The 144179-nt window shown below is 41.8% G+C and overlaps 1 protein-coding gene across 5 annotated transcripts; it reads left to right on the top strand.

Annotated features, from left to right (window-relative positions):
- The first annotated feature begins 50823 nt into the window (after positions 1-50823).
- sfswap (splicing factor SWAP) lies at positions 50824-136887 on the top strand. Of its 5 annotated transcripts, none has more exons than XR_010967224.1 (19): positions 50824-51104; positions 52016-52182; positions 52652-52783; positions 54853-54935; positions 59717-59942; positions 63206-63315; positions 63653-63791; positions 78843-79077; positions 81426-81557; positions 85902-85995; positions 92620-92794; positions 93435-93647; positions 107018-107214; positions 111238-111435; positions 114676-114935; positions 117217-117348; positions 122132-122320; positions 124411-124529; positions 135527-135596. XR_010967224.1 is itself a non-coding variant. In XM_068006190.1 (19 exons), exons 1-19 carry the CDS (start codon positions 50908-50910, stop codon positions 136163-136165), a joined length of 3015 nt encoding a protein of 1004 aa, XP_067862291.1. In that variant the 5' UTR covers positions 50824-50907; the 3' UTR covers positions 136166-136887. The 5 variants fall into 5 exon arrangements, 4 of the variants coding, with proteins under 4 accessions (XP_067862291.1, XP_067862290.1, XP_067862293.1 ...); XM_068006190.1 differs by lacking the exon at positions 124411-124529 and adding an exon at positions 136100-136887 and having other exon boundaries at positions 78846-79077; positions 135527-135599; XM_068006189.1 differs by lacking the exon at positions 124411-124529 and adding an exon at positions 136100-136887 and having other exon boundaries at positions 135527-135599.
- Positions 136888-144179: the final 7292 nt, after the last annotated feature.

Genomic DNA, 144179 nt, shown 5'->3' with positions numbered 1-144179 from the left:
GCGGTGTGCCTCAGGGATCGGTGCTGAGTCCGCTGTTATTTGTTATTTATATTAATGATTTGGATGAGAATTTAGGAGGCATGGTTAGTAAGTTTGCAGATGACACCAAGATTGGTGGCATTGTGGACAGTGAAGAAGGTTATCTGGGATTGCAACGGGATCTTGATAAATTGGGCCAGTGGGCCGATGAATGGCAGATGGAGTTTAATTTAGATAAATGTGAGGTGATGCATTTTGGTAGATCGAATCGGGCCAAGACCTACTCCGTTAATGGTAGGGCATTGGGGAGAGTTATAGAACAAAGAGATCTAGGAGTACAGGTTCATAACTCCTTGAAAGTGGAGTCACAGGTGGATAGGGTGGTGAAGAAGGCATTCAGCATGCTTGGTTTCATTGTTCAGAACATTGAATACAGGAGTTGGGATGTCTTGTTGAAGTTGTACAAGACATTAGTAAGGCCACACTTGGAATACTGTGTACAGTTCTGGTCACCCTATTATAGAAAGGATATTATTAAACTAGAAAGAGTGCAGAAAAGATTTACTAGGATGCTACCGGGACTTGATGGTTTGACTTATAGAGAGAGGTTAGATAGACTGGGACTTTTTTCCCTGGAGAGTAGGAGGTTAAGGGGTGATCTTATAGAAGTCTATAAAATAATGAGGGGCATAGATAAGGTAGATAGTCAAAATCTTTTCCCAAAGGTAGGGGAGTCTATAACGAGGGGACATAGATTTAAGGTGAGAAGGGAGAGATACAAAAGGGTCCAGAGGGGCAATTTTTTCACTCAAAGGGTGGTGAGTGTCTGGAACGAGCTGCCAGAGGCAGTAGTAGAGGCGGGTACAATTTTGTCTTTTAAAAAGCATTTGGACAGTTACATGGGTAAGATGGGTATAGAGGGATATGGGCCAAGTGCAGGCAATTGGGACTAGCTTAGTGGTATAAACTGGGCGACATAGACATGTTGGGCCGAAGGGCCTGTTTCCATGTTGTAACTTCTATGATTCTGTGATTCTAAATTATAATGGGGAATCAGGAAATGGCAGAGACATTAAACAAATATTTTGTATCTGACTTCACAGTAGAAGACACAAAAAACATAGCAAAAATAGTGGGGAACCAAAGGGTAAATGAGAGTGAGGAACTTAAAACAATTAATATCACTCGAGAAAAAGTACGAGACAAACTAATGGGAATAAAGCTGACAGATACCCTGGACCTGATGGCCTAGATCCGAGGGGTCCCGTGTCCTGGACGACCACAGGTGCAGGAAGTCTCTTCAGCTGGAGGTGTTCGAGCAGTAGTTGGCATCACTGCAGTGCATCCGCGAGGCAGAGAGTTACGTGGCTAGCACGTTTCGGGAGGTGGTCACCCCATAGCTTAAGAGGGTGCAGGCTGCAAGCGACTGGGTGACCGCCAAACAGACGAGGAGGACCAGGCAGGTAGTGCCCTGAGTGCATCTCGCTCTCTAACCGGTATTTTACTGGTGAGGGCGATGGTTTCTCTGGAGAGTACAGCGCGAGCCAAGTCCGCGGCACCATGGGTGGCTCAGCTGTCCCGGGGGTGGGGGAGGGGTGGGAGCAGTGGGAGGAGGAAGGTCATGAAAGCAATAGTAATAGGGAATTCCATAGTTAGGGGAACTGACAGGCGTTTCTGCGGCCGCAGATGTGATTCCAGGATGGTATGTTGCCTCCCTGGTGCCAGGGTCAAGGATGTCACTGAGCAGCTGCAGAACATGCTGAAGGGGGAGGGTGAACAGCCAGGGGTTATGGCCCATTTCGGTTACAACAACATAGTTAGAAAGAGGGATGAAGCCCTGCAGGCAGATTTTAGGGAGCTAGGAAAGAGATTAATAAGCAGGACCTCAAAGGTAATAATCTCCGGATTATTCTGGGTGCCATGCACTAGTGAGTATAGAAATAGGAGGATAAAGCAGATGAATGCGTGGCTGGAGAGATGGTGCAGGAGGGAGGGCTTTAGATTTCCGGGGCATTGGGATCAGTTCTGGAGGAGGTGGGACCTGTACAGGCCGGACGGTTTGCACTTCAACAGAGCTGGGACCAATGTCCTCGCGGGGAGGTTCACTAATGCTGTGGGGGAGGGTTTAAACTAATTTGGCAGAGGGATGGGCACCAGGATGTAGCATTAGAAAGGAGAAACAAGGTGCACAAAGGATTGGGAGAGACAGATAGCACTGGAGTAAGAAATAGTACAGTATTAGGTGGGATCAGACTAAGAGAGAATACAAGAAGGCCTAATATAGGTTTACAGTGCATGTGTGTAAACACACAAAGCCTGGTAAACAAGGTTGGTGAGCTGCAGTCGCAAGTAGTCACATGGGAATATGATGTCGTGGCGATAATGAAGAGCTGGCTCAAAAAAGGGCCGGATTGGGTACTAAATATTCCTGGATACAAGGTATTCAGGAAAGATAGGGAAGGAAAGAAAGGAGGGGGAGAATGGCAGTATTGATTAAGGAGAATATTGCAATGCTGAAGAGAGAGGATGTCCTGGAGGGGTCAAGGACAGATTCAATTTGGTTAGAGTTAAGAAACAATAGAGGTGCCATTACACTACTGGGTATATTCTATAGGCGACCAACTAGTGGGAAGGATATCGAGGAGCAAATTTGCAGGGAAATTACAAAGAGGTGCAAGAGCTGTGGAGTAGTGATAATGGGGGACTTCAACTATCCTAATATAGACTGGGATAGTAATAGTGTAAAGGGTAAAGAGGAGGAGGAATTTCTGAAGTGTGTTCAGGAGAACTTTCTTGACCAGTACGTTTCCGGCCCGACGAGGAAGGAGGCATTGCTGGATCTGGTCCTGGGGAATGAGGTGGGTCAAATGGAGCAAGTGTCAGTGGGGGAACATTTAGGGAACAGCGATCACAGGATCATAAGGTTTAGATTAGTTATGGAAAAGGACAAGGTGCAATCTAGAGTAAAAATACTGAATTGGAGGAGGGCCAATTTCAGTGGGTTGATAACGGATCTGGCCCGGGGAAATTGGAATCAAAGATTGGCAGGTAAAACTGTAATCGAACAATGGACGGCCTTTAAACAGGAGATGGTTCGGGTACAGTCCAGGTACATTCGCATGAGGGGGAAAGGGAGGGCAACCAAAGCCAGAGCTCCCTGGATAACGAAAGAGATAGAGAGTAAGTTGAAACAGGAAAAGGGGCGTATGACAGATGTCAGGTTGATAATACAAGTGAGAACCAGGCAGAATATAGAAAGTACAGAGGGGAAGTGAAAAAGGAAATAAGAGGGGCAAAGAGAAAGTATGAGAATAGACTGGCAGCCAATAAAAGGGAGTCCAAAAGTCTTCTATAGGCATATAAATAGTAAACGGGTAGTAAGAGGAGGGGTGGAACCGATTAGGGACCCAAAAGGAGATCTACTCATGGAGGCAGAGGGCATGGCTAAGGTACTAAATGAGTACTTTGCATCTGCCTTTACCAAGGAAGAAGATGCTGCCCAAGTCACAGTAAAAGAGGAGGTGGTTGAGATACTGAATGGGTTAAAAACTGATAAAGAGGAGGTGTAGAAAGGCCGGCTGTACTTAAAGTAGATAAGCCATCCGGTCCGGATGGGATGCATCCTAAGTTGCTGAGGGAAGTAAGGGTGGAAATTGCGGAGCTACTGGCCATAATCTTCCAAACATCCGTAGATATGAAGGTGGTGCCAGAGGAATTGCAAATGTTACACCCTTGTTCAAAAAAGGGTGTAAGGATAAACCCAGCAACTACAGGCCAGTCATCTTAACCTCGGTGGTGGGGAAACATTTAGAAACGATAATCTGGGACAAAATTAACAGTCGTTTGGACAAGTGTGAATTAATTAGGGAAAGCCAGCACGGATTTGTTAAAGGCAAATCGTGTTTAACTAAATGATTGAATTTTTTGAAGAGGCAACAGAGAAGGTTGATGAGGGCAATGCAGTTGATGTGGTGTATATGGACTTCCAAAAGGCGTTTGATAAAGTGTCACATTATAGGCTGGTCAGCAAAATTGAAGCCCATGGAATAAAAGGGGGCAGTGACAGCATGGATACAAAATCAGCTAAGTGACAGGAAACGGAGAGTAGTGGTGAACGGTTCACCTGACGAAGGGGATAATCTCCGAAAGCTTGTGATTTTAAAATAAATTTGTTGGACTATAACCTGGTGTTGTAAGATTCCTTACATTTGTCCACCCCAGTCCATCACTGGCATCTCCACATCATGGTTATTTTTTGGACAGTGGTTTTTTTTTATTCGTTCATGGGATGTGGGCGTCACTGGTGAGGCCAGCATTTATTGCCTATCCCTAATTGCCCAAGTTCCGCACCCATGAGGACGGCCTCAACCGGGATCTTGGGTTCATGTCACGCTACACGTTACCCCACCAGCGAACAAAAGCTATCTGTTTTTAATATAATGGGTCATTTGCTGGCTTTCTCTGCCTTCCGGATGTTTCTGCCTCTCTCTCTCTCTCTGTTTTTTTTTCCTGTTTGTTTTTTTGTTGAATGTGTATTCGGGGGTTCTGTAGGTGACACCTCTCTGTCTGAACACGGTGATTGCCTTGGCAACGGGCAGTTGCAGGGGCAGTCTGTAAACACCATGTATTGTTCTATGATGTATAAATGCGTAGGCTTCAAGGAGCTCCTGACATTTACCTGAAGAAGGAGGAAGCCTCCGAAAGCTTGTAGATTTCAAATAAAAATCGTTGGACTATAACTTGGTGTTGTAAAATTGTTTATAATTGCCCTTGAGAAGGTGGTGGTGAGCCGCCTTCTTGAACCGCTGCAGTCCGTGTGGTGAAGGTTCTCCCACAGTACTGTTAGGAAGGGAATTCCAGGATTTTGACCCAGTGACAATGAAGGAACGGCGATATATTTCCAAGTCGGGATGGTGTGTGACTTGGAGGGGAACGTGCGTGGTGTTGTTCCCATGTACCTGCTGCTCTTGTCCTTCTAGGTGGTAGAGGTCGCGGGTTTGGGGGGTGCTGTCGAAGAAGCCTTGGCGAGTTGCTGCAGGTCATCCTGTGGACGGTACACACTGCAGCCACAGTGCGGCGGTGGTGAAGGGAGTGAATGTTTAGGGTGTTCCCCAGGGGTCGGTACTAGGACCACTGCTTTTCATGATATATATTAATGACTTGGACTTGGGTGTACAGAGCACAATTTCACAACTTGCAGATGACGCAAAACCTGGAAGTGTAGTAAACTGTGAGGAGGATAGTGATAGACTTCAAGAGGACATAGACAGGCTGGTGGCATGGGCGGACACATGGCAGATGAAATTTAACGCAGAGAAGTGTGAAGTGATACATTTTGGTTGGAAGAACGAGGAGAGGCAATATAAACTAAAGAGTATATTCTAAAGGGGGTGCAGGAACAGAGGGATCTGGGGTATATGTGCACAAATCATTGAAGGTGGCAGGGCAGGTTGAGGAAGTGTTTAAAAAAGCATATGGGATCCTGGGCTTTATAAATAGAGGCATAGAGTACAGAAGCAAGGAAGTTATGAAGTAATTTTATAAAATACTGGTTCGGCCACAACTGGAGTATTGTGTCCAATTCTGGGCACCGCACTTTAGGAAGGATGTGAAGGCCTTGGAGAGGGCGCAGAAAAGATTTACTAGAATTGTTCCAGGGATGAGGGACTTCAGTTACGTGGATAGACTGGAGAAGCTGGGGTTGTTCTCCTTAGAGCAGAGAAGGTTAAAAGGTGATTTGATAGAGGGGTCTAGACAGAGTAGATAGAGAGAAACCGTTCCCATTGGTAGAAGGGTCAAGAACCAGAGGACACAGATTTTAGGTGATTGGCAAAAGAACCAAAGGCGACATGAGGGAAAACTTTTTTACACAGCGAGTGGTTAAGATCTGAAATGCACTGCCTGATGGGGTGGTGGAGGCAGATTCAATCGTGGCTTTCAAAAGTGAATTGGATAAAATTTGCAGAGCTGCGGGGAAAGGGTGGTAGAGTGTGGGACTAGCAGGATTGCTCTAGCAGAGAGCTGGCATGGGCTCAATGGGCCGATTGGCCTCCTTCTGTGCTGTAACTGTTCTATGATTCTAAACAAAGAAACAAATGCAGATTATACAGGCCACGTCTCACTGGCTTCTAGGTTTGACCCTTGTGAAGTCATGGCAGGTTGGATTGGTGTAGATATTTCCAATCCTGACTTTTGTTGAACAACTCCTGTTATGTGCCTGCAACATTCTCAGAAACACAGCTGACTTTGAGTGATTTAGATCTGTGAAAAGTCCTTAAAGCAGGAACTTGTACTACACAGCTCAACAATGCTCTACTCTCGTACTAATCATCTATGAGTGGGTTTACAATCAGCAACTTTGGTCTGCAACTTGCTTAGTCTGGGACAGTTACCACAATCACCTAGGACTTTCCAAAGAAAAGATTGTGGGGACTATAAAAGCTGACACAAGTGAATAGCATTGTCACTTCACGGTGTATAGGAGTGAATGAGCCAAACAAATCAAATAAGGAGCGCGCAGTAGGATAAAGATCGACCAACCCATGATTGAGAACCTGCATTATTATGTCTTGAGCAGCCAGAGAGAGATACAGAGAGATTGAAAGAAAGAGTGAGAGCCCTCTGATTTTGTAATACCGATTCTGCAGCCTTTAGTTGTGATGACAGAACCTGTTTTATCTGCCTGTATTGACAAGTGAGTCACTTCCCCGATCTCCATGTCACGAGGTCCCAGTGCCTCAGTAAGGTCACCTCAGTAGTTAATGGCAGCTCCAGTATGAATTCTTACGTTCACCGGACGGGATTCATCCTCAACACTAGACAGAGAACTAGGGGGGTTCATATTGGAATTTGCAACAACCAAGGAGTTTTCCTTCAAGTAACCAATCGGTGTTTGTAAAGACAAGGAGGACAAAGACTAGACCAGGTGACCTTCTGTAGGTCTTGACATTCAATGGCATCACCATCACCGAATCCCCCACCATCAACATCCAGGGGGTCACCATTGACCAGAAATTTAACTGGACCAGCCATATAAATACTGTGGCTACAAGAGCAGGTCAGAGGCTGGGTATTCTGTGGCGAGTGACTCACCTCCTGACTCCCCAGAGCCTTTCCACCATCTACAAGGCACATGTCAGGAGTGTGATGGAATACTCTCCACTTGCCTGGATGAGTGCAGCTCCAACAATACTCAAGAAGCTCAACGCCATCCAGGACAAAGCAGCCCGCTTGATTGGCACCCCATCCACCACCCTAAACACCCACTCCCTTTACCACCGGTGCACAGTGGCTGCAGTGTGTACCATCTACAAGATACATTGCAGCAACTCACCAAGGCTTCTTCGACAGCACCTCTCAAACCCGCGACCTCTACCACCTAGAAGGACAAGTGTAGCAGGCATGTGGGACCAACACCACCTGCATGTTCCCCTCTAAGTCACACACCGTCCCGACTTGGAAATATATCGCCGTTCCTTCATCGTCGCTGGGTCAAAATCCTGGAACTCCCTTCCTAACAGCACTGTGGGAGAACCGTCACCACACGGACTGCAGCGGTTCAAGAAGGCGGCTCACCACCACCTTCTCAAGGGCAATTAGGGATGGGCAATAAATTCTGGCCTTGCCAGCGATGCCCACATCCCAGGAATGAATAAAAAAAGATTACTTCTATCCATTCCATATCATAAGTTCAACCTGTAGGGACCATTGATTAGGGAGAGAGAGAGATAAACGTACGTTACTTTGTCAACTCAAGATTAATATTATTGACAAAGCTGACACTGGTTATACAAGAAATGAATGACAGTAATAAAACCTTAACTTGGAAAGTGGCTCTCAGGAGCTCGGGTCGATCAGGTCCTCAGTCTAGGGAGTTGGGCCGAGGCATCGTCTTCCGTTCTTTCTTTACCGGTGTTTCTAGATGTCCCCCTGACGCCTTCTCTTCTTCACAATCTCCTGATTCTGGGTGCACACCTTAGTGAAGGTGCCCTGCCATGCCTAATACCTCATCTTTACTTTCACGTCTACATCAAACAAGCTCCGATTAAAAATGAGACAGAGTTCCGATACACTTGTATAGAACCTTGGTTAGTCCGCACTTGGAGTACTGTGAAGAGTTCTGGTCTCCGTATTATAAAAAAGATATAGAGGCACTGGAGAAGGTGCAAAGAAGATTTACTCGGATGATACCAGAACTGAGAGGTTATACCTATCAGGAAAGATTGAACAGGCTGGGGCTCTTTTCTCTAGAAAAGAGAAGGCTGAGAGGTGACCTGATAGAGGTCTTTAAGATTATGAAAGGGTTTAATCGGGTAGACATAGAGAAGATGTTTCCACTTGTGGGGGAGACCAGAACGAAGGGCCATAAATATAAGAGAGTCACTAATAAATCCAATAGGGAATTCAGGAGCAACTTCTTTACCCAGAGAGTGGTGAGAATGTGGAACTCGCTCCCACAAGGAGTATTTGAGGCAAACAGCATAGATACATTTAAGGGGAAGCTGGATAAACACACGAGGGAGAAAGGAATAGAAGGATATATTGATAGGGTGAGATGAAGTAGGGAGGGAGGAGGCTCGTGTGGAGCATAAACACCGACATTGACCAGTTGGGCCGAATGGCCTGTTTCTGTGCTGTACATCCTATGTTATTAAAGCCTTCTGTCATCGTTGTTTTTTGCAATTGATTCGAGTGGTGTCGATTTAAAGTCATTTCTTTACCACAGCCCCGGCTTTGTTGACTCAGACCCTGCTGATAGTCGTCTGGACTATTGTGTTGCTGGACGTGGTTTCCATGACTATTTTATTTGAAGCCTTTGCCTTTTCTCATGATCTTGTGACAAGAAGCTTCTGCACATAGCGGACAAGCCGTCCATCATGCTCTCTGATGTTACTGAAGGACCAGAATCCTGCAATTCCTTCTTGCATCTCCAACTAAACATTGATTTGCTCGAAGGACTGTAGGCTCAATCACTTTTAAAGTAGATCATTTGGACCCCTCTACCAGAACTGTGCACCTTTCGTCAGATCTAAATATCCTTCTCCTGTCATCCTGAATGTAGGCAAAGAGCTAGTTTGGTACTAAATGAAGAATCTATGTTACTTAGAGGCTGCAAATCTCTATTATTCACGAGCTCCCGAGGGAGTGCTGCACTGTCAAAGGTGCCATCTTTCGGATGAGACGTTAAACCGAGGGCCCCGTCTGCCCTTTCAGATGGATGTAAAAGATCCCATGGCACTATTTCAAAGAAGAGCAGAGGAGATCTTCCCGGTGTCCTGGGCCAATACTTATCCCCTAACCAACATCTAAAACAGATGATCTGGTCATTTATCATTTGTGGGATCTTGCTGTGCACAAATTGGCTGCTGCGTTTCCTACATTACAACAGTGGCTACACTTCAAAAAGTACTTCATTGGCTGTAAAGCGCATTGGAATGTCCTGAGGTCACGAAAGGCGCTATATAAATGCAAGTTCTTTCTTTAATTCCAGGTTTTTAATTCCATTTTTGGCCTCAATGCTTTCACTTTCTCTGGCATGACTTCACGCTATAATGAGACATTGCTCGTCGGCCTAAGAATAAGAATGAGCTGATAAATTCCATATAGGTCCAGGTGAGGTGAATGTGAAAGTATTGCAGAAACCCATTGGCTTCATTCAACCTTGTAGGGAATTTTATTGGCCGGCTTTGGAACAGAAGCAAATTCCCAAACTAATTTCCAGATAGCTAGCTTTTAAATTGTGATATTAACTCATGGAATCATAGAAATTACAGTGCAGAAGGAGGCCATCGTGCCTGTGCTGGTGCTAGCTCTTGCACTGGAACTGTGCACTCTGACTGCTTGCCCTTTCCCTTTTATATTCTTTCTAAAACACAGATCCAATTCCCCTTCAACAGTTGTTATAATCTTGGCCTCAGTAGCAAGTAGCTAATTAAGCCAAAAGTTGAAATTATAACATGCAAATAGGGTTGCTAATTCCAAAAGGGCGTGGGATTCCAGCCTGACTCCAGAGATTCACTTTGTTAATGACAAAAAGTCTTGATTACATCAAAAATTAAAACTTCACGCCTCACGACACAGGTGTAAGCAGATTAAAATTAACTCTATTTACAAGCCAGAACATGCCACATAGCTCATTCAAAAACACTGTCCAACGCCAAAAGATACAAGTCGCACCCTATAACCAGAGGTACAAAATTTTGAACGTATCTCTAGTTGTATCGACATGTTTACCGTAATTTTATACTCGCGGCATAACGACGCTAGAACTATATAAAAATATTTATCCCTCAGCCTGGTCATTATGGCATTGCTATCTGTGAGGCCTTGCTGTGTGCTAAATGGCTCTGTGTTTCCTACTTTACTTCACTTCAAAATTACTCAATTGTCTGTAAAGCGCTTTGGGACGTCCTGAGGTCATGAGGGACGCTATATAAATGCAAGTTCTTCCTTTCTTGATTCGATTTTAGTGCAACATTTTTTTCTCGCAAACTTAATGAATTGTTATATAACCCGTGGAAAAGCAGTTGGAACTACGTGCCTCTGATTTGATGGTGTGTTTCTGAGAATGCTGTGCAGTACATGATTAGTTTTAAAATGGAATCAGCGTTACCTTGCGAAATATCTTAGTGCGTAGGTTCACTAGTTTGTACTCCCAGCTCTGTAAAAGACCCATTAGCTGTCAGGTCATCACAGCTTCAAATTTGGATCGCACCGTGCTCATTTTACAGGCGTAAAACGGGCGCCCAAGTGTCCAATATGGCGGGCAGTGCGCGCACGCTCATTCCACGCAGGAAGTGCGCCACCTGCCATATTAGTAAAGGCGTCCAGGGGGCGTGCGCCTGAAACAGGCATTAGACCCTTTGCATATGCAAATAGGGGGCCTGATGGCCATTTAAGGCTGACTTTAAAAACCAGTTAGAACGAATTAAAAATTGCTTTCATTTCTTTGGGAAAGACTTTCCTTCCTGTTCCTATTGGTTTTTCGGTTAAATATTTTCTTTAATTTCATTGGCTGTGAAGTGCTTTGGGAGGTGAAAGGAACTATCTAACTGCATTAAACACAGAAAATGCTGGAAATACTCAGCAAGTCAGGCAGCATCCGTGGGGAAAGAAACAGAGTTAACGTTCCAGGTCAAAGACCCTTCGTCAGGACAGTTCTGATGAAAGGTCATCGACCTGAAACGTTAATTCTTTCTCTCTCCACAGATGCTGCCTCATTTGCTGAGTATTTCCAGCATTTTCTGTTTTTATTTCAGATTTCCAGAATCCGCAGTATTCTGCTTCCTATCTAACTGCATGTTCACTTTTTCTTTAATTACAACTGCTGATTGCATCATTTGGTCAGAGGGCTGGTTTGGAAATGTTAATGAACCCGATAAAGGCTGTATTAAAAATAACGTGCGCTGAATACATTTGCCTGAAATTCCTTTGTCCTCTCTTTTAAATAATGTGTCAACCCATTTAAAATAAACAGGTTAATGCCACTGCAAAACTAGCAGAGAGAGGGCATTCAAACGTTGACATTAAGCATTCGTAAACTAATATTCACAGTGTACTTTCAAGGACTCTGTTAAGAAGCTAAATTAATAGTGATTAATGCTTCCCTGAGTTTTGCCATTTCACTGTGTGTATGTTAACACTGTTCTTTGCACTGTTGTGCATAGTAACTCCTCGAAGCCAATTCTTTCGGTGTGCCAGTAATATATATCGAAACAAAGAGAAACAGTACACAGATGTCAAAGTACGAGTCACATTGGATTTTTATATAGAGATACTGATGGTGAGATTCCATCTCTAAGTAAGTAAGGAGCTAAGGGTTAATACTAATCTCTATCTATGTAGCTACGTGTCCACGGTCAGCTGTGGCTCAGTGGGTAGCACCCTTCCCTTTGAGTCAGAAGGTTGTGGGTTCAAGTCCCACTCCAGAGACTTGAGCACAAATCTAGGTTGAAACTTCGGTGCAGTACTGAGGGTGTGCTGCATTGTGACAGAGGTGCTGTCTTTTGAATGAGATATTAAACTGAGGCCCTGTCTGCCCTCTCAGGTAGAGGTGAAAGATCTCATGGCACTATTTGAAGAGGAGCAGGTGTGTTGTCCCTGGTGTCCTAGCAAATTTTATCTCTCAGCCAACATCACTGAACAAAAACCGATAATCTGGTTATTATCACATTGCTGTTTGTGGGACCTTGCTGTGAGCAAATTGGCTGCCGCGTTACAACAGTGACTACAATTCAAAAGTACTTCATTGATTGTCCTGAGGTCATCAAAGGTGCAAGTCTTTGTTTGTTATTTACCCGTGGTATCTGTCCATCTAAAATGCATTAAAAGTTTTGAGTATATTGAACACTTTCTCTTAGCATAAGAATTCCTGCAATTCTTTCTGTCACATTTTTCAGTCAGTCTTCTCAGTCACTCTTAATCAAAGTCATATTTATTATAATTAGTCTCAAATTTATTCTAATCCAAGCATACAATTTCATCAAATTCTTCCATAAAATTTTTTACAAAATTTTTATGTACAATTTACTTCTTCCTTTTTTTTTAACCCCAAACTTACTTTATTCCCATCACCACGAAAACTATAATCGCACAATCGTCCTTGGGTAGAATTTCCACGGGGCCTGGGGTTTCTCCTAATCTCCCGCCGTAATTCCATCGGAAGAGTGAGGATTGCCCCGGGCCCGGAACTAGCGTAAATCTGCTGGGATTTCAGCCAAACTTACAGCGGGATGTCAGGAGAGGCTCCACAGAAATACTACCGCCCGACCCTTATAAAACACCACATTCTTTAACTTCTTTGAAACGATTCCGTGGGAAATCCACTGGTAATATAACACAAACAACACATCTGGCACACATCTGTGTCTGTCACGCTTCCTATGTCACACCTTCAAATTTCTGTGTCACACTAAAGACATTTTTTAAAAACAGAGCCAATCATTTGGACTGTATAGAAAGACTCCCCGGCATTTAAAAGTAATTTATTGGCACAGGAATCAAAACCATTGACTGATCATAGAATCTTACAGCACAGAAGGAGGCCATTCAGCCCATTGTGCCTGTGCTGGCTCTTTGAGGAGCTATCCAATTAGTCCCACTCCCCTTGCTCTTTCCCCATAGCCCTGCAATATTTTCCCCTTCGTATTTATACAGTTCCTTTTTTGAAAGTCACTATTGAATCTGTTTCCACCTCCCTTTCAGGCAGATCGTAATAATTCACTGCGTAAAAAAATTCTCCTCATCTCACTTCTGGCTCTTTTGCCGATCACCTTAAATCTGTGTCCTCTGGTTGCCGACCCTTCTGCCACTGGAAACAGTTTCTCCTTATTTACTCTGTCAAAACCTTTCATAATTTTGAACACCTCTATTAAATCTCCCCTTAACCTTCTCTGTTCTAAGGAAACCAATCCCAACTTCTCCAGTCTCTCCATGTAACTGAAGTCCCTCATCCCTCGTACCATTCTAGTAAACCTCTTCTGCACCCACTCTAAGGCCTTGACATCCTTCCTAAAGCTTGGTGCCCAGAATTGGCCACAATACTCCAGCTGAGGCCTAACCAGTGATTCATAAAGATTTACCATAACTTCCCTGCTTTTGTACTCTACGCCTCTGTTTTTAAAGCCCAGGACCCCGTATGCTTTTTTAACAGCCTTATCAATAACACTTAAAACAGAAAGCCAGGCATTTCATCTGACCTGCAGCCCGAAGAACAATTAAACTCTGAGTAACCTCACCCAGGGTTTACTGAATGGCAATTAGACTTTATGGCATTCTGGGGATCTGGCTTCAACTCAGAAGCAGAGTAATACATTGTGCATTATACAGAGTAATACATTGTGTATTATACAGAGTAATACATTGTGCATCATACAGAGTAACACATTGTATTATACACAGTAACACATTGTGCATTATACAGAGTAATACATTGTGTATTATACAGAGTAATACATTGTGCATTATACAGAATAATACATTGTATTATACAGAGTAATACATTGTGCATCATACAGAGTAACACATTGTATTATACGCAGTAACACATTGTGCATTATACAGAGTAATACATTGTATATTATACAGAGTAATACATTGTGTATTATACAGAGTAATACATTGTGCATTATACAGAGTAATACATTGTGTATTATACAGAGTAATACATTGTATTATACAGAGTAATACATTGTGCATTATACAGAGTAATATGTTGTATTATACAGAGTAATACATTGTGCATTATACAGAGTAATACATTGTATTATACAGAGTAAAACATTGTGCATTATACAGAGTAATACATTGTATTATACAGAGTAAAACATTGTGCATCATACAGAGTAATACATTGTATTATACACAATAATACATTGTGCATTATACAGAGTAATACATTGTATTATACAGAGTAATACATTGTGCATTATACAGAGTAATACATTGTGCATTATACAGAGTAATGCATTGTATTATACAGAGTAATACATTGTGCATTATACAGAGTAATACATTGTGTATTATACAGAGTAATACATTGTGTATTATACAGAGTAATACATTGAATATTATACAGAGTAATACATTGTATTATACAGAGTAATACATTGTATTATACAGAGTAATACATTGTGCATCATACAGAGTAATACATTGTGCATCATACAGAGTAATACATTGTATTATACACAATAATACATTGTGCATCATACAGAGTAATACATTGTGCATCATACAGAGTAATACATTGTATTATACACAATAATACATTGTGCATTATACAGAGTAATACATTGTATTATACGCAGTAATACATTGTGCATTATACAGAGTAATACATTGTATTATACAGAGTAATACATTGTGCATTATACAGAGTAATACATTGTGCATTATACAGAGTAATACATTGTATTATACAGAGTAATACATTGTGCATTATACAGAGTAACACATTGTATTATACAGAGTAATACATTGTGCATTATACAGAGTAACACATTGTATTATACAGAGTAATACATTGTGCATTATACAGAGTAATACATTGTGCATTATACAGAGTAATATATTGTGTATTATACAGAGTAATACATTGTATTATACAGAGTAATACATTGTGCATTATACAGAGTAATACATTGTATTATACAGAGTAATACATTGTGCATTATACAGAGTAATACATTGTGCATTATACAGAGTAATACATTGTGCATTATACAGAGTAATACATTGTATTATACATGCATTACCTGCCCTTATAAAACAGTGCATCATCCAACCTATCACAAGAAATGTCACAAGAAATCAACTAATAATAGAAAAGAAATTGCTGCCTGCCTGTTTGTACTTTGAAGCTGCCGGTCACCAGTGTGAAACCCTGCAATATATTCACAAAGTGTTCTGGCTTTTGGACAACAGCTTCAGAGTTACAGGTCTTCTAATATGCTAGATAATAGGACCTGCTCTGTCATTATGTTGCTGCTATTTCCACAGAAGCCTAGAGTTTACACAGGTTTTTATCAGTCCCGACACTTAAATTAAATTCGGGAAGCTGTGGGGAAGAATGCGAGGCTGTGGAATGACTGTAAGGCATTATGCCAATTTAATGTTCAATTGCAGTGCTGATGCCTAGTCAACGAGGATTCTGTACAGCCACTCTGAGCTTTGCTTAATTTGGCTATGAGCCTGGTAAATGTTTTCAGATATTTTACCATGAAGTGTGTAAGCTCGAGTTATGAGATGCTCCACCTCCTTGGTGCAAATCAGATATAGAAAAGATGGCAAGCAACTTCTTAGCGACTGGTATCAGTACAGTAGAAAGTGATGAGAAAGTGAAAGCCATGATGTGACATTGAAATCAAGTTAAAATCTTCAGGCTAATAGCTGCGGCTCCCAGTGCTGTGTGCTTTCAGATAGTGAAATCCATTATCTGGTAACCAACACTACGGAGCAGCTGGTAGCAAACACCTTAAACATAACTATTAAATTCAGAAGCATTCGCAGTGTAACTGCTAATCTTTTGGAAGAGACGTCCTCTCAGGTGGACGTTAAAGATCCCACGGCCACAATTTTGAAAAAGAGCAGGGGAGTCCTCTCCGGTGTCCTGGGCCAATATTTATCTCTCAACCAACATCACGAGAACAGATTATCTGGTCATTATTTCATTGCTGTTTGTGGGAGCTTGCTGTGCACAAATTGGCTGCTGCATTTCCTACATTACAACAGTGACTGCACTTCAAAAGGTACTTCATTGGCTGCAAAGCGCTTTAGGACATCCTGGGGATGTGAAAGGCGCTATAGAAATGCAAGTTCTTTCTTTTATCAGGTCTCTGAAACTTAGTCCCATACTCCTACCCTTTCCCCATATTATTTTTATTTTTCCTTCTTTGAATTATTATCCACTTCCCTTTTAAAAGGGATTTTGAATTCTGCTTCCCCCATTGATTCTGGCCCTAACAACCCTCTGCTTGATACCATCACAATTGTCACATATTCACTGCTGTCACTCTGAGGGCATTTGTACAGCCACTTGTTGTCAGCTCTTGCAGGTTCCCTTTTCTTGATGCCGGACATGTCCGAGTTTTATTCACAGCTTGTAAGTACAACTGGCTGTTTTAGAGTCCACTGTGATTTTAAAACTATATATTATCTTGGAAGATATATAAAAAAGATATATAATCTTGGAAGGAGAAAAATAGTCACAAGCATGTTCTGTGATACCCTCAAATGAATAATTTTCACATGAAACCAGTCAGGGCAATAATTTGACTCAAAACCCTTCCACAACACAACAAAGAGTATGTGTGCAACAAATCATTGTTATTTTTACTATAACTTCAGCTGATCAATCGAGGAGAAATCTTGGACTTTTGAGGATGGATTTACGAGGTTGCACTGGCCCAGGAACGTGGGTTGTAAAATCAGGTGCACGGGTCAGATTCGCCGTGAATAAAAATGTTGGTTTTTTTTTAGGAACATTGGCAACAGAAGTGGTCATTCAGCCCCTCGGGCCTATTCTGCTATTCAATTAGATCATGGCTGATCTGAATCTCAACTCCATTTACCTGCCTTTGCTCCATATCTCTTGATACCCTTACCCAACAAAAATCTATCGAACTCAGTCTTGAAAGGTCCAATTGACCCCCAGTTTTATGGGGGGAGGGAGTTCCAGATTTCCACAACCCCTTTTCAGGCCGCACTGCTGCTCAACGAGAGGCTCTTTACAGGTTGAGGAAAAAACATGCAAATGGGGCCCTTGCGGGGGCGGATCGTCTCTCCGCCCTAAACAAGGCCTTTTGATAAAGAAGGGGGCAGAGCCAAGGAGCTCCCTGTGTTGGGAGTTCCCATGGTCCCAGCCCCTCCGAGGCCCGGAGGCTCATCACCAGCCGGGATGCCTGGTGAAATCAGGCCACCAACCAACCAACCTTTCTGGCTTCCCCAGCGTGACGCAGGCCCTAGATGTGTAGTTACTATTACATAAGAACTAGGAGCAGGAGTAGGCCGTACGACCCCTCGAGCCCGCTCCGCCATTCAGTCAGATCATGGCTGATCTTCTACCTCAACTCCACTTTCCCGCCCTATCCCCATATCCCTTGATTCCCCTAGAGTCCAAAAATCTATCGATCTCAGTCTTGAATACATTCAACGACTCAGCATCCACAGCCCTCTGGGGTGGAGAATTCCAAAGATTCACAACACTGTGAGTGAAGAAATTTTCCTCATCCCAGTCCTAAATGGCCGACCATTATCTTGAGCCTGTGACCCCTAGTTCTAGACTCTCCAGCCGGGGAAACAGCCTCTCAGCATCTACCCTGTAAAGCCCTCTAAGAATTTTATACGTTTCAATGAGATCACCTCTCATTCTTCTAAACTCCAGAGAATGTAGGTCCATTCTACTCAATCCCTCCTCATAGGACAACCCTCTCATCCCAGGAATCAATCTAGTGAACCTTCATTGCACCCTCTCTAAGGCAAGTATATCTTTCCTTAGGTAACGCAAAAAGTGTGGGGTGCGGTAGTGTACTAGGAGCTGGACTCATTTGGGTGTAATTCGTCTCATCCCTCCATAAGACCATAAGAGATAGGAGCAGGAGTAGGCCATTCGGCCCCTCGAGCCTGCTGCGCCATTTAATGAGATCATGGCTGATCTGATTTTTACCTCAACTCCACTTTCCCGCCCTTTCCCCATAAAACATCCCTCCATCTCTCCATCCATCCATCCCTCCCTCCATCTATCTTTATCATCTCTCTCTATCTCTCTCTCTATTTATCTCTATCTCTCTCTATTTATTTCTTTATCTCTCTATCCATCTTCCTATCTCTCTTTCTATCTATCTCTCTACCCATCTTTATCATCTATCTATTTCTCTCTCTCCATATCGCTCACTATCTCTCTCTATTTCTATCTATCTCTCTATCTTTATCATCTATCTATCTATCTCGCTCTATCGATCTACCTATCCATATATCTATCCATCTATCTCTATCTATCTATCTCTCTCTCAATCTCTAGCTATCTTTATCTTTCTCTCTCCCTCTCTACCTCTCCATCTCTATCTGGAGATTTGGAAAGAAAGAGGCCTGAGTGCTCGAACTGATCACCATCAGCTCAGACCCCAGCTGGTAGATTCCATTTTTAGAAAGATATCATCGTGACCCAAACACAGACACCAGCCACTTAACTGTCAGCACAGAGTGGGAACTTCTGTGTCTCACTAAGAGATTTCTTTTCAGTATCGAAAACTCCTCCTGCTCGGGGTAAAAGGGCTTGAGCTCAAGGTGGAGGATAAGAATCTGAGAGAGCTGCAGGTCTTCCAATCTACCACAAACTGACAGGTTTCACAGTCAACGGCTTCGGCTTTGCTCTCGCCTTTCGCTCACACTCTGCCACACATTTGCAAACAAGCACGTTTTTTAATGGAGCGACATTGATGTCTCAGTTTAGGTGGGACAGCTGGTTACTTTGAGTGCCCTTATCCCTCAGTAACTCTCCCATTGCCCTCACACCCTGCTGGTTGCTGCTTCCTCTGTCGAATGTCACTGCTCAGTTTTTTTTTTGACATTTTCCCGTAATTAGGAGCCATGTTTGGGATTCAACAATTCCTTTCTGCAGGAGATACCCGATTTTGAATTTTCTCGCACCGTGTTACCATCGCTGAACCCTTTTTTTTTTGTTACATAACAAACATTCCAACATGGAAGTGATGGCAGAAAAACAAGCCTCCCAAACCATCCTCCCATCCAGAATTACCGCTGGTTGGATTGGTTTCTTCTGACCGTTGTAACTTACGGTTTTCCCCAGGGCTGCGTGGGCTAAATTTACAACTTACCGCCCAGGTGCGTAACTGAAGCGGCAGATTTTCATTCCGTTAATTTCAACGGGAATGGAAATCGGGCGGTTTCTATAACGAGAAGCCGAACCCCATTGGCAGTTTTGTGCCTGTTGAAAGCCTCCTCCTTGACAAACTGTGGGAGACTTAATGGTGCAGAAATTGGGTCGGGTAGAGCCCATCCCTCAGGATGTCCCAAAGCACTTTACAGCCGATGAAGTACTTCTGAAATGCTGTAATGTAGGAAACACGGCAGCCAATTTGCGCACAGCAAGATCCCACAAACAGCAATGAAATAATGACCAGATTATTTGTTTTTTTAGTGATGTTGGTTGAGGGATAAATATTGACCAGTTCGTCGGGTATTGGGGAGAACTCCCCTGCTCTTCTTCGAATAGTGGCCGTGGGATCTTGTACCTCCACCTGAGAGGGCAGATGTGGGCCTCGGTTTAACGTCGCATCCAAAAAAGACGGCACCTCTGACAGCGTAGCACTCCCTCAGTACTGGCACTGGGAGCGTCAGCCTGGATTTTGTGCTCAAGTCTTAGGAGTGGGACTTGAACCACCGACCTTCTGGCTCAGAGGTGAGAGTGCTGCTCACTGAGCCATGGGCGGACACCAGGAGGCCTGAGGCCTACTTCACGCTTGATGTGTTGCAAAGAAATGTGGGTGGGTAAGTCTTTGGACATTAGAAACCTGCACACCAACTACGTGCAAGGTATGGTAAGCCACCATTTCCAAAGCAAATGAGGCCCCTTCCTCATAATGTGGCTGGAATACTTGAGAAGCACACTCGTCACTCAGCTCCCATTCCAAACGGGTTCAGCAAGGGAGGGCTACGAGGAAATCCTCCATTTATTTCCTGGGGGAACCCTGACCTTCCACCCGGGACCACTCGGCTGTCTACCTGTCTGAACTTTAGCCGCAAAAGGTGCGATGTGCTGCTACCTCCATCGTCCTCCCCTCTCCAAAATAAAAGTGCAGTCAAAATGCCGGCAGCCGTCTGCGGGCTGTTGCCGCTGGAAATCCCATCTCCCCCCTCCCCCCTCCCCCCCCCCCCATCCCCAAGTGACCTCAAATATTCAGATGAGACATAGGAACATAGGAATATAGGAACAGGAGTAGGCCATTCAGTAAAGTTTTAATTTGAACACTTGGTTTTGGTTTTTTTGGGTTTTAGTTCTTAAGCACACCCCACACCCCCACTTCTTATAAAAGGGGGGCCTAATTTGGTAAAGAAAAAAAAAAGTAAAAAACCGACTCCCCCTTGTTATTGCAGCGCTGTTAACTGGCAGTAATTGTCTGTGCCAATCAGCCTGAGGCAGAGTCCGTGGGCCACGGACTCTGACAACATCCGCACGTCTCCCACGGAGAGAGGCCTGTGAGCAGTGTGCTGGGGCCTTGCTGCATTGGTGGGCCAATTGCAGGCCAATCGAGTGTGGCCCTGCGGAAGTGCTGCAAGCAGGTGCAGAGCACGGAGAGGAGAGGAGAACGGAGAGGAGAGGTGAACAGAGAGTAGAACCATCGAGAGGGAGGGAGGGAGAAGGAGAGAAAAAAAAAGAGGAAAAAAAAGAAAGAAAAGGAAAAAAAAAAGAAAAAGAAAAAGAAAAAAAAAAAGTAGGCCATTCAGCCCCTCGTGCCTGCTCCGCCATTCGATAAGATCATGGCTGATCTGTGATCGAGCTCCATATACCTGCCTTTGGCCCATATCCCTTAATACCTTTGGTTGCCAAAAAGCTATCTATCTCAGATTTAAATTTAGCAATTGAGCTAGTATCAATTGCCGTTTGCGGAAGAGAGTTCCAAACTTCTACCACCCTTTGTGTGTAGCGACATCCTTGCATCACCCTAGGACGTGGGCTCGTTTGGGTGTCCGCAGCTCTCCTGAATTATGATGATGAGGCTCGAGGACAAATTTAGTTTGGTCTCCGGACCTCTACGTTCTCTCTGCGCTCTGCCGAAATCAGCCCTGGTTTGGGGTGTTAATGAATGTAGACTCCAGAGCATCTTCAGGTGAAGCAGGGTTCGAAGATGCAGGATAATTGGACCTCTTTTTTGAAGTTATATATTCTCTCCTTACTTTTACATTTCCATTAAATTCCGCATTTAAAATAGAGACTGCCTATGTAAACCTGTCACATTGTAATTACACCCTCCCGCCAGTGGTGGTGCTGCAGCGCCTCCACTGTTGAGACGGTGTAATTACAAGTTGACCGAGTTTACAAAAGCAGTTCCCAGAATAAATGTGGACATTGGAATTTATAATGGAAAAAGCTGACAGAAAGTGCAGGCAGTTGTAAGATTTTTAATATATTACCAGTCGATCGCCTATGATGTGGCTCAATGTATGTTAGAGAACGTGGTTTCCTTCACCTATCTCTGCCGTCTTTTTGGTTCTGCTTCTTTTTCTGTCTCTCCTCTTCTGTCTCTCTCTTTTCTTCTGTTTATCTCCCATTAAATCATCTTTTCACTTCTCTCCTTTGCTCTTTTTCTCCTTTCCTTTCAGTGGGTCGGGGGGGTGATGGGTGTCATTGTGCTGTGTGGTGGGGAAAGCAGCCACCAATGGTTACGGGGTGTATTTGGGGTCGGGGCTGCAAGGAAAACGCAGCTCTCAGCAGATTCAATAATAACTTTCAAAACGGGAATTGGATAAATACATGAAGTGGAAAAAATTGCAGGGCTCTGGGGAAAGAGCAGGGGGGGAGTGAAGACTTTTTGGATAGCTCTTTCAAAGAGCCGGCACAAGCACGATGGGCCGAATGGCCTCCTTCTGTTCTGTAAGATTCTATGATTCTATAAAATTCTCTGGTAATCTTTGATGTATTAAAAGACAATATCAAGGCTGTAAACTCAATGTTATCTGGGAAGAGAAACAACAAAACATTTCCTTCCGGCTATCTGTTACATTCTCCTGCAGTTTGAATGGTAACAGGAGGAGGCCATTCAGCCCCTCGAGCCTGTTCTGCCATTCAATTAGATCATGGCTGATCTGTATCTTAACTCCATCTGCTGCCTTGGTTCTGTAACCCCTAATACCTTTGCCCAACAAATTGAAATTTTCAATTGACCCCCAGCATCAACAGCTTTTTGGGGGAGAGAGTTCCAGATTTCCCACTCCCCTTTGTGTGAAGAAGGGCTTCCTGACATCACCCCTGAACAGCCTAGCTCTAATTTTAAGGTTATGCCCCTTTTTTCTGGACTCCTCACCAGAGGAAATCGTTTCTCTCTATCTACCCTATCTAATTATCTTAAACACCTCATTTGGATCACTCCTTAATCTTCTATACCCAATGTACAATTACTACAATTGTACTGGGCTTTGGTGAGACCTCACCTGGAGCACTGTGTTCAGTTTTAGACTCCTTATCTAAGGAAGGATATACTTGCCTTAGAAGCGGCTCAACGAAGGTTCACTAGATTAATTCCTGGAATGAGAGGGTTGTCCTGTGAGGAGAGATTGAGTAGAATGGGCCTATACTCTCTGGAGTTTAGAAGAATGAGAGGTGATCTCACTGAAACATATAAGATTCTGAGGGGGTTTGATGGGGTAGATGCTGTGAGGTTGTTTCCCCTGGCTGGAGAGTCTAGAACTAGGGGGCATAGTCGCAGGATAAGGGGTCGGCCATTTAAGACTGAGATGAGGAGGAATTTCTTCACTCAGATGGTTGTGAATCTTTGGAATTCTCTACCCCAGAGGGCTGTGGATGCTGAGTCGTTGAATATATTCAAGGCTGAGATGGACAGATTTTTGGACTCTAGCGAAATCAAGGGATATGGGGATCAGGCAGGAAAGTGAAGATGAGGTTGAAGATCAGCCATGATCTGATTGAATGGCAGAGCCGGCTCGAGGGGCCGTATGGCCTATTCCTGCTCCTATTTCTTATGTTCTTATGTTCTTAAGGGAACACAAACTTAGTCTGTGCAACCTGTCCTCATAATTTAACCCTTTTAGCCCTGGTATCATTCTGGTGAATCTGCGCTGCGCCCCCTCCAAAGCCAATATACCCTTCCTGAGATGCGGTGCCCAGGACTGAATGCAGTATCTCCAAATGGTGTCTAATCAGAATTGTAACATAACTTCCTCCCCTTTGTATACCTGCCCCCTTGAGATAAAGGCCAACATTCCTTTAGCCTTTTAATTTATTTTGTGCACTTGTCCACTGACTCCTAGTGATTTATGTATTTGTGGTATATTTATATCGAGACCTACAAGACATTCTGCTCTGCGCAAAGATTAAAAACACGATAATGACAGCTTGTACAGTGTCACTTTTGCCTGATGAAGTAAGTGGCTGGAAATTATGTACCTAAACCAATCATGTCGGCCTATAAAAGCCAACAGCTCCACTCAAGAGATTGGCTGACGATAATTCTGGAACAATCCTTTTGAGAAATGACGAGTGTCATCGTTAACACCATCACACCACTACAATCATTTACTCTGATAGAGCTTTGGCAGCTGTGGGTTTGCAGGAGGCCAACACTGTAACAAAAGTCCAGTTAATGGAGAGAAATGTGTGCCAGGAGAATGCTTCAGGCTAAAAGCCCTTCTACAGATCTTTTCTCAAAGAACCATAGAACATTGTCTGCATGCATCCAGGAAACTTATTAACTATTACTCATTGAATAAGGTACTGCTGAATGCCACTGCCTTGTTGGGTTGAGTTTACTGTGTATGACTTAAGAAGATAGATGAAAAATGCAAGTGCTTTCTTCCTGCTAATTATAAGCTTCAGAATGGATTTGTTTTACAAGACAGACTGCTGTTTCAGGCTAAAAGCCGTGCAGACATGAGGTAAGTGGAAGCCTATTTGTACATCACTCCCTGTATTCCTTGTTTTGTGCCTGATTTACGTGCGGTCTATGCACTTGTCACATAAAGACACAGCAGCGTGGCCTAAGTGCACTGATCCCGGGAGTGCTGTCGATCGAGCTCTGGCCACACCTGCTCCCCCTGACTCTGCAAAAACCAAAGATTTTCCAAAGTTTTGGGGCCTTTTTATGAGGGGGTCTCCCATCGATCCTCAAAAGGCAGAGAAGGAGGAGGAGCCTCATTTTAATATTGAAGTGAGGCAGGTCCTCATTTCAGGCAGCCGTCAGGACCTCCTAAAAATAGGCCCCGACCAATTTAGCAGTGGCCTAAAAGCCCTTAAAGCCTGCTAAATTAGTTATCGTCGCACCCATTTTACGCCTATAAAACAGGTGCAACAATGTTAAATTTAGGCCCTAGTTGGTCATAGCTAATTATATATAACTAGGCTCGCCAAACCTCCAGGATTGCGTTGGAATCTCCAAGAATTGAAGATTAATTTCCTGGACACTGCTGCGGTCAAACCCAGGGAGAAAAATCATCAGGGCATTAAAAAAATTATGAGCATTATTCTATTTCTTTAAACACTTTCATTTCTGAGTTATAGAAATATTGGAGATGAGGGAAAAGGATGTTTGACTGGGCGGGGCCAGTTGGAGACTGGAGGTCATGTGATGAAACCTCCAGGGATACGTCCAACCAGAGTTGGCAACACAAATATACAACACCACATGAGACCGACTCTGTCTTGAAGAACAATACCATTATCATCATAGTTAGTACGTGTGGTCTGCATCCAATGCTAATTTATTTATTCGTTTTTGATACTTGTGCATAAAAATAGCATTTGTACCAAAAAATTAAGAAAATTGGAATTCAGAAGGCGAACTGATCTCCCTTTGGGAAGGAGATATGGATTATTGATGGAGTGGTCTACAAACATTAAATAGATTCATTATCTAGAGTAAAATGCGTCCAAAATCCTTCATGGGAGCAATTAATTATGTTTTGATATCGATCTTAGAGTTCGCACTGTTCCAGTTCTCCTGTGGCTCTTGTTGTTTATGTTGTGATATTTGGATTCCATTCATCATAAACTGAAAGAAAGAAAGAACTTGCATTTATATAGCGCCTTTCACGACCTCAGGACATCCCAAAGCGCTTCACAGCCAACAAAGTACTTTTTGAAGTGTAGCCACTGTTGTAATGTAGGAAACGCGGCAGCCAATTTGTGCACAGCAAGATCCCACAAACAGCAATGAAATAATGACCAGATAATCTGTTTTAGTGATTTCGGTTGAGGGATAAATATTGGTCAGGACACCGGGGAGAACTCCCCTGCTCTTCTTCGAAATAGTGGCCGTGGGACCTTTTACATCCACCGGAGAGGGCAGACGGGGCCTCGGTTTAAGTGTCAGCCGTAGTTCAGTGGGTGGCCCTCTCGCGCCTGAGTCAGAAGGTCATGGGTCCAAGTCCCACTCTAGATGTTCGTATATGGAGACTTGAGCCCATAATCCAGGCTGACACTCCCAGTGCAGTACTGAGGGAGTGCCGCACTGTCGGAGGATTCAGATCATGGAATCCTCTCCTTAAAAATAAACATTCGGCACCTCACAAACGTTAAAGAGATACGTTACCATTTAAACATCACCTCAGCATTCTGCTCATTTTCCACCGATGAACACTCAATCAATTTTCTGTAACGTTGGCCTTGATCTCTCCCCACAGCCAGCTCAGGCTCTGCACAGCAACACTAACACAAACCTGCGGTGGTTCGACTGATCATTGTCTTTTTTTTAATCATTCAGTCAGTGCGTTTACCAGTGCGTTCCCAGAGTCAGGTTTGACTTTCAATCAATGGTTGCTAGGAATTAACTCCTAGTTATTTCTCCTTGTGCCCAGTTCCTGTCTCTGCAAAACTCACCAAGGACCTAAGCAGAGCAGAGACAGCTTCCACTAATCTGCGAAGCATTATTTCAGTGAGCGAGTGAGCAATCTACGAAACAGGCTCCCTCGGGAGACGGTGGAAGCAGTCGGTGTTAATTAATTCAAATGCAAATTAAATCAATTTCGTTCAGAAAATAACACTTTGGGACATTGAATATGAGGAATTTGAGACATGACTTGTGGTGAGTGTAACAGGCTCGGGAGGAAAGGGAGACTTTGGACCTATGATTCCCTTTGGGACGTCCTGAGGTTGTGAAAGGCGCTATATAAATGCAAATCTTTCTTTTTTTTAACTGACAGTGTCCAGTGTTTAGAATAATCTACCATGCAGGGTGGGTGATGGGGCAGTCGTGGTGGGAGAGTTAGGGCACTCGGTGGATGAGTGGGGTGAAATTCCTCCTCTCAATAATTTTGGTGAAAATCAGTGTGAGCACACACCAGGACTTTGGCAGAAGGAACTTCATCCCAATCACCATGGGGTAAATTTTAACCCCACGAGCAGGAGGGTTGGGGGCGGGCGGGAAGGTAAAAATTGTAGAAAAGTAAAACCCGACCCCAACTCACCTCCAAACCGCCCACTTCCGGCTTTAATAGAGGCGGGACGAGAGGCGGGTGACCAACCCGCTCCCAGGAGATGGGTCGGTCAGTGAAAGCTTTTTAAGGAGGCTGCCGGCCTCCATTTTAACAGCATTTTTATTTTTAACTCCTGGGGATTCCCGGGCCTTTTGCTTCACGCCACGTGAGAGGAGGCGAGAAGTCCCAGATCAGCAGGTAAATGCATTTATTGCACTGTTTGTGGGCCAGGAGGAGCAGGAGTGTTTCCCCCGGGACCAACAAGCCCACCTGCTGCCATCCCACACCCACGATCTCCGACCCCCCCCCCCTCACGAACTCCGAAACCCCCCACGATCTCCGACCCCCTCGATGACCGACCTCCCCCAATGACCTACCCTCCCTGTGACCGGTCCCCCGACGACCAACCACCCCCAATGACACCCAACCCCCCCAATGACCCACGACCCCAAACCCCCCCCCAATCTAAGACTTACCTGCCATCATCCACTCCCTGGCTGCTCTCCCCTCCGACTGACTGCAGCCCGTCAATCTGGCTGGATATTGGGCATGAAACCTACTGAAAAAGATTGAAAGACATCCTTACATCAAAATCGTAAGGACATCCGGAAAACCCATAATTCCGGGTTTCCTGTCCAGAACTCTACCCACCCCCCCCCCCAGCTCTCTTCCCGGCTCGACATTAAAATTTACCCCCATGAGCTGAATGCCCTTTACCCATATGAACATTTCCCTACTGTCTCCTGTAAAACACGCGTTCTGGGATGATAAGTTACAACAGCAACATGTATTTATGTAGCGCCTTTAATGTAGTAAAAATGTCCCAATGCGCTTCACAGGAGCGTAATCAGACAACGAGCCCCATCAGGAGATATTAGGACAGGTGACCAAAAGCTCGGTCAAAGAGGTAGGTTTTAAGGAGCGTCTTAAAGGAGGAGAGAGAGGCGGAGAGGTTTAGGGAGGGAATTCCAGAGCTCAGGGCCCAGACAGCTGAAGGCACGGCCGCCAATGGTGGAGCGATGAGAATCGGGGATGCGCAAGAGGCCAGAATTGGAGGAGCGCAGAGATCTCGGAGGGTTGGAGGGCTGGAGGAGGTTACAGAGATAGGGAGGGGCGAGGCCATGGAGGGGTTTAAACATGAGGATGAGAATTTTTAACTTTACCATTTGATTACGGAGAGTTTCACTTAAAACTCAAGTAACAGTATCACAGCCCTGAAGTTGAGAGTAATTTTACAATGCTTGCGAATCGTATAAAATAATGAGCCAGGCACAGAAGTATAATTACTACAATTAGCTTAGAGCCAGGCCGTGGGGCAAATGTTATTATTCTCCGCTTTCACTAACCAATACGGAGTGCGGCCAAATTTAATTCTAGTCATTAAAAAGAAAGCTAAAATGATGCGCACTTCAAATATTTGTGCAATTAAATTCATACGACTCAGGGAATAATTTACTGAGATGAAAGGACAAATCACAAACACTGGAAATCTGTCTAAATAATTGAAAGTGTTGCAACTTGTGCATGATTGTAGTGTCACACTTCAAAAGTCGCAAGGATCTGAAGGGCAATAAATCATAATTGGCTCAAATAATTCACGTGTTAAATTAGCCATTTTGTTTTACAAAGACTATGGCCCCAATATTTAAGGGGAGGCAGGAGGAGGGAGGGGTGGGGTTAGGGGGAGCCCAATAGGGGACGAAGAACCCGGCAAGGCTGGGGATGTGGAGGCCCAGCAGTTCTTAATGGTTGGACCTCATTGCTCTCCCCCACCAGGCAGCTGGCCAGATTGACCGCCTGGCCAGCGGGCAGGAGAGTAAATCAGCGATAGGAGGCCACAGCCGGAGATCCGTGGGAACGGTCCCTGGCAGCCAGTAGGTGGGGGAGGGGGTGAACCTGAAAGATCAGGGCCGCGATTGGGACTGGGGGAGGGCGATGGCTTTGTTGTGAGGCCTGTGGGGGGAACTACTCCTGCTCCTCCTGACCCATAAGGAGCTTAAAAACAGGCAAAGATACAAAGCTTGGCTAGGCCTCTTCTGGCCAGTCGTCTCCTCCTGCCAGGTTTCTGCTGCTGCTGGACAACAGTCAGCGCCGGACTCGCCCTGTGGTGAGGTTAACAATAAATCACAGCACCGATAACATCAGCGGGCCGCGACCTTCTCAACCTTGAGTATGCCCCTGCTTGCTTTTAGCGAAAGCCTCGTCCAGAGCCTGAAACGGCTGCGGGAATGGGGTCAGGTTGCTCGATCCCGATATTTAAAACCCCCCCCCATGACCCTCTCCCACCTATTCGGGGGGAGATGGGGGTTGTAATCGAGTCCTATGTTTCACTGTGTCGCCCAGGCTCCACTGCGGTGTCTGTACACATGTGCGATCCCACCACTGATGGTCACCTGATCCCTTTCTGACCCGGGCTGGTGCGCCCCTGTTTACACAGCCTGATGAACCCGGACTCCTCAGGGGACATAATTCCGATGGCCAACTTAGCAAGGGCACCTGATGGGCATTATCCGCAGGCGCTCAGAGCTCCTGGCCTCGAGCAGCCCCGATAGTCTCGGCCCCCGAGTATTACAGGCGCCCGCCACCACCGATTGCCGCAAATGTCCCAAACGGCTAATTGCAAACCAATGAAAAACTAGTTCCGTTGGCGAGACAGGTAGGAAAAGTTACGAATCAGCAACCACCACAAAATCAACCAGAAACGCTCAGTAGGTCAGGCAGCATCTGCAGAGAGAGAGACAGAGTTAATGTTTCAGGTCGATGACGTTTCATCAGAATTGGAAGATGTTAGAGATTAAACAGTTTATAAACAAAGTACAGAGCCAGGGAAAGGGGGGCAGGAAAAGAACTAAAAGGGGAGAGGTCTGTAATAGGGTGGAGGGCAGGAGTGATTCATTGACATAAGGGATGATGGTGCGAGGCAAAAAGGGGGTGATAATGGGACAAGTATAGAAACAAAAGATGGGTCCAGAGGAGGTGTAAATGGTTACAGCAGAAAAGCAGAGGGGGAGGGAAGCCTGTAACATCTGGCAAAGTGGAGCCGGCACCTGTGTCCCGGGAATGTGGCGGAGAAAGGTGGGGTAGACCCCAGGGGTACGGGCCACCCCACTTGCTGTGTCCCGATAGGGGATCCCCACCTCAAGCACCAGCCCACGTTCCCCCCCCACCTCCCCACACCTCCCCCACACACCCCACTCCCGGTGCCTCTGATGCAGCCGTCCTCCATTACCAGCTCCTGCTGTCCCAGAACGAATGGGAACAGTGGTTAAAGTCTAAAGTTGTTAAACTCGATGTTAAGTCTGACATCAAACTGCGACAGGCCACGAAACTGACCAATCGAGTTCACACAGATAATTTTTTTCAAGCCCTTTGCTTTCTCACGTACTTAATTGTGCACATCGAAAAATTAAATTGACACTAAAACAAATAAATTGAAAATTAGATTTCTGGAATAAACATTAACCTTGTCCATAAAGTTACCCCTTGTATGCTAAAAGTTTTCCCAGAGGATTCCCCCTCTATGTATAGTTACGCCTCTATCTCGGGTCCTGAGATCTTGTGATCTGATGTGTTCCCTGAGCTTTGATAAGAGGTTATCAGTCATGTTAAAAAAAAATCGGGGTGTGTGAGAGAGCTGTATCGTGGGAATTGTAGTTTCCACTCTTCCCAACAACAACAACTCCCATTTATATAAAGCCTTTAACGTAGTAAAACGTCCCAAGGTGCTTCACAGGAGTGATTATCAGTCAAAATTTGACACCGAGACACATAAGGAGATATTAGGACTGGTGACGTAGGTTTTAAGGAGCTTCTTAAAGGAGGAGAGAAATTGTAAACAATTTTACAACACCAAGTTATAGTCCAACGATTTTTATTTGAAATCTACAAGCTTTCGGAGGCTTCCTCCTTCCTCAGGTAAATGTTCAGGAGCTCCTTGAAGCCTACGCATTTATACATCACAGAACAATACATGGTGTTTACAGACTGCCCCTGCAACGTCCCGTTGCCAAGGCAATCACCATGTTCAGACAGAGAGGTGTCACCTACAGAACCCCCGAATACACATTCAACAAAAAAACAAACAGGAAAAAAAAACAGAGAGAGAGAGAGATGCAGAAACATCCGGAAGGCAGAGAAAGCCAGCAAATGACCCATTATATTAAAAACAGATAGCTTTTGTTCGCTGGTGGGGTAACGTGTAGCGTGAAATGAACCCAAGATCCCGGTTGAGGCCGTCCTCATGGGTGCGGAACTTGGCTATCAATTTCTGCTCGACGATTTTGCGTTGACGTGTGTCTCGAAGGCCGCCTTGGAGAACGCTTACCCGAAGATCGGTGGCTGAATGTCCCTGACTGCTGAAGTGTTGCCCGACTGGGAGGGAACCCTCCTGTCTGGCGATTGTTGCGCGGTGTCCGTTCATCCGTTGTCGCAGTGTCTGCATGGTCTCGCCAATGTACCATGCTCCGGGGCATCCTTTCCTGCAGTGTATGAGGTAGACAACGTTGGCCGAGTTACAGGAGTATGAACCATGCACCTGGTGGGTGGTGTCCTCTCGTGTGATGGTGGTATCCGTGTCGATGATCTGGCATGTCTTGCAGAGGTTACCGTGGCAGGGTTGTGTGGTGTCGTGGACGCTGTTCTCCTGAAAGCTGGGTAATTTGCTGCGAACGATAGTCTGTTTGAGGTTGGGTGGCTGTTTAAAGGCGAGTAGTGGAGGTGTGGGGATGGCCATAGCGAGGTGTTCGTCGTCATTGATGACATGTTGAAGGCTGCGGAGAACACGGCGTAGTTTCTCCGCTCCGGGGAAGTACTGGACGACGAAGGGTACTCTGTTGGTTGCGTCCCGTGTTAGTCTTCTGAGGAGGTCTATGCGATTTTTCGCTGTGGCCCGTCGGAACTGTCGATCGATGAGTCGAGCGTCATATCCCGTTCTTACTAGGGCATCTTTCAGAGTCTGTAGGTGTCCATCCCGTTCCTCCTCGTCTGAGCAGGGCCTGTCCATAGGGGATGGCCTCTTTGACGTGGTTAGGGTGGAAGCTGTAAAAGTGGAGCATCGTGAGGTTGTCCGTGGGCTTGCGGTAGAGTGAGGTGCTGAGGTGCCCGTCTTTGATGGAGATTCGTGTGTCCAAGAAAGAAACTGATTCTGAGGAGTAGTCCATGGTGAGCTTGATGGTGGGATGGAACTTGTTGATGTTATCGTGTAGTCTCTTTAGTGATTCTTCGCCGTGGGTCCATAGAAAGAAAATGTCGTCGATGTATCTGGTGTATAGCGTTGGTTGGAGGTCCTGTGCAGTGAAGAAGTCCTGCTCGAACTTGTGCATGAAAATGTTGGCGTATTGGGGTGCAAATTTGGTCCCCATGGCTGTTCTGTGTGTTTGGGTAAAGAACTGGTTATCGAAGGTGAAGACATTGTGATCCAGGATGAAGCGGATGAGTTGTAGGATGGCGTTTGGAGATTGGCTGTTGTTGGTGTTGAGTATTGATGCTGTCGCAGTGACGCCGTCATCGTGGGGGATACTGGTGTAGAGTGCCGAGACGTCCATCGTGGTGAGAAGTGTTCCTGGTTCAACTGGTCCGTGGGTACTGAGTTTTTGTAGGAAGTCTGTAGTGTCGCGACAGAATCTGGGGATTCCCTGTACGATGGGTTTCAGGATGCCCTCGATGTATCCAGAGAGGTTCTCACACAGGGTTCCGTTGCCTGATACGATAGGACGTCCGGGTGTGTTGGCTTTGTGTATCTTTGGGAGGCAGTAGAAGTCTCCCACGCGGGGAGTACGTGGGATGAGAGCACGTAGGATGCTTTGAAGGTCTGGATCGAAGGTCTTGATCAGTTTGTTGAGCTGGTGGGTGTGTTCTTTGGTCGGATCTGCGGGTAACCGTCTGTAGTGTTCCTGGTTGTCCAGTTGTCGGTATGCTTCTTTGCAATAGTCCGTTCTGTTCTGTATGACGATGGCTCCTCCTTTGTCCGCTGGTTTGATGACGATGTTGCGGTTGGTCTTGAGAGCGTTGATGGCGTTGCGTTGTGCTCGGGTGACATTCTGGACTGTCTTCTGAGTGCGGCTGATGAATCTGGCATTGACGCATTTCCTGACAGCTTGGGCATACATGTCAAGCTGAGGGCAGCGACCCTCCGGAGGAGTCCAGTTTGACTCTTTCCTCTTCGGTTGCTGTACCGCGGATCCCTCTGTCTGCTGTTCCGGATCATTGATTGTCTCATTGGGTTCGCTGTTGAAATCTTGGGGTTTGTGGTAGAATTCCCGGAGCCTCATTCTCCTGATGAAAGGTAGAGAGGCAGAGAGGTTTCGGGAGGGAATTCCAGAGCTTAGGGCCGAGGCAGCTGAAGGCACGGCCGCCAATGGTGGAGCGATGGGAATCGGGCTAAAATCTCCTGTGGAACCACAATCCCCCAAGTGCACCGTGACAACGCAAATCACATGACAACCAAACAGAAAAGTTACAAAGAACAACTATGGGGAGGTGTGAGCAGCAGAAAAAGATCACAAAGTGTGGCAGGAAGAGATCTTTCATCTGATGAGGGGTTGAACAGGTAGAGGTCAAGACTTCAGATTTGCAGACTACAATTGCAGAAAGGCAACTAATGGACTTAATCGGCTGCAGATAAATTTTAAAATGCTGAAAAGTAGTGGAAAGTGCTGTATAATTACAGCTTTCTGTCAATGGTAGGTGACGAGTGCTCTTTACATTCATTTTAAATTGATTGCGCTGAATCTCTCTGTTGTGCAAATGACATAGAATTTACAGCACAGAAACAGGCCATTCGGCCCAACTGGTCTATGCCGGTTTAATGATCCACACGAGCCTCCTCCCACCCTACTTCACACTAGGACGGTAGTGTAGCGGTCATGTTACTGGACTAGTAATCCAGAGAATGTGAAAATTCAAACAGAAAAATTTAACTCAGCCAGCAAATAAAAACTTTGCCACATAATATTCTTATTCTGCTGTAATTCGGGGCTCTGGAAAGTTGTCAGAGCATCTTAGGTTGCAAATATACTGTGGCTATTGGTCTAATCTGAGTCGCAGTGGGCAGACCCAAGTTATACTGGTGACTGTGCACAGTGCCGAGGGCGGTGACAAAGGAGCTTTGTGCTTGGATGCAAACGGAGGGCAGGGATTTTTGCTTCATTCCAACATGAAAAAGGTTATAAGCTTACTTTGCAGAATCGCTGCATGGTCCAATAGAGCACTGTCACGATTTTAAAGTTCACACCAGTTTGGAGTTGTGTGCAGGTCCAGGAGACCATCTCCAACAGCTTGACTTTAGGTTTACATTTGGCATTCCTGTAGTTCGGTCGGAAACTGATGTCCATGCTCTGGCTCCTCGACGCTACGTTGTCAGCCGTGGCTCAGGGGTAGCAATCTCACCTCTCTAAGTCAGAAGGTTATGGGTTCAGGTCCCACTCCAGGCTGATACTCTCGTGCAGAACTGAGGGAGTGCTGCATTGTTGGAGGTGCTGTCTCTCAGCATGAGATGCTAAACTGAGGCCCTGTCTGCCTCTCAGGTGGATGTAAAAGATCCCACGGCACTGTTTCAAATAAGAGTTGGGGAGTTCTCCTCAGTATCCTGGCCAATAATTATCCCTCAATCAACGTCACTAAAATACAGATTATCCGGTCATTCGCCTCATTGCTGTTTGTGGGATCTTGCTGTGCACAAATTGGCTGCTGCGTTTCCTACATTACAACAGTGCCTATACTTCAAAAGTACTTCATTGGCTGTGAAGCACTTCGAGATGCTATAGAAATGCAAGTTCTTTCTTTCTTTCTATTGATAAAACCTTACCTCAATATCAGAATCCGAGGCACATGAAAATGTGGGTCCAAAATTTTACCATCAGTGATAGAGAGCCAGTTTTAATTACGTAAGTACAGGGAGAATTCCCCTGCTCTTCTTTGATATAGTGCCACAGGATCCTCTACATTCAGCTGAGAGGGCAGACGGGGCCTCGGTTTAACATCTCATCTGAGAGACAGCACAGCACTCCACTGAGAACATCAGCCCAGATTATGTGCTCAAAGTCTCTGGAGTAGGACTATGAACTCACAACCTTCTGAATCAGAGGAAAGAGTGCTACCCACTGAGCCACAGCTGACAGTACTGGGGTTTAAGGTTTAAAGCAAGAGGATTTGAGTACAGGAGCAAGGATGTCTCACTGCAGTTATACAGGGCCTTGATGAGACCACACCTGGAGTATTGTGTGCAGTTTTGGTCTCCTTACCTAAGAAAGGATGTACTTGCCATTGAGGGAGTGCAGCGAAGGTTCACCAGACTGATCCCTGGGATGGCAGGACTGTCGTATGAGGAGAGATTGGGTCGACTCGGCCTGTATTCACTCGAGTTTAGAAGAATGAGAGGGGATCACATTGAAACATATAAAATTCTGTCAGGGCTAGACAGACTGGATGCAGGGAGGATGTTTCCCCTGGCTGGGGGGTCCAGAACGAGGGGTCACAGTCTCAGGATACGGGGTAGGACATTTAGGACTGAGATGAGGAGAAATGTCTTCACTCAGAGGGTGGTGAACCTGTGGAATTCTCTACCACAGAAGGCTGTGGAGGCCAAGCCACTGAATATATTTAAGAAGGAGCTAGATAGATTTCTAGACACAAAAGGCATCAAGGGGAGAGAGCAGGAATATGGTATTGAGATAGAGGATCAGCCATGATCATATTGAATGGCGGAGCGGGCTCGAAGGGCCGAATGGCCTACTCCTGCTCCTATTTTCTATGTTTCTATCATTCTATTGGTCTACTCATAGATTTCTCTGACCTGCTGCACTTGCTCTCTTAGGGGTTAACTCTGCACTCCAAGTGTGGAAGCTGTGTCTGCAGTGAGAGCAAGTCCTGAATCTAAATAAAGGAAATTACGAAAGTATGAGGTGTGAGTTGGCTATGATAGATTGGGGAACTTTACTAAAAGGGATGACGGTGGATAGGCAATGGCTAATATTTAAAGAACGTGTGCAGGAATTACAACAATTATTCATTCCTGTCTGGCGCAAAAATAAAACAGGAAAGGTGGCTCAACCGTGGCTTACAAAAGGAATTAGGGATAGTATCAGATCCAAAGAGGAGACATAGAAAATTGCCAGAAAAAGCGGCAAGCCTGAGGATTGGGAGCAGTTCAGAATTCAGCAAAGGAGGACAAAGAGATTGATCAAGAGGGGAAAAATAGAGTATGAGAGTAAACTGGCAGGGAACATATGGAATGTGAGCTGTGAGGAGGATGCAAAGAGGCTCCAATGTGATTTAGACAAGTTGGGTGAGTGGGCAAGAACATGGCAGATGCAGTATAACGTGGATAAATGTGAGGTTATCCACTTTGGTTGTAAAAACAGAAAGGCAGATTATTATCAGAATGGTGATAGATTGGGAAAAGGGGAGGTGCAACGAGACCTGGGTGTCCTTGTACACCAGTCGCTGAAAGCGAGCATTCAGGTGCAGCAAGCAGTTAGGAAGGCGAATGGTATGTTGGCCTTCATTGCAAGAGGATTTGAGTACAGGAGCAGGGATATCTTACTGCAGTTATACAGGGCCTTGGTGAGACCACATCTGGAGTATTGTGTGCAGTTTTGGTCTCCTTATCTGAGGAAGGATGTCCTTGCCATGGAGAGAGTGCAACGAAGGTTTACCAGACTGATTCCTGGGATGGCAGGCCTGACGTATAAGGAAAGATTGGGTCGACTAGGCCTATATTCACTAGAGTTTAGAAGAATGAGAGGTGATCTCATTGAAACATATAAAATTCTGATGTGGAGATGCCGGTGATGGACTGGGGTTGACAATTGTAAACAATTTTACAACACCAAGTTATAGTCCAGCAATTTTATTTTAAATTCATAAGCTTTCGGAGGCTTCCTCCTTCGTCAGGTGAACATCGTTCACCTGACGAAGGAGCAAGCCTCCGAAAGCTTGTGAATTTAAAATAAAATTGCTGGACTATAACTTGGTGTTGTAAAATTGTTTACAAATATAAAATTCTAACAGGACTAGACAGACTAGATGCAGGGAGGATGTTCCCGATGGCTGGAGAGTCCAGAACCAGGGGTCACAGTCTCAGGATACGGGGTATGCCATTTAGAACTGAGATGAGGAGAAATTTCTTCACTCAGAGGGTGGTGAACCTGTGGAATTCTCTACCACAGAAGGCAGTGGAGGCCAAGTCATTAGATGTATTCAAGAAGGAGACAGATATATTTCTTAATGCTAAAGGGATCAAGGGATATGGGGAAAAAGCGGGAACAGGGTACTGAGTTAGACGATCAGCCATGATCATTTTGAATGGCGGAGCAGGCCCGAAGGGCTGAATGGCCTACTCTTGCTCCTATTTTCTATGTTTCTATGTTTAATCTGGGCTACAGTGTTGTAGCGTTATCTCCGACTCGATCCCTTCAAACGTGATTTCTTCTTGCGAGTGCGGAGTTGCAGAATTAACCCTTCGGTTTATTAATATATTCCAGTCTAAAGGCTAATTGTATGTTTAGACAAATGTCTGATCATTAATTAACTCATTTCCTTGCTGTAGTAGGGGCAGGTTTTCAGGAAATAGCTGCAAAGGTGGATTGGACAGTTCAGATACGGTGGGATCGAGGGAAATTTTATTCAGCACGGACTGTACACCTCTCACTTGGACCACATCTCAATTTTGATGGGAAACATCCCAATCAATTGCAGGTTTTCTATCATCTTAGGGGATGCTGCAACCTTTCTCATTATTGTCCCACTCCCAACTTACCCGCCGACTCTCAGATTAATTGCACCACTTTTATTGTGGCAATAAACCACACAGAAGTAGAGCCCCTCGAGGTTTTAATCACTGGATTGTGCAAAGTTCATTCAATTCACTTGAAGCTGTGATGGGGATGCCACAACTGGCTTCAATATTCCTCAGTTGGAGAAGGGGAAATAGTCAGTTGAGGTTTCTGATCTTGATTGCTGTTCTGCAGTCTCTGCTGGAAAGAAAGACTTGCGTTTATTTACCACCTTTCATGACCTCAGCACGTCCCGAAGCGCTTTACAGCCAATGAAGCGTAATCACTGTTGTACTGTAGGAAACACGGCAGCCAATTTGCACACAGCAAGATCCCACAAACAGTAAATGACCAGTTAGTCTATTTTAATGGTGTTGGTTGAGGGATAAATATTGGCCAGGACACCAAGAGTACTCCCCAACTCTTCTTCAGATAGCATCATCAGATCATTCACATCCACCTGAGCGCTGGATCATGTCTCAGTTCAACATCTCATTCGAAACACGGCACCTCCTACAGTAGACAAGTCAGCCTGGATTATGTGCTTAAGTCTCCAGAGTGGGACTTGATCCCAGGACCTTCTAACTCAGAGGCGAGAGCACTACCCAGCGAGCCACAGCTTGCTGCTAAGGCTAAGATTGAGCTTGCCTGGGATAACTCCCTACAGCTGGATAGGTTGGTGACACTCCTTCTGGGCTCAAACGTGAAAAAAGCCACTTGAGCAAGGTACCGGAGAACTGATGCCACCTGGGGAACTGATGCCACCTGGGGAACTGATGCCACCTGGGGAACTGATGCCACCTGGGAACTGATGCCACCTGGAGAACTGATGCCACCTGGAGAACTGATGCCACCTGGAGAACTGATGCCAGCAGGAGTTGCCAAACGCAGAAAGGAAAGGGAGTTAATTGGTTGAAAAGGTTAGATAATATTTCATGCAAACCTGGATTAGCAACAGACAGATTCCTTCTGTAGATTTCAGTTGTCTCAGAAAGCAATCTGAGGAACATGGCTGTAGAGTTGTCGCTTCTCCTCGGGGGAAGGGGACATTGGGTTTATAGGGCAATACTGGACGATACTAATGGACAGAAGAAAGGCCAAAGATGTCGTGCTGTTATTAACTGGCTTGTAGCACAGATGTCCAATAAGGAATTCAGGAGCAACTTCTTTACCCAGAGAGCGGCGAGAATGTGGAACTCGTTATCTCAAGGAGTAGTTGAGGTGAATAGCACAGATACATTTAAATGAGGGAGAAAGGAATAGAAGGATATTCTGAAGAGGGGTAGGAGGAGGCTCGTGTGGAGCATAAACCAGTTGAGCCGAATGGCCTGTTTTTGTGCTGTAATTTCTATGTGATTCTGGTAATATGTGATATTGTTTATTATTAAACACACTCTGTTCAACATAAATTTGTGTCTGATGTTTCTTTGGAAGAAGGTGAGGGCCATGTTGTCCAATATTGTGCATGGCCTTCACAACAGGAACTAGAAGTAATATTTGGGGGCTGTCAATCAGGCTCCTAAATTGGAGTAGTCTTTTAAAGTGACCCGCTGAATCCCTGTATGGGATTGCATTGGGCCAGAACTTGCTCCGACCTGAGTGGCAAGACTCTCCGCACATCCTGCGGATAAAAAATACAAATATACTCACTGCGTAGGCCACAATGTCTATTTGCTTAATTTTGAAATCTTCTCCAGTGGCGCGCTCCGAGATCGGCCCGGGCCAGGCGCGCTCCGACATCATCGCGGGCCACGCGCGCTCCGAGATCGGCGCGGGCCAGGCGCGCTCCGAGATCATTGCGGGCCAGGCGCGCTCCGAGATCGGCCCGGGCCAGGCGCGCTCCGAGATCATCGCTGGCCAGGCGCGCTCCGAGATCGGCCCGGGCCAGGCGCGCTCCGAGATCGGCCCGGGCCAGGCGCGCTCCGAGATCGGCCCGGGCCAGGCGCGCATGCAAAGACTGTGGGACTGGAAGCCCCGCCCACAAGCAGGTAAGTAATACTCATTCATTTAAAGTGACATTCCCTATGTTAAGCTAAATAAAAGTTTAACATAATAACATACCTTATAAAATGATTCATAATGTACTGAAACATACAGAAATTAAAAGTTTTAAAGAAATATTTTAAAATAAATTTCTTTAATGATCAAAAAATATTAAAAAAGGAATAATTAGACATTCCACATTCTAAAAATGTAACTTTTTGTTGCTTTGCAGTCATTATAAGTCTCTGCGCTTTTAAAAAGTAATGTAGGGCTGGTATTTTCAAGCGTACCTTCTCGTGGTGTAAGTGTCTTTGTTCCAGCTGGGCTGATGGGTGAGTTTACGATTGTTTGGTGATTGTACTGATTGTAACGTAGGTGACCCTTTAATTCGGAACTGTCAAAACGCTGGTGAGCCAATCGGAGCATGGTTGCGATTTCGGGGTTTTACTGTGCGTGTGCGCGTTCGTGAACTTGCTCCGATGGATTCGACGCCGGGTGAAGAGGAACGGTGGCCGGAATGAGTAAGTTCTGCCCCATTATTTCCATAATCTGGCGATCACTCCAAGGCACCAACCACTGTGCACGTCCTGAACTAATTAATTTGTAATTTGATTTTGCAACAAAGTGATCCTCGAGATATTATCAGAACCTAAGAAATGTTTTTGCATACCTGAACACATTTGTTAGCATTTATGTCAACACTAATCGACCTCCTATGGTTACATAATGCAGATCAAGACCAAGTGTAGTCTTTAATTGAAATGGGGTTAGGGGGCTGGGGATAATTGGACCAGAGTATGGAGGTGTAATTCACTCCCCATTTTAAAGTCACACATTTTGTCCTTATTTTTATATTTCCATTATAAATTTCTATGTCAACATTTATAATAGAAACTGCCTATTTAAACTTGTCATGTTGTAATTATACCCTCCCGCCAGCGGTGGTGCTTCAACCAGGATTAAAACAGTTCAATTATGAGGATTAGTTGCATACTCCAGGCTTGTATTTCCCTGGAGTATGGAAGATTAAGGGGTGATCTAATTGAAGTATTTAAGATGATTAAAGGATTTAGATAGAGTAGATAGGGAGAAGCTATTTTTTTTTCAAAAAATATACTTTATTCATAAAATTTGCAGCAATACATACAATACAGTTGTCATATCACATTCCAAACATACACAATACAGATTATACAATTTGCAGGTTACATCAAGTACAGTTCAATCAACACATTGTACATAATTACAGTTCATGACACTCGAGGGTGCCTCATTGCAGTACACTCAATACACATTATTGATAACAGGTACGTTACAGATTCTTTACAGGTTCATGACATATTCATTACAGTTACATTACATCAATGAGAATTTTACATTCTGCCCGAGGGGGTTTTTCCCTGATTGCAGCCCCTCGGTATACAATGGCGGGAAGGCGCTAAACAGTTGCCTTTCCCCACAGAGCCTTTGCGGCGGCCGCACCCGTCCTCAGTGCGTCCCTGAGCACGTAGTCCTGGACCTTGGAATGTGCCAGTCTGCAACACTCGGTCGAGGACAGCTCCTTGCACTGGAAGACCAGCAAGTTTCGGGCAGACCAAAGGGCGTCTTTCACCGAGTTGATGGTCTTCCAGCAGCAGTTGATGTCCGTCTCAGTGTGCGTCCCCGGGAACAGCCCGTAGAGCACAGAATCCTGTGTTACGGAACTGCTCGGGATGAACCTGGACAGATACCACTGCACCTCTCTCCAGACCTTCTTTGCAAAGGCACATTCCAGAAGGAGATGGGTGACGGTCTTGTCTCCAGTGCAGCCTCCTCGAGGACAGCGCGGGGTGGCGCTGAGAGTCCGGGAGTGCATGAAGGATCTGATGGGAAGGGCCCTTCTCACCACCAGCCAAGCTAGGTCTTGGTGCTTGTTTGAAAGCTCTGGCGATGAGGCGTTCTGCCAAATGACATTGACAGTCTGTTCGGGGAACCAACCGACAGGATCCACCATCTCCTTTTCCCGCAGGGTCTCGAGGACGTTACATGCGGACCACTTGCTGATCGCCTTGTGGTCAAAGGTGCTTTTCTGCACAAACTGTTCCACGAAGGACAGGTGGGGCGGAACGGTCCAACTGGACAGAGCGTTCCGTGGCAGCGTGGCCAGGCCCATCCTTCTCAACACCGGGGACAGGTAGAACCTCAGCACGTAGTGACACTTTGTGTTTGCGTACCGAGGGTCTACACACAGCTTGATGCAGCCGCACACAAAGGTGGCCATCAGGATGGGGGCCACGTTGGGCACGCCTTTCCCCCCTTTCTCTGGAGACTTGCACATCGTCTCCCTGCGGACACGGTCCATTTTTGATCTCCAGACAAAGCGGAAGATGGCTCGGGTGACTGTCGCGGCGCAGGAGCGAGGTATGGGCCAGACCTGCGCCACGTACAGCAACACCGAGAGCACCTCGCACCTGATGACCAGGTTCTTGCCCACGATCAAGAGAGATCGTTGATCCCACAGTCCCAGTTTCTGCTTAACCTTGGCAATACGCTCCTCCCAGTTTTTGGTGCACGCCCCAGCCCCCCCGCACCAGATCCCCAGCACCTTCAGGTAATCCGACCTGACGGTGAAGGGGACAAAGGATCGGTCGGTCCAGTTCCCAAAGAACATGGCCTCGCTCTTGCAACGATTTACCCTGGCCCCCGAGGCCAGTTCGAACTGGTCGCAGATGCTCATCAATCTGCGGACCGACAGCTGATCCGAGCAAAAAACGGTGACGTCGTCCATGTACAGGGAGGCCTTGACCTGAGTGCCTCCGCTGCCTGGGATCATCACCCCTCCTATGCCCGCATCCCTCCTGATGGACTCGGCAAAGGGTTCGATGCAACACACGAACAAGACGGAGGAGAGAGGACAGCCCTGCCTGACTCCAGATTTGATCGGAAAGCTTTCTGATTCCCACCCATTGATTGAAACTGCGCTACTGATGTCTGTGTAGATCAGTTGGATCCAATTGCGGATTCTGTCCCCAAACCCCATTTTGGAGAGCACGTCCATCATGTACGTGTGGGATATTCTGTCAAAGGCCTTCTCCTGGTCCAGGCTGATCAGGCAGGTGTTCACCCCCCTGTCCTGTACGTAGGCGATCGTATCCCTGAGTAGCGCCAGGCTATCAGAGATCTTCCTGCCGGGTACGGCGCAGGTCTGATCGGGGTGGATCACCACCTCCAGGGCTGACTTGACCCGATTGGCGATGACCTTGGACAGAATTTTGTAGTCCACGTTAAGTAGTGAGATGGGTTGCCAATTTTTGATTTCTTTCCTCTCCCCCTTCCGCTTGTAGATGAGGGTGATGATGCCTTTCCTCATGGAGTCTATTTCCTCTGGTGGGGGAGTCCAGAACAAAGGGGAATAACCTTAAAATTAGAGCTAGGCCGTTCAGGGGTAATGTCAGGAAGCACTTCTTCACACAAAGGGTGGTGGAAATCTGGAACTCTCTTCCCCCAAAAAGTTGTTGAGGCTGGGGGTCAATTGAAAATTTCTAAACTGATTGATTGTTTTTTGTTAGGCAAGGGTATTATGGATTATGGAACGAAGGCGGATAGATGAAGTTAAGATGCAGATCAGCCATGATCTAATTGAATGGCCAAACAGGCTCGAGGGGCTGAATGGCCAACTCCTGTTCCTAATGTTCCTATGAGTGTAATTACAGTGTGACAAGTTTACATAGGCCGTTTCCATTCTAAATGTGGACATAGGAATTTAGAATGACAAAAAGCTAACAGGAAGTGCAAGATTTGAGATGTGAGATTTTCTTTAAACCATTAATAGTTGATCTCCTATGACATTGCACATGAGGAGTCAAGAGCTGGACAGTCTGGAAACATTGTACATCAATATTCCCAAATAGCATGATGACACTGAGCAGTAAAACAGATGGAGAACAGAAGCTGAAACTTTAATAGCATGGAGATTAAAAATAAATGGAGACATTAAACTACCCCAAATGTGTTGTTGGTTTGTTTTGAGCCCGTGTAATTGCACAACAACAAAAATTAAAGATCCCTTATGAACACTGCAGTGCAGGTTGATAGGCATGAGTGAATTAATAAACTGATAGAGCACTGGCCAGCGCTGAATCAATAAATTCATAGAGGAGCTAGCAGCAGCAATGGGTCGAGGGCACGCTGATCTTTCAATCAATTAATACTGAAGAAGGAATGTACCTTTTACAAATCCATCTTTGTTGTCGTCATCCTGAAGGTTTGTGGTGATTGGAGGAAGAGTTGGACAGAGAAGGGAGGAAGGAAAATGAGGACAGTAGGATGAGAATAGATGTGTGGGGAGGGGTAAATGATGCGAGTGTGGTCTGAGGTAGAGATGTGAGGAAAACTATAATTTGGAGGCTGAAGTCTGGGAAGTGGGGCTGGAGGGGAATTGGGCTGGGAGGAGTGGAGCAGGGCTGAGAGCTAAGATTTTTGATTGGGATTGGGGAACAGTGTTGGGGAGGACAGGGGAAGAAAAATCTTTGGAATGTTTTTTGGCAGGAGGTTTGGGTGGACGGGGGTGGAGCTAGAGGTGAGAAAGTCTGCCATTTTTATTCAGAATAGCGCTGGGGAATGGCAAGGAAAGACACACCCTTGAAGAGAGAGATGGGGCAGTTTATTACAACGGACAGAGATGGAGAGAGAGAGACAGGGAAACGGAGATAGTGGAACAAGTGGAGAAATGGGAGGATGAAAATCTGACAGAGAGAGACGGGTAGCACATTGATGCACAGAGACATGGAAGGGGGCGAGACAGAAGGAGTCAGGAATACACACATTGGGAAAACCACAGGATAAATACCTGGAAGAAAACGTGGACCAGAGAGATGGGGCAGATCAGTGTTGTAGGCAGTCGTAAGGGGGAGGGGAAGAGAGGGAGCAACATCAGGGACAAACAAAGAATATGGGAGAGAGAAATATACTTGGGGTCCCCCACCTTTCCCCCACATTTTTGGGTATAGACTGAGATGGGGAGATGACAGAGACATCGATGGGGGAAGATAGGGGCACAGAGATAAATAAAAGAGATTTTGGGTGTGGGATGGAACTGGGAGAAGTAATTACTAGAGAGAGAGACATGTAGGAAGATATTGCTAAAAAGATAAATATAGGCAGAGAGATGGGGGATAGATGGAGAAATATCTCCCATAGAGAAATATCTCCCATATTACTCTACTGTCAAGCTATGGCCTCCCACCTATCTCTCAGCTCAAGCCTGACACCAATGCCTCAAATTTAAAAATGACATCCTTGTGTTTTAATGTCTTCATGGCCTTGCTCCTCTCCATCTCTGCAGCTCCTCCAGCCCTACAATGCTACCCCAAACTCTCCGTTCCTCTGACTCTGGCCTCTTGTGCACCCCCACCACCTCCCCCACCACCGTTACCCCATCGTTGGTGGTCGTGCTTCAGCCACCTAGGCCCCAAATTCTGGAATTCCCTCCCTAAATTCCCCCCACCTCTCCACTTCCCTCTCCTCCTTTTAAGAACCTCCTTAAAAACCCACCTCTGGGACCGATCTCTTGGCCGCCCCTCCTAATATCAGCTCCTTTGGCTCAGTGCCCGATTTCTCCCCATGCCTCTGTGAAGTGCCTTGGGACATCTTTCCGTGTTAGAAGTGCTAGATAAATCCAATTTGCTGTTGTTGTCTACCAGAGCCAGTACATTTCCAATATTTTGCCGCCACACTTCATATCATAGTCCGGGAAGATGGGCGTTGTGCAAGATTATGATGATAGCCTTGGGTTGTAATAAAGTCTGCTGGCAGGAAAAAAGGATTTTACAGAAAAAAATATGACACACTCTGCTCTCTTGGGCTGTTATATTGTGCCACAGCAATATATAAATCCTGCAGCTTCAGTGAGAATGGTGTCATGTAGGATATATATGCTATAATATATAACAAACATAAGGTTGATTTTCTGAGCTCAATATATCGGAGAGGACTTTTGCCTGTCAGACATGCACATTTTAGAAACTGCGAGTACGTTGCCCTTGATTTTCTGTTCTTTAATCTTCATAGATGAAAGAGCTTGGTTGGTGTACCTGCAATTTCCCATATTGCACGGCAGTACAGAGTTGCTCATTGTTCGCCCAGCCAGGACCACCCTCCTCGTTTGGTCAATGACGCACAGGGTTATCGAGAGCCCAGTGGGAAGAATACTGGCCCCCAACGACAGGTTACCCCTCCGGATTCCATTAGGCAGGCTGGTCAATCATCAATAATGCCCTGTGGACCTTCTTTGTTCAGGCTTCGAATGACTAAGTCTGCCGTAGGAGGTTGACTTAGTTCTAAACTTCCATTACATGTTGCTGTTAAGCTTCCTTGACCCCAAAGAAACCCTCGCCCACTCTCCCCCCCCCCCCCCCCCCTCACTGGTTAACCTCCACTAGGTCAATTGAAAATTTAAAAACTGAGATTGATAGATTTTTGTTGGGTAACGGAACCAAGGGCGGGTAGATGGAGTTAAGATTTAGATCAGTCATGGTCTAATTGAAAGGCGGAACAGACTCGAGGGGCTGAATGGCCTCGTCCTGTTCCTATGTTCCTATCAATGACGACAACTCAACGGTTGTGAAGCTGGGTCTGTTAATGAGTACGATAGCGTAGTGGTTATGTTACTGAACTAATAATCCGGGGAACATGGGCTCAATTTTGAAATGGTGGTGGGTTGGCATCGGGGGGCGGGGGGGTGAGGGGTGGTGGGTGTGGCAAACCCGAATAAAATAAACTTACCGTTTCCGACACGATCACAATGTAATTGACGGTGATTAAAGTTGTTTCCGGGTTTCGCGCCTGGCAACCAGCCCCTGATTGACAGACTGGCTGCCGACAGGAGCTGCAACGCCGAGGGTGGGGGGGAGAGAGAGGGAGAGAGAGAGAGACGTCATCCAGCACTGGGACGGAAGATCGAGGGGCGGGGGGAGAATGGGAGATCGGGGGGGAGAGGGGACGATCGGGGTGGGGGGGGAGATCGGGGGAGGGGGTAGATCGGGGGGGAGGGGAAGATCGGGGGGACATTGGGGGGAGAGGGGGAGATCGGGGGGGAGGGGAAGATCGGGGGGACATTGGGGGGAGAGGGGGAGATCGGGGGGGAGGGGAAGATCGGGGGGACATTGGGGGGAGAGGGGGAGATCGGGGGGGAGGGGAAGATCGGGGGGACATTGGGGGGAGAGGGGGAGATCGGGGGAGAGGGGGAGATCGGGGGGACATTGGGGGGAGAGGGGGAGATCGGGGGGGAGGGGAAGATCGGGGGGACATTGGGGGGAGAGGGGGAGATCGGGGGAGAGGGGGAGATCGGGGGGGGAGGGGAAGATCGGGGGGACATTGGGGGGGAGAAGGGCAGATCGGGGGAGGGGGTAGATCGGGGGGGAGGGGAAGATCGGGGGACATTGGGGGGGAGAAGGGCAGATCGGGGGGGGGGGAAGATAGGGGGACATTGGGGGGAGAGGGGAAGATCAGGGGGACATTGTGGGGGAGAAAGAGGGGGAGATCGGAGATGGAGACATTGGACATCGGAGCAGGGTGGAAAGGTAGGTTCATTTTGTGTTTTAACTTTGTGCAATGGTTTGTTATTTAATTTATTTTGTTTCTTTTTGCCTGATCCAGCCCTTCCAGGTGTGAATCAGAAGCCGTGGGAAAGCCACCCAGGTAAGTTAAAAATCGTTCTAACTACCTAATTTGTCACAAATAAAGTGCCTTAAGTATCTCAGTGAGGTGCATTTGGTTCTTTAACTATCATCCTGCCGGCTTTAATTGTCAGCGGGACTTCTGGATTCGGGACGCCCGCGCACAGGTGCAACTGTGGGAAACTTGGAAGTCGGTGGGTTGCAATTTTCGCAGCCCCCCGCCCACGCCCAGCGCACCCACAATTTAAGTTTAAAATTGAGCCCACATGTGTTCAAATCCCACCAGGGCAGTGTGAGAATTTGAATTCAGTTTTTTAAAAATCTGGAAATTAAAATTATCAGTAAAAGTGACCATGAAGCTGTCGGATTGTCGTAAAAACCCAACTGGTTCACTAATGTCCTTTAGGGAAGGAAACCTGCCATCCTTACCCGGTCTGGGCCTATATGTGGGTATTAATCCCAGTGTTCTTACAATATCGTGATTCAGATAGTTGCTTATGCAATTAATATAATTACATAACGTGGTTGACTCTTAACTGCCCTCTGAAGTGGCCCAGCGAGTCACTCAGTTGTATTAAGCAGGGCAACTAGGAATGGGCAATAATTACCGGCCTTGCCAGCGACACCCGCATTCCGAGAATGAATTTTAAAAAAGATATAGGCTGTTGGCCAGGGGCTGCAGAAGGTAACCTGAGACGTCGGCTGCTGATACACAGAGGCAGGAACGACTTTTGAACTAAAGTAACCTGGGTTCAGTTACTGGCCTCAGCTGCCTGGAACCAGTTTGAATTAACCAAGTTTTGTGAAAGACAAAGGAAATGTGATCAGACACAAGTCCTTATTTAGGAAAGGAGTAATGAGGTAATGCTACCTAAGTCCTTGGGACAGAGCCAATGAGGAGAAGACCCAGGCAAAAGCGAGAAAGCCCAAGCCAACGAAATAGAGAGACAGCACCGCCTGAAGAGATAAGATTGGGAATAAGAATGAAGGATCTGGGGCGTGGAGCCAAAGCGAAGACTCCGGAGACCAACCATCGCAGAAGTGGAAGACCCTACGTCAGGGACGTAGAGACGACGTCGAGAGAGAGAGAGAGAACAGAACGCCTGGCCAGCATCAGCTCTCCTTTTCGGGTATTATCCTTTATGTTTGTGACCACTCAGGCAGTGTCAGAGAAACCTAGTGGGTGTGCGTTTAGATCTTAGTTTGGGTATAAGACTCTATAACCTGGTGTAAACTACATGCCTGTATCTAACCAGACGTATAAGCTATATGTATATGCTCTAATGGCGTGAATAAAGTGAATTGAGAGTTAAGAGAGAATTGACTCTTCTCCTCTGTGTACTAAGCCAGTAACCGTAACTGGTGACCTCCAGTCAACAAGGCTAAATAATGTCTGATCACATGTACTTTAAGCAATTGGCTAATTGGCTCTTAAACATATGTGTCTGTTTTTTGCCTCATATTATAAGGATACAATACTCATTTTTACACCACAGAAGTTTTGTTTGACAGTTCTGAACAGCTTTATTTTCTATTGGAAGACAGCAACAAAAGTAAAACCGACACAATCGGTCTTACTTGAGATCACAACGCACAGCTTAATGGGGAAAACCTAATATATTAATTGCATAAGGAACTATTGGAATCACAGTATTGTAAGAACACAGGGATTAATACCCTGATAAGAATATTCAGCAAATTGGCACCAGACAAATCCTTAACCCTTTCACCTTAACTCCTCACCAAAGAGCTCTCTGGGGTTTACCACCCAGTTTATGCCGAGGAGTCAATGATCCCTAAATTTGGCTTGTCAAATGTCCTACATCAACCTATTTGGATTATTATTAACATTTACACTACCAACCACCCATCAGGATTTGCATAATCTACTGAATGTATGAGTTAACCCTTTCTTGCCAATTATTGAACAAGAAATCAGATATGGAAGTCATGAATTAACAATTGCTTATTAACCATGGAACCACAGTTAGCAGCACTTAAAAATTGAGCATACAAATAATTAGTGGATAAGGTTAATTGACAAAATAAGTAACAACGATTCAGTGTTAACTCCTTTTTGATTGTAAATTTACAGTTCAGATCAGTGTTTGAGATTGATATAAATTGATGAGATTAATTTAGGATTAGCCTCACTTGATAGTTAACAGCATTAGATAGCCAGTCTATTGAATAAAGGCTATATGCTTATAATTAGCAACGTTTCCAGAACTTATACCACCTCGTCCTTACGAGCTGGACCAAATGGCCTGTGTCTGTAACATTCTATAATTCGAGCTCCTCCCTAACAAATATCATTTTATCATTATTACTCTCGAGTCCCTGCGTTATTACGGTGACCACATTTCAAAAGTGCTTAATTGGCCGCAAAGCATGTTGGGACGTCCTGAGGTCATGAAAGGCGCGATAGAAATGCAAGTTCTTTCTCACTTTAGTATAGCCAGCGTAAATACTGTACTCCAGCCCATCATAAACTACCCTATTCTTGTCTATATAGATTTATGGGTTAGATTATCTACCCACTTGGTTGAATGGGTGGAAGATGATCAACTTACTGCATATTACATTTTTTCCATCAGCTTCATCGCAGATCAACTGGAATCTATCTATCAATCAATATTAAAATCTTACACCTGTGTACAATTCTCTTCTATAAAACCTTACTTCTTCTTGTTGCGTTAATGGTAACACTTTTGCATCAACTTTTCCCTTATAAATTCCTAGGTCCACACTTATAATGGGAACTGCCGATGTAAATTTGTCAAGCTGTAATTACATCCTCCCTCACTTTTAAAAAACTGCGTACAGCAGGCTCCCTAAAACCCAAAATCAGTTGACTCAGAAATAAAAACAGAAAATGCTGGAAACACTCAACGGGTCAGGCAACATCTGTGGGGAGAGAAACAGAGTTAACGTTACAGGCTGATGACTTTTCGTCGGAACTGTAACATCCTCCAGTTTTGATGAAAGGTAATCGGCCTGAAAGATTAACCCCACGTTTCTCGCTCTGCGTAGATGCTGCCTGACCTGCTGAGTGTTTAGCAGAATTTTCTGTGTTTTTATATCAGATTTTCCAGCATCTGCAGTGTCAGGTGGATGTACAAGATCCCACGGCGTTATTTTGAAGAAGAGCAGGGGGAGTTCTCCCTGGTGTCCTGGGGCCAATATTTATCCCTCAAACCAACATCACTAAAAAACAGATGATCTGATCATTATCATATTGCTGTTTGTGGGACCTTGCTGGGTGCAAATTGGCTGCTGCGTTTCCTACATTACAACAGTGACTGCACTTCAAAAATAATACTTCATTGGCTGTAAAGCGCTTTGGGGAGACCCTGAGGTCGTGAAAGGCCCTATATAAATGCAAGATGGCATAAAACTAAAAGAAAGGGCTTATACGAAGGAAAAGAGCAGCGGAGATCCCACGGACCGGGAGAGATATAAAGAACAGACAAAGAAAGTTTGAAAGAGTGGGTCTTTGCTTGTCTTTTGTTTTGGGGGGGGGGGGTTTAGTTGGCTCAGGCTGGCATCACATCAACCATCTGTGATTCGGGTGAGGGGTTTCACACTGGACAATTTTTTTAATTGAGGAGGCAGGAAAATAAAATAATAATAAAAATAAATGAAAGGAATTAATTGTAGTCAAGGCAGGATGTGTGTGTGTGTTTATATGTGTAAATAAGAGAAGCGAATCTGCGGAGTCGGAAGTGGGACAGTTGGAAGGGAGGCAGGCGCCGCCATTTTGTCGGCAAGGCGGGGAAGAAGCGGACTAAAAAAAAAATCAACAACGGTGAAGGAACATTTTCAAAGTTAGTATCTCAACAAAATAAAACAAAATGTCTCAGACGCGGGCCCAGGCGTACAGCAACCACCGTAAGCAGGGCAAGAAGAAGAAGAAGAAGGAGGAGAAGGTAGAATTGCTTGTCTTTGGTTACGCGTGCAAGTTGTTTCGGGAGGACGAGAAGGCCCAGTTCCACGACCAAGGCAAGCACCTCATCCCCTGGATGGGAGACCCGGCCCTCATGATCGATAGGTCGGTTTGTCCACTCAAGACACTTTCTTTCTCCCTTCTCTCTCTCGCTCATTATTATTTCCTCTGGAGAAAAAAAAAATTGTAACTTAAATTTTTTTTTATTTTTTATTTAAATAACAAAAAAAAAGTAAAATTAAATTGCTGGGATTTGGGGGCGGGGAGACACACATTATTTGTTTGTTAAATGTAAGCTGCATGTGGTCTGTATTATTTTTTTCCCCCCCTGTGTTTATATATATATATATATATACATGTCTCTATCACGTAATCCAGAGCTTCTTTCCCCAGTGAATTTGCCAGGTAGTAATGGCTAGGAAAAAAAAACAGACCTAGTCATGATTTTGCCTTCAAGGGACGGGCATCCAGTTGATGAAGAGCTCTCACTCTCCTCCTCCTCCTACTCCTCCTCGTCCTCCTCCAGGAAACGCAGAGCAGTGAAGCGAGGACATTTTCGGCCCTTTTGGTTCTTGCTGATAGGTATTTATGTCCTCGGGTTTGTGCGCCTGTTAAAACTGCTTTTTGCAGATGAAATGTTGTCAAGCAAGAGTGTCTTTGACAGATAGCAGTGCGAGTGATTGACTGAAACATGCACGGTAAGATTCTTTTTTAAAACAGTGTTGGCACTTGGCAAACCGGCTGTTCGTTTACATTTTGTTAACCATACAATATTGTGGTGAGAAACAGGGTTAAATTTTCTCAATGTACTTTTTACTGTCTTATAAAGGCAGATAAATGTTTAAATTTAAATATATAATACACTAAGCTATTTCGTTTTCATACTCGTATGTCATTTGTAATGTTATTGCTACCTGTTTCTTAAATATCACTTTCAGGTTGCCTAGTGTGGTAAGTATGTGATCTAGTTAGTGGTGTTTTCTTTTATTGTATTGACCAATGTCTTCGTCTTGCAGGTATGATTGTCGGGGTCACTTACACGACCTCTCAGAATGCGATGCGGAGTACACTTGGAACAGAGATTATCAGTTATCAGAAGAAGAGGCGAGGATTGATGCTCTTTGCGATGAAGAGAGGTATTTAGCCTTGCATACGGACTTGCTTGAGGAAGAGGCAAGGCAAGGTACTTTTTGCAAAACAACTTTACCTTTCAACCAAATTCATGTGAATTTCTGCAAATATTTATAATCTTCTGTAATTTGACCATGCACTCATTTTTTTTGATATTCCTTATTTGACAGTATCCTGGGGATTGGAAAAGGAATCCTTCCTTGTCAAAAAGGATCTCAGGAGTAGTTAAATTAGCCAGCAAAAGAGAATTGTACGCAACTTAGGGCAGAATGGAAACTAAGCATTCTGTTTTGTCTTTCTCTTCAATGGGAAAGCTGACTTGTCTGTTGATATATTTTAAGGCTTTTTCATGATTCTCATTAAAAGTGATTACAATTGTATTTTAAATCTTATAAATAATTTAGTCTGTATTGCTGTTGAATGTCAGATTTTAGTTTACGTGCATGTCAGATTTTAAAGTAATGTTTGCTTCTTTAAGTCTAATGCATTTTTTCCCCCTCCACAAACCTCTGCCTTTTAAGAGGAAGAATATAGGCGTCTGAGTGAGGCTTTAGCAGAGGACGGCACCTATAATTCAGTTGCATTTGCTTATAATAGTGATTACTATGATCCATCACAGCCAACAGAAGAGGAAGATCTCACCAAAACAGATGGCAAGTATTGAATTTTATTTTTAAAACAGTTTTGTGCCTTGATAGAAAATCTTTTGTAGATGACATATATTCATAATAATTGACCCTAAAGCAATTTTAATCCGCAATTCGTTTAGAAAAACTTTTTGCTCTTCATTTCAAAATCAGGTATAAATGAAGATCTGAAGTTCAGCCATTTGACATTTATTGAAATATAAAATTACCAGTAAATTTGATAACCCTATATGAATACCTCCGTTGATCAATAATTCAAAAAGTAACGTGCTGTACTTCTTGGCTGGCCTCCTATCTTCCACCCTCTGTAAATTCAGCTTATCGATAACTCTGTTCATAACTCGTACCAAGTTCCACTCACCCATTACCCCTGACCTATACTGGCCCCCAGCCCCCAAATCCTCCAATTTAAAATTCTGATCCTTGTGTTTAAATCCCTTTAAAGACTTGCCTCTTCTATCTCTGAAACTTCCTGCATCCCTATAACCCCTGCAGAACTCCCCGTTCCTCCGACTAGCCTTATGCAATCCCCCATACCGTTCCCACCTTCAGTCACCTCAGCCCTATGCTCTGGAATTCCCTCCTTAGACCCCTCTGCCTCTCCACCTCCATTTCCTCTTAGGCTATACTTAAAACCCAACTTTAGTCATCCATTTTTCTTTCTGCCTCTTATGAAGTGCATTGTGACACTTTTCTATGTTAAAGCCGCTATATAAATGGGAGTTTTTGTTGCTGTGCCTGAATGTATTCTGATCTGGAGGAAATTGTTAGTATAGCCATCAGCTAATGCACATTAATTATACATATTAAATGTGCGCTGAACTTACTGGAACCTTAAAAGTTGCTTTAAATGGGCAGTTCTTAACTGAAAGGGTTGGACATGAAAGTAGGTAAAGAAACATGGTAAATTATTGAAAGGCAAGGTTGAGTTTGACAATTTATATTTCGAAAATATTCCGGTGACTTGCTGGTAAGTTGTGTAATTTTAGCTGGTTAGGCCCCAGCAGTACCTTCTGAATGTTTGGAGCCCTGGAGTGTTGGCTCTTGCTAAACTGTGCCTAAGCTTTGTGAATTTGGTAAATGGATTGTTTCCCAAGATTCCATATCGAAATCGTTGCATGTACATATTTCTGGTAACCAGAATGACACTTTGCTGGGGTATCAAATATGAATTGAAGCTTGTCTAGTGAAAATAGAGGAAATTAATTGCTGAACTGGTACTCCGTTACAAAAATGGAAGTAGTTTACATTAGAAAAATTTTTCAATCCATAATGTAATAATTCCCAGTAGAAGTAATGAAATGTATGTAATAACCTAGTTATAGATACAATTGGTGTAAATAGTCCAATTTAATAGCATTTAAAATTGCTAATTTGTTCCCGTTTGTTATCAATAGAGATGAGGTTCAAGTTGAAATGCACTTATAGTTAAACCTAAGTACAAATTAACATATCCAGTATAATTTCTGATTCCTACATGACTATTCCAACGAGTAAAGAAAGAAGCTGCATTTATACTAGCACCTTTCACGTCCTCAGGATGTCCCAAAGTACTTGACAGTCAAAAGGCACCTCTCCAAAGGCTATTTAATCATTGCAGATGAATAAATGTACGTTCTCATTAACTGCGTCACAGCCCATGGATTACATCTGGTGTAGTGACTGTTATGTCGGCATAGTACTCTGGTAAAATGCTCAAGTTTGAGAAAGAGTGAAAACGTTCAAATCAAGACATGCCAAATGAGGGTACATGACAAACTGGGGAAGACGAAGACAAAGTTGTGGGTAGGCTTGTGGCAACTGGGGAGGGGAAGAACACAGAATTAAAATTCCCCTTTAAATAGTAACATTTTCAATGAAGTGGAGGAACGGGAAGATCTTAGTGTATAGACACAAAAGTAGAGATATATTTTTAGATGAATATACTTGAGGCTAATGAGAATGTATAATTAGTCATCTGCAATGATTTATTGGCATATGGTGAGGGGCATTTTCACTTAGAAGCACTACATCTCCATGTGTAGTTGCACCTCATATGGCATTAATAGCATTTTCTTTTACCTTTTGTGTGGTAGTTGAGAGTGATGATAATGCAGAAGAGAATGAAGAGCCGTACACTGCTCCTCCTGGGCTACTTGTCCCTTCTGATGTAGAAGTTGTAAGTATCTTGCGTTTCTTGTAATTACTTCACTGGAATGTCATAGGTTGTAGTGTTTAAATGTGGTCAGCTTTCACAAGAGGAGATGTTATGAGGTTATTATCTACCAATTCCAAAATCAAAAAAGCCGGAGTTATTGATGTACCTTAGTTTAAGTTCTTTTACCATTAATGGAAAACTACCCTGTTGAAAATTTTACTTTACTTTTCAGTCAGCTGTTCTGAACTGTGTTCTTGAGTTTTGTGGGAAAATATAACTTGTAGCTCTGAAGTTTCCTTGACTGTCATATGGTGTCCGCAGATAAATAGATTCAATAATAGTCAGGTTTCCCAGTTTAAAAAAAAGTCTCTGGTGGGACAGGGTTATATTATGTTGTGATTTATTGTTTAGTGGTCTATGGCTTAGTCCCTGTTTTCCCATTAGCAGACCTGTTGTATGGATTTCAATATTATTCCAATGTGTCATCTAGGTAAAATTCTTTGAGTTCAGACCTTGTTCACTGTGGGTAAATTTATAAATGTAAGGGCTATTCAAGAATTTTTATACATGTCCCATGCATTGTGTAGCTAGCTATTTTATATGACTAATTCAAAGCTTGTTGTTTGGACTTGGAAGCTTATGAGGAGGGTCTTCACATAGCATTATATTTCTGTGTTGGGAAATTGATGAAGCAGCTTTGAGCTACCAAATCGTTTTAAGTTCTGATGGAAGAGACTCAGGGACCTGCAATTTAGAGTGGCTTTAAAGCATTAAGATAAGTTGGAAAATGCAAAAACCGAGAGAGTGATTCTCCATGTTTACTTGTAGGCTGAACACCCTTCCAGAATAGGTATTTATTGGCAGTTAAGTTGGTCAAACTGTCTCCAGGTTGTTGAATATTTTTTGAGTGCTTGTTTGATTGCTCATCTGCAGGCAGATATTTTTCCCCTCCTCCGGTACTGAAGGCTGCTTAGCTACAGATGTGTCGGTTGTCGTTTCTAGTAGCTTGCCCATATCATCATTCTTTTTGCCCCTTCCACAAAAACCTTGTGATTGCGGATACTCGCCAAGTTAGACAATCAATTTATTGTCTTTATGGCTTATCGTCATACTAGGTGGTCCATTACCCACTGAGCCATTGGGGCAATTGAAAAGATAGTATTTCACAAATGTTGACTATTCTTTTCTTCAGGCACGTTGCACTTGACTGGAAATTTGTTTTGACTAAGAAGGCAAAAACTGATTTAACCTAAATGTGTAATATTAGTACGACTTTTTAATAGTTGAAAACGGTGTTGTGAATCTTTTCTAAACAAAGAACAACCACGACCTACAAATTCTTTAAATCTGGCACCTAAAAACCTTAGCCTTTTTTAATCATCTTAAAATTGGCTACTTATTTTTTCCTGCTCTAGGAGATAATTTAACTGTTAGTAATGCTAACAACAAGATTGGACTGTCTAGTGGAGAGGATGAACATTGATGACATGAATATCTTCTCATGCACACTTGTTCACCTGCCAAATTTTTGAAAACATGATAGGCCAGATCTTGCTGGATTGGGGCATCTCGCGGCGTACGCCGTCAGTTAAACTTTATCCTGCACACTTCAGCTTGAAAAATTTTTTGTGCTGGAAGTGCAAGCTGATAAAGGTGTGACGAGGGCAAGGAGGCATCTTGGACCTTAATGAATGACGGGAGAAGGCGGGTCAAATCTGGTACAGAAAGAGAGGGAAAGAAAGATTGGATTAAGAGGCAGAAAGGAAAAGTAAGATTTTTTTTTTAAAATTGACTTTTTAAAAATCTCTAACAACAATTTACTACCTGCAGGAATGAGGCTGAAGAGGTTAAGTTGTTCCCTTTCTGGGCCGGAGAGGTTGATTGGCATTGCATTAACAATTGTCACATCATTAAAACAGTACTTACACTGTTAAGTTCCAGCCCTAACTTTCTGCGGCGAGTTGATTGGGCAATTAATGTGTAAATCCAGCAAGTTCTTAAAAATAACGGGGAGGCTAAGGACGAGATTTGTGCGAAAGAAACGGTGGAGCGGCGTAAATCACCCAGCAAGTTCTGGAGGTTTGCAACTCACGGCCTGTCTCTTAATCCCCTGAACTTGCTGGCCGATTTGCACGTTAATAATGTCGTTATTTTTCCAGCAAGATTCGGCCAAATCTTAAGATCTTGTGTAATTAACAGGAAATGTTACATTTTGTGGAATAGTTAGAGTTAAAGTAATTCCTCACCTGAGAATTGAAAAGTGATTCCATAATCTGAGAAACTGTACTAAACACACAACTTTTTAGTCAAGTTTAATAAAAGGTAACCATTTCTGAATTTAGAATTATTTATATCTTCAGTTATTTGCAGGGCTTTGCGTTTAAGATCTATCTTCCATTTCAGTCAGTAGATTGAATGTTCTAGGGAAAGGGATTTTGGAAAGCGTCTGGTCTTTGCAGAGAACATATTGTGGGCTGTTTGGACAATTTGTTTTGTTCTCTGTACCCTGATTTCTTTACGTAGCAGGTTGTTGGAGTATGGAATGCTTTACTACAGAGAGTGATTGAGGCAAAGATTTTTTTAATTTTTGGACTGTGGGCAATGCTAGCAAAGCTACATTTATTGCCCATCACTAGTTGCCTGAGAAAGAGGTGGTGAGTCTTCTTGAACCACTATAGTCCTTGTGGCAATGGTGTTAGGTAATGCCCAGATTCTGACCCAGTGATTATGAAGGAACGGCAGCATGTGCCTAAATCGGGATGGTGTGTGACTTGGAGAGGAACTTGTAGCGATGGTGCCTGTGGCATTGTTGCTCTTGTCCTCCTCGGTGATAGAGGTCACGGGAGGGAGATGCTGTTGAAGTAACTTTGGTGAGTTGCTGCAATGAATCTTGGAGACACTATATACTGCAGGCACAGTGCGCTGATAATGGAGGGATTGATATTTGAGCTGGTTGACAGTGGCGTCAGTCAAGCAAACTGCTCTGTCCTGGATGATGTTGAGCTCCTTAAGTGTTTTTGCAGCTGAACTCATCCAGATGAGTGGTGAGGTCGGGCAGTGAGCCACGTGTTGCACAGTACCCTGTCTCTGCCTTGCTTTGATAACCACTTTGATATGCCTGGTCCAGTTAAGCTTCTGGCCATTGGTGACCTCTAGGACGTTGGTAGGGTTTATTTGGTGCTGGTGATACTGGTTGAAGATCAAGGGAAGATGGCTGGATTTTCTCTTGTTGCAGATGGTTTTCTTGGCTGGCGTCCCATCTTGCACCCTCCATAAACTTGAGCTCATCCAAAACTCTCCTGCCCGTATCCTCACTCGAACAAATTCCCGTTCATCCATCACCCCTGTGCTTACTGACCTACATTGGTTCCCAATCCGGCAGTGCTGAATTTTAAAATTCTCATTCTTGTGTTCAAATCCCTCCGTGGCCTCGTCCGTCACTAAATCTATATCCTCTTCCAGCCCTACAACTCTCCGAGGTCTCTATGCTTCTCCAATTCTAGCCTGAATATATTTATAAATCACTGAATATATTTAAGAAGGAGCTAGATAGATTTCTAGACACAAAAGGCATCAAGGGATATGGGGAGAGCGCGGGAATATGGTATTGAGATAGAGGATCAGCCATGATCATATTGAATGGCGGAGCAGGCTCGAAGGGCCGTATGGCCTGCTCCTGCTTTCTATGTTTGTAAAGTTCTATGGTTCAATGAGAGGGAGTAATAGAAAAGGCACCCCATGAATAGTTTAATAAGATTTTTTAAAATGTTGACAGTAGCAATTTAGTGCTTTGGCTGATTTTCTCTCTCGTTTCTCCTTCGTCTTCACCCCAGTATGTTGAGCATGTGTAACTGTTGAGGAAAAATATTGCACCTTGCATTTGTGGCAGGAAGCTTAAGTATTTTAATAAAGCCATAGCACCCATGAGAGACTAACTACGGAAACACAAAAGTAACAAACTGGAGCTTTTTTCATGGGGATATTTGAGGACAGTGTGTGTACTGTAGTTGTTTCTTTCCTTCACTGTACAAAGCACATTTTACATGAGGATGGTGCATCAGTTGTGCACTCCTTAACAAACTGTAAGTTTGGTTATGCTGGGATATAACCAATCTTCAGTCTTCCTTTGAGTTATAGCATGATGTGGAGATGCCGGTGATGGACTGGGGTTGACAATTGTAAACAATTTTACAACACCGAATTATAGTCCAACGATTTTATTTGAAATTTACAAGCTTTCGGAGGCTTCCTCCTTCCTCAGGTAAATGTGGAATGTCCTTCACATTTACCTGAGGATGTAAATGTCCTTCACATTTACCTGAGGAAGGAGGAAGCCTCCGAAAGCTTGTAAATTTCAAATAAAATCGTTGGACTATAACTTGGTGTTGTAAAATTGTTTACAATTGAGTTATAGCAGAAAGAAGAAATTATGAGCAAAGCCATACTTGAATGCAGGTGAAGAAGCAAAAACTGACTTGATTGCACATCCACTAGAAAATAAACAAGTATGCTTGTGATACATTTACCTAATTAATAAATTGTGGTCTTATCAAATGTACTAGTTACAACATCAACAGATGTTTAGTGTCTTTATTAGTTAACCAGTCAATATTTTTAGATCCCAATGATTGTAATGTGGCAGTTTGAATCTCGAAAGTATTAAATAAACTAACTGATGTATGCAGCATTCAACTGGTATTCTACCATTGGTGTAGATAGAATATTTTATTCAGCTCTTCTAGTTTTAAGACTATTTTCTTATAAGTTCTTATGGCATGTATACAATTTCTTTCTCTCTCCAGCCTGCAACATCCAAAATGCATGCCATCATTGAGCGCACGGCAAAATTTGTCTGCAAGCAGGGGACACCATTTGAAATCATGCTTAAAGCTAAACAAGCCCAGAATTCTCAGTTTGACTTTCTGCGTTTTGATCACTACCTTAATCCATACTATAAACACATTCTCAAGACCATGAAAGAAGGGAAATATGTTGCTCAGACAGAAAAAAGATTCGACGAGAAAAGGAGTAAGTTAACTATTTCTGATCACTTTTCCATTACCGATTCCATATGGAATCCTGTAATTTGATAAATTTTACGTTCTGTGAAGTTGCTTGGGAAATAAAAAGTGCAGTTTTCAAAGGGAGTGAAGGAGGAGAGGATATTACTATGCTATTTATGTTCATAAATTAAAAGGTCCAATGCGACTTGAAGTTGATAAGTCAGCAGGCTAGGGCAGTCTACCTCCAGAGTACTTAAAGTGGGGGGGGGTTAATAATGTAATGGTGGAGGCACTAATCACAATGTTTTGAAAATGGGGATTGTATCAAGAAGTGCTGGGTGGTGAATGTTATACCCTATTCAAGAAGAGGTGAAAGGGATGAGCCAGGTAATTACAGATGAGTTAGCCTCATGCTGATGGGAAAACTGCTAGAGACCATAAATAAAGGATAGCATTGGTGTAGATTTAGAAAGGTAAAGACAGTCAGCAACGATTTTTAAAGGGCAGGTTGTACTTGCCTAATCAAATTCTTTAAAATTATCAAGCACAAAGAGTAAGGGAATGAAATGGACCTGCTATATTTGGACTTTAGACAAGTGTTTGATGAAGTGCCACTCGAGATTTGTAAGTGGGATTAAGGCACATTTTATTAAAGATAAAGTGGCGGCATGGATGGATCGATGGCTGAAGGAGAGTAGGAATAAATTGATTTTTGGCTTGGCAAGATGTAGCTAGTGTGCCACAGGGATTTCTGGGGCATCTATTCTTCATATGTGTAAGTGACTTAGGTGTTGCGCTGATGTGAAAATCTGCTGACAGCGTTAAATTAGGAGGCATGGCAAACTGAGAGAAGGTTGCAGGAGGGCACAGGTGGGATTGGGTAGATATGTGGCAAATGCAGTTCAGTGGCCATAAATATATGAAATACAAGCTGAGGAAAAGAATAGCAAATGGAAATCTAACTTAAACAGTAAAATTCTCAATGGAGTGGAGGAGCAAAGCACTCGGGTACAGGTGCACCAATCTTTAAAAGCATGATTGCAGTTGGAAATATAAAAAGGGCCAATGAAATTCAGGGTTTTATACAGTAGCTCTGCATAAAAACGCAGAGAGATAATAATGAATCTGTACAAGAGGTTGGTTAAGGTTCAGTTGAAGTAATTTGTGCTGTTTTGAGCACCCATTATAGAAAACATTGGTGTCATTGAAAAGGCACATTGTAGATTTTCTCGGATGCCTACATAACAACTGTTTGCCTACACTGCACTTCAGAAATTGCTTATTTTCTGTGATTGCTTAGAGAAGTTTCTGAAAGACATGACAATGCTTATATAAATGCAAATCTTCCTTTCAGGATGGAAACAGGATTGAGAATATATAATTATGTTAGACTTGTAACACTAGAGTAGAGAAGTTTCAAGGAGCATCCAGTAGAAGTGAAGGATCATCTCAACAGAAGTGTTCAAAGGTTTTAAAAAGATTTGAGAGAATAGTGAAAGATTATTTCCAATTGTTGGTGCCAGGGGACTGAACGCCTTTAGTACTAGAAGTATAAAGGGTGAGGTTAAAAAAAAATGAAAATGTTTATCCGAGCATAGAATGCTTTTATTATAAGTGGGTATTGAAGCAGAGTCAATCATAGCATGCATTTAAGAGGGAATTCGATAAATCTTGAAGAGGAAAGCATTAAAGGGTAATGGGGAAAGAACAAGGAGTGGATAGCTCCAGTGTAACCCCCTATTCAAGAAAGGAAGGAGAGAGAAAACAGGGAACTACAGACCAGTTAGTCTGACAGTAGTAGGGAAAATGCTACAAGGATGTAGTAACAGGGCGCTTAGAAAATCATAATATGATTAGGCAGAGTCAACACAGTTTTATGAAAGGGAAACCGTGTTTGACAAATCTATTAGAATTTCTTGAGGGTGCAACTAGCAGGGTAGATAAGGGGGAACCAGTGGATGTAGTATATTTGGATTTTCAAAAGGCATTTGATAAGGTGCCACACAAGAGGCTGTTACATAGGATATGGGATGGGGGGCCATATACTAGCATGGATGGAGGATTGGTTAATGGACAGAAAATAGAGAGTAGGGATAAACGGGTCATTTTCAGGTTGGCAGGTTGCAACTTAGATGAGGAGGCCGAGTGTAATGTTATCCAAGTTTGCTGATGATACAAAGCTAGGTGGGAAAGTAAGCTGTGAGGAGGACGCAAAGAATCTGAAAAGGGATAAGTGAGTGGGCAAGAAGGTGGCAGATGGATTATAATGTGGGGAAATGTGAGGTTATTCACTTTGGTAGGAAGAATAGAAAAGTAGAATATTTTTTAAATGATGAGAAACTGTTAAATGTTGGTGTTCAGAGGGATTTGGGTGTCCTTGTACATGAAACACAGAAAGTTAACGTGGGTACAACAAGCAATTAGGAAGGCAAATAGTCTGTAAGCCTTTACTGCAAGTGGGTTGGAGTACAAGAATAAGGAAGTCTTGCTACAATTCTACAGGGCTTTAGAGAACTATGCGCAGTTTTGGTCTCCTTACCTAAGGAAGGATATATTTGCCGTAGAGGTGGTGCAATGAAAGTTCACTAGATTGATTCCTGGGGTGAGAGGGCTCTCCTATGAGGAAAGATTGAGTAGAATGGCCCTGAACTCTGGAGTTTAGAAGAATGAGAGGTGATCTCATTGAAACATACAAGATTCTAAGAGGGCTTGACAGGGTAATTCTGAGAGGCTGTTTCCTCTGGCTGGAGAGTCTAGAATTAGGGGAAATAGTCTCAGGATAGGAGGTCGGACATTTAGGACTGAGATGAGAAGGAATTTCTTCACTCAAAGGGTTGTGAATCTTTGAAATTCTCTACCCCAGAGAGCTGTGGGTGCTCATTCGTTGAGTATATTCAAGACTGAGATTGATAGATTTTTGGACTCTAGGGGAAATCGAGGTACATGGGGATCGGGCGGGAAAGTGGAGTTGAGGTCGAAGATCAGCCATGACATTGAACGGCGGAGCAGGCTTGAGGGGCCGTATGGTCTACTCCTATTTCTTATGTGTGCATCAAGCACTTGCAGAGACGTCATGGGTCGAATGGACCTGCTCTATAATGCAATTTCTATAATTTGAGAAATAGCACAATTTTCTTGCTGATCCTGGATCTTTAAAACCAGTTACTCCAGCTGATTATTCTATAACTGCTGCTTTGGCCATTAGAGCTTGTATAAGATGGAAAAACTTGGCCTTTTCAAGACTTAGATATCACTATCTATTGAAACGCATTTTAAACTTCCTAACAGAATCTATAACAGAATCAGGTGAAGATGATGATGACGACAATGATGGCAGTTATCTCCATCCGAGTCTTTTTGCTTCTAAAAGTAACTCCAGATTGGAAGAATTGACGAGGGTGAGTGTCCACTGAGATCTGATTTTACAGTATCTTTATTTCAAAGTATAATTGGACTTTTTCAGAATAGGTCCAAATGGCTGAAACTCAGTTGCCAGCAGTGACTGTACTCCACCTACGATTTCTTTTAAATTTAATTTAAGGAGTGAATTGAAATACAGTACTAGGCGAATGTCTTGTAACCCCAGTGGAGCTTTGTCTCGTGTTTGAGTAAGATAGTTCTGCAAAAAAGTCAAAATCTGGATAATAGCTTGTAAAATAAATCGGTGTATCTGTAGCCAAAATGTTGGTTAATATGAGAGTTGAGCTTAATGAAAGATCTAAAATTTTATTTTAGCCTCTGAAAGTAATGGATCCAGACCATCCTCTCGCAGCTTTAGTGCGCAAAGTACAAGCAGATGCCAAAAACATGCAAAAACAGCAAGAATCCGACAGCTCAGGAGCAGTAGCAGCCACGGTAGAATACACTACGGATTGTAAGTATGCAGAAAAGCACAGGGTGTTCAATTCAATATGTGAATGTAAAACTTGATGCCAATTTAATAGATCTTTTTCCTCTTCCAATTTTTTGCCATCATCTCTTGAAAGTAATTCTTCATTTGTGAGCTGAGTCAGTATGTATTGGCAGGTGATTTTTTTTTTAGATATGTTCATTCTCAGAGATGTGGGTGTCACTGGCAAGGCCAGCATTTATTGCCCATCCCTAGTTGCCGTTGCGAAGATGGGGGTGAGCCGCCTTCATGAACCACAACAGTCCATGTGGTGAAAGTGCTCCCACAATGCCGTTAGTTACGGAGTTCTTGGATTTTGACCCAGTGATGAAGAAGGAACAGCCGATATGTGTCCAAGTCAGGATGGTGTGTGACTTTTAAGGGAAATTGAGGTGATGATGTTCCCATGCACCTGCTGCCCTTGTCCTAGGTGGTAGAGCTTGCAGGTTTGGGAGGTGCTGCTGAAGAAGCTGTGGCGACTTGTTGCAATGCATCCTGTAGATAGTACACGCTGCAGCTTCAGTATGCCGGTGGTGGAGGGAGTGGATTGGATTCCGATCAAGTGGATTGGATGGTGTTGAGCTTAGAGTGCTTTTGCAGCTGCACCCATCCAGGCAAGTGGAGAATATTCAATTGCACGCCTGGCTTGTGCCTTGTAGGTGATGGAGAGGCTTTGGGGAGTCAGGAGGTGAGCCACTCGCTGCAGAATACTCGGGCTCTGATCAGCTCTACTAGCCACGGCATTAGTGTGACTGGTCCAGTTGAGTTTCTGGTCAATGGGAAACCCTCCCCCCCCCCCCCCCCCCCCCTCCCCAAGATGTTGATGGTGGGGGATTTGGCGATGGTAATGCCATTGAAAGTCACGGGGAGGTGGTTCGATTCTCTCTTGTTGGAGATGGTCATTGCCTGGCACTTGTGTGGCACTGTTAGTTGCCACTTTAACAGCCCAAGCCTGGATGTCGTCCAGGTCTTGCTGCATGTGGGCGAGGACTACTTCATTATCTGAGGCATTATGAATGGAGCTGAACACTGCAATCGTCAGTGAACAGCCCCACTTCTGAGCTTATGATGGCAGGGACATAAGAAATAGGAGCAGGAGTAGACCATTCGGCCCCTTGACTCTGCTCCACCGTTCAGTAAGATCATGGCTGGTCTTCGACCTCAACTCCACTTTCCTGCCCAATCCCCATATCCCTTGATTTCCCCTAGAGTCCAAAAACCTATCCATCTCAGCCTTGAACATGTTCAACAACTCAGCATCCACAGCCCTTTGGGGTAGAGAATTCCAAAGATTCACAACCGTCCGTGTGAAGAAATTCCTCCTCATCTCAGTCTTAAATGGCCGACCCTTATCCTGCGACTATGCCTTCGAGTTCTAGTCTCTCCAGCTAGGGGAAACAACTTCTCAGCATCTACCCTGTGAAGCCCCCTCAGAATCTTATATGTTTCAATTGATGAAGCAGCTGAAGATATTTGGGCCTAGTTGATAGATACCGAGCCCTGGATCTCTGAGCACGTGTTCTTACACTTGGCCTCTGTGTGAACTATGCGGGGAGCCATGGATGTGAGTCCAGTGTTGCATCACTCAAGCATTATGTGGTTTGTGCATTATAGTATTGTGATTTTACAGCATACCATACTGTGAGCATTTTATTCACAGTGGAACACTGTTGGGGGCGAGTACTTCGGACAGTGTTTTCCAATTATGTAATCTGATATTTTAAGTAAAACATACATATTTACAGACAAGGAAGGCGATTTGGCCCCTCTTAGTTCATCCATTCTGGAAGACCCCCATTGTAGTGTCCAATTGTTTCTTAAAAGATTGCAGGATTTACTTCCACTGCTCTATCTGCGAGGCCTCCACATGTGTTGATCTTTGTATGAAAAAGAACTTCATGAGTACAGGCCCAAGTTTGCCTTGTGCTGGTTTGAACACTTGTTCCCTTGTCCTACTCTGGCTGTTTAGTTTAAAGTAATTTTCTGGATTTAACTTTTCCATACTGATTATCTTATATACTTCAATAAAAGCATATCTTGTATGTCTGCTTTCAAGACTGAAAAACTCAAGATCCACCAGCCTGTCCTCATAACTTTAACTCTAGGGCTCAGCCTTATGGCTCCTCACTGCATGCCTCGAGAGATGTGTTGCTTCTGTGACCAGCACTGAACTTGTTACTTAAGATCTGGTCTGATCAGAGTATTTGGAGTGTGAACATGATCTCCTCTGACTTGTATGTATCGTTTTGGTTATATCCTGTTTGCTCTGTTGATTTCTGCTCTGCAGTGGTTCGACATGTTGAATTTCAAGTCAACTAAGATTCATGGGTCTCTTTTAACTTTATCCGTAGCTACTTCAACACCATTCATGGGCGACGTGTTGTCAAGTTTGCCTTCCTATGTAGGTACTCACAGAATCATACCTTTCAGCCAACGTCCCAAACTCTTCCATCACCATCCTTGAGTATGTCCTGTCCGACCGGCAGGACAGACCGACCAGAGGTGGCGGTACAGTGATATACAGTCAGGAGGGTGTGGCCCTGGGAGTCCTCAACATTGACTCTGGACCCCATGAAACCTCATGGCATCTGGTCAAACATGGGCAAGGAAACCTCCTGCTGATTACCACCTGCCGCCCTCCCTCAGCTGATGAATCAGTCCTCTTCCATGTTGAACACCACTTGGAGGAAGCACTGAGGGTAGCAAGGGCACAAAATGTACTCTGGGTGGGGGGGCTTCAATGTCCATCACCAAGAGTGGCTCGGTAGCACCACTACTGACCGAGCTGGCCGAGTCCTGAAGGACATAACTGCCAGACTGGGCCTGCGACAGGTGGTGAGCGAACCAACACGAGGGAAAAACTTACTTGATCTCGTCCTCACCAATCTACCTGTCGCAAATGCATCTGTCCATGACAGTATTGATAGGAGTGACGACCGCACAGTCCTCGTGGAGACGAAGTCCCATCTTCGCAATGAGGACACCATCCAACGTGTTGTGTGGCACTACCACCGTGCTAAGTGGGATAGATTCAGAACAGATCTAGCAGCTCAAAACTGGGCATCCATGAGGCACTGTGGGCCATCAGCAGCATCAGAATTGTATTCCAACACAGTCTGTAACCTCATGGCCCGGCATATTCCTCACTCTACCATTACCAACAAGCCAGGGGATCAACCCTGGTTCAATGAGGAGTGTAGAAGAGCATGCCAGGAGCAGCACCAGGCGTACCTAAAAATGAGGTGCCAGCCTGGTGAAGCTACAACTCAGGACTACATGCATGTTAAACAGCGGAAGCAACATGCTATAGACTTAGCTAAGCGATTCCACAACCAACGGATCAGATCAAAGCTCTGCATTCGTGAATGGTGGTGGACAATTAAACAACTAACTAGAGGAAGAGGCTCTGCAAACATCCCCATCCTCAATGATGGCGGAGTCCAGCACGTGAGTGCAAAAGACAAGGCTGAAGCGTTTGCAACCATCTTCAGCCAGAAGTGCCGAGTGGATGATCCATCTCGGCCTCCTCCCGATATCCCCACCATCACAGAAGCCAGCTTTCAGCCAATTCAATTCACTCCATGTGATATCAAGAAACGGCTGAGTGCACTGGATACAGCAAAGGCTATGGGCCCCGACCACATCCCAGCTGTAGTGCTGAAAACTTGTGCTCCAGAACTAGCTGCACCTCTAGCCAAGCTGTTCCAGTACAGCTACGACACTGGCACCTACCCGACAATGTGGAAAATTGCCCGAGTATGTCCTGTCCACAAAAAGCAGGACAAATCCAATCCAGCCAATTATCGTCCCATCAGTCTACTCTCAATCATTAGCAAAGTGATGGAAGGTGTCATCGACAGCGCTATCAAGCGGCACTTACTCACCAATAACTTGCTCACCGATGCTCAGTTTGGGTTCCGCCAGGACCACTCGGCTCCAGACCTCATTACAGCCTTGGTCCAAACATGGACAAAATAGCTGACTTCCAGAGGTGAGGTGAGAGTGACTGTCCTTGACATCAAGGCAGCATTTGACCGAGTGTGGCACCAAGGAGCCCTAATAAAATTGAAGTCAATGGGAATCAGGGGGAAAACTCTCCAGTGGCTGGAGTCATACCTAGCGCAAAGGAAGATGGTCGTGGTTGTTGGAGCCCAACCATCTCAGCCCCAGGACATTGCTGCAGGAGTTCCTCAGGGCAGTGTCCTAGGCCCAACCATCTTCAGCTGCTTCATCAATGACCTTCCCTCCATCATAAGGTCAGAAATGGGGATGTTCGCTGATGATTGCACAGTGTTCAGTTCCATTCGCAACCCCTCAAATAATGAAGCAGTCCGAGCCCACGTGCAGCAAGACCTGGACAACATCCAAGCTTGGGCTCATAAGTGGCAAGTAACATTCGTGCCAGACAAGTGCCAGGCAATGACCATCTCCAACAAGAGAGAGTCTAACTACCTCCCCTTGACGTTCAACGGCATTATCATCGCCGAATCCCCCACCATCAACATCCTGGGGATCACCATTGACCAGAAACTTAACTGGACCAGCCATATAAATACTGTGGCCAGAAGAGCAAGTCAGAGGCTGGGTTTTCTGCGGCGAGTGACTCACCTCCTGACTCCCCAAAGCCTTTCCACCATCTACAAGGCACAAGTCAGGAGTGTGATGGGATACTCTCCACTTGCTTGGATGAGTGCAGCTCCAACAACACTCGAGAAGCTCGACACCATCCAAGATAAAGCAGCCCACTTGATTGGCACCCCATCCACCACCCTAAACATTCACTCCCTTCACCACCGGCGCACTGTGGCTGCAGTGTGTACCATCCACAGGATGCACTGCAGCAACTCGCCCAGGCTTCTTCGACAGCACCTCCCAAACCTGCGACCTCTACCACCTGGAAGGACAAGAGCAGCAGGCACATGGGAACAACACCACCTGCACGTTCCCCTCCAAGTCACACACCATCCCAACTTGGAAATATATCGCCGTTCCTTCATCGTCGCTGGGTCAAAATCCTGGAACTCCCTTCCTAACAGCACTGTGGGAGAACCTTCACCACATGGACTGCAGTGGTTCAAGAAGGCGGCTCACCACCACCTTCTCGAGGGCAATTAGGGATGGGCAATAAATGCCGGCCTCGCCAGCGACGCTCACATCCCATGAACGAATAAAAAAAAACTTTACGTCTGTATTTGTGTTAAATTTCATCTGTCTATATTCTGTGTACTTGGATATTTTGCCCAACTCGTTTTGTAATTTTTGAACTGCCTCCTCCAAATCCACTGCCTCTTTTCTAGTTTGGTATAATTGCAAATTTGACTGCAACAAAATCTTGCATTAATATATTGCCTTTAACGTACAAAACACCCTAAAGTACATTAGAAAGGAATAATAAGCACGGGAGAAAGGTTAGGGGAGGTGACTGATTCTATGTTGAAAAAGTTTTTGAATGTTACTAAAGGCTGAGGAATTTAGAAAGGGCATTCAAGAATAGGGATGAGGCGACTGAAAGCTCTGACACCAATAGTGGGGTGAACGCAGGGGGATGCACTGGAGGTGGAGGATCATGGTGCAGGAAGGGATGTATGGCATAGGAGGTTGTAGAGGTGGAGGGATTTGAATCGAAGTACAAGAATGTTAAATTGGAGGTATTGGGTGATGGGAGCCAATACATATTAGTGGGGGTGGGAATTATGGGCATTTAAGACTTAGTTCGGGACAGGATGCAGGCGATAGTGTTTTGGATAAGCAGAGTTTGTGAAAGGTGGATGATAGGGGGGGGTCAATGAGGAGTGTGCTGGAGTAATCAATTCTGGGCGTGATAAAAGTGTGAATAAAGGTTTCAGCGGACTTGGTGCTGGAGAGGATGTATTATATGAAGCTTAACCCGATGGAAAACGGCGAGTTTTGCAGAGTTTTGTTCAGCCTAAGAGGGGCCAGGATTGGGAATGACATCCATGGCAGTGAAGTGAGTTTGTGGCTGGTGGCAAAAATGATGGCTTTGGTCTTCCTGTTGTTCAACTGAAGACTCAGTGTCAGACATCGTAGCAGTGGTCATAGATTCGGAAGAAGTGGTGGACAGATAGAGCATGGTGTCATCCGCATACCTATGGAAACTGACCCTTTGCCTGTACATGATTTCATCAAGGGGACACATAGATAAGGAAGAGGGGGGAAGATAAGGATGGATTCTTGGTAGAACTCTGGAGGTGACAGCGAAGGCTCGAGCAACATTAAGATGTGCTTCATCATCTAGATAGGTATCTTGTAAGCCATGATCTGGAGATGCCGGTGATGGACTGGGGTGGACAAATGTAAGGAGTCGCACAACACCAGGTTACAGTCCAACAGCTTTATTTGAAATCACAAGCTTTTGGAGCTTTGCTCCTTCGTCAGGTGAAGTGAAGAGATGCAAATAGGCACAGCATATATAGTCAGAGAACAATGCCTGGGGATTACAGATAATCTTTCTAACTGCCCTTTATCACACCTCGGCAGAGAGATAATCACAGCAATCAAAAGAGTGAATGGTGTTCAGACAGGCTAGTCAGGGAAACATTACATCCAAGAATACTGAGGTGGGGTCACAAATGTAGCAGATGCTAGGGTTTGTATTAAAAACAGATAACTTTTTAATACAAACAGATAAGGACATTCAGCCTCCGATCTTCGGGTAAGTGTTCTCCAAGGCGGCCTTCGAGACACACGACAACGCAAAATTGTCGAGCAGAAATTGATAGCCAAGTTCCGCACCCATGAGGACGGCCTCAACCGGGATCTTGGGTTCATGTCACGCTACATGTAACCCCACCTGACGTAGAGTCATCCAGACTCAAGTCGTAGTTGGCTTGTTCTCCATACACAGATGCGGCCGGACCTGCTGCGATTTCCAGCAAAAAAAAGTTATTTTTTTTTATACAAACCCCAGCATCTGCTACATTTGTGACCCCACCTCAGTATTCTTGGATGTAATGTTTCCCTGACTAACCTGTCTGAACACCATTCACTCCTTTGATTGCTGTGATTATCTCTCTGCCGAGGTGTGATAAAGAGCATTTAGAAAGATTATCTGTAATCACCAGGCATTGTTCTCTGACTATATATGCTGTGCCTTTATGCTACTCTTCACTTCACCCGACGAAGGAGGAAAGCTCTGAAAGCTTGTGATTTCAAATAAAGCTGTTAGACTATAACCTGGTGTTGTGCGACTCCTTACATGTATCTTGTAAGGGCAGTTCTGTGGAGCTGGACAACGGAGGATAGCTGGTGAAGGAGGTTGGCACGATTAACTGAAATATTACAAAAGGGTAAGGAGGTATAAAGCATCATTGTCACAGTCCAATTTTCATTGTCCTTGTATAATTCCTCTGAGAACGTTAGTAAACTTATATTATGCTATATTGTAGTAAGTCAAAACCTGTGCAATTTTGTAATTTTACTACCTTGGAAGGTAAAGAAGATGGTTGTTCTAAATCTGTTGTGTTGGACCATTAGTTTGCAAAAGTCACCTTTGCATGGTTTTCAGGCCAGATGGTATGCAATTCCTAGTTTTTAGTGAGGACTAAAAGGGCAAGTTTAGGACAGAGGTCAAAAAGTATATTATATACAGCATGAATATCAGTTGCATCGAGTTACATGGCAGAGTGATTTAAGCCAAGACACTGGACTACTTTAAGAAATAGTATTGGGAAGACTTTAGGGTTCATTTTCTGGAAATGAGATCAAATGGGCTGAAGGGCCTTATCCAAACTATCTTGTGGTATTGTGAAAGAACAACTTGTGCATAATAAAACTTTCAGAATAGGTGGTGCAGAAAGAAGTAATTTGTTTAGGCAGTTGTTTGGAACATATTCAATTTTATGTAAACCGGTATTTAGGAAACCTGATTTATTAAGTAAATCAGGAGAAACTGTGTCCAGTGGCAGAAGGGTCAATAACCAGAAGACACAGATTTAAGGTAATTGGCAAAAGAACTGGAGGCGAGATGAGATTTTTTTCATGCAGCGAGTTATGAGCTGGAATACACTGCCTGAAATTGGTGGTGGAAGCAGATTCAATAATAACTTTCAAAAGGGAATTGGATAATAACTTGAAGGGGGAAAAAATTTGCAGAGCTCTGGGGAAAGACCAGGGGAGTGGGCCTAATTGAATCGCTTTTTGGGAGCCGGCAGGGGCATGATGGGCCGAATGACCTCCTGTGCTCTATGATTCTATGATTAAAGCATGGGTTATTTCTAAAGTTGTACTGCAGTAATTGACAATAGTCTCTGTCTAGGCTGCCTGTTTAAGAACATAATAGTTATTTTTACTGATACCAGTAGAACTCACTTGGCCAACCTTATTGGATTCTTTGAAGAAGTAACAGAAAGAGTACACAAGGGTAATGCAGTAGATGTAACTTTCAAAAGGCCTTCGATAATGTACTCACAACCAAGTTCAGAGCATGTGGAGTCAGGGGACAGGTAGCAGAATGGATAACAGGTTGCCTACGAAACTGAAAAAGAAGGTAGACTGACAAAAGGTGGGAAGTGGTGTTCCACAGGGATCAGTGCTGGGACCACTGTTGTTCACAATTTACACTGACTATTTGGAATCGGAAGTACAATTTCAAAATTTGTGGATGACACCAAATTGGGGGGTGCAGTTAATACAAAGGAAGAATGTATCCAAATGCATGAGGACATTAATAAACTTGCAGAATTGGCGTGTAATTGGCAAATGAATTTCAATATGGATAAATGTGAGGTGGTGCATTTTGGTAGGAAGAATAAGGAGGCAACATACTGCTTGGATAATAAGTCTAAATGGGGCAGAGTAGCAAAGGGATCTCAGGGTACGGATACACCAATTACTAAAAGTAGCGATGCCGGTTAATAAGGCCATAAAAAGGCATACTAAGCACTGGGGTTCATTTCTGGAGGGAAAGAATTGAAAAGCAAAGAAGTTATGTTGAACTTATATAGAATCTTGGTTAGACCGCACTTGGAGTACTTGGTGCGCGGTTCTGACCTCCATATTATAAAAAGGGTGGAGACATTGGAGAAGGTGCAAAGAAGATTCACAAGGATGATACCAGAGCTAAGAGGTTATACTTATCAGGAAAAGCTAAACAGGCTGGAGCTCTTTTCTCTAGAAAAGAGAAGGTTGGGGGGTGACCTGATAGAGGTCTTTAGATAATAGGGTTTGATAGGGTAGACGTAGAAAAAATGTTTTCACTTGTGGGGGAGTCCAAAACTAGAGATCATAAATCTAAGATAGTCACTAATAAATCCAATAGGGAATTCAGGAGAAGCTTCTTTACTCAAAGAGTGTAAGAATGTGAAACTCGCTACCACAAGGAGCTGAGGCAAATAGCATGGATGCATTTAAGGGGAAGCTAGATGAGCAGGGAAGGAAAAAGGAATAGAAGGGTATGGTGATGGGGTTAGATGAAGTAGGGTGTTAGATCAAGAGGAGGCTTGTGTGGAGCATAAATGCCGGCATCGACCAGTTGGGTCGAATGGCCTGTTTCTGGGCTGTAGACCATGTAACTCCTGTGGCATTGATAATGGACAAAAAGATAATAGACCCCCACTCCCCATGCCCTCCATCTATCTCTCTGTTCCATTCAACCCTGTTCTACCCCCCCTCCCCCTTTTGGTCTCACTTTATAAGTCTCTGTTCCCATCTGCGGTGATTTATATCACTGTCATTTTGCATTTTTGTCTGATGTCACAGAACTCTAATATGTGGATTGGAATTTATCAAGTTATTACTTTCATTTTTGAATAAATGTGACACATTAAGTCTTTTTGTAGGCTTAGTTGCCGTGCCAAAATTAGAAGTTATAAATTTTTAAAGTACTCTTGCTATAATTTATAGCTACTTGATTCTGTAATTATGCTAATAATACAATCTTCTTGGCATTTCTTTAATTGACACAAATTTTACAGTTAGTGAAAATTGGGCCAGTGTTTACTGCTGGTCTTAGAGTTGCTGCATCTGATGCCCTTTAGCACTGTGAAACCTAGCAATGTGTAGAACTGAGTGAGATTGGTGGCTAGAGGAAATATCTCATGCTGAGTTTGAGGGAGGAGCCATTGTACGTACAAAATGTGCTCTGCAGCAGTGTTGGGATTGCAAAGCTGAGGATCCTCTTAAGTCTTGGACTGACTTGTTGCTGAGGTCAACTAGATTTGGAGCAGGGCAATGGGGTTTGGGCACAGAGTGAAGAGTCATGGGAGAAAATGAGCATTGGTGTCCAGGGGATGGAGGAGGGCCACAGTTGTAAAAAATGCATGCACATGCCTTTGCTCTGGAACATGGATTCCTCATGTTGCTCCTGCATTCGGCTGGGTCTTGAAGTGCTGTGGTGTGGACAGGTGTCATATTGTTTGGTAGCAGGGAAGGTGTGCCATGATCAGGGTTATTTTGAGGGGGAAGCTCAGAGCTACTGGAAGGTGATATTGGCAAGTTTATAGATTGTGCCTGTGTTTTATAATGAATTATTGAATTTTTGTGTTCAGAAATTTATTTTGAGGGGTCTGGAGTGGGATGGGTGAGGCACTATCATAGTGGTTGTGTGCCTCTTTTTTTTGTATGTGGTTCTTTGTGGTAGAGGTAATCATTTCTGTGACTGGGCAGATCAGAAGTGACAATGCAGAGATATTTCTGGGATCTGTTTGAATGGACAGGTTGAAAGGCGTTGGATCTGATCAGAGTTCAAGGGTGTAATTGATCTAAGATTTTTAATAAAGATTATTAGTTGAAGAGTTCATAGATCAACATATAAACACAATTATTTAACAATAATCCACAAATTAAACCATGTGGAAGAGAGCATGGAGACAGCAGAGCAGAGATTTTCAAGGATAATGTAGTGGAGCAGAGGCTCGGCCTGTGCCCAGTAGGTAAAGGAGAGGTGTTGAGTCTTCAGAGAGTGGAACTCCTAGGGCCTGGTTAGGAGGAGGTGAGAGTGAGGCAGCTGGCCAAGGGAGGGAATAATGAGTTATTCTGAATGTGCTTTCTTTAATGCATTAGTGAAGTCAAGCATGAGCTGAAGGTAGGCTGGACCCATAAGTATCAATCAGGACTTGAGAGGTAAATTGTTGGGATAGTAAGGAAGTGGAATGGCTAAGTTTGTTCGTAAATTTCATTTTGATGTATTGGGGTGGGTGAGGATTCGGCATGGGAGCTTTATATTGCAGAATTATTTTTTGGTACAGCGAGTTACCTATTTTACAGGTTTAGTGTTTGGAACAAAACACCTTGCAGCCTTTTTGATTAAAGTATAATAAATAGCTTTGTTAAGTTACAATAAGTAGCAAAAATGTTAAAATACAAGAGTACAATTAAACATACAAGCTGCAAAGTTTTATCACTATACGAAGCTTCGAGGTGCACCTCCTTGAAGGTCTTCGATATTAGTTAAGCGGTCCAACCTCGTTCTGAGAATATTATACGAAGGTGTTTTCAACTTTTATACGTTTTTAGACACATTAAATCGCAGGATAAGAGGTCGGCCATTCAAGACTGCGATGAGGAGGAATTTTTTCACGTAGAGGGTTGTGAATCTTTGGAATTCTCTACCTCAAAGGGCTGTGGATGCTGAGTCATTGAATATATTCAAGGCTGAGATGGATAGATTTTGGACTCTAGGGGAATCGAGGGATATGGGGATAGGGCGGGAAAGTGGAGTTGAGGTCGAAGAACAGCCATGATCTTATTGAATGGCGGAGCAGGCTCGAGGGGCTGTATGGCCTACTCCTGCTCCTATTTCTTATGTTCTTAGCTCTATATCAATCATCCTCTCTGTCTCATGGGGCTGCCATCTGTCTTACTCCCTTATACACATAACATCTGACTTTACCACCACCCACATGATTAGTTGTCTCCGAGTTATCACGAACTCTTATCTTTACCGAAAGCGTAATAAAAGTAGAGACAGCTCTCCTTACCCATCTTATAAACAGGAGATGAGAATGACATCAGATGCTCATTACTCAAAGATCTCCGCACAAGGTCATCAAAAGCTTGTTTTGGATAAACAGAAAGCCTTTGTTCACAGGGAAAGCTAACAATGCTTTTCCCTATCAAGGATAGCAATATTATAGAAAGCTTATATAATACTTTTCTTACAGGTAGAATGTGATATATTTGAAATCAAGGAGATAGATTTTGCATAAGTGGTCAATAACTAAAGTAGAAGATATTCAATTAGAGAGGATAAAATCACAAAACAGATTTGTTAAGGAAGGAGGAAACTTGGCAATGCAGACTTTCCTGATGCATCATGGATTAATGTGGTCTCCTTGAGCTTGCTTGATTGCTTTAAGGAGTGGGGAATTTTTCCTGAAATTGGCCAAGTTTTTTTTGTTCTTTGCCTCCCCCAGAAATTGGCATTACTGCTGACTGGGGAGATGGCATCATCCTTCTCATATGTAAGTCATCTGATTATAAAGACTTATCTCTATTATGCAATAAGAGAGAACCATGGAGGCGGTGGGGGGGAGAAATTGGACCTTGTTTTGCCCATTTTTCAAGCGTACAATGGGGGAAATATGACCAATTTAGCAGCGTGAATTCTCACACCCGGTTGATGCCTGAAATTTGCCCAGCGCCATATTGGCTCAGGCATATGCTAATGAGGGGCCTAATACCTATTTAAGGAACCAGCTCCGAAAATGGATAAAAGCCAGCACTGCGCTTTTCAGGCTCTCAGGCAGCCTAACGAGCAGTCCTTAAAGGGACCGCTGGAGGCCGCAGAAGAGGTTAGTAATTTTTTTCCCACTTACATTAATGTAGAGCCAAGAGGAGCAGGAGTGCTGGCCCGCTTTCGTCCACCCCTCACCTGTTCGCCTCCGAGGATCTAACTGACGGTCACTGCCAACATCTAAGCTGCGTCGGGACGCCCAAATGCCATCAGCAGATCACTGGCTTTGTTGTTTTGAGGTCCGAGGACCAATTTTAGGCCATCCTTGGGCCGACCTCTTTTTGCCATGTGCTGCAGTTGTGTCGCCTGTATTGTGCCTGTGTCTGGTGCCAACCAATTTCTCCCCTTAGAAGAAATTTAAGAAGCTGAACTTTACTATAAGCAGTATTGGGCAGATGTTTACTAGTGCACAACCATTGGGAATAGTGCATTGTATATTTTTTTTTAAAAACCTATCCATATTTATTTCTTAAGCTTTTTATTTTATTTATAAATCTTGGGTTCTACAGCAGATTGAATATTGAAGGTCCCAGTTGTAAATCAGCCCAGTTATTAAGATCACTAGCTGATTCTTGACTATGTAAAAAAAGTAGGAAAAAAAATCACCCAGGAGAAAAGTAGTGCTACCAGCATTAAACAATTTAGTCTGGAAAACATTCCTCAGGAGAAGTGTAGAATTTTGAGGAAAGGTGCCTTTTAGTAAACTGTTCAGTAGGATAGCTTTTGAAAGGCTGCATTTGTGTATATATTAAAATTGGAGTGAAAAAGGCTGTTCATGTTTTAAATATACATACACTGCTGCAGCTGTTTGCTAAATAGTTTGTGCTTTTGATGTGCAAAATGATTGAAATGGGATCTTTGTACCTCAGCAAATCTAGTAGGTTTTCCTTCCTCAGCATTTTATCTGCAGTGTCCTTTTGACCAGTTCCGATTAGTGATGCTTTAAATAGGATTACAGGACTATTACCCAATATTCAGCTTCAATCATTGGCTCATTTTAAATATTCTGTGTTTCAGCTTTGTGACTCTAAGGCTATAGAAGTATATTAGTACACACTGATGCAATGCTCTGTCTAGACTGTATTTGTACAGAAAGTGAGGTAGTGAACTTGTTTCCATGTCTTTGAGTTGTTTGGGATGGGTATGTTGCAAGGAAAAAGCAAGTATTAGCAGGGGAAATACTTCCCTAGGTCTTGTGGGGGCCGAGGAGGAGTATGCCTGCTGTATTGTCCTGTAAATTGATTTGTGAGCAGAATATCCTCCCCACCCCGCCTGATTGAGTTAACAAATTTATGCTTTCCAGTAGAATTGATTGTTGCTTCAAAACAAAAGTGACGGCAGATTTATGAACAAATGGATTATATTACAGCTCTAATGAGGATTCATCCTTGCTGATCTTTTGATGTTGCATTCAGTGCAATTCAGTTAGTAAAGTCAAAAAGACTAGTTGAGTGAAGACGCAATCAATCTTGTAGTGCTTAGATGGTTAATCAGCATTGATTTACTAAGGTAATTTGCATCAAATAAATTGTTTCAGAGCTCTAGTTGAATGCTGATAAATGCAAAACTAGTTTATCAAGAAGTGGTCTGCTTAAATTAGGATTATGGTAGCATTATATTTTTTACAAAGTCCAGCTAAAGTTCAATTTACTTACATTTGTTTTATGGGCCAATGAGTAATCGGTCTAATAGAAAATATTTATCTTTTTAGCATTGCAATCTAATAAACATTTAAACAATTTTATGCAACTGTGGTCAAGCTTCTGAAGATGTACTGCTCAGCATTACGTGGATAGACTGGAGAACCTGGGGTTGCTCTCCTTAGAGCAGAGAAGGTTAAGAGGAGATTTGATAGAAGTGTTCATAATAATGAAGGGTTTAGATAAAGTAAATAAAGAGAAACTGTTCCAGTTGACAGAAGGATCGAGAGCCAGAGGACACAGATTTAAGGTGATTGGCAAAAGTATCAAAGGTGACATGAGGAAAAACTTTTTTATGCAACGAGTAGGTATGATCTGGAATACACTGCCTGAAAGGGTGGTGGAAGCAGATTCAATCGTGGCTTTCAAAAAGGAATTAGTTGAATATCTGAAGGGAAAAAATTTGAAGGGCTACAGGGAAAGAGCGGGGGAATGGGACTAGCTGGATTGCTCTTACAAAGAGCTGGCATGGGCTCGATGGGCCGAGTAGCCACCTTCTGTGCTGTAACCATTTTGTGATTCTAGTAAAAGGAATGAGCAATGATGAAAAGTACGAGTTTCATTATAGCTTTTTGAAAGATTTTGTGAACATGGGAAAAGTAACTGGATGGATATGATTTTAATTAAGCATCTCTTCTATTACAGCAGCAGTGACTACCATGTATTATGGATATTACATGATGCCTGATGGTACATACTGTCTAACGCCACCCCCACCAGGAATGGAGGTTGCTGGTTATTATAGCAACTTGCCCTCAGAGATTGCTGTACCAACTACCACCGGGGTATCTGTACCTCCACCTCCTGGAACTACACCACCACCACCCCCAGAAGGTGACAGCGGTAATATCCAGGTTCCCTCTACCACAACCACAGTCAGGTGGGACTTTTTAAGTTTAACGGTTTAGCTTTCCTTAGTTTTAACTTAGTATTTCTATAAATGAGTTATGCTGTAATTTATTTGGTGGGTTTGGCAGGAATTAAGCATTCTAATTCTTACAACTTGATCCTGATCTAGTTTCCTTGCATGCACACTACCTAGCTGGATTGCCACTTTTAATTACAGTGGATCTTTTCACTTCAATTATTAGCTGTGAAATGCTGACTTTCCTCTTCACTAGGTCTGTCTGATATACTGTTGGTCAAATTTATTCTTCTTTGATGCAGAGGCAAGATGTAATATATCAGGAAAAACTTAATTTAAAGATATGAAGTCTGAAAAGGAATGTGTTTCTTTTGAGGGGAGAATACTAGAGTGGGACATCAGACAGAAGAGTATTTTGGCTAGGGCTGTAATGTTTGGTAATATTTTGTGCAAATTATTAGCAGTCATGAATATGTGAATTCAGAGTAAAAGTCAAAAGTAAGAGTAAAACTCCCCTGGCTGGAGAGTCTGGAACTAGAGGGCATAGTCGCAGGATATGGGGTCGGCCATTTAAGACTGAGACGAGGAAGAATTTCTTCACTCGGGGTTGTGAATATTTGGAATTCTTACTCCAGAGGGCTGTGGATGCTGAGTCGTTGAGTATATTTAAGGCTGAGATGGATAGATTTTTGGACTCTAGGGGAATCAAGGGATATGGGAATCGGGCAGGAAAGTGGAGTTGAGATCGAAGATCAGCCATGATCTGATTGAATGGCGGAGCAGGCTAGAGGGGCTGTATGGCTTACTCCTGCTCCTATTTCTTATGTTCTTAAAAACAGTTTTGTGGTAATTAAACTACCTTCCTTTTATTACGACTACAGCTTGCTCTCCTCCCCTCCCTCTCCAAAAAAAAGAGTACCAACAGACTCCAGACCGCACACTTGCCTGTCAAGTGGCCCCAAATCCTATCTCTTCCCCAGATCCCAGACCCAATTCATACTCCCAGTCCTTGCTTGCCACATGCAACCCTACTCCGTCCCAGCCTCTGGCCCCAACTCCCTTCCCAGCTTTACACTTCTCTCACTTGCACGTGTTCCACTACATCCTGGACAGACTCTCCATGCCCAAACCCACTACCAACTCCAATCTGGTACATATTTCCTACAATCTTGCTGCATATTGAGCTTTAAAAATGGTAATAGAAAATGAGAACGTGGCAAAAGGAATATGGGAGAGCCATGCGGGCAGATTGGGAGAAAGTCAAAAGAGAGGCATGCTACTGCAAATGGGTGATGAATACATAACAGTGACAAGACATTGACAAAATGGAAATCTCAATGCAAAAGAGTGGAGAAAAGAGGCTATAAGACAAAGACAGAAGGAGAATTTTAACTCCTGGGTGGGAAGTCGGCCAAACGCTCACAAGGGAGCCTCTGTGGGAGGCCCAGCCAGTGTTAACTGCTGGGCCTCATTTATGTCCCGCCGACCAGTTGTCCACACAAAATGGGTGTAAAGAAGCACCTGGTCGACTGCCGGCAGGTGAAGATCCGATGGCCCGGTGAGCACTTAGGTATTTCGTAGGGGAAGCGTTCAACAAGGCCTCTCGGGTGAGAATGGGGAAGGAACCAAGGCAGCAGAAACCCTGGCTCCACAAAGATAAAGTTAAAACTTACCTTTTAGAGCTTTCGCTGCTTCCTCGACAGGTTTTACCTGTGGTGGCCATCCCACTCAATGTACTGTTAAAATGCCATTGGGGTCCCCATAGTCATAGGACTCTAATTAGCATATGTTAATGAGGCTCCCGCCTGAGTTGGGCAGGCATCTCAGCCACTGGCAAAAACAGCAGGGGTGTGGGAATGGAGTGGCAAATATAGAGTCTCTTGATTTTAACTCTTGTACTGCTCGGTTTCTGCCGGACGGAGGGATTTAAAATTTCCCTAGTGTGACAGAATGAAAAGTAGGAGAGGAGCAGGAAGATAGTTGGAAGGAGAGAGACAGTGTTATTGATTTTGTCTAGGAGGATTGCCACAGGAGATTAGCTGTTATATAACATGCCAGTTATATAACATTTTGCCCTTTGACTTGCTTTGAGCAATGCTAAGGGAGATCAGCTAGCAGTTATTAAAGATGTTCCAGTAACTAGCACTTGTAATATGTTGCCATTGTGCTTTGTCTTTTGAAATCTTCCTTTACTAATTAGAGGGAGAGTGTTTGTTTGGTGTCTTTGGGATTGGAGGGTGCCATTCAGAGTATTCAGTAATCATATTTTATTTGTTTTTATCATAGTTTGTAAGATTACAATGTGTTGTTATTGTTTCATTATAATGGATTTAGTTGTACTAACTTGTCTGTTTATTTCTCAGTGCCCCAACTGTAGTTCCTGTCATTATTCCTCCTCCGCCTGATATCCAACCAGTCATTGACAAACTGGCTGAGTATGTAGCCAGAAATGGAACCAAATTTGAAACTAGCGTAAGAGACAAGAATGACCCACGGTAAGAAATAATTTTGAAATGATTTTAAAAAATTATTGCGTATAATATGGAGAATGTTAATTTATTAGGTAATTGTTCAGGAAACATAGACTTTATGTGTACAATGGATAGGTTTTTGCTGATGAGTGGAAAAGGAGAAAAATTTGCTTGTGCTTGTTGAAAGTTCACTGAAAATACTGAGTCAATGTGAGTGAACTGTTAATGAGGCAAATTTGGGTCATTGGATAGTACTCAGTGCATTTGATTACAAATCAGAACAGATTACTTTAGCTCATTCTCAATTGGAGTACTGTGTCACCGTTTTCATCAAAAAGATGTGGATGCAATGGAGAGCATACAGATCAAAATGATTAGGATTATTTCAGCGACTTACAATTCTGAATTGTAAGGATAGACTGCTGGAAGAAATAAGATTAAGAGGCATTTGATGCATTGTTTTAATGGTGAAAGGGATAGGTGATATCAGTGTAAGTATGTTTTTTTAATTTGGTTGTGATCATAAAATTAGTCTGAAGATTCAGATCAAGATAGTCATGCGAGGCTGGAGAGTCATAGGAGTTTTCTCTCTGTATTTGATGTAGAATGGATTTCCATCAGAATTGGTGCTTATTCACTGAGCTTTAAGAATAATTATGTGGCAAGAAATAGAATGGAAGGCAGTAAGGATAAATTTAGGCTCAGGTGATTAAATAGTTTATGGAACACGCTATGGTATGTTCAATTCAGGGCAAGAATATCTGGAGGAGGTTTATTATTTTCTCTTTTTGGGAGTTTTACCTGACTCTGATTCCTCAGGAATCTTGGATTGAGCTGGATGGAGGCCATGATAGCATTGTTATGCTTGGTATGTTGGATGGCATAGGCCAAATTGCCTGTTCCTCTACTGTGGTTTCTTATGTTCTTAACCTAGTTTGAATGTAGTGTGTCAACCACAAGGTCTCAGGCCACAGCAGCAGTTAGAGCGCTACAGTTGGAGCTTGGTTTCCCCCTCCTGATGGCCAGCTAATGACTGCTGCTGGAAAGTGTCCATTTGTGGTTATCTGGTTAGGACAGAATTAGGTGAGCTTGTCAAGATCACACATGAAAAATACCCACTTGGGGCAAGATACTGAAGGGCTACAGGTGCCTTATGGCACTATATGCCTGCAAGAGTCAGCGTCCTCGGGAGAGGAACAGTGGGAAAATTGGCACATGATAACAATATGGCTGTAGTTGCAGCGTCTGTTTAAATTTATAACACTCGGTAGTGTCAATATGCAAAGCTGGTTGGCTGTGCATTTGTAATGCGTTAGATGCTTGTTAATGTTTTGCAAAACATTATAAATCTGAGAGAGATTTCTATGAATGCTTCAAGTATTTGTATTCTAAATTAAATTTAGATGAAATGTGCCAAATTGAGGGCTTTTTAAAGAAACAATGTTGACTGCACACATGCACAACAGCCTCAGTACAAGGCAGCTGTATTAATATTTTCAATTAGATGTATGGTGATTTGGCCTCCCTGCATTCCTCAGATCTAAGGTTCACTGTTAATTTGAAGATAATTTCAAAGTAGTCCCAGAAGATTACGATAATATTGCAGAAAGCTATTTTTTCATATGCCTGCAACATGTTTGTCAGTCTATTAATAATGAAAACTATAATAGTTTTATTGCAGCACAAGTCCCAAATTGCTGAGCTAAAATTACAAAAGAAAAATGTGCTGAACAATTTTTACAAAGGTATTTACAAAGCTTGTAATCTAGTAGCCAAAGTGCTTAAGTACTTGACTTTAAATGAGGTTATAAACCATTGTTAAATGACAATAGGATGTGCAGATTTAACTGCCTGAATTGTGTGCATTTCACTCTTGTCTTTGGCTGGAGCACAGAATGAAAGAAAAATGTTCCATTTTTGCAATTGAAGCTGGTGCTTTATCCCTTTAGTTAACAACTTTCGTACTCCTTGGGCAGGTATTTTGGAAGGAGAGGTGACAAAATAAGAAGCATGGAGTAAGAAAGGGCTACTCAGAACTTGTCTACCCACAAATAGAATTTCCCTCACTCGTTTAATCTCAAGGCAATGTTATGATCAGAAACTCCCTGACACCCAAAGATAATTGAGCAAAACTGTGGTATATACAGCCATCTTCACATCTCTATTATTCAACCCTTTTGCACTTCACAGAAATTTATCAGCTCCCATCCCAGCTGCAGCAGTCCATCGTGTCCTGTGGAGTGAGTGATCATCTCAATCTATGCCTGTCTCTATAACCCTCAGTGCCATTTCTAACCAGACATTCATCGAGCTTCTTGTTGAAGAAATTAATTGAACCTGCAGTTTTTGTTGGGAGTCTATTCCATATATTCACTATTCTAGGGGGCAAAAAGCTTCTAATCTTCAGTTTCATTTGAGGCTTGTTGACTGAACCCATGCCCCCTAACTCTGTGCTGAGTTTAAATACAAATATCCTGCTTAGATCTGCATCATCAACAGCTCAAAGTTTTGAAGAAGTACCCTTCAATCCTCTCTCCTTATAGCTTAAAGTCCTAAATTCTCATTATTCTTTAAACAGTGTCCCGCATCAATGATCTTATTGATAGTACGATGTGCAAAATGGCACTCTGTTCCTGATGTGATCTCGCCAATGAACTGAATGAGTTTAAAGTAACTTGATTTTTTTTTTGTCAAACGCGCTCCAGGCTAATGTCATTTCCACTGACTAAAAGAAGGAAAATAGTCCTTTGACTTCTGTGTTTTCTTCAATTAAACTAAAATTAGGGTATTTCTTATGTGGGCTGAAATGATAGTAAAACTAAAATTTGAGATGGTTAAGATTAAAATTATTTCTACGGTTAAAATGCTGGACCATATTCAAGGTTGTCTATGCTTTTTAAAAGATGTGAGTTGAACAATTATCCAACTCTTGTAGCACATATATACTGTTATCATGTTTAATTTTTTAGTTCATTTGAATTTTAGTTATTGTTTAATCCAATTTAATTTGAGTACACAATCCTCACTCTTTGCTTCAGTTGCTACTGAAATTAATTAAGTTGTCACCCACATACGTTCAGAGAGAAGTGTGTATGGCATGCACTGCACTGCTATTTATTGTACTGGGCAGTTATGAAAGCAAAATAAGATTTCAAGTTTTATTCGGTGACATTTTTGAAATATGAGTTGACTAGTCACTTGAATCACTTATGTGAGCAGTATATCATATTCTGGTTAATATAGTGCATCTAAAGCTCACAACAGACTGCATTGATTAGGAGAACTGTAGAATTATTGAATTTTCTTTCTCCTCTCTCTTCCACACCACCCACCCCAAATAGAATTGTATATTGTCAGATGTGATTTAGCGATTAAATGTAATGACGTTTTGAGGATGAACAGGCACTAATTTAATATTTTCTGGTCTAAAAGTCTTTTTGGTGTCTTAATTTATGAGATTAAAAGATGAATTTTATGTTGAAATATTAATCTATTATAGGGTACTGTAGTGTTGTAGTTACGTTATTGGACTAGTAGCCAGAGGCCTGGACTAGTAATCCAGAGAACTTGAGTTCAAATCCCACGATGGTTGTTTGAGAATTTGATTTCAGTTTAAAAATCAGGTAATAAAAAGCTGGTATCACTAAAAGTAACTACGGAGCTATTGAATAGTCATAAAAACCCAACTGTCCTTGGGGATAGTGTCCTTTAGGGAAGGAAACCTGCCGGTTTGGCCTATATGGTACTCCAGTCACACATCAATGTGGTTGACTTTTAATTACCCAATTTTATTAGGGATGGACAATAAATACCAGCCTTGACAGCGATGCTCACATCCTGAGAATGAATTTTTTAAAAGCTTCAGCTACCTTTCAAATAAATTTAGTGCCCACAGCCAAATGTTTTCAACAAAATGTAGACTGAACTGAGTGTGCTTTTCTAACGGTGTATGTTTGCTTTGTTTAGCAATCAAAACCATTCAAATTTGTTTGGGTTTGACATTGGTTTTTTAAATTGCCTGGATTAAAAGTTTGTTTGCTTTTTACCAATACAAGTAATGTCATGTGAAGACAATTTGGGCAATTCCGTGCATTTTTAATCATTACTACACTGAAATGTGGATTCTACACTGTTGCAGACAGCTGGCATCTTTCACCTTATTCATTTGGTAACAGTTACAAGCAATCAAATATTCACATAGTATCAACAATAAACTGCAGAAGTACATAACTTCCTGTAATCTGATTTGATAGTTTTTAACAGTTAATAACATGTTGAGTTTTGTATGTAAATTTGGCTTGAAATCTATTTTTATATGTCAACATGTGGAAAAATGCTTTGAGTTTAAGACTGTGACCTATCTTCCAGGTTTGAGTTTCTACAGCCCTGGCATCAGTACAATGCATATTATGAGTTCAAGAAGCAGTACTTCTCTCAAAAAGAAGGTTACAGTATCCCACAGGTATGGGGGTGGGGGGGTATAAAGCATTTATGTGCAAAACTTATATTCAAAATTAAACTTTTGGTGTCCTTCAAATAAGTTTTATGTTGAGATTCAAGTAAATTTTAACAGAAGAGAAATTTGGAATACAAATATCGATCCAGTTCCAATTTTGATGTTTCTCTGTCTTTTGAAAGTTGGACAAATAAATCATATTTACTGTGTCTGGGTATCAGGTAGTGAGTGACTAATTAGTTTCAGGCAGACTGAATTCACACAAAATCCGACATTAAATAAAATTGGAATTTCCACATGGTATTTAGCATTTATCATTGGTATGACAAATATGGTGGAAGACTTCTGAATATTAAAAATGTGAAACCATCTCCAAAGAAGCAACAGTATAATACTTAGACTAAGTAAAGAATACCGATCAGTTGTTCGTGGGAAAACTACCCCAAAACAATTTTGAAAGATGTGTGAGTAGATTTTCCATTATTCCCAGGCGTAAAATGGTGTTGTGGATCGGCAGCTCCTTTATAGTAACTGCACCAATTTTATTTATTGATTTCAATGGAGATGAAAATGTGGTGCTTTTCCTGGATTCTTGTTTGGGGCGGTGGGGGGGAGCGGGTGGTGGTGGTTGGGAATTTCAGTTATGCTGCATTCTGTATGAATAAAAGTTTCCTCCAATCTTTATTCAGTTTAGGTAGTAAAACACATTTTTTTTAAAAAACACATGTAATTGAGGAAGCTTATGCAGTTGGTGGAAATCAGGTGTAATAGAAGGAAATGGACATCCGTTCATGTTTAACTATGAACAGTGACCTGAGTATTTTTGAAGATAGAAATGAGTTTGTGTTAGGATGTGTTAATTAGGTTTAGCAGCATGGGTGATTAGATGTGCTGTCTGTTGTTTGTTTTCATTTTCACAAAGATTCTCATTTCTGTAATAAATAATAGCCCCCGAAATCTCTCAGGATATAAATAATTGTATCAAGAAAATCTTTCATTCCAAAGGTATGAGACTGGTTTGTTCACGTTGAGATATTGGTACAGGCAATAGTGTAGGAACTGGGTTTAGAGTCATACCAAGAATTGCCATTACAAATGGATTACTAAGATTGTTTTGTTAGGGTATTGGAACAGTGGAAAGAAGTAATTGCTTGCAAGACTGCCCCTATTTTCAGGTTTATCGGCCATGAAACCTAATTGACAGAACAGTAAAATGTACCATGTTAGTCATGAGTGGCTTTGTGTCTCACGGATCAGTATGTTTTCTCAGGTTGTAAATTTACAACATGAAATAATTCCACGTTTATGATAATTATTTTGTAGATGGATATAAATCCTTTTGGATTGAGAATCTAGAAATCTGCCATAAGTTTGTTATAATTCGTACAGCATTAAGGAAGTATCAAGATTGTGGTGAGCTTCAGAGCTGACTTTGCTTAAATGTATCTGTGGGTGGTGACAAAATTTGTTTTATGTGCCATACAGTTGTACCGGAAAAAATATGTGCCTGGGAATATGTTAGATAAGAAATTGACTACAATGTGCTGACGCCTTGAGTGAGGGGGACCACACAAGCTAATGAGCGAGAGTTACAATCGAGTTATGCAAGTCTGTTTCGTGAAACTTAAATATTAGTTGCAAAGCTTTGGGCCAGTCTGCCCAGCCCACTCCTATCTGCAGAATGTGAAATAATCCATTGTTTACACTGCTAAACTCAGAATGGTGAACTTGATAATGTGAGGCAAAGAAATCCATTGCATGAATTTTTGATGGGTAGTGCAGCTGTTGCATTCTGTTAACATCACCTAAAATTGCACAATTTAATCTCTTGGATTGAAGGGAAGTCCATTTAATAACATCGTCCTCACAAGTGGCAGTGTTTGGCACAGGACAGATTAGAAATTGGCAATTATGGTAGTGCTCGGTAAAAATTGGCTTTGGAAGTGGTACACACCTGGTGTAGTTATTTAATTTGAATATTTGTTTTCTGCTTTTCTACTCTGTTAGTCACCTAAAGCTGTACCAGTCAGGATCCAAGACGTGTGCACCAGAATAATACTTAAAGGGGCTTCTTGGCTTTTCAGAACAATAATCTTTCTCATAAACCACTGGCAGCAGATTGTTGATTTATTTATGACTGATTTTAAAAACATGTACGTTTTTAAATTATGACATATCTTCATTTAGCATAATACACCTCTTCAGAATTCTATCATTTTGAACCTTGCTTATTCAGAGAATAAAGTAGAAGCAATGCACTGACTGAAACAACTTAAATTAATATAGCACCTTTAACATAGAGAAACATCCCAAGGTGCTTCACAGCGACATAATCAGGCAAAAATAGACACCGAGGCAAAGAAGGAGCTATTGGGAGGGGTGACCGAAAGATTGGTCAGAGACAGTGCAGAAACAGGCTATTCAGCCCAACTGGTCTATGCCAGCGTTTATGCTCCACACGAGCTTCCTCCCAACCCTCTTCTTCTATATCCTTCAGTATATCCTTCTATCCCTTTCTCCCTCGTGCTTATCTAGCTTTCCCCTTAAATGGATCTATGCTATTTGCCTCAACTACTCCTTGTGGTAGTGAGTTCCACATTCTTTCCACTCTTTGGGTAAAGAAGTTTCTCCTGATTCCCTATTTATTAGTGACTCTTATATTTATGACCTCTAGTTTTGGACACCCCCACAAGTGGAAACATTTTCTCTGTCTGCCGTATCAAACCCTTTTATAATGTTAACGTCTATATCAGGTCACCCATCAGTCTAGAGAAAAGAGCCCCAGCCTGTTCGGCCTTTCCTGATAATTATATCCTCTCATTCTGGTATAATCCTTGTGGATCATTTTTGGACCTTCTCTAATGCCTCTTTATAATATGGAGACGAGAACTGTGCACAGTACTCCTCGTGTGGCCTAACCAAGGTTCTATACAAGTTTAACATAACTTCTCTGTTTTTCAATTCTATCCCTCTAGAAATGAACCCTAGTGCTTGGTTTGTTTTTTTAATGGCCTTATTAACCTGCATCGCTACTTTTAGTGATTAGTGCATCTGTATCCCATTTAGACTCTTATTTCCAAGCAGTATGTGGCCTCCTCATTCTTCCTACCAAAATGCACCACCTCACACTTACCTATATGGAAAATCATTTGCCAATTACACACCTGTATTTTGTCACATTATTTGTATTAACTTCATCCCCCCAATTTCGTGTCGTCCGCAAATTTTGAAATTGTACTTCCGATTCCAAAGTCTAAATAATTAATGTAAATTGTAAACAACAGTGGTCCAAGTACCAGTCCCTGTGGAGCACCAGTCCCTGTGGAACACCACTTCCCACCTTTTCCCAGTCTGAGTAGTTACCTTTAACCCCATCTCTCTTTTCTGTTTTGTTGCTAATTTGCTATCCATTGTTACCTGTCCCCTGACTCCATATGCTCTGACCTTAGTCGCAAGGATGTGGTACCTTATCGAAGGCCTTTTGAAAGTACAAATATATTATATCTACTGCATATTACCCTTGTCTGCTCTTTCTGTTACTACTTCAAAGAATTCAGTAAGGTTGGTCAAGCATGACTTTCTCTCTTGAAATCCCTGCTGACTATTCTTTATTATATTTTCGGTTTCTACGTGTTTTTCTATTACATCGTTGAGTAAAGATTCCATTATCTTTCCTACCACCAACGTTAAGCTAATTGGTCTATAGTTCCTTGGACTCGTTCTTTCTCCCTTTTTAAATATAGGAATCACATTAGCTGTCTGCCAGTACACTGGCATTATTCCCTTTTCTAATGAATTATTTATATATAGCTCTCTCTGTATCTATATATGATATATATATATATATATATCATATATAGATACAGAGAGAGCTATATATATATATATAAGCTATATATGATATATATTATATGGGATAATTATATATATTATAAATATATATGCGTGTGTGTGTAATAGTGCCTCTGCTATCTTTTCCCTAACTTTTATGCATGGATGCAATCCATCCGGACCAGGGGTTTTATCCTCTAAGTTTGATTAGTTTATCAATTATCTCCTCTTTTCCCCCCCTCCCCCCTTTCTATCTTAAATGTCTTTATATCTTTTTTGATCTCTTCTAATATCATATCCACCTTGTTAGTCTCCCTGGTAAATACTGAGATAACTATTCAGTATTTCTGCCATTTCACTGTCATTACCTGTGAGTTTATCTTGTGCAACCCTTGGTGGCCCTATCACTATCCTGATTTTTCTTTTGTTATTTATGTGTCTGTAGAATACTTCACTTTCTTTTTATATTCCTCGATAATTTAATTTCATAGTTCCTCTTTGCTTTCCAGTTGTTTTTTTGACATTCCTAACCTCTTCATTTCTTGAAGGCTATGATGCAGACATTGGAAATTCATCCTATTGATTGGTGTTATTTGATTCTCTACATTCTTACTAGTAAGGCGTTGAAATCTAATTTGTACTTTAATCACAAAACTAGGTCAGATAGTGCACACACATTGTAGTCAGACTTTAGTGTTATTTCTGAGAGCCAGTTTGAGCAATGTGTTTCATCTTGCTGGAGAAGGTCAGGGTCCTATGAGGCTCAAATAACATTCAGTTCTAATAGAAAACCTTTATTGCCCAATTGCTGGTGTTGGACTGAAGCCCTCCAAGCTGAGATAGATCAGAAGAAGGTGGTTAAGTCACTAACTTGAAGGAAATGTTGGCACAATCCTTGTCTGTGCCTTGTATATTCCTCTGCAAGGGACCAATCGTATTCTATGCTTTAAGGATATCATTAGAGATCTCACCTCTCCTTTCTCATGTCTGTTTTGCTGATCTGTACTGGGCCAGGAGAACTGAACACTGCGCATGCTGGCTTGTCAGTTTCCTGGCATGGAATGTTTCTGTATGTGCCTCTCATTGATAATCCCAGTCAGAGGGCATCTGTATTGTTTGTCCTTAACTCTAGTGCAAATGCATTGGCACTTGGATAAAGCAGCCTTAGAGTCGTCCTAAGTTTTTGCATAAACTAGATTATGGTGCCTAAATTTATTTGCCACTGAATGATTTCTCTTTGGGCAGCATCTCGTGGAACTTGTGCTTTCTATATAGATTGGCAAGTGCCCTTGGCTCTATCTCGGCAAATGTTTTTTCACTTGACTGAAACTTTGAGAAGTAATATTATTTAGTAATGAAGTTTAACTATGTAGTAGAATGTATTTCATTGTATATTTCATTGTATCTCTTATATGGTTAAGAACTGCCTAGAATTTTAAAGATTCATTTTATTTACTATGGCTTTCTCATGGGCCAATGTGCACAGGGGATTTTTTTCATTTCTGCAAGGCATGAAGTAATTTGCATGCTCTCACAAAGCATTACTGTGGGTGATCTGACTATTGTAGTACTTCTTTGATCTAAGCTGTCTTTAAAATTGTCAGTTTTTCATGGCAGATATCGTCGTACTTAGCTGTAATTTGTCTACAGCTAAGGAATGTTACATTAACACTTTGGTATGGTCTTCCTTATTCAAATGTAGCATAACCCTTGTACACAGTTTGTTTTCTTTGTGCCTCTTAATTCTTTATATATCAGCAGTGTCTGAGCTGTTATCTTTCTGTGGGGGGTGGGGGGGTTAATGAGTATTATGGAACCTTGGAGGCCACATATAAAGTTTAAATTCAGGTTGCATTAGTGTGCATTTACCTTAAGTTGCTGATGCTAACAGATCTTTGTCTTCTGATTTTGGATTTATAATCTAATGATGCAATAACACTCAGAACAGCCCTTTCCAAGCCTCTGAAATTCACACAGGGCAAGCCAGCAAGTAAGAAATATAAGCACTAAGAAAACTGAGCTGCCTGTGTTTAGAGGGCCAAATTGCTATTACTCGGGGGCTGCATGTGGCCCACGAGCTGCAGTTTGAACACCAGTACGTTACTCAATTTCATTTTATCTACTCTGTTTTCTACTGTCACTTCGGGCAAAGAACTGAGCTGTAATATCTATATATGGCAAGTGCACCTTGCGATGAGATTGCAAGACTGTTTATGGTTTTAGAGAGAATTTTTTTTTAAAAGTCATCGCCAGTTAATTCCCCAAGTTTTGGATGACTGGTTATTCGTTTGCATGCGCAAGTTGAACTGCATTTAAAGATAAGGAAAGCCAAAGATAAGAAATCATTGAGTTATGATGGGAACCATTTAAAGGGTGGTGCTGTGTAGCACTAATGTCCTTGAGCCATGGTATGGTAGGATGCAGAATTGCTACATGATGGTACATAGCACTCAGTCATGCTGACAGGTAGAGGTCAGGCATTTTCCCACCGGGTAGGAGGCAATATCAGCAGTATGTGATCCCAGACCATTCCTGCACCTTCTAGCAGCCAGTTACAAAATGGTATTGAACAGAGACCTTGGAGCAGATTTGTTTGCCTGGCCTTTCAGTTACATGAGTGAGACATGGCAACCTAGAGATAAAAATACAAAGCCACTAGAACTATTGCAGAAAGAGGGTTTAAGTTCTGTTCAAGGGAGTCGGAGGCCACCTTCATTGGCTGCTGTCTTCCAATTACAGCCCTCTGCAACATGTTACAGTATTAGTCTGGAGTGCCTTTTAATTTATCCTGTTTTATAGGAGATTGTAACATCAAGTAATCTCACTGTGTGTTCTGCAAGCAACGCTGCAGATGTACTGGACTTCGAAGTACAGCAGGAAGTGACTAGTACAAGTGTGTCTAGTATTATGATAACCCAAACAGACTGCACCAGTTCTACTGATAAGACTGTTAATGATGGAAAACTAATAAAAGGTAAGTGTAGGACTAAGGCAAATTATCTTGCAGAAAGCTATTTTACTACAGAGATTATAACTTTGAAATCTAACTAAGATGCAGATCTGTCAGCATGTGAAAAGAGAAAAGACAGGTTAACTGCTGAAGGGTCTTTACCCGAAACATTAACCTGTCTATTCAAGTGCTGATGGATGTGCTGCATATATCCAGCATTTTCTACATTACTCTAATTTAATTCAAGTTTAACTTGCTGCACTTGAAAAGTATTGAATGCTAATGACTATTGAGTACATTTTGTGTTAAAGAGTAAGGAAGTTGAAGCGGTCGAATGAATTTGTTTTGTTTGGTGTGTGCTTAATTTACTGTCTACTTCATCTTCATTATTTCTTAGCAAAGTGATGCTGAGTATATTAGACTTTGAAAACTATAATTTTCTCAGTAACTATGCAGGGTTTGCTGCACTGAACATTCTATAGACACCAAAGGGAATTATCATCTAGGTTTACGAAGGAAACTAGGTGCAGTAGATAATTAAGAATGTACATTCCATTTTGAAACTAATATAAATTTTCACATTTGTTCAAATAAAGAATTTTATATGTTTTAAAAATGTGGTTATGGGGAATTTTTTATTACATTCTGAATATTTTCCTCACAGCATCTTTTGCACCAATAAGTTTTGCAATTAAGGCAAAAGAAAACGACATGCTTCCTCTTGAGAAAAAGCGAGTAAAACTTGATGATGATAGTGATGAGGACCAGGATGCACAGGAAACGTCCAACAATAATTCAACCAAAGACATGGCTTCTTCCCTTCCTCCAGAGGAGAAGAAACCCCAGCTTACTGCAGAAGAAATTGAGGCTAAGCACGGTATGCTAACAGGCATGACATTTGGAGAAAATATGTTTTAAAAACGGATCATGCTCTTTGTGCTTGAGCTTTTTCGCTAAAATTAGATTTTGAGGCTTTATTTAAATGGGAATTTGTCCTTTTGATTCAAATAGGATGTTTAATGCCATGCCAACGATCTGTAATTGCCTTCCATGTTTCAGTTTTCACCTTTTAATTGTAGCACTTTTGTTTATCTCGTGGGTATCAATGCTTCTTTGAAGGCTGCATAGGTGCATGCAGTGAAGCCCCGTGGTCCCCACACAAAGCGTAAATCCATGTTTCATTAGTTTGCATATATCTCAAGTAGATGATATCAACATATCTTGGCATCCAGAATGAGGAATTACCCAACAATGACGTAATAGTGCTAAAAACAGACCTTTCCAAACCAGACTGTCCAAAATCAAGCAAGACAACCAGCATGTAATAAATAAGCACAAATGAGACTGATTTGTTTGGGTTTTTGGGTTGGGTTTCCAGGGCTCAGGGGCTGCATGTAGTCTACAGATGTTGTTTGGGGACCTCTGACTTGTAAAAGTATAAATTCTTAATGGTAGTCGTGAAATATTGTTTAATTTCCACTTGTGTATATGCCCTAACTTGTCTCATTGCTCGAGTTGAATTATCTTCACTCCATGAGAATACAAAGGAGACTTTTTTCATGGCTGCGAAGGAGAACTTCGAAAAAGAGTAGCTACAAGTTCCTTAAATAACTATCCTCACTACAAAATTAAAGTATGGGAGTAAATCGTTCCAATCACATTTACCCTCCCTTGTTCCCATGTCCCTTCAGCCCCTTTTCCTTCATCCACCTATCCAATTTAATCTTGAATGTAGACATAGTTTCTGCCTCAACCACTAACTCGCGAAGTGAATCCCATAGCCTCACAACTCTGTGAAGAAGTTTCTCCTGCCCTCTGTTCTGAATCTTACATTTAATCTTGTATCGATGGCCCCTCGTTCTTGACCCCTCGATTACTGGGAACAGTCTGATTCTATCTACCCTGTCTCACCCTTTCATACTTTTAAACACTTCTATCATATCACCCTGCAATCTGCATTGTTCTAAAGATAAAAGACCCAATTTTTCAAGTCTTTCTTTGTATTTATATTTCCTCATACATACCGGGCTGTATCCTAGTGAATGTACACTGTACCCTCTCTCTAAAGGCTCAGTATGCTCCCTATGGTGTGGAGTGCAATTGTCCTATTCAAATGTCCGATTTCAGACTGAGATGGATCTAAATGAAATATCAACATAAGAACAGGAGTAGACGATTCAGCCCCTTGAGATCGTACTTCCATTCAATTAGATCATGGCTGACCTGTAACTCAATTCCATTTACCCACCGTTGCCCCATATCCCTTGATAGCCTTACCCAACAAAATTCAATCGATCTCAGTCTTGAAGATTTCAATTGACCCACCATCCTCAGCCTTTTTGGGGGAAGAGAATTCTAGATTGCCACTACCCTTTGTTTGCAATTTTCCTTCATGTTAATTATAATCAGGCTGGGCATAGATGCCACTAGACTATGTATTCATGCTCATTGCTCGATTGAAAATATATATAATACCTTATAACTGTCTGCTTGTTGCCATTCTACTGTTTCAGGTTTTCACCTACACCGTTCCATCATCACTGCTTTGGTCTTCAATGTGATGGTTCCACAGCTAAGAACCATTGCATCACTTGTAGTCTCCAGCACGTGATGAATCTCATGCTGAAATCTGTGCAAGTCTTGTTCAGAATAAATTGAATATTGCACAATCTGTTCAGGAAGCCCAACTTTTTAGATGTTATTCATTTGAAGCTGATGAAATACATGAAAGTTTGGAGAGAGTAGAGCACTGTTTTCCTACTGTGTGTTGACGTGTTATAGTGTCTGGCTTATACGTTTTGTTTTGGTAGACAGAGAGTTGAACAAAATAAGATTTCTATATCCACATGAAAATGGAAGCAACTCCTAAGTATTGAATACTGTTTAATTTGACATGACCTGTAGTTTTTAAATGTAATTCAGTCCCCATTTTAAAGTCATTTTTATCTTTATATTTCCATTATAAATTCCTATGCCCACATTTATAACGGGATCTACTTTACCTTGCTGTAGTTACACCCTCCCCACCGTACAGTAAATGTGCTGCAGCACCTCCACTGGCAGGAAGGTGTAAATACAGTGCGGCAAGTTTACAGAAGCAGTTCCCATTATAAATGTGGACATTGGAATTTATAATGGAAAAGTTAACAGGAAGTGTGTACAGGTGTAAGATTTTTAATGTTTTCGTTATAGATATTTTAACATGGAATACAAAAGAATTTAAACAGATGCACTCATATCTCAAGTATGAGTGCATCATGTGGATATAGAGACCTGGCAGGTAACACCTGTCTGTCTGCACACTGATTGCCTTGGCAACGGGCAGTTGAAAAAACTGTCTGTAATCACCAAGCATTGTTCTGTGAATTATAAATGCGATTTCATTTCGAGGATTTCATTTTCACATCGTTCACCTGACGAAGGAGGAAGCCTCCGAAAGCTTGTGAATTTAAAATAAAATTGCTGGACTATAACTTGGTGTTGTAAAATTGTTTACAAATATCTCAAGTAAGCATACAAGACATTTTTCAGTGCTTTAGCCCCTGTGACTCGAAAGAGCAGATTGAGCGTATTTAGAATAATTGTACTACGTGTTGAGATTTCGCTATGCTTATGTTTGTTATACCATCTGGCCTAATCTTAAATGTAGCTTGTTAAAATGAAATTGCATTTGTTTTCCCAGTTGCACCATTCATTGTGAATAGACTTTAATTGAATAGGAGGAATACCTCTTGACCAAGGCCATTGATTTATGGTTTTCACAGAAAATGAATGGAATCAGGAATATGATCCCAAAAACACTGCAATCCTATGTAATAAAAATGGAATTTAACTGTTTTGTTCACTATAAACCAGAGGGCCTAATTCTACACTGATGTGGAATTGAAGAATACAATCCCTAAAATGCTGCTAAAAGTTCCAGGAATCTAGTGGTAAAAACAGCATTATTGTTTGTAAAATAACGGGCTGGTTACGTACTAATTAAACTGACCAATGCAGTTAAAGCTTCATATGATGGAATCACTGATCTGTAAATTAGATGACCATTCGATCATGAAGAAGGTGACTACCATTTTAAGTAATGCCCTAAAACCTATATTTCAGAAATAATGTAATGACAAAGCTCAGGCATGTATTACCTTAATCTACAGAATGTGACATGTAAATATTTGAGTACCCACTTTAATATTATACACATAGGATTTTAAAGAGCAACCTTTTAGGTGCAGTGGGTAATATTTTCTTGTTAGAAGTGCCACATGTATTTGTCCAGGAAAATTCTCAAATTTGAAGCTGTGAAGAACGATAATTTTGTAGAAGTTTGGTTGATTCAGAAAGTAATAAAATATACCTATCAGAGATAATACATGGCATAATTTTCATAAACTAATAAGTTACTTGAGGATTGCACAAGTACCAAGAAGTGAAGGTAGAGAAGTGTGCAATACCAACAGTGATACCGTGGTGCAGTAACGGATGTCAGCTGGGCTGGTGGCAAGGGGAAGGGGGGGAATTGCTCTGGGTTTTACATTCCTGCTCGTTATCCAGTGACCCCTGTTGGATATGCACGTGTGTGGATATTAAGGACAGGATTGGGTGCAGCTGTGATGCTCCCCAACACTGCCAAAGTTCACTCCTGAATAATTACCACTGGTGGGTGCCCAGAGTCTATAGATCCGAACCCCAGTGAGGTTAATGGCTTCACGAGGAGGGGAAGAAGACAAAGTTTGCCTGTAGTTTTTTGACAAGTGTTAAAATACTGCCCCTGAATTACGTAGGTGTATAGCTTATTTATAGCAGCAAACAGGAGTTAAATTAATGTATCACTATTAAAAACAAATTCTAACAACTGATTTGAACTTTTGAAAGCTGGATGTGGATTTTGCTTTGAGTGGGAGAACTGATTGACTAAAGCTCTCCCCACCACACAGTGGCACTGTGAATTTACTTTCACTTGCGTTGACTTTCCACTTCATTAAAATGTCTTGGACTGTTGTAAATATTTTTTAGTGTACAGACTGCTATGCATGCTGACTTTTCAAAACCGAAGCACTTTTTGCCCCCCAAAATCATTTTAAAGAAATGGAGAAGAAGCATTCTAATGACATGTGCAAGTAGAACCTCAATTACTGACATGGGGTGAGCATACGGGCTTTGTCTAGCCAAGGTGGTGGTGCCCATGTGTTTTGGTTCCGATATTTTGCCCTGCGATAAAATGACTGAACATGATAAATGAGTATTTTATTGAGTGGCTTTTGAATCTGTTTCTATATAGATTGGGTGTAAGACTACGGCTCAATATTGGGAAAAGAATTCTGTGGAAAGTATTGGTGGAACTTGAAGTTTTATACCAATTTGAAATTGAAAATGACAGTAGACTTTAGATTAATTGGACTGTTTTGTCCCAGTAAGAATCTTGCAATTCCAAGCACTGAGGACAAGGGGTGATTGGCTGTAGGATTGGAGAATTGACATTCCATCTGTTTCCTCCAGGGCTTTCTGTTTTTCTTACTCAGAATCCTCAGGTTCTGAATTGCAAAAGTCAGGGAAAATTGTTATATCCAGCAGGCTTTAACTCATACATCCTTTCCAAATATTATCCCCTCAATGTGCAAAGTGTAGATATTTTTGTTTCTAGTGATGTGCGAATTTTCTCCATTGATAATCTAACCGTGCTATGTGTTTGCAGTGATAATTCAAGTATTGTTTCTTTCCCCCCCCAGGATAATGTCAAAAACTGATTGCAGAGCTGTGAAATTTGAAAACCCAGTATGTTAGTTTCCTTTCGTGCTGAATCCCCTCAGTTTCCATGAATTGTTTAGTGTTCTTTAGTTGAAGAATATAAATTGTATATTGAGAATGAGAAGCAAATCTATATATCTAACTGCACCTCTACAAAAATAACCAGTAGCCTTTAGATAGGGTTCGCCAGCAGGTGCCACAATTCTTTGTTGCAGACACTAGATTTACCTTATCAGCATTCCATGGGGAGGGGCTCTTTATGATATTGTGCTTTGTTAAAGAAATATTAAGAGAATTTACAAAACCTCACTTCATGCCTGATGTAGGGACAAATATAGCAACCAATCTTTGCCAGTCACATCAATTTGTGTAAATATGGTCCGTGATTTGAAAACTAAAATATTAAATTTGACAATCCAATTTAAAAAAAAAACAAACAGTTTTCTTGTTCATACTCCCCAGTGACTGTTTTCATAAGCAGGCCACATCCCTCACAATCCGACATCTTTGTCTTTTGCTGTGCCTCGTAGTGATAATGAAACCCAGATCTCACGAGTAACCTTGATTGATGTAAGTTGTGGCCTGAAATTTACATAGGATCCACATAGGATTCCCACTGTGTCTTTAGGACGTCTAATGGGAAATACATAAACCGAGAGCTCGAGTTTTTTTTAGTTTGAACACCCTTCATAATTCCTAGGACTGGAGAAAACGGGGGAAAATCCAATTCTTTTGAAGATCAGCCAGCTGGCCAATTGTGACCAAAGGAATAATAATCTTTTGACACACAGCAATAGTACAAATTCTCTTAATATTTCTTTAACAAAGCACAATATCATAAAGAGCCCCTCCCCATGGAATGCTAATAAGGTAAATCTAGTGTCTGCAACAAAGAATTGTGGCACCTGCTGGTGAACCCTATCTAATTCACAATAATTCAATATACACAATTTACTTCACATCTCGATCAAAAGGTTGAGTGTCTGTCAGGGAGTCAGTGTTTCTTTTATTTGTCTGCCATAAGAAATTTCTCGTAGACACACGTTTGCTACCTGTTACAGCATATAAGATTTCGTACAGCAGTAGATGTTGCAGTAATTGAAACCCCAGAACAAAGCACTTTGGCTTAACACTGTCCCTTTGACTGGGTTTGTCACTATTTATAATGGGTAGTTTTTGAAGTGCCTTGTGTAAGAGAGAAACCTTTTTAAGGCCCATATAACGCATCCTTTCACATTTTGGTTCTGAACTGGGTGAGGCTCTGTTACCCTTGGAAGTTCCAAAAAAAACTGGACCAGACTTTGGTTGTATTTCACAAATTAAGTGGCTATATTCATCCCTGGTGGTCTTAGGAACAATTTTTGTTGTTTTCTATTTCATTGCTAAAGATGATTTTAGCAGCTTTTAGACTGCACGTTTATTGGAGCCCAGACTTCAAATCCAAGACTAGAAGACTTTGTTTGTTGGAGATGGTTATCATTAATACAATCTGATATGATTTGGTTTGAGCACAGTTTTTAGCTTTTTGACAGTGTCTCCATTCCAGATGGTTATGTATCTTTGGCAGCAATAAGTGATGTATATTTTTGGGAAGCTTGGCTGACCAAAGCACGCTCCATTATAACTCATACAGATTGGAATTTCTGATCAACGTCCCTAAATGCCACCAGCTTTTTTTTTTGCAGAGCCTCCTCTGAACTGGGTTTGATACTCTTTCAGTGGCCTCTTCTTTGCATTGCCCATTTATAAAAGTGTAATGCTAAATGGAAGTGCTATGTAAGGATTTCTTTAAAGCTTACTCGGCTGTTGTTTAAAAGCTAGAACTATCTGTGTTTGTATTTGTAGCATTTTTGGCTTTGCTGTTTGGGTTTTGCGAACATACACAAGTTTGCCTGCATTATCACTTATTTCCGAAAGGGTGCTTTGTTCCACTGAAAATTTATTCTGTGAAAATGAATGTCTGTAGCAGCAGGTTTAAAGGAAACATTTCTTTGAAATGCACCATTTGATCATACCTAAGCCTGACTTCTTGTTAAATGTAAACAATCTTACAACACCAAGTTATAGTCCAACAATTTTATTTGAAAATCACAAGCTTTCGGAGGCTTCCTCCTTCGTCAGGTGAATGTGACGAAGAAGGAAGCCTCCGAAAGCTTGTGATTTTCAAATAAAATTGTTGGACTATAACTTGGTGTTGTAAGATTGTTTACATTTGTCAACCCCAGTCCATCACCGGCATCTCCACATCATGACTTCTTGTTAGAATAGTTTTCCTCCTAAATCCAAGAGGACAGCATATTCCAAGTCTAGATGCCTAAAGCTATATTTTCTGTGAATATTAAACGTTTGCAGATCTGCAGATGTTTCTTACAAGAATGGAAAGTCAAGGTATCTTTGCTTTGTAATGATTTCTTAACGGTTAATGCATTTCATTTTGTCGCGCAACTCTTTGATCAACTTGTCTTGCCCTGTTCAACCCAGGATATGAAGCAGTGGAGGCTTTGCATACTCTTAACGTTCTCTGGATGAAATAGTAGCCTCTTGACCATACTTTGCACAAGTAGTCGAGTCCAACTATCTTTGGACAGAATAAATTAGCAGTGCCAGCAGGTATACTAGTTCAGCTAACTCAATATAGACTGGGGATCAAATCTGGGACTTTTCTGGTATCTTTGGCTATGGGTCAACTTGCTCAACTATTGAGGGAGGCTGCTTTTTTAAGAAATAGCTGCGACGTGTATAATAGAATCAATGCCAAATACATGGTCGTGCACCCGCTTTAGAGCCTCCATTAGGAAAGCTGTTACTGCACTCAATAATGCTTCCATGTGGTTTATGAAGCCCAATTTTTACTTTCATACACTTTTGTGTTCCGAGTAATAAAGCATCAATTACAGTTTATATTGGCTTTGTGTGAATATAGTCAAATTTATTGTGCTGTCGGATCAATGACCGTTTAAAAGTAGAATTAATGGTAGAGCTACATGGTTTCCTTAGTAAATTAGATTTTATGTACTTAAATGATTGTACTGATTGATCTTTGATGTTTTCAAATTGAAATGTGAAGTTTGCACGACTAATTGTCTGAAAATATCAGTGTCCATTTAACTTGTTGAGCTGCAGTTATTCCCCCAGCTGAACATTATTTAAGTAGTTCAGTACTTGCTACGTTCAAACTAAAGATTGAAATAGCAACAATGGTAATTGTGATTTATTTTGTAATATTCCCAGAATCTGTTCAATGGAAAGCTTATAATCTTGTGTACTATTATCCTTACTCTGTAATTTTTGTTGATTTCATGATGATTGTATATATTTCCTCCACTCTTGCACCAGTTCATTGAGGTGGATATTCTGAGCAGCATTGCTGAGAGCAGGCAGCAGATTTTGAATCTTGACCTTGGGCAGAATTGTTTTTGTATTTTGTGCACTCGCATCCATTTTTAATGAGGCAGGAAAGTGCTGATATATGCCAACTATTTATTGGGCATTTTGGTAATGTGTAGTACATTAGCTTGGAACAAAAACCGCCTGTTACTATTGAAAATGGGATGTGTTCTAAACATTGAACTATACAATGCACCGTGCTTCAGTGTACTTTGGCCTGTTCCTGATCTCTCATCTGTCCCAATACTGCTTACAGTGCCAAAACCCAACCATCACACACATTTAGAGATTCCAGCCATGCCAAGGGACAAAATCATGTAGAGACCCTGAATCAAGAAGAAATTTTTGCAACTGCAGTGCCATTTTGCCAACATAATCTGAATGTACAGCACAGAAACAGGCCATTTGGTCCAACAGGTCTGTGCCGGTGTTTATGCTCCACACGAGTCTCCTCCCTCTCTACTTCATCTAACCCTGTCAGCATATCCTTCTGTTCCTTTTTCCCTTGTGTTTATCGAGCATTTCCCTTGAATACATCTATGCTCGTCACCTCAACAACTACTCGTGATAGCGAGATCCACGTTCTAACCACTCTCTGGGTAAAGAAGTTTCTCCTGAATCCCCTATTGGATTTATTAGTGACTGTCTTATATTTATGGCCCCTAGTTCTGGTCTCTCCCAAAAGTGGAAACATAATTTCTACCCGATTAAACCCTTTCATAATCTTAAAGACCTTTATCAGGTCACCCCTCAGTCTTCTCTTTTCTAGAGAAAAGAGCTCCAGCCTGCACAATGTTTCCTGATAGGTATAACCTCTCAGTTCTGGTATCATCCTAGTAAATTTTACTTGCACCTTCTCCAGTGCCTCTACATCCTTTTTATAATATGGAGACCAGAACTGTTCACAGTACTCCAATGTGTGGTCTAATCAAGGTTCTATAGAAGGTTAACATAACTTCTCTGCTTTTCATTTCTATCCCTCTAGAAATGAATCCAAGTGCTTGGTTTGCTTTTTTTTTAATGGCCTTATTAACCTGCGTCGCTACTTTTGGTGATCTGTACCCCCAGATCCCTTTGCTCCTCTACCCCATTTAGACTCCTTATCCAAGCAGCATGTGGCCCCCTTATTCTTCCTACCAAAATGTAGTATGTTGAAATTCATTTGCCAATCACATGCCTATTCTGCAAGTTTATTAATGTCTTCCTGTATTTTGTTGCAGTCTTCCCTGGTTCCAGATTCCAAATCGTTAATGTAAATGGCAAACAACAATGGTCCCAGCAGCGATCCTTGTGGAACACCACTTCCCAACTTTTGTCTGAATGACTGCCTTTAACTCCTACTCTCTGTTTTCTGTTTTGTAGCCAGTATGCTATCCATTCTGCTACTTGTCCCCTGACTCCACTTGCTCTGACCTTAGTCATGGGTCCTCTATGATACGTTAGCGAATGCCTTTTAAAAATCCAAATATATTACATCTACTGCATTACCCTTGTCTATCCTTTCTGTTACTACTTCAAAGAATTCAATAAGGTTGGTCAAGCATAACCTTCCCCTTTGAAATCCGTGTTGACTATTTATTATATTTTCGGTTTCTAGATGTTTTTCTGTTACACCTTTGAGTAAGGATTGCATTATGTTTCCTACCACCAAAGTTAAGCTAATTGGCCTAGAGTTCCCTGGACTGATTCTATCTTCCTTTTAAAATATGGAAATCACATTAGCTGTCCACCAATCCTCTGGCACTATTCCCATTTCTAATGAATTTTTATATATATATGTAATAGTGCCTCTGCTATCTCTTCCCTAACTTCTTTTACTATGCACGGATGCCATCCATACCAACCAGGGGTTTTATCCTCTCAAAGTTTGATTAGTTTATCAATTATCACCCATTTCTATCTTAAATGTCCTTATGTTTTTTGATCTCTTCTTCTAATGGCATTCCCACCAGTTAGTCTCCCTGGTAAATACTGAGGCAAAGTAATTATTTAATATTTCTGCCAATTTGCTGCCATTACCTTTCGAGTTTATTGTGTGTATCCCTATCTGATTTTTCTTTTATTTACGTGTCTGTAGAATACTTTATTACATTTTATATTTGTTGATAACTTAATTTCATAGTTTCTTTGTCTTCCTAATTTTTTTAAACTTTCCTAACCTTTTCATATTCCCTCCTGTCATCATCTCCTTTGTTGTCTATGTACTTAGTGTATGCCTTTTTCTTTAGTTTCAATTTTGCCCTTATTTCTTTCTTCATCCGTGGTGTATCATTACTGGCTAGTTCTTGCTGTTTAGTGGGATATATTTCTCCTGGACTCTCTTGATTGCCCTTTTAAATGTTTCCCACTGCTGTTCTATTTTTTGTTTATCAGTAAATTTTTCCAGTTTATTTTCCCTAGTTCCATTCTCATCCCCTGAAAATCAGCTTTTTTCCAGTTTATTGCTTTGGTCTTTGTCTTACTTATGTCCTTCTCAATGTTTATCTTAAACCTTATTATGTTGTGATCGCTATTGCCTAGATGTTCCCTACACTTATTTATCTGTTCTGGTTCATTTCCCATTACTAGATCCAGCAGTGCTTCCTTTCGTTGGGCTTTTGACATACTGGGTAATAAAGGAATTCTGCACACATTGTAAAAACTCCATTCCCTGTGATCCCTTTACCTACCTCCTCTTGCCAGTTTATTTGGGGATAGTTCAAATCCATGTCCTTTTCTCATTTCATATATTTGGTTACATATTTCTTCCTCCATCTCCTTTCATCTATTAGGTGGTCTGTAGTATACCCCTATTAGCATGATCGATCTCTTATATTTTATTTCAATCCACATGGATTCTGTTTCTATCCTTCTGTTAGTTATGCCCTTTTTTTCTACTGCCGTTATGTTATCTCTAATTAGTACAGCTACTACACCCCGCCCCCCCTCCCCCCCCCCCCCCCCCCCCCCCCGTCGTTTCTGATTGTTATCGCCTACAATATTTAGTTGCCAGTCCTGTTCTTTATGTAGCCATGTTTCAGTTATTCCTCCTACATCTGGTTCCTCGCTATGATTATTGCCTCCAGTTACCCCGTTTTATTTTGGACGCTGTGTACATTGCTGTATGGGCAGTTCAATTCATCTTTATTAGTTCCTTTTAGTTTATTTTTAACAGACCGTTCAATACTTCTGTTTTATAACTGCATTTGTTCCTTAACTGTTTGTTATCGTCATTCCTTACCTGCTCTGACCTTTACACTCATCTCCTGTTTCTTTTGTCTTTAGGCTTTTGTTATTGCTGCCAGATTCCTCCCTCCCCCCCCCCCCCCCCCCAGCTTGCTAGTTTAAAGCCTTATGCATCATCCTATTTATCCTTATCGATAGGACTCTGGTCCTGTCCCAGTACTGGTGTCAATTTCCCATGAAATGGAACCTCTTCTCCCCACACCAGTCTTTTAGCCATGCATTCACCATTCTAATCTGCCTATTTCTAGTCCTATTCCAATAGCATGTGACTCGAGTAGTAATCCTGGGATTACCACCCTAAGGCCCTGCTTAATTTAGTTCCTAGCTTCTGATATTCCCTTAGCAGGACCTCCTCATTGTTCTTCCTTATGACATTGGTGCCGACATGGACCATGACAACTGGATCCTTTCCCTCCCTTTCCATGTTCTTCTCCATTTGCTCCAAGATGTCCTTTTACCCTTGCATCAGGTAGGCAACACACCCTTTTGGACTCTCGGTCATGACTGCAGAGGACGCTATCTATTCCCCTGATTATAGAATCCCCTATGGCTACAATCTTTCTATTCTGATCCTCTCTCTCCCCTCTCCTACCTTGGACTGCTTTATGCTCCACTGTACCATGGTTAGCATTCTGGGTATCCTCCCTGCAGCCTTTCATCCTTATCCTCACAGGTATCAAGTGCCTTGTACCTGTTGGATAGGACCAGTGTCTGCGGGACCTCCTTCTCTACCTCCTCCTCCATTATGTGTTGGAATGTCTCAAACACGCTCTCCAGCTCGAAGACTCTGAGCCGGAGTGTCTCAAACCAGAGACATTTACTGCAGATGTGGCAAATCGGGACAGTCTCTCTGTCTGTGCACTGTGTAATGCCTTATTCTGAAGCACACCTCTTGGTTCTGTTTCTCCCATTGTTGACAGCAGTATTGCTGCTGTAGCTCGTACCTAAATGGCCATTTAGTTGAGATGTTTAAGAGCTGTAGGCACAACTTGGAAGGGGACCGTAGCATATGCCTCTGTCTTCAGGAGAGGAGGGTAGAAAATTGACTTAACAGCCTGTAACCACACAGTTTTGATGTGTGAGTTTGTGCTCACTAAGAACTTGGGTAGTCTCAATCCATTTAGTGTAGGCTCTTCAACTGGCAGATAAAAGAAACTTCTATCCCAGAAACGTGGGCTCAATTTAAACTTAGCTTGCAGAGATAAATGGATGGTGTGCTTGCAGGCAATTAGAAACTGTTGGAGACCTTAATACTCAAAGGACCAACTAGTAGGGAGTCCTTTCTAGCCTCACTAAAAGTTAAGTTTAGCCTGTACCAAATATATCTCACTGAAAATACTGATAATGTTACAGATTTGCATTAGTTTATAAACTTGCTAGTTAAGTGAGAAGCATCTGAATTTCCTAGATGTTGATGTATAATTGCAGTTTGCATGCATAATTGTAGAAATCTATTCTCTAGCATCAATCCATGATATATCTAAATGATCAAAAATTTTAATTATGTATTATGAAACAAATGCAGATCAATAATTTATTCAAGATATGTAAATTAGGCTTGTAAAATTCTAGTAATTATTGAGCTGATGGCAAATATACATGTTTGTGTTTTTCATTTAATTACTATCTTTGTACGTGGCTAGGAAGCTGTACTAAAGTAATATTTTGTTTTTATAGAACTTGGTTTCATTCCAGTATCCCCAAGCCATGCCATCCAGAGTGTAGCTGTGTATGCAAATTGTCCACATTTTTACTTCTAATATAAGCGTTTAAAAAGAAAAAAATTGTATTATTAATGAATTCTTGCCTCATCCGAATTTTCCTTCCTCTGCCTTTCCCTTTGTAAGAGAATATTTAACTTGCATAATTAGTGTTTTCTGTCACGCATTGCAGCTAAACAGAAGCTAGAGGACAGACTAGCAGCAGCAGCAAGGGAGAAGCTTGCACAGGCTTCGAAAGAATGCAAGGAAAGACAGCTGCAGGCGGAACGCAAAAAGCGAGCAGCACTTTTCCTTCAAAATCTGAAAATTCCTACATCCTCAGGAGATATGGAATCTGCAACCACTGAAGAAAGCTCCCAGAACATACAGGTCAGTTAAGATCAGCAGCTTTTAAAAAATATATTATTTATATTATGACTTTTTAGGGCTCCATTATTTAACCATACTCTTTTTCAAGTAATACATTACACATGTTTTCTGGCAGAAATTTCCCCATACAATTGAAGCCTCCTAATTAATTCCTCAGCAGTCCTGAGGAAGGGTCTTTGACCTGAAATACTTCTGTTTCTCCACAGATGCTGCCTGACCTGCTGAGTATTTTCAGCTGTTTCTGTTGTCCAGTGCCTTGTTTACTAAAGCTATTATTGAACCATCTTGGTAATGATTCTCTTAATAGAGGAAGCTGAACTTTTTATTCTAGTATTTGACTAATATCAGTAGATTATTAATAAACCAACACTCATAACATTTTTATCTAGGTTCATAAGCATACAATGAGAAAAGACTATTCAGCCCATCATGCTTATCTTTCCAAAGACCAACTGCACTTTATCCCCTCTTATCTATCTTCCTGAGGGAATGTTTGCAGAAATGCTTTGCTCTCCAAAAAGTAAGCGAGTAGAATTCCAGAATATTCATCTCTCCCCACATCCCACTCCAGAACTCTGACCTGCTGCTCTATGGTCTCTACCCTCTCTCTTTCCCCATTAGCACAGGATCCATTGTCTCCTATGGAACATTTATCATCTTTGCATATACTTATCCATGTTAGCTTCAGTTCCCTTCCCAACTTGATGCTACCTGGCCCGTTTTTGAATGAGTCAATGTACATTGCTCTGTGATGTTAATATTGTGACGCTGTTTATTTTTAGGGTTGTGATTAAACTGAGATCCTTCAAACCATCCTTTTGATATTAGAAATTGGGCTGTAGACTGGTGAAATGTTAGATATGCAGCTGGAGGCAAGCTTGGAGCTGTTATCTCTGTGCCAGGCAATGAGAGTTAGACGTAGAGACTTCGCTTATAGATTCAGTGGAAGAAACGATACTCGCAGACAACGCACACAACAGTGCAAAGACTGCAGGAGACCTCGAGTCACAATCGATGAGCTCCGTACTAGCAGGGTGGCCAAACCTCAATGAGGGGATGTGATTTCATGTCACTGATCCACAGTGGTAAGCTTCTGATCCCAACCTTGTTGCACTATATAGCAGTACTAAATGGGGAGAGAGAGAGTTTCTTACCCTTTCATACACTATATGGCACCTTGTTCAGTCAACCTGGGAACAGAGCACCAACTTCACTTAGCAAATTTGGAAAGTTTATTTTAGTATTGCCACCAGCTGTGCGAGACTGGTAAGTCACAGACAGCACTAAATACAACACAAAAATAGCTTATCATTCAAAACTGTAGTCAGTGCTGAGAGCCATCAACCTTTTTATTCAGTATTGCAATGTAACCTGATGATCAAGCTTGTTGCAAAAAATGGGTTTGACCAGAGTGTTTTTACTCACTGTTAGATATTGGTTCGTTGCACAGTAGATGATACCGTAATCACCTTTTTAAAAAACATTTTTAAGCATCCAGTAAGCCTAAACACATAGTTAAATTAAATATGTTAACACTCATAGTTGCAAGTAATTTGATGAAACCAAACAGGAAAGAGAAAATATTGTTGCTAAATGTGACCCTTTTACTGCAGCTATCAGTACTGATGGCTGTTCACAGTGCGTGGATCGGCATGTTCCATGTTTGTCTGCCTGATGCAGCAATTAGATGACTTTCTGTACGGAGAGAAAGGTATTTTACTTTTGGAATCAAATTTCTTGGTCTTTTTAAAACTATTGGTTAAACATTTAGTTTTGCAGGAGAAGGTAAATTTGTCCATGCATGAATAGTTGGTGTGGCCCTTGATAAGTTTCCATTCACAAAGACACGTCTCAGCGCTACTAACAGTGAAGCCCATGACCGTCAGGTCCCCTCAGATCGCTCGGCCACACTTCAGAACTTAATGTTTTACCTCAAGCTCGCACAAACCAGGCTCCAGTTCCCTGCATCTGATCTCTTCTATCAAAAACAATTGGCTTCAAACTCTCCATGCCAATTTAAACTGTTAATACAAAGCTTTATTTGGAGAGAAAAAAAATGTTAAAAGCCAATACACTAATGCCACTTAAGAGAAAATGCCTATCTGAATAGTGACAATAACTACTGCTCTCCAGATCCATATTCCTCGCAACAATGAGGTTTCTTTTATCTGTTCTCAGTGTGTGGGCGACACTGGCAGAGCTACATTTATTGCCCATCCTTCAGAGATTGTTTTTACAGCTTGCTGGGGCTCTTCAGAGCACATTAAGGGTGACCCAGATTGCTGGTCTCCATTGCTAGTCCAATACCATAACCACTACACTACTGTACTTTAAAACTAAATCTGAGACATGACTGGGTTTGGTACCTTGCCTGCATAAATGAAGATTGAATTCTTAATCATAATTGAACATCAGATTTCAGACTTTTGGGGTGGCTCCAAATCAAATGAAGACGCGAGTGTTTATTGAGCAGTAGGAAGCTACTATGCTTCACCAGCACAGCAACCGTACGCTATTGAAAGGAGTAAACGTAGAAATTGGCCCAGTCATGTTCTTGGGAGCTTACTGGCTGCTGCTTTGCCATCTTTCAAAGCCCTATACATTTGTGAGCTGTTACAAATGGACATACAGCAACAATTTGCATTTTTATAGCTCTTTTAATGTAGAAAAATATCCAAAGGCACCAGGCCAAAGAGTGAGATTGATAAGTTACTAAAAGCTTGTGGTTTTAAGGAGGACCTTTGTATAATACACAGCATTTTAAAATGTGTTGTTAGTCTGCAAAAGCCATCAGCTGCTTTGGCAGCGTAGTATATTTGAACTCTTGATCTTTTCTATGCGGTCCTTATCCGATTTTTGTTATCAATCCTATAAAGAGGTTCATTCTGCCTGGAGAAGGAAGGTTCGCACTTCAAACGTTAACCGTATCTCTCTCGGTGTTGATCGCCTCGTGTGCCGTTCTGTTTCTAGTGTAGTATATTCTTTCCTTTCATTTGGCGGTTAGGACATTTGCATTTTTCTGCAAACTTTTATAATGGATTCAGTGTGTAGACTCTGAAAGAGAGGCCTTCATTATTTTAGAAAAAGCAGAGTGGATTGAATAGTGTCTTTATATTGCCTCAGAGACCTAAGCACATCATTCACCAGTTTTCATCTCTTTTGAACTTTTCAAAAAATTCTGTTTGGTCATTAAACCACTTAAGCTGTGTGACAGAGCCAGCATTCCTGACTCCTGAATTTTCAATCTGTCTCTCTTTCCCTCCCCCTGTTTTTTGCTTGTTCACCCCAATTAACGGGGCTTGCTTATCTTCCAGTTTCTAGTTTCAAAATGTTACGCTGTCTTTTTTCCATTTAGGTGCACCTGCTCTGTGTTTCTTGTACTTCTTGTCTTTTTATTTCAGATTTTCAACATTTGTGTTTTTTTTTAATTTGGGCTGAATATTGTTTTCATAGAAATGCAGTACATGCTAACAGTAAATGGTGAGATGGTCTTTAGCATACAGTATTATAGCTGTGCATTCTGTGCGTAATTAATCGAGCTACCGGGTTATGTTGTGATATTTTAAGACTCTATTTTTAGTTGACTGTACAGCAACACTGTCAGATACTTGTATTTTCCTGATCAGGATCAGATTGAATAGAAGAGAATATGATGTACTCTGATCATTCTTTATCAGTGCATTTTTAATGTATGATGTGTAAAACTACAAGGTTTATTTTTGCTAGTTGGAGAAACTGCTAGAAAGCTGGCACATGACAAAGTTGCCTAAATTTTTTTTAAAAGGCTATAAATCTGTTATATTTTTGCTTGAATTTACTTTTGAAAATTACTTTTAACAAATCTCCGTTATTTAAAGCCGTACTTAAGAATACACGAATCCTGTTTTGTTTGATAAGTACTCAGTTAAAGCTTTCATTTATGATTGGCATGACACATTATTTTAGTGATAAGTTTCTTGTGAATTAATAAGAAACTCTAACAAATGCTTTGCAAAAAGTCCCAAACTCTCTCTAATTGTTCAGATTGACAACACTGAAGAGTTTTCCGCTAAATTTCATCAAAGGCTCATCACAAAGATAAGTGCTGATGCGGGACGCCGTTCAGCCCATCTTGCTCATCCTTCCATAGAAACCTGCCGTCCTCCTAACACAACATCTAACTGCCTCCCGAATGATTCCAGAGTTTATGCCTCTACTACCCTACCTAGAAGATCAATTCAGGTATTAATCATTCTTTGCATAAAATGCTTCTTGGCATCAATCCTGAGCTTGCCTTTTATCAGTTAATACTTGTGTCCGCTCGTGAAGCAGTTATGGTTTAACTTAAAATAATGTTCTAGATTAACCATTTCTGTTCTGCTTGTACTATTATCAGAAGAAAAGAATAAACATTCATTTGCAATGTAATGATACGTTTTAGTCTTTAATATATCCACTTGTATTGAGGTCAGAGTACAGTACCTGGTGTCATGAGGAACTGTGTTTGATAGTACAACCTGGAAATTACTATAAGATTACTCCGATTTCTTTTTGAGGTGCTGGATACAGCAATTTAGAAATGATTGAATAAGTTGCAAATTAGAATTCCACCATGCGTGTGTGTTGGTAAAGTTAATTGTATGTAAAATTGACTTGACATCAAAGAGCCGTTTGCTTCTTTTTGTATCCTGTTTTGTCGAAGTTTGGGCTATGTGCCATTTTTTCTTGGAAACACTGCCAAAGACTCTTTTTTTACAGAAAAAAAAATGTCTTGGAAGTATTCCAACACAAACTGTCGTTTTATAACTTGAAGCTGTCTATGAATGTGGTGAATTCAGTCAGGTAATAATGGACAAAGATCTTGAATAAGAGCCAGTTAGCTATAATATTGGACACAGTAGTTAAAATTCTCCAATAGTCACTTAGCCCTGGCCTCTCAGATTATGGGAGAAATTTATGGCGCATTAACAGGTCCACTGTGACATTGATTATAACAAGTCAGAGAATCTGTTATACTATGAGGACAGATACCTAGCGTAGGACACCGTGTATTATTCTGCTGCTAAAGGCCCTGTATCTGTAACTAATTGCTGTTGCACTGACTCCTGAGGTCAATGAGATATCTTGTGTTACTGGGACAGTTTGTGGATTGGAAGTCTCAAAAGTCTTTTTTTCTACTCTTTTTATTAAGTGAGACACAAATTTGTATTTCTGACACCTCACTTTTGACTTGTCCATCTATAAAACAAGTAGATGCTCTGCATTCAGTTAACGAAAATACAAATGGATTTTGGTTCCCACATGCTAACGAAAAATGTGACAATGCCATGGTTGACTTGGTGTGCTGGTTCCCACGTGCTAACGAAAAATGTGACAATGCCATGGTTGACTAGGTGTGCAATGAGCAGTGTCGAAGTAAGAAGAGGTTACTTTCAATTTAAGTAAATGGATGAAAACAGTATTTTTGTTGCTGAGCACTGTCTTCTGTTGATGAATACTATTGATACCATTAAAAACACATTGTGAGATAATTGACTTTGAAATAATACCACTGAATTACATTAGTAATCATCGCTGTAGAGAAGAGGTGTCCCAAAATGCTTTACAGCCAATGAAGTACTTTTGAAGTGTAGTCACTGTTGTAATGTAGGAAATGCAGCAGTCATTTGGGATACTGTTCAATCTGTGTGTAGAAATGTCATCAAATTTAAAGCTAAACATTCGGTTAACCAGCTGTCATTTTATTATGTCAAGGCACTCCTTGAGCAATTGGTTTAAGCCTTACGTTTTGTCACGTCCCTCAATTCTTCCTCATTTTTTCCCTACACCTCTAAGTGAATAGCTTGTCTCTCCCTTTCCACCGTTAGCTCAAACAATCTATAATAATACATTAATATCAATCACACTGTCAACCTTTTCCATTATAAATTCCCATGTCCACATGGAAGTTGCCTATGTAAACTTGTCACGCTGTAATTATGCCCTCCACCTTCCACCAATGGAGGTCATCACTGGCAGATGGGTATAATTACATTGTGACAGGTTTACATGGGTAGTTCCCATTATAAGTGTAGATTTGGGAATTTATAATGGAAATCTAAAAATAAGGACAGAATACATGACTTTAAAAATCGGCACTGAATTAAGTCTGCGCGTCCTGAACCAATAATCTCCTTTACCTGAAGACTACACTTGGCCTTGATTTCCCATGTGCAACGCCACAGGATATCAGCTAGTACATTTAATTTGTTCAATTTAGGCTCCTAACCTGATGCACGTCAGATAGTGGGAGATTGGCATCAAAATCCAAATTTGTTTTTGTATAGGCATTTTTTTAAAGCAATAGGAAGTCTGGTGTGTTCCAACAGTATAGCTTTACATTTGAAAGTTTAAAAGAAGTGACAAAACTACATCCAAATCTAAATTTTTTAACATTTGGACGAATTATTTCCAAATCTGACTACTCATTGCAATTAGGGGATTCTTACTCAGGTGGCCTGTAGAATATTGCTGCAGTATGTGTAACTGGTACACCCTATACATTAGCAGCGGGAATTGTAAAGAAAGAAAGACTTGTATTTATGTAGCGCCTTTCACGACTGTCGGATGTCCCAAAGATAATGACATACTTTTGAAGTGTAGTCACTGCTGTAATGTAGGAAACACAGCAGCCAATTTGTGAACGGCAAGGTCCCACAAACAGCAATGTGATGATGACCAGATCATCTGTTTTAGTGATGTTGGTTGAGGGATAAATATTGGCCCCAGGTCACTAGGCACGTGGGGTTAGGATTACTACTCATGAAGAATAAACACCAACACGGATTGGTTGAGCCGAACGGCCTGTTTCCATGTTGTAATTTCTATGTAATAGCATTTCCTGCATTCTCAGAACCATGCCTTGCTGGGTGGAAGTGCAGGCCAGCAATAGGCCTAAAACGTTAGCCCTGATCCTCCAACCTGTGCTCCTATTTAGCAAGGCTCAGTGCTGAGAGCAAGATTGTCATCTTTTTTTCTTGTATTCCACCCATATCCTATGGAGGTAACCTTATAAAAAGTTGTTCCGGTGCACCATTAATTCAGTTTATTACAGCTGTCTATGCAACAGGCATCTGGCTTTGATCAAAACTTTATAATTATTTTTAGTTTGTTGTACATCTCTTATATTCAATTGCTTCAATGTTAATTAACTACTTACAGAGCACTTAGACAGTATTTTAAGCAAATGTCACGTTTTAATTAATAGCCAGTTAGGGTTGCGAGCTAAGTCTTTTTACATGTGGACTCTTTCGGATTGCAAAAGTTTGCTTATGCATTAAGTTGGGTGATTCAAAATATTATTTTGTTGGGCGAGCTCTGGAAGTTTCGATGTAGTTAGGAAACCATGGATGTGATTGCTACAGTTTGCTTAGGTACAAAGAAAAAAAAATGACATCTTGGTTTTAAAAGGCATTCTAAAATTCAACTCTTTCTTGTCTGTAGGCTGCCAGTGAAATTTCTTATAAAATTGCCTCAGCAACAGAAGCCAAAACATCTCGTCAGATCTCGACAAAAAGTACAAGAATTTCAAAAGAAAAGGAAAAGAAGAAAGAGAAGAAGCACAGGAAGAAATCTCGCTCCAGATCTCGGTCACGTCCCAGATACCGATTGAGATCGAGGTCTAGGTCTAGATCAAGATCAAGTACGCGCTCAAAAGCAAAACATTCTCTGCCTAGTGCCTATAGAAGCGTCAGACATTCAAGGTGTGTTCTTAATGTTGTTAAATATTCTACCTTGGCAGAGGCTGAATTGATTATCTGTATCTGTCATGTATTAAATTTACAGCAACACCAACAACTTGCATTTATATGGCGCCTTTAATATAGTAAAACATCTTAAGGCTCTTCACAGGAGCGTTATCAAACAAAATTTGACACCGAGCCACATGAGATATTAGGACAGGTGACCAAAAACTTGGTCAAAGAGATAGGTTTTAAGGAGCACCTTAAAAGAGAGAGAGGGGGAGAGGTTAGGGAGGGAATTCCAGAGCTTAGGGCCTAGGCAACTGAAGACACGGTCACCAATGGAGCGATTAAAATTGGGAATGTGCAAGAGGCAAGCATTGGAAGAATGCAGAGATCTTGGAGGGTTGTAGGGCTGGAGGAGGTTACAGAGATAGGGAGGGGGTGAAGCCATGGAGGGATTTGAAAACAAGGATGAGAATTTTAAAATCGAGGTGTTCCTGGACCGGGAGCAGGGGTGATGGGTGAACGGGACTTGGTGCGAGTTAGGATGCGGGCAGCAGAGTTTTGGATGAGCTCAAGTTTATGGAGGGTGGAAGATGGGAGGCCGACCAGGAGAGCATTGGAATAGTCCAATCTAGAGGTAACAAAGGCATGGATGAGGGTTTCAGCAGCAGATGAGCTGAGACGGGGCGGAGATGGGTGATGTTACTGAGGTGGAAGTAGACGGTCCTGGTGATGGAGCGGACATGTGGTTGGAAGCTCGTCTCGGTCACATAGAACGCCAAGGTTGCAAATGGTCTGGTTCAGCTTCACACAGTGGCCAGGGAGAGGGATGGAATCGGTGTCTAGGGAACGGAGTTTGCGGCGGGGACCAAAGACAATGACTTCGGTCTTCCCAGTATTTAGTTGGAGGAAATTTTTACTCATCCAGTACTGGATGTTGGGCAAGCAGTGTGACAAATGAAGACATTGGAGGGGTCGTTTTGAGGTAGAACTGGATTACATTTACCACTTATTTGGGCATTGCCATTCTGCCAGGCCATTATACATATATGTGTCACAAAGCCATGCCTACAGCTTCATGCTTCGACCACTAAATCGAGCTTCATAGGCACCAGAAGCTGTAGATCCCCATCCGCATCCCTCAAACATCATTAATGTACTCTGAGGGAAATGTACTTTGTTCTGGCTTTCTCTGGGCAACACCATGGGGGATCCATTAATATTCATTCAACATTGCCACTATTTCCTTCTGTTATCTCTTTCCTATCTTTTTGTTTAATATTTTTCTAGCTACTCTACCAATTTTTATTTTTTATTTTAAAATTTTTTTTTTGCATGTAGAAAGAAAACAACTGGGCCACCCTGTCCCTCCGTTACAGCCATTACAGTGATAGTTTATTCCTATCACGTGAGGTTGTGCAGGTTTGAAAAGCATTTTATTTGTATTGCATCTATGATATATAAAAAATCTTGCAGATCAGCTATGACCTAAGAACATAGGAACAGGAATAGGCCATTCAGCCCCTTGAGCCTGTTCCGCCACTCAGTTAGATGACGGCTGGTCTGTATCTTAACATTGTCTACCTGCCTTGGTTCTGTAACCCTCAATACTCTTACCTAACAACAATCTATCAGTCTCCTTTTTGAACTTTTCTATTGACCCCCCCCCAGCCTCAACAGCTTTTTGTGGGGTGGGGGTGGGGGGAAATTGGTTTCTTCTCGCCCCACATTAATATCAGGGCTACAGTTTTTACTGTTTAAGCTGGGTGTCAAATTTTGTTTGAAAATCGCTCCTGTGAAGCGCCTTGGGATATTTTACTGCGTTAAAGGCACTATATAAATGCAAGTTGTTGTTGGGTACTGCAGGAATTTCTTTATAACATTAGGCATGAAATATTAGTAATAGTTAACCGAATTCCATGGCTGTCTTGCTTCTCCTTTCCTCAATGTTGTACGTTTTAAAGCTGTTGGTAAGAGGCCATCTGAAGCAGACAATTTAGTGTTGATGTCTGCTTCTGTGATGCCTTAAACAGGGAGTGTAGCAATTTGAAGCTCTTCTCCTTATTTAGGATGTTTGTTGGATCTGGTGATTCATTATTGATCCAAAATATGAATCACCATGCAACCTCTTTATTCCAATAATCTGGCTTGTTCGATTTAGTTGGATTTCATTAATTTATAATATAAGAACAACTACTTGCAGAAGCAAATGCTGAGCCAAAGGAGACTTGGGGAAGGGTACAACCAACCAAGCACCTCAGTGTACTTAGTAAGCCTTTTTTTTTCTTGGCTCTAGATCAAGATCGCCTCATGGGAGAAAAGCTGAGTCTTCAGAAAGACGACGGGAGGAGAGAGATAGAGACCGAAATGTTCCCAGTGCATACCGTGTTGGTAACAGCTCAGGCATAAGCAGCAGAAAGCGATCACGGTATGTTTACCACATAGCAGATGGAGAAGATTTTAAAAATCTTCTTCCTAAGTAATGTTCAATTCCTAAATAGTGTGGATTCTGTCCAGTTGGGACCCATGTTATACATACGGATCATTGGAAACCTATGCACAATTTCCATTTAAAGCTGTTGTTTACCAACCCAGATTCCCAGTGTTTACTTGGTTTGCTCCTTTAATTTGTCCAATTATAATTAAATTTAATTTTGTTCTATAATTTTATGGAAACATTGGCTATTATGAACATTGCTTCTTTTGAAATGGTGTCAGTGCAGTTCGTTAAACCAGTATTTGCAAATTCTTTTAATGTCATTACTTTGCAGAAACGGAGGGCTGCTCATGATCTTTTCCATTGTATTGTATTTAGCTTGTCAGGTGAGGTAAAAGACGAGTTGGCCCTGTTTTGATTACACTTGCCTTTTAACAATGTAAAATTTTAACATTTAGCTTGTAACATGAAGTTCTGCATAAAAGGCTGCTATTAGTCTGGGGAATTCGGGGTAAAACTTGCGAATGAATAAGAAATTGGCTGACGGGTAGAAAGCAATGGGAACTTATTAGAGGACTTGTTAGGGTGTGGGAGAACGGGGGATGGAGGGGAGAGGGGATCGTGCTATTGGAATTATTGTTCGTAACTTACATTAACGACTTGGATTCAGAATCTGAATGCAAATTAGTTATGCTTATGGATGATGCCAAACTAGAAAGGACAGTTGAATCTGGGGTGGCTGTTTAGGAACTATAATATGAGTTGGACAAAATGTTTGGTGTATATGGTACCCTAGTGGTTATTGTACTGTGCCAGCAACTCAAAGGTTGAGTTCAAATCCCACCATGGCAAGTTGTGTAATTGAATTCAACAAATCTAGTAATTTGTGGGCTGGCACCAGAAAAAATGACCACAAAATCTGCTGGATTATCATAAAAACCCAAAAGGTGCAATAATGTCCTTCTGACAAGGGAATTTGCTGCCCCTACCTGGTCTGGCCTACATGTAACTCCATTTCCTAATGCCTTCAGGACAACTAAGGATGGGCAATAAATGCCTTGCCAGTGTCACCTACATCCCAAAAACAAATAAAATATAAGTGGGCAGAACAATATACTTAATAGAGTCCTGCACGTGAGAAGAAAAATGGGCAACATAAGTATCCATGAATGTTTAAATATCTAATGCTGAAGTTGAATGATAGAGAGATTTAGTGGACGCAATGAACAAAATAGAGTGTTGAACTATATAATCAAAGACAGAGGCAGCCATTCTCAGATTATAGTGATCTGGTCAGTTGATACCTTGCGTACTATGTCCAATCTGTTCACCAATGCAGAAGCGACGCATTTAAACCCTGGAGGCGTTTGAGAAAAGTTACGAGACTGATCTCTAGCGTCAGAGGACTGAGTTATGAGGAAAGACAAGAGAAACTTTGGTTTTTATAAGGTACAGAAGATGGCAAACCGTATAGAAAAAGTAAATTGGAACACTGTTTCAAACTAAACCATGAAAGTAGGACAAGACACAGATACATGCAAATTTAGGACTGATGTCAGGAAGTTCTTAAGAGAATGTGATCCAAACCTGGAATGAAATGTGGTAGGGTAATGGTGACACAAACCCTGGAATAATTTAGGAAACAGTTGAGATGGGTGAGCTACAATGGGCTGAACAGGATTCCTCGTCTGTATCTATCCAGTGCACTGTATTAGAGCTGCATTTAGTGTACATTTTCCTCTGAAGATTTGCTTTAAATAAGATCAACATAATGGAAGTCGCATGAATAGAGACTGGTCAGCAATTTTACCTTGTTCCTTCAAGGCCATGCAATTGTGTGATAAATCCTGATTTCAGTAAAGACTATTAATACCATACATTTCATTGATAAAGTTATGCTTATTGCCTTTGTTCACATAAAGCTGATGTAAGACATTGACTTGTGAGCTTTAGCTATATTTTACGAACCTGAATGTTTGAACTATCCATTTTTCAGTATGATCATTGAGGAGATGGGAGATGGTTACAACAAAGGCAATTGGTGGATACTTCAGAAGCATTATTGCATATGTCACACCTATTGGAAGTTAATATGCTTGTCCCATTTCTCAAAACAGCTAACCCACTATATATATGTGAAGCTGTTTCATTCATCATATTTGTCCTTTTCTGTTATTAAGCCATCACAAAAGTTAAAATGGTGATGTAAATATTACCCACTGCTGTTTCATTTAATCCGCTTTCCATCCTAAAAATTGCAAGACTGTGGATACATCTATGGCTTTTTATGCTTTTATCAATTTAAATTCAAATTTGTGCTTCCATCACACTCGTACCAATTGGCCTCGGTATATTCCAAAAAGAAGCTATATCTAAAAGCCTGTAAATTGCTTCAAGTTTTCTGCTTGGTACCCAGTACAGGATAAGTAAGTGCTTGAACTACTTATACAGGAACGTTATCATGGGTGTTTCGAGGTTTAAAATTTAGATATCATCTAATGTAATTTTCATTTGCATTTGGCTTAGTCAAAAATAATCTATGAGCACCAATGTTTGTAATGCATTAAAAGAAAAGCTACGCTGGCAGAATTATAAGCCTACCTAGTATTCAGTTAAATAGCTGGCAAATATAACTTTGCTCACAGTGAGCACTAAGTAATCTGTATTTGAAAAGCATTTAATGGTTAACATTAGTTCATATACTTATGACTGAGATGTTCTTGATGCCTTTAGCAGTTTTGACCATTTTGTTTTCTAATTTGTCCTTTTATGCACCATGAATATGATGGGTTATCTCACAAGGAAAATCACTAGGAATGCCAATGCATTAACACATTTTTGTTTTGTAAATAGTCTAAACTTTCAGACAACTGGATGTCCTGGATGGATTCTTCCCAAGACAGTCCTTTCATTGAAACTAGGTTCAAGACCATCTTGGGTCTCATTACCCTTCTAAAAGACTGTTCTCTAGAGTTCATCATTAAATCTCTTTTTTCACTAGGTCATAGAATCCGAGCTAAACCCGAATGTAAAAATTTGGGCTTGTGACTGGCATTGTTAAATTCTGCCAATTGACGCATTGGATAAGTTCACTGCCTATTGTGTTGCTGAATGAGACCAACCAGGAAGTTCCATTTCTACGTCGTTGAATTAGTTTGACTCAGCTGGTGGGGGGGCATTCGAAAGAACAACAACTTGCATTTATATAAGCACCTTTCATGACTCAGGATGTCCTAAAGCTCTTCACAGCCAATGTATTGCCTTTGAAATGTAGCCACTGTGGTAGTGTAGGCAAATGTGGCAGCCAGTTTTTGCACAGCAAAGTGACACAAACAACATTCAGATAAATGACTGGCTAATCTGATTTAGTGATGTTGGCTATAGAATGATACAGCACAGAAGGAGGCCATTCGGCCCATCATGCCTGTGCCGGCTCTTTGAAAGAGCTATCCAATTAGTTCCATTCCCCGTAGCCCTGCAAATTTTGCCTCTTCCAGTATTTATCCAATTCCATTTTGAAAGTTATTGTTGAATCTGCTTCCACCACCCTTTCAGGCAGTGCATTCCAGATCATAACAACTCGCTGCGTAAAAAATGTTTTCCTCATATCGCCTCTGGTTCTTTTGCTAATTACCTTAAATCTGGTTACTGACCCTTCCATCACTGAAAACAATCTCTCCTTATTTACTCTATCAAAACTTGTCATGATTTTGATCACCTCTGACAAATCTTCCCTTAACCTTCTCTGCTGTAAGGAGACCAACCCCAGTTTCTCTAGTCTCTTCACGTAACTGAAGTCTTTCATCCCTGGTACCATTCGAGTAAATCTCCTCTGCACCCTCTCTCCAAGGCCTTGACATCCTTCCTAAAGTATGGTGCCCAGAATTGGTCGTAATACTCCAGCTGGGGCCTAACCAGGATTTTATAAAGGTTTAGCATAACTTCTTTACTTTTGTACTGGATGCCTTTATTTATAAAGCCAGGGATCCTTTTAACAGCCATCTCAACTTGTCCTGCCACCTTCAAAGACGTGTGTACGTGTACCCCCAGGTCTCTCTCTTCCTGCATCCCCTTTAAAATTGTGCCATTTTTGGTTGAGGGATAGAAAACCAGGAGAACTCCCTTGCTTCTCTTCGAATAGGATTTTTTACGTCCATCTGAGAGGGCAGATGGGGCCTCAGTTTAACATCTCATCTGAATGACGGCACCTCTAACAGTGACGCATTCCCTCAGTACTACACTGAAGTGTCAGAATGGATTCTGTGCTCAAGTCTCTGGAGTGGAGCTTGAATCCACAGCCTTCTAACTCAGCTGAGAGTGGTACCACCGAGCCAAGGCTAACACCTAAATTGGACTCTGTACCATCTGGTTTGGGAAGGGTGAAAATAACCTGGGGCCCTCTTCCGGATCCCTAGCCTGTGATCCCCTACCGTAAATACGCATGTGTGGAATTTTAGTGAATAGTAGGGGTCAACTTTGATGTCTCCATATTTGAATAGCCTACCAACAATAGACTCACGTGACGAGTATTCACTTGAGCTTTCTGAAGGGTTGTGGTGCTAATGAAACTATACCTTTCAGGAGAGGGAAAAAATTAGAGGACTCAAAACATACTATCTGAGAGCATGTTTGATGGATGGCAAGGAAAGTTACATGTGGGGCAAACGTCTTGGTGATTTACTTCATGAGGTAACTTGCTTTATACACTATGCAGAGGGCCTGTTCATTCAAAAGCTGCTTTACTCGTATATTGCTTTGTAAAAATCTCATCCAGGTCTCCATATGAAAGGAAGAAGAAGAAGAGTTCAAAATCTCATCCCAAGTTAAAAGGAAAAGCTTTACGTTCACGCTCGCGGTCTTTATCACCAAAAAAGTCAAGTATAAAGTCTTCAGCAAGAAGTTCAGCACATTCTACCAGTTTGTCACCAGCAGAGAGCAGAAATTCCAGTCAGGATCATTCAAGGTAAGATGTTCTTCACATCCTTATAATACATAAAGTAGATTTTTAGTGAGCCATATTATTTAGTTTAGGCTTTGGAAGTACAGTGGCTGATGAACCACCAACAATATGCAAAATAAGAATGCCTAAATTTTTCCGCAACTTTTTAAAACTGCTCAAGTGGAATAGCACTACTGCCACTTCCATGCAGATGGGCTGGCTAAGCATGCTATAGTTGTGTGGATTGAAACACTTACTGCCTTGTCTCCCTCCTCATCCCTTGCTGTGAGTGCTACAGTGATTGATCAAGTAGGCTGACTATACTGTTCTTCCAACTGCCTGATCACGATGGAAAGGAAATCAGATTGATTCCTTAACTAACTAAACATACATTTTTTAAATCACTTCTGTGAGAAAATAGATTTTTTTCAGAAAAAAAACTAAGACTAATTTAATTCATATACTTTATCAGTTAGAATTCCTCCTCATTAGCTCTACGTATAAAATAGGTTGTCATCCTATAAGGGAGGAAAACGCTGGGACACAAGTCCTTTAGGAGTTTGGTGCCATACAGGAGTCCTGTTGGTGATGTGGTCCTTGCTTATCCTCATTGTACATGTAGCCTTACTCTGTAATTGTACTTTTATCAGGAAAAAGTTGGCCTAACACTTAAGTAAGTCTTTCATATTAATGTGGGTCAGTTTTATTGCTCTAGCCCTTTACAATATTTTTTTAACAAAGTTAATAAGGTCATTGTAAAGTTTGTAAGATTTTGGCTTCAGATGTCCAGGCACACTTATTTTTGTGTTTAAGTTCATTGGTTGAATCCTGTGTCACTAGGTAATTTCTTGGCTTTGCTTGGCAATATCAGCACTTGGTTTCGAAATCTGTGTGTCTTATTTATGGATCCTTTCTAATGAGTAAAAGGTGGAAATAAATTGTATTGTTTTCTGATGTTGCACCGTTTCTAGAGGTGTATAGACTACTTCAGGTTAAGCAGCAAGGGTTATAATAAGCATGTAATTCATAGAATGTTACAACACAGAAATGAGCCATTTAGCCCATTAAGTCTATGCTTGTGTTTCCCCACATGACCCACCTAGTCTAATCCTACGCATCTGCTCATTCCCCATACCCTTTAATTTTCCACTCTTTCAAGAAACAATCAAATTCCCTTTTTGAAAGAATTTCTGCTTCAACAGTTTGTGGCAGAGAAGTTTATATTATAACTTCTGACTGTGGAATTGTTTTAACTTCCCCTTTTAATTCCCTTTGTGATTATCTTAAATTTGTGCCATTGTTACTATGCTGACCAGTGGAAATAATCTATCACTGCTTTAACAAAACCCTTTATAATTCATTGGAAGAATAACTTGAAGATTAGATATCTTCACGGTATGCTCCACATAGAGTGAGAGTGCAGCTTGGCTCTTGGAAATGTTAGAATTGAATATTGATGGAATGCTTTCACATGGGTTGGTTGTGTCTTGGGCACTTGTGCTAAAACTGGCCTCCATCTAAAAGCCTGCACTTAAAGGCCTGGTTCTCCTGACATAGCTTAGCTACACAAGAATCTCATTCTTCAGGTATCAATGCCTGATTGGCCTTTACAGAATACATCCACTTCAGAGCTTGTAATAAAATGATTCAATTTGTGGCAGAAAAATGAATGCAACCCTAAGTAAGGTGTGTGATATTCAAGCTTTCTTGTGCACTTTTAATCTTTACTCGTACAAAATATGTTACACAGTTTCCTGAGATTTCACGTGTTGAAGCTTGTCCACCAGTCTCTGGCAGGAATTTTAGTTGGTAAGTATTTAATGTTCAAGGTTCATGGAAAACTAAACTCTGGGACTAGTAACACGTACCTGAGAATTCCAAATGAAAGGCAGAACAATTAACTTCATTTGTTTGGGGCTTTAATCTTTGCACCACTGTCAACCAGATAACTCTTGGAATATCTGTTTATCTGGACTACTAGCAACACACCTTGTAGGGTGCTTTGTGTTTCCAGTATCACTTTGAAAAACACATTAGATATTTGTTCCAAGTTGCTGTAATGACTGGTCAAACTACATTATTTAAGCGCTGTGGACTGTTTTTCTACCTTAAAGGTGCTATATGAATGCAAGTTGTTGCTGTTACATTTATCTTGAGATTGGCTGAAAAACTGGCTTTTGGCTAACTCTTCAATGATGTAGGTCCCAGCTCGAAAGGATGGACTGATGGTAAGGTAAGCATTCAACAAAATAGATCAGTAACACATAATGAGTAAACGTGTAAGATATACAATAAAAGGATAGGAAAGAACGCTAATAAAGCATCCCTCGATTACAGAAGATTGAGGAGTGATCTGATCGAGGTGTTTAAAATGTTGAAGGGATTCGATAGTGTAGATGCAGAGAAATGTTCAGGGGACATAATCTTGAAATTACAGCTAGGCCATTTAGAAGGGAAATCAGGAAGTGCTTTTTCACACAAAGGGTAGTAGAAATCTGGAATTCTCTTCCCCCAAAAGGCTGCGGACGCTGGGACAATTGGAGCTTTCAAGACCGAGAGATAGATTTTTGTTTGGCAAGGATATCAAGGGATATGGAGCGACGGCGTGTAAATTTATTCGAGGAATAGGTCAGCCATTATCTAATTGAATGGCAGAGCAGGCTGGAGAGGCTGAATAGCCTAATCCTGTTCCTATGTTCCTACGGCAAGACTTTAAGAGTATATTAATACAGTAATAAAACTACTCGTGGCATCTCAGTAGCATTTCACAATCGTGAGTATAGATGAAAGAGAACACTCTGCCTTTTAGCTCATCTTTCATAGGAACAGGAGGAGGCCATTCAGCCCCTCGAGTCTGTTCCACCATTCAGTGAGATCATGGCTGATCTGTATCCTAGCTCCATCCACCTGCCTTGGCTCCATATCCTTTAATACCCTTGGCTAGTAAAATTATCGATCTCAGACTTAAAATTATTAATTGAGCTAGCATCTACTGCTTTTTGTGAGAGAGTGTTCCAACTTCTACCACCCTTCGCACGAAGAAGGGTTTCCTAATTTCTCTCCTGAATGGCCTGGCTCTGATTTTAAGGTTATACCCCTTATCCTAGATTCCCCCACCAGTGGAAAAAGTTTCTATCTACCCTATCAATTCCTTTCAAAGTCTTTAAAACCTCAATCAAATCACCCTTTAACCTTCTGTATTCCAGGGAATACAAGCCTAGTTTATGAAATCTCTTCTCATAATTTAACCCTTGGAGCCCTGGTAACATTCTGGTGAATCTGCACTGCACTCCTTATAAGGCCAATATATCCTTTCTAAGATGTGGTGCCCAGAACTACAGTGTACTCCAGATGTGGTCTAACCAGGGCTTTGTATAGCTGTAGCAAAAGTTCTTCCCTTTTATATTCTAGTCCTCTAGATGTAAAGGCTAACATTCCATTAGCCTTTTTGATTATCTTTTATACCTGACCACTGCATTTTAGTGATTTGTGCACATGGACCCCGAAACCTCTTTGGACCTCCACTGTTCTTAGCTTTTCACCATTTAAAAAAATACTTGGATCTATCCTTTTTTGATCCAAAATGGATGACCTCACACTTATCTGCATTGAAATCAATCTGCCACAGTTTTGCCCATTCACTTAATCTATCAATATCTCTTTGTAATTTTGTGCTCCCGTCTACACGACTGACGATGCCACCAATCTTTGTGTCATCGGCAAACTTGGATATATGCTCTCCATTGTATTATCTAAGTTATTAATAAATATAGTAAATAGTTGAGGCCCCAGCACGGTTCCTTGTGGGACACCACTAGTCACTCCCTTCCGATTCGAATACCTACCCATTATCGCTACTGTCTTCTACTGCCTAACCAATCTCCTAACCAGGTTAATAATTTCCCTTCAATTCCATGAGCTTTAATTTTAGCTTGCAGTCTCTTATATTTCCATTTTAAAAACTCCCAGTCCCACCATCACTGCCTGTTGAATGATCCAAGAGTTTTTGCCTTGATAACCCTATCGAGGAGATTATTTCAGGTATTAAGTGGTGCTTTCTAACATCAGTACCAAACTTGCCTTTACTAGCATATACCTACGTTGCCTTGTTGTTCAATCGTGATTGAAGTTGTAGTGGTACTCTGGATTAACTTTTTCTATTTCACCTAATTTTTTACATTTTATATGATCCCCTCTCACTCTGCCTTCCTTGAATCTTGAGGTTTTCTAACTTTCCTCATAACTCAACCCTCCGACACTGGGGAATCTACCTCGGCGGCCCTCTTTTGAATTACTTTCAGGTCTTGGGTGTTTGTCATTTCCCTTGTGCCTCAGAGAACAGAACTGAATGCAGTACTTGAGGTGAGACCTGTCTTGAGCACTATATGGCTTCAGTATAATTGTGTAATACATTCAATCTACTGATGTGACAATATAGCTCAACATTCTGTTTACTTTATTGACTGCTGCTCTACAGTGATTGAACATGGTTACCATGTTCTGTCACTTCCAGATCTCTCTCAGCCTCTTTCCCCCCACAGTTCAGCACTGTTTCATTAAGTATCTTCCTTATTTTTCTTCCAATGCATAACACCTTGTGGATCGGTATTGAATTTCAGCTGTCGTAGTTCTGTCCACTGACAGATTTTGTCTTTTTTTCTGAAAATAGGTGACATGTCAGCTTGTTTCCAATCCAGTGAGACCTCTGCTGAGACCTCTGCTGTAATTGTTTGTTCCCTCATCATAACAGCCAGCAATGAGTAGGTTTGATCCCTAATCTCACCCAGCAATCTTGGGTATACCTTCTATGCAAGTGCTGTCAAAGTCAATAAATTTAGTTGTACAACATCCTTCGATGGGTGATGTGCTTCTGTTGTCTCCTCTTTTTGTGAATACTTCCAGGAATTAATTTATGATGTTTTTACTTCATTCTCAGTTTCAGTCCTGTTTGCATCCTTAAGGGCTCTCAATTCTTCTTTGATAATCCTCTTGCTGTTTTAATACTGGTAGACATTGTTACTGTCCTATTCCATAGCATGTTCATTTTTAGTTCTCTCTTTGCCCATGTGATTACCTTTTTTGTTATATTCTTGTATTTTTCCAGTGGTTTGCTTCAACTTTCTCCTTTGAGACGTTATAATTTTTTTAATCCATTTAAGGTCACGTTTTTTTATTTTGGGTATTGATTTGCAGTATCATTCTAACCTAGATCAAGTGAAATTTAATCATGTCATGATTGCTGTTGCCCAGGAGTGCTACTGTTTCCATTCCCAGTCTGCTCTCTGGGCCATTTGCCATTACCAAGTCAAGACATCTCATGTTAACTGTTATGTGCCGGATCAGAAATGTTGTTAATAGGTGATTTTTCAGCTTCACCACGTTGTGAACGGAACCCATTATTAAAAAAATAACCAGTCCAGGGCTGGATAATTCCCTGGAAATGCCAGTCCTGTAAAGATTACATTTCACTGGTTAGGCCTCAGCTGGACTATTGTGTGCAATTCTGGGCACCACACTTTAGGAGGGATGTCAAGACCTTGACGAGGAGGTTACCAGGATGATACCAGGGATGAGGGACTTCAGTTATGTGGAGAGATTGGAGAAGCTGGGATTGTTCTCAGAGCAAAGAAGGTTAAGGGGCAATCTAATAGAGGTATTCAAAATAATGAGGGGTTTTGATAGAGCAAATATGGAGAAACTGTTTCTTCTGGCAAGGGGTTGGTAACCAGAGGTCATAGATTTAAAATAATTGGCAAAAGAACTAGAGGGGAAATGAGGAGAAATTTTTTCAGAGGGTTGTTAAGATCTGGAACACACTCCCTGAAAGGGTAGTGGAAGCAGATTCCATAGGAACTTTCAAAAGGCAATTGGACATGTACTTGAAGAGGACTAATTTACAGGGTTATGGGGAAAAAGCTGGGTCGTGGGACTAAACTGGACAGTGCTTTCAAAGAGCCAGCACAGGCACGACAGGCCAAATGGTTTCATTCTGTGCTGTAAGATTCTATGATTCTTTTAATGCTGTTACATTGCTGACTCTTATGTTGACATAAGTGAGATCCATGCCCTGACTGTAGATGCATCTTATGCTTGGCATTCAGATAGGGCAATTCTAAGGCCATATTGAAATTTATGCTTGAAATTATTCCTTGAGTTTTATCTATCTCAGAAAATTATGGTGTCATTTTTACCAACTGCATATTTCCTTGTTGGAATGAAAGTATCAATTTCTTGGTTTGCAAAATCTTATTGCCCTATCGTCAATAAAACCAAAACACCTACCAATCTAGGCAGTTTCTTTGTATTTGGTAACAAAACTAATTTAGTTTGATATGTTACAGTTTAAACCTGACTACTCAAACCAGTGAGTACTTTGGTCTTACTATATGTACCCTAGTCTGGTCTCAAAATTTGATTTTGCCTTTCTGTATTCTGTACTACTTTGACATAGTTCATGTCGATGTGCGAGAAGACCAAATGACCAGTGTGGCTCCTGTATGGTAAGCTTTTAAAGGGACAGTGTTGTCTTTCTATTCCCTCACTGCGCCCCCCCCCCCCCCCCCAAGTTCTAGATAACAGCCCATTGCTTGCTTTGCTGAAGTTGAAATGCTTCAAAGGTTGAGGAAAACCAACATCTATAGTAACTAATCTAACATTGCCCCAGTAGAAGTTGATAACAACAATTGGATTTTATAACACAAAGCTTGCCCTTAACCAATATTACTGTCATCAGAATCTCAGCTTTCCACAAGCCCAAATATTGTGTCTCAGGGATAAATAGCTTTTAGGTTGATGCTGCAAAATGGCTGGAGGATGATTGTTTTAAGTATTGTTAACAAGACTGTTCTCCTGAATGGAATTGTAAACGTTAACAGTTACTCCATATTGAAAGTTTTTTTCACATTTTTTAAAACTGGAAAATGAATGAAACCACCTTGTAATACCGGCAATATGTAAATATTTATTTTTTGAAAATCGTATTTGCACATCTCATGGGTTCAGTAGAATAACAGGCAAACAGTAGTAATGCAAACACTTGATTGGGAAAATCCTGGGGAATCTGCTATTTAAGTAAATTAATGCTTCTGTTATAATCTAGTCCTTGTGTATTTACATTGCTTTGATTGTATCTGTTGCAGTCCTGCCCTTGACTGGCATACCCATATATATATCCAGCATGATAATGTGGGGTGCAACTCACTGCCTTAACACATTTCGAGGTGCCCAAGCCCTTAATACAACCTCACCTGCTAGCTCCTAAGTGGTAGCTTGGAGCTGGATATTCCATATGTGAAAGTACTTATAACATTTTTGTAGATGTATGAATGGCTCAGTGTTATTCCCCTCTGGATATCTGCTTTCTACAGGTACTGATTATATCAGTTCCTGAGTACAATAGGAGCATTAGATAGCCATATTTTAAGAATAGGGTGAACATATGATAATTCCAAATGTTGGACTTCATTATGACACCTGTTGGATTTGTACACCCACTGCTATTAAAAATGTTCTTCAGAAATGCAAACAATTTTTGGGTTTGTCGTAAAGTTAAACAAAAGAATACCGGGTCAGTATCATTTGGCCCTACTGAAACCGATTGATTGCAAAAGTTTTATAAGATAAAAGGCCTGTACAAATCAAACATTGCTAACACCTCTCAGGGATCCATGTCCAGGTCCCATTGGATATAGTTAATATCCAGTCAGTAACCAACTCCCATTGCATTGTGTCATTCAGTCCATTTTTGGATAAATATTATATCTGATGAAACCGTGACATGTTAATCAGTTTATACGATGGCTGAGTGGGTTTAATTGTGAATTTTTATCTCTAATGTAATGTTCTGAAGATGGCAGTTATATTTATGTGGCGGGGACTACATGCGGCAGAGGGCAGAAGAACTTCTGTGATGTTCCGGTGACGCAGCTACCCTTTATTCTCTTTATGGGAGTGCCATTGTTATGGTAGTTGACCTCATGTTTCTTATTGTCCTTGAATACAGTATGAATGGAGTCCACCAGTGTTGGGGTGTTTTCTCCGCACCCCGATCTACTTCAAGAGACTCGAATGAGCCTTTCAGGGTTTAAAATGTGCTGCAAGTGTCACTGGACCTTCCTGATTTCTGACCGCTGTGACCGCTGTCTCCTCTGCCTTCTCATGGGACTCAATTTATTATCCTGTACCCACTACCAACTTTTCAGGGAGAACCTAGAAAGAAAGACTGAAAACTTGGGAACAAACTTTAGAAGATTCAGATGGCAGACCTCAACGCAGAGAAATACAGGAGTGCCAACCTGTGCAGCGCCAGACATGCCATGAGTGAGCCCAGGGAGTCCTCTTCATTATGCAAAAAAACCCCAAAAGCTCAAGAAGCACTCCCAGAGGGTTGACCATGATAGGTCTCGGGAACAAAGCAGGTCTAGGGCTTTACCTGAGATGTCCTCTGTGCCATTTCAGTCAACTAACACTGGTACAGTGGACTCCAAGGAGATTCCTTAGCCACTGATCCAAACTCAACAATTAAGCTTCATCATCCCTGCATTGGCTGGTATCAGTGCATTCTCAGCCCATACATGAGCATCGATTTCTTTTGTTAATTTGTACTAAGACCAAGGACAGTGACTGCGGTCAAGTGACGTAACCTCAATGTAGACCTTTGCTTTGGTGTCCAGATAAATTAGTCCCCTGCAATCTTGGATCAATGAGTGATTCTCTTACATGAACTGATGTGCAGAATTTCTAAACTGCTTTCAGAAGCAACTGTCTTGATATGAAAGATTGAAGTACAGTGGGCTCATGTCACTAAGTTGATTGAAGACACTTACACCGCAGTGCCATGGCCAAAGCAGAGTCTGAGCGGATGGTAGGGTGAGGTAGAGAATTTTCCACATGATTTGGATCCCTTCAGAGCCAGGGATTGGGATCAGCTATCATTGCTAAAGTAGCATTCACCTTGAATGTCCATCTGTTAAAGAACCCAGCTCTCAAGGTGTGGGCAGATTCTCGATGAAATCTGTCTAGGCAATTTTCCAGGAATTCCATTTCTTGATCTAGACCAGGGTTGTCTAAAATGTGGCCCTTGAAACTTAGTTGTATTAGCGGTTGGATTTATTTGCTGATTTGTTTAAAATTTGTGAACCTGGAGGTTTGGAAAGGGCTATTTGTAGCGCTGTTGCCTCATTGGTGGATAAATACGAGTTCTGTTGCTATCAGCAGCTTGAGATATTTGTAAATTAAAGGGAGCATAGGTTCAAACTTAATGTTCTTGGGAGTCATGGTACTCACCAATGTGACCCACAATGCCAAGTTTGGGCACCCCTGCTCTAGGGTGGAGAATCTTGAGCTGAATTGGAATGGTCGTCAGTCCGCATTGACTTTTTAAACTACGCCTGTAGTGAAATCCTTGGTAGATTTCCAGCTACAGATCAAGTTAAAGAAGGCAACTATGTAGCATAAGAACCATGTTACCCAAGTGGAGGATCCAAGGGCCTGGATGCATGGAAGAATATGGTGTGCCTCCAAGGGACCCTTTAGATGCAAATGGTTGCTTACTATATATCAGTTGCTGAATTTATTCGAGTGCCATCAATACTTGATCAGAAAGAGACCGTTGAAGTATTTGATCTATACAACTGCGTGCTGACAAACACATTCAGGATACTTGGACCAGAATATGCAGGTCTCGGCTTGAGGGCGGCAATGAATCTTTTATATAATATTTACCGATTGCAATTAAGCCTCCAGACACTCGACTGCATCATACAGTGGAATTGACCTGAACTTTACAACTGCGCTGCTTGAGGTGCAGTCCTGAAGCTAAGTTTTCTCTCCAGATATAGATGCAACCTCCACCTCGCCTTCTCACTCTGGAGATGCTTCCTTAGTACGGTTGAATGCTACTTGTTGGATTAGTACATGTGTGATCTTCGGACCATTTCCCAGTGCAGATGGCATACAGACTGGACTGCCAGCTGAATGACTAGTGTTTGTTGTTTCAGACCCTCATATTGGGCACCATTCACCATTCAATCTTTGGTAGAACAAAATAATGGGTTTCAATTATGTCCCTTCTGCCAGAACACTCCAGATTGGACACTGTGTCATCACTGCTGTGTAGCCTTTGCATCCCTGCACTTTGCTTAAGAGAGCAGAGTTTATGAGCCAAAATAGGATCTGGAATGCATTACCTGAAAGGGTGGGGGAAGCAGATTCAATAGCAACTTTCAAAATGGAATTGGATAAATACTTGAAGGGGAAAAATTTTCAGGGAGATGGGGCAAGAGCAGGGAGTGGGACTAATTGGATAGCTCTTTCAAAGAGCCGGCACTAGCACCCTGGGTCGAATGGCCTCCTTCTGAGATCTGTGATTCTATGAAAATAAGATACATTCACAAGAATAAGCTCTCGTTTGCAGATGTGATGAAACTCCTGTTTCTCAAGTAGAGTTGTTCAAAAGTGGATCTGTTGATAATAAACATTGAAGGCTGCTGCTTAAGAGCAGCAACCCTTCAACAGCCTTCTCTTCTCTTAGGGGGAGAAAGCTTTATTGGTATTTTTTTGTCCATCCCATACCCTCCTTCACCCAAGTTACTTCAGAAAGTCCTGGAAGAGAAGTATATGAAGATTTCCTGCTGGTACTTAAAAGTGGTGAGATTCTAACCACTTCAACCCAAGTGCAACTCTTCCATTTTATTTTTCAATTACAGAGATCTGTTTTCTGAATTGGAGGTGGAGGGATGGGTTTTGTATCTATCCTCAGCCATCCTTCAGTGACAGCGCATCTGTTAAAAAGGACCAGCACAAAGTGTATTGCTTTATGTAGTGGGAATTATAATCGCCTGCAGAAGCACTCTATGTTGTAAGCATGTGATGCCAGCTAAAAGGTTTCGCCTCACTTACAGTATTCCTTTTCTTATGGAATACTTAAATTTGCTGAATTAAAGCTAGTTCTATACCAGTTTATACAGCTGCTATGGGCGTTCCTGTTCACCTTTTGACCATTCATTGAGAGAGTATTCGAAGAGTTCACATTTCATGAAAGGAACATTAGAAACTAGGCTACCCCACAGATGTGTATGTGGTTTGGATCTTGGTTTGATGTTGCATCTTTTAAATCATGGAATTTTATAGGCTTGAGGAATGTATATTTAGAGCTTGGGTGAGGTACAGACCAACCAGAATTCCACTGAGGACAGGCCCATCCTCTGATCTAACCCAAAATCATTCCGAAGATACTTCATTCTCCTCAGCATTTCACTCATCCTTAACTTGGGAATGTAAATAATATCTTTTTTATGGTTATTGGGAAAGCCTGTTAAGCAGTGGTCGGTTAAATGTTTTCTGAAATGTGTTTAAACATCATTGCCCCTGCAGTGGAGGGGAACCATTTTTGAGAGTCAGAGAACATCTGACCAGAGCTTAAAACACTACTTGGTCCAACTTTGAGAAAGTGCCCTAATGCAGTGTCTGCAAAGTTGCTATTACTTGGACCAGTCCTGATACTTTCACTAAGCAAAGGGAATGTGCACTTGGGGAAATTGGTCCAGGATGCCAGTATAATTCTCACATCGAAAAGCAGTATCATTAGGTCACAATTCATTGGTATGTGGAAGTTAATGAATGAAGAAGAAAATAAGATGACCTACCTCTGGTAGGGTCTTAATTTTTTTGTTTGTTTAACTTATACTCCAGATACCAATTTCTTGCCCTGTTCCTCCTTTGTCCCCTGATCTGGGAGTATGGGCTTGTTGTGCTTTTTATTTTAAAAAAATTAATTGACTGGCTTTTAGCTGTATTGCCACCACCTCCTTGGTTTGAAAATAACAAGGAATGTTCCCGAGCAGAATTTATATTCTGTAAACAATGGGAAGTTCGCTTGACCTTGATATCCAATTGTAATGGGGCATTGACCCTGTGCTTTCATTTTCCCCTCCATTTGACTGGGCTTGTTCATTGGTATGTGAAGGATAACTTCATTTGAAGAATGGAGAAGACCCTACCAGAGGTAGGTCACCTAAGTTTCCTGATCACAGATGCAATTAGTAATTGGGCAGAAATGTCATATAGAAATTAGTGGAGCACAGAGAAAGGTGAAGAATGGGATAAGATAATCTGTTCAGGTATCAAAAACGTGCTTTGAAGCAGAATTTTGCCCTCCAACAGCTTGCTTGTGAATGATGTAACATGTTAAAATGGAATAAAATATATATTCTTTTAAATTGAACAAATATAACCTGGGTAAATGTGGTTCAGTTTTACACTTTACCCAAATTACAGCAAAACCAATAGATTTTATTACTGTTCCTCCATTATTTGCAATATGATTAATGCATGTTCAAATATTTTCAGCAGGCAGATAAAATGTTTTACTATGTTGGGGCAAATCGCATTTGCTATCAGTTCTGATTTTCACATTTTTATGTAGCTCTTTTTCTTTCACAAGCACACTTTTTAGGCCTGCGAACCCACCATGCTTCCTCTACCATTCAATATTTCAGTAAAAAACTAGAAATTCAGTTTAGATAATGCACCCAATTAGTAATTTAATTTTAAGCATTTCTGTTCATTTATTTTACAATTTGTTGGTGCAGCTAAAAAGTGTTTTTTTAACTGTTAAATGTGTTTACTTACTAGTAACCTTGTCCAAGCTACTGAATTATAATTTTGCAATTTACATTTATACTCTAAGCCAAGGAGTTTCAGCTGTGAATATATATCCAAATGAACATGCTAGACAACTCTACTTGGCTGGCATGTTAAAGTTGATTTAGAACAGAAAAGTGAACTTTCAGTATGGTTTTGTTGACACTATTACAGCTTTGAATTGTGTATATGTAAATAACAGATGGCTAGCAAGGGCTCTATTGTCATAAACTGAGAACAGCGCTCAAATTGTCAAAAGAACAGAGATTGAACTATTCCCTTAAATTTAATACCAAATAATTGTTTATGATGAAGTTCAATGCTCATTGTAAAACTTACATTTTTAGTTTCCTTGCCATTATTTGGCAAGCATGGTAGAGATGGCATGATGTAGGTAAAAGGTTTATAAAAAATAATGAGGTGGGATCCAAACATACTGTGTATTATGTAAATTATGCAGCAATACCTGATATTTTCTGATAAAGTATAACTGGGTTCTTACTGCAAATACATTATGCACATTGCATATAAATGACTTCAGTTTCAATGCAGAAATATCAAAATACAAGTTTTTTTCTCTCTTTTTAGGGGTGTCTCTCAGGAAAAGGATGAAACAGCATCTCCAGAACTGCTATCTTCGATGCAGAGTAAGATAACTCAGGTATGCATTCGTAATAGTAGCATTTTTATTATTCATTCTTGGGATATGGTGTCCTTAGCAAGACCAGCATTTATTGCCCATCCTTAGTTGCCCTTGAGAAGGTATGGTGGGCCGCCGCCTTGAACCGATGCAGTCCGTGTAGAGGAGATCCTTCTATCTGCGTATAAAACCTAAAGGTTGTAGGTGAATGAGTAGTTTATACAAAAAGTAGTCTTTTTAGGCACCCTTTCCTGCTCTGTTAGTTATGATTTCTCTAAAATGAAAGGAAATGTGTAAAAAGGAAAATTGAAATTCTTTCAAGCATTTTATTTGCTGACTGTACTGATGATGCAATAGCTAGGTCTGGGTCATATTTCCTACATTACAACAATGACTACACTTCAAAAGTACTTTATTGGCTGCAAAGCGCTTTAGGATGGCCTGAAGTTGTGAAAGGTGCTATATAAATGCAAGTCCTTTTTTGGCAGTTAATTCATTGTTCTCCTTTTCCTTTCATACAGGATCTAATGGCCAAAGTGAGAGCAATGCTGGCTGCTTCAAAAGATGTACAAACCAATGTTTCCTGAAAAAAAAACACAAGCAGGCCCTGCAGGAACACGAGGATCTGAAGTGGGTTCACAAGAAGCTTGAGCTGCCTTGTTGCAAGAACTAATTTATTTAGACAATTTTGGCAGTATTCCACTTTGGCAAAAACTGTTTTGTATAGCTCCTTTTGATAGGTACAGTTTGAACTGAGATCTTATTCTGTTCTGTTGGTGTTTTGCAATTTCCCCCTCCTGTTGAACGCAAGGATGTGTGCTCTCTCGTATCTGAATTCCCACCAACATCCCTGAAAATTTGGGGGTGTACTTTGTGTTGAGCACCAGTAACTAGCTACCTACAATCACTTGTGATAACCAGACAGGAGCTTAGCTTATCCTTCTGTGAAGGAGTTTTACTACTTGATTTCTACAAAGATGAGGTGACATCTCATTTTGTACATTTGAGGAGTTCTCTGGATGTAAGTCTTTGATAGCGACTGTTTGGGGTTTCAGCCTTGGAGCAGTGTGTACAGACTAGTCTTGAAGACCAGTAGAGGCACAGCAGGACACACCATCAGCATTACTTACGATACAGTGTGTATCAACCAGTTTCTGAAAACATTGCATTTATTTAAACAGCTACATATAAATTTACCATGATTTCACACCCTAAAGACTGTGTGAGTGGGCTCTAGTAAGGTAAAGTTTTCAACCACAGTGATGCAAATCTATTGAAATATTAAAGATAATTTATTTGTTTAGAATAATGGTTAAAGATTTATTTTGTAAAAATGAGTAGAAACGCTTGAATATTTCATCTACTTGAAAAGGTCATTTTCAGGTTACAGCTCAGTTGGTGCTTTGTGTTAAAATTTGCTATTCTGATGCAGTCACAGCTGTTTGCTAAAATATTGCATATTAAATCACTGTCCTGCCATTTTGCTGCCACTGCAGTTCACATCCGCTGTGCACAATTGCCTGACACAATAAGGTTGGAGAAAAAATAATGATTTCTGACTGGTATAAATGTGGTTAAAATGATTGCATATTTGGTAAAGCTAAATCTTTTCATGGTTCACTCACTCTCGCACAATACTAATATTGCCCCAGCTTATTTGGACTAATATTCTGCCATTGGAGAGCTTCAAACTCAGTACTTTTCATTGTTAGCTGATGCTTTGTGTTCAGTAGGGCAGGATCTGAGTGACTGGAAATGTATACAATTGATATTACACCCATACCAATTGGAACAGTGTATTTTCCAGTGAATCTGTTAACTGCATAAACCAGTTCAGCGACACATCCTGCATTTAAAAAAAGTACTTGATTTATTTTTTGGCTTGGTTATTGTACGCCGCATCATTTAGCTGAGAAGTGACAGTGATGTCTGTCTCTGAGAACATTAAGCTAGCACTATCATCTATAAGAGCGCCCCTTTGCAGCCACCGCTAGGCTTTTCCCCTCTGGCATCAGTTGCTTGGCGCTGTTGAAACCTGGGAGCAGTAATCCATATAAATTTTGCAAGACTCTACTTTCTGATCTGCTTCAATTTTCTTTCATTTGTTTCTTGTCAAAGCCAAGCTCTTTGTTTAAAATCTCTCTAGGTTTCAGAAATGCCTCTGCTATCACTAACGACTATGCTTGGGTGTCTAGATGATTGCAGTGTTGATAGTATGATGTTTTTGGCAACCCTTCTGAGGAAGGTTAAAGAACAAGCTCTCATTTCAGTCACAAGAGGTGATCAGGGAAAGTTGAGATCCAAAGGTAAGAGAAACTAAGAATATGTTTTTATGCTTGCAAGAAAGTGAAAACTAAAAGATTAGACAGAACTACAGTAATATTCCTCTTAACGTTCCAAGTTAAACTCAATGCATCATTGAGTAAGCATGTCAAAGTTGTGCGCTGAGGGATATTCCTACATGTGATACTCTAGAAGTAGGCTGAGGGTTCATACCATTCTAATACTCCGGGTACCAGAGTAGTAGATTTTTTTTTTCAGTCGATCCATTAGTATAATTTCGTCAACCTAATGCAAAGCTTCTAGACCCAACTACAATTGGATCGCCCTGATACTAGCCTCATGGAGTTTAAAACCCTCAACAACCAACACAGGAAAAGAGCAGGGGTTTGGGACTAATTGGATAGCGCTTCCAAAGAGCTGGCACAGGCACGATGGGCCCCTTCTGTGCTATATCATTCTGTGATTCTATGATAATTTGCTGGGCCAGCTGCCCAAAGCTGGACATGCAGTGTGTGTACTTTTAAGAAATCATCCTTAGCTGAATTGACATTAGCGTAGTTGGCTCTTGTTTTTGATTCTTGTTATATAGCAGCTCACTGGAGAAAGAGGATGAGATATCAGCCAGTTAGTCCAACATGCATTGGTATCAGAACCTGAGAAGATCCTGATGGCACAATTCAAGTCAAGTTTTATTGATCTAACTATGAATGCTGATAATTCTTAAGGTAGAGTTCTTCAGTTATCTGGGACACGGGTGAGAGAAAAGGAGAACCTCTGCCTTAAAACAGGTTACCGGAAGACATGTTTTCCGACTGAACAAGATTTCAAAACATGATTGCTGTGATTGGAAGGAAGAGAATGGCGGGCAAATGGTACCAGTCTAAGTTTGAAAGGGATTTCCAGGTAGGATGGCTTACCTTGTCCTCTGGTTTATGGAGATTATTCGAAGGCGAAGAATAGTAGCCAGAGGTGAGTTACCAACCTTTAGTCTTTGTATAAAATTTGGCAACAACGACAGAGTAGATTCACATTGCATAGTGGTGGCAGTACAGAGTCAATTGTCATCTTAAAATTTGTTCCTAACCTATTGCCACAGCCCTAGTCTTGTTCATTGCCACAGTTCTAGTCTTGTTCAATACTCAGACCACTGAAAGACTTGGTTTGAATAAAAGAAATTGAATTACTTTATATTTTTTAAAGTAAAGAATTTAATTTTTGAATCTGCATACTGAGATTTGTATATTTGTTTACAAGATTTTTACTTAAAAATCAATTTTATGTATAAAAAGTTAGTCACTTATTTCTCTATACCAACCGTGGCAGTATTATCATCTCTGCACATTCAATAGTACTAGTTATATGCAGTTGTACCTAGCTTTTGGACTCATGCGACCCGTAAAGTATTTATCAAGGATTCGCTTTTTCTACCATTTTTATTCCTTCAATATCGATTCTCTCGGCCCTTTTAAATTTCTTTTATGTTTCTTCATTTGTATACTGTAAGGAGAAAATTCCAGTGGGATTTGCTGTTAATGCTAAAACGCATTAGCAGGAAGGTTTGTTATACTGGGAATAAAATTCATCACAGATGGTGTTACCGATCGTACCTGTTAATCTGTTATAATCGGCAGTCTCATTGGGGAAAGAAATTATCTGATCTCAGTGGGGTTGAATTTCAGACTTTAATGGAACTTAACCCAGGATCATGTTAAACGTTATCACAGTTGCTTTCTAATAACATGCGTTTTACGACAATATTTTATTGTTAAATTTATAAATGCATTAATGTACTTGAACTATTTCTATTATTTTTGCTGTCGATCTCTTGACTGAGTCCCTCAGGGAAGCTGCAAAATCATTTAACCCTTTATAATAAACAGTCCAGAAGCAGCCACCCAATTTATTATAAAATGATTGATTGAAGATGAAATTCCTCAAAGCGATTAGACAGGGAGGAGTTCAATGCTTGTTGGATTCATACAGCTATAGTTTCAAGTTTATAATTTATTAATGTACATAACTTTTAACACTTTCAATGAGTAGTAAAATCGTTGTAGCATCAGTATCCCGGAGAGCATCGTGAGAGCCATGAATGCCAAAACAAAAACCAGCCTTTTCAAGGAGAAGGGAAAAGGTTGTGTACAAAGCCACACATGGTGGACACAGCACTAAGGTACACCAGTATGAATTCAGTTAAAGGAAGAACAGAATTTGCATTTAATAGCACCTTAAAACATCTCAAATGTTCCAAAGCATTTCACGTAATGAAATGGGGTAAGTTGTATACGCAAATTCAGCAGCCTTTTGCACACAGCAATAAATTGATTAACCAGTTAATCTGTTTAAGTGGGTTGCAACTTGAAAAGTGTAATGCATCCTTACTGCACATGCAGTGTTCTGTACCTGCCCTTGAATTACCTGTTACTAATTCATGTTTCCTATGGTACTGCTTCTCCTCTTTCCCACTCCCTCCCTCCATCACAAACCAAATGTGGTTGCATAAAGTAATATGAAGTTTTGAGCCCTTTAAAAGCTGGGTGTAATTCAATGTGGTCTGTAAGTATAATTTAAAAATTGTAAATAAACTACTTTTATTAACTTTCCAGAAGTGTAATTGAGTCAACTCAATTTTAAACACAAAAAAATTGTTTAAACGTGCTTTCAATATCTTTATCGAATCATAGAAAGGTTATAGCACGGGAGGGAGCCATTCGGCCCATTGAGTCCGCGCCTGCTCTATGCAAGAGCAATCCAACTAGTCCCACTCCCCTGCCCTATCCCTACAGCCCTGCAAATTTGAATTGAATTATGAACTTCAATAGAATTTTCTAGGTTTATTTTCCTAAGCTTGTTCTGATGTGTCTGGATTAATAAACATTTGTTTTTTTTTGGTGGGGTATTTTTAATTGTCAGCAAGTCTGTAGTAGATTTTTTTTGGCTTCTTATTTTCTCCCCATCTCCCCGGAAGATGCTGAATCTTGCTGGAGTGCAGGTTCCAAAGATATTGACAATCCTTCAGTACCTGGTTGTACCTTCAGCCCTGATTGTGTGAGCCTAGGCAGCAAGTGTGAGTAGAATATTCCATGAGGGGCAACATAAACTAACCCGATCCTGATGTCCACAGGTATGCACTGTCCAGCAGGAGTCACTGGATAGCCGTCAGGAGCAGGGTCCAGACAGAGTAGATAGAAACTGTTCCCATTGGTGGAAGGGTCAAGAACCAGAGGACATAGATTTAAGGTGATTGGCAAAAGAACCAACGGTGGCATGAGGAAAAATTTTACACAGCGATGGGCTAGGATCTGGAATGCACTGCCTGAGAGGGTGATGGAGGCAGATTCAATCATGGCCTTCAAAAGGGAACTGGACAAGTACTTGAAAGGAAAAAAATTGCAGGGCTACAGGGATAGGGCAGGGGAGTGGGACTTGCTGGATTGCTCTTGCATAGAGCCGGCGCGGACTCTGTGGGCCGAATGGCTTCCTTCCGTGTTGTAACCTTTCTATGATTCTACCAGCTGAGTCTGCTATGGTCAATTGCAGGGCATCAGCTGTTGTCCCCAGCTGAGATCGGATAACTGGGAGATGAACCTGTGACCCAGTATGCAGTAAGATTTTGTTCACATTGCATGAGTGTAGTTTTCATAGTGAAAGTGATAAAAGTAATAACATATGTATATCAGACTCAAGTATCCTGACTCACTGAAGAACCATAGAAATTTACGGCACAGAATGAGGCCCATCGCATCTGTGCCAGCCGATAAAGTGCCATCCAACCTATTTCCACTTTCCAGCATTTGATCTGTAGTCCTGTAGGTTACGGCACTTCAAGTGCACATCCAAAGTACTTTTTATATGCGATGAGGTTTTCTGCCTCTACTACTCTTTCAGGCAGTGAGTTCCAGACCCCCACCACCCTCTGGGTAAAAGAAATTCTCCTCGGCTCCCCTCTAATCCTTCTACCAATTACTTTAAATCTTTGTCCCCCGGCTATTGACCTCTCTGCTAAGGGACGTAGGTCTAGATAGAGTGGATAGGAAGGACCTATCATAATTTTATACACCTGAATTAAATCTCCCCTTAGCCTCCTCTGTTCCAAAAAAAACAACCCAGCCTATCCAATCTTTCCTCAAACATTTACTTAAATCGATATTCATTTAAGTGTTTGATCTCCTCAAGTCAAATTCAGTGTAGCTGCTTAAATAACATGTTTTTGCCAGCTAAAAATGTGCACTTGCCTGTGTATTTAACTGATCTGTTATTGCAATTGCTGGGGGCTGCTTTAGTGAGAAGATGTTCAGAAGCATGAGTGGTATGAAAAATGGCTGTAAATTTAAAAACAAAACTGAGCAATCTAAATTATTTAATCTTGTTGAGCTGTGAAAGTTAATGCAGCCATTGAATATGCTACATTATCACATTTTAGAATTGAGTACACTTTCGTTCATGATGGAGAAACCTTGATCTGCGTGGTTCTTGAGCATGAATTGGTGAATGTGGGTTTCAAAAACAAATGCACTGCTCTTTTTCCGTCGTGATGGCCGAGAGTGCGTTTATACATCAAATTTAATGAGGCAGTAAAATGATTCTCATCTGTGTGATATCTGAAAATTAATCAGCTGTCCCTGTGGATAAGTGCTTCCACTTCCTCCCATCTGGGACAACTGGAGAAGACGTCTTTAGCAGAGTGGAACTTCACCGTTCCTGGCTTCATAGTCCTTCGCGCCCACCAACACTTGTAAGCAATGCTCTCTTACAGCGGTGTGGGCAGCCGTTCATAATGGCGAACTGGATCCCATCCCAGGAAAGTCAGGGCACTGGTCGGTACATGCACTGCTCAGCTCACAAGTGGACTTTCTCAATAGAGCTTGATCCTGTTATCTTTTTTGAACGTAGTTCTGGCCTTGCTCCCGTTCTTCCAAATGTTTATTTCTTTTTTATTAACCAAAAACGTGCAGGTCACTGCATTCTCTGGTTACATCAAAGCACTCCGCCGGTGGATGGATTAATGTTTGACTAATCGTAGCTTTCTTGCTTCAAGTTCAAGGCAACCTTCCACGTCTTCTCCGTGATGAGTAAGTGTACGAAGCCAGAAAGTAGAATGATTGATGTGCCTTAACATAGACATAGAAAATAGGAGCAAGCGTAGGCCATTCGGCACTTCGGGTCTGCTCCACCATTGAAAATTATCATGGCTGATCGTCTAACTCAGTACCCTGTTTCTGCTTTTTCCCTATATATCTTTTTTATTCGTTCATGGGATGTGGGCGTTGCTGGCGAGGCCGGCATTTATTGCCCATCCCTCATTGCCCTTGAGAAGGTGGTGGTGAGCCGCCTTCTTGAACCGCTGCAGTCCGTGTGTTGAAGGTTCTCCAACAGTCCCTTGATCCCTTTAGCATTAAGAAATATATCTATCTCCTTCTTGAATATATTTAATGACTTGGCCTCCACTGCCTTCTGTGGTAGAGAATTCCACAGGTTCACCACCCTCTGAGTGAAGAAATTTGTCCTCATCTGGGTTCTAAATGACATACCCCGTATCCTGAGACTGTGACCCCTGATTCTGGACTCTCCAGCGATCGGGAACATCCTCCCTGCATCTAGTCTGTCTAGTTTTTATCCCCATAAAATTGATCTTACCCTGTGCTCATTCAGGCTGATCAACAGCTCAATTTAGGAACGTAAGAACAGGAGTAGACCATTTGGCCCATCCGCCATTCAATGAGATCATGGCTGATCTGTGACTTAACTCCCTATACCCGCCTTTTGGCACATCTACTGTGATTGACTCTGTTCGCTTTGTGTTAAAATGTGTAAGATAGTTGGACTACATGAGACAATGGGCTGACATGAAAAGATGGTCAAGTAAAGACCGGTTGGTCCAACAATCCTGCCCCTAACCATCATGATGCAACTAAGCATTGTGCCTTCTAATGTAACCTAATTTATAGTCATGTAATCTTCTGGGAGAAGACAAAAAATTAAATTATTGAAAAGCCAATTCAGTGGAAAAAAAATTTGGGAATTCCTCTCCCACCCACGATATCAATCAAAACATGTACCAGGAGATCGTCATCACCGTGAGATACATAACCACCATCCCGCCGCTGCCATCTTAACTAGGCCCTTTTTCTTATGCGACCAGGCATCTGCCTTACTTGGCAGGGGCCTTGTTAATACATGTAAATATTGATGTTTATAGGACCCTGATGGCATTTTAGCACCAACAACAACTTGAACTTATGTAGTGCCTTTAACCTAGTAAACCGGCCGATGGAGAGGGGAAGAAGAGGAGACCCTCTGTGGTAAGTTGGAAACTCC

The sequence above is a fragment of the Heptranchias perlo genome, chromosome 25, assembly GCF_035084215.1.
Source record: "Heptranchias perlo isolate sHepPer1 chromosome 25, sHepPer1.hap1, whole genome shotgun sequence".
In the NCBI taxonomy this organism is placed as follows: domain Eukaryota; kingdom Metazoa; phylum Chordata; class Chondrichthyes; order Hexanchiformes; family Hexanchidae; genus Heptranchias; species Heptranchias perlo.
The sequence above is the reverse complement of the archived record's forward strand: the minus strand, read 5'-3'. Positions and strand labels throughout refer to the sequence as shown.

Excerpts from the sequence above, each read along its gene's own strand:
- sfswap (XM_068006189.1), top strand. The coding sequence starts at position 50,908 with ATGTCTCAGACGCGGGCCCAGGCGTACAGCAACCACCGTAAGCAGGGC. Across the intron at positions 85,996-92,619 it reads AAGGTTACAGTATCCCACAG|GAGATTGTAACATCAAGTAA; the intron begins GTATGGGGGTGG and ends CCTGTTTTATAG. Across the intron at positions 117,349-122,131 it reads AGCAGCAGAAAGCGATCACG|GTCTCCATATGAAAGGAAGA; the intron begins GTATGTTTACCA and ends AATCTCATCCAG.